This window comes from Mercenaria mercenaria, chromosome 2 (assembly GCF_021730395.1).
Source record: "Mercenaria mercenaria strain notata chromosome 2, MADL_Memer_1, whole genome shotgun sequence".
In the NCBI taxonomy this organism is placed as follows: Eukaryota; Metazoa; Mollusca; class Bivalvia; order Venerida; family Veneridae; genus Mercenaria; species Mercenaria mercenaria.
In genome coordinates, this window is record NC_069362.1 from 93,229,982 (window position 1) to 93,374,160 (window position 144,179).

At 34.7% G+C, this 144,179-nt stretch overlaps 4 protein-coding genes and 3 long non-coding RNA genes across 10 annotated transcripts in view; 3 read left to right on the forward strand and 4 right to left on the reverse strand.

Moving 5' to 3' along the window:
* Positions 1–292: 292 nt before the first annotated feature.
* On the reverse strand, positions 293–2,191 carry LOC128548599 (uncharacterized). Its single transcript, XR_008367185.1, has 2 exons — positions 1,571–2,191; positions 293–427 (listed from the first exon to the last, which is right to left on the reverse strand). It is a non-coding gene; the product is annotated as an uncharacterized LOC128548599 (long non-coding RNA).
* Positions 2,192–16,410: 14,219 nt separating this feature from the next.
* LOC128555285 (uncharacterized) lies at positions 16,411–18,156 on the reverse strand. The gene is made up of 3 exons (XR_008369945.1): positions 18,047–18,156; positions 17,167–17,419; positions 16,411–16,749 (listed from the first exon to the last, which is right to left on the reverse strand). It is a non-coding gene; the product is annotated as an uncharacterized LOC128555285 (long non-coding RNA).
* LOC123564595 (N-acetyltransferase 9-like protein) lies at positions 18,148–54,793 on the forward strand. 2 transcript variants are annotated; one of them, XM_053537244.1, is made up of 7 exons: positions 18,148–18,462; positions 24,677–24,786; positions 25,662–25,721; positions 26,633–26,713; positions 35,071–35,130; positions 38,249–38,343; positions 50,088–54,793. In XM_053537244.1, exons 1-7 carry the CDS (start codon positions 18,386–18,388, stop codon positions 50,193–50,195), a joined length of 591 nt encoding a protein of 196 aa, XP_053393219.1. In that variant the 5' UTR covers positions 18,148–18,385; the 3' UTR covers positions 50,196–54,793. The 2 variants fall into 2 exon arrangements, with proteins under 2 accessions (XP_053393219.1, XP_045214229.2); XM_045358294.2 differs by lacking the exon at positions 50,088–54,793 and adding an exon at positions 39,538–45,046.
* Positions 54,794–76,135: 21,342 nt separating this feature from the next.
* On the forward strand, positions 76,136–96,067 carry LOC123562376 (cartilage intermediate layer protein 1-like). The gene is made up of 8 exons (XM_045355016.2): positions 76,136–76,524; positions 81,029–81,523; positions 83,806–83,964; positions 84,476–84,640; positions 91,713–92,009; positions 92,407–92,515; positions 92,891–93,051; positions 93,665–96,067. Exons 1-8 carry the CDS (start codon positions 76,266–76,268, stop codon positions 95,851–95,853), a joined length of 3,834 nt encoding a protein of 1,277 aa, XP_045210951.2. The 5' UTR covers positions 76,136–76,265; the 3' UTR covers positions 95,854–96,067.
* A 24,903-nt stretch (positions 96,068–120,970) lies between these two features.
* LOC128548601 (uncharacterized) lies at positions 120,971–124,198 on the forward strand. The gene is made up of 3 exons (XR_008367186.1): positions 120,971–121,035; positions 121,967–122,061; positions 123,360–124,198. It is a non-coding gene; the product is annotated as an uncharacterized LOC128548601 (long non-coding RNA).
* Positions 124,199–131,626: 7,428 nt separating this feature from the next.
* LOC123565269 (uncharacterized) lies at positions 131,627–139,201 on the reverse strand. Its single transcript, XM_053537245.1, has 3 exons — positions 136,803–139,201; positions 136,053–136,268; positions 131,627–135,670 (listed from the first exon to the last, which is right to left on the reverse strand). The coding sequence occupies exons 1-3, from the start codon at positions 138,214–138,216 to the stop codon at positions 135,222–135,224; spliced, it is 2,079 nt and encodes a 692-aa protein (XP_053393220.1). The 5' UTR covers positions 138,217–139,201; the 3' UTR covers positions 131,627–135,221.
* Positions 139,202–139,332: 131 nt separating this feature from the next.
* LOC123564596 (uncharacterized) overlaps positions 139,333–144,179 on the reverse strand; it is a 5,511-nt gene continuing 664 nt past the window's right edge. The window contains exons 1-2 of one of the 3 annotated variants that reach the window (XM_045358296.2): positions 142,468–142,702; positions 139,333–142,092 (exon numbers count right to left, since the gene is read on the reverse strand). In XM_045358296.2, coding sequence (XP_045214231.2) covers positions 140,164–142,071 — 1,908 coding nt within the window. In that variant the 5' untranslated portion in view covers positions 142,072–142,092; positions 142,468–142,702 and the 3' untranslated portion in view covers positions 139,333–140,163. Of the gene's footprint in view, positions 142,093–142,306; positions 142,434–142,467; positions 142,703–144,179 lie in introns of those variants that run through there. The other 2 variants (XM_045358295.2, XM_045358297.2) reach the window with 2 other exon arrangements.

Here is a 144,179-nt window from a genome sequence, read left to right on the forward strand (position 1 = left end):
AGATGTAACATGGTATGCTTAGGTAGCATTTCTATAGAGGGAGCCTCCCTTATCTTGTATATAATACCAACCCAGTAGGCATTTGACGTCGGTTAGACGTCGTATAGACGTCAGACCCCGACGTCGGATTAACGTTGGATTTTGGTTGGATTTGCAAACCGTTTAGACGTCGGATCCCGACGTTGGCTAGACGTCGCAATCCGACCATTTTCCAACCAAAATCTAACCACTTTCCAACCAAAATCTGACCAAATTTTCAACAGAATTTACAATCAAACAAGTAATCAACACATATATTTTATAAGCTTTATTTCACATGATAGCGACATAAGTCTAATATTATCATTCCAAAAAAGGTAATCCAGTAACTGAAACTTTCAAGTTTAGTCATGTCTGCATGATTCTTCAACTCCGCTAAAATTCCCATCTGAAATGTATAAAATCTGACAGTTTCAACATTTCATAAAATTTGAAAACTTATACAAGTATGCTAGAGCTATTACTTAAGAACATAATTGCTACGTGCAAAACAAACATGTTATATTTTAAATTCTAAAAGAATTCTCTATAACCTCATAAAATGTAAAGAAGTTTTATGTTAAACGCAATTGATTTTTAAAGTAATAAACATGATGCATCAATCTTTGAAAGAATACTAGTACGTAACATTAAAAAGAATAATTATTAAACTAAGTACAACTTTCAAAAATCTGCTACTCACGTTGCTATGGTGGCTGATTTCTGCCATCTCGTTCTGGCGTGTTGGCGCGTTTGCAGGGCGCCAGAACGCCAGGACGCCAGGACGACAATTATACGCGCCAAGACGACAAACAAGGCATTTGTCGTTCTGGCGGGGGCGCCAACACGCTAAATTGGGTAGTTGTCGTCCTGGCGTTCTGGCGTCTTAGCGCGTTTGCAGGGCGCCAAGACGCCAACACGCCAGGACGACAATTATACGCGCCAAGACGATAAAATCCATATTTGTCGTTTTGGCGCGTTCATTTGTCGTCTTGGCGTGTTGGCGCGTCGGCGTCTGCAGGGCGCCAAGACGCCAACACGCCAGGACGACAATAATATGCGCCAAGACGACAAAATCCGTATTTGTCGTTTTGGCGCGTTCATTTGTCGTCTTGGCGTGTTGGCGCGTTGGCGGGGGCGCCAAGACGCCAACACGCCAAGACGACAAATGAACACGCCAAAACGACAAAATCCATATTTGTCGTTTTGGCGCGTTCATTTGTCGTCTTGGCGTGTTGGCGCGTTGGCGGAGGCGGGGGCGCCAAGACGCCAACACGCCAAGACGACAAATGAACGCGCCAAAACGACAAATATGAATTTTGTCGTCTTGGCGCGAATTATTGTCGTCCTGGCGTGTTGGCGTCTTGGCGCCCTGCAAACGCCAACGCGCCAACACGCCAACACGCCAAGACGACAAATGAACGCGCCAAAACGACAAATATGGATTTTGTCGTCTTGGCGCGTATAATTGTCGTCCTGGCGTGTTGGCGTCTTGGCGCTCTGCAAACGCGCCAACACGCCAGAACGAGATGGCAGAAATCAGCCACCATACGTTGCGGATCCCTTTGTGTAAAGTATTTATAAACTTGCTATCTTATCCCACAAATATCAAATTACCGGAAGACTTGTGTAAACCGATGCAGGCTTATCTCGCGGCGAAGGCATGACTAATAAACAACATGTGTAGAAGAAGATCCTTAGGTGAATTTAGAATAATTTATACATGTGTATAGAATGCAATTTTTTCCTGAACAGTTTTAAATTGGTAAAAAAGAAATCCGTTTCCGAAAATAGACAATCTCATGCGATTTTGTAACATAATTAATGATAATGTTTGATGTGCTAATGAACTATTATTTATAAGCGCATGTTCAGGCATAACTATCTTTAAACTATTATAGCAAAATTACACCAGTTAATTTCATAAATGAAAACATTTAAACAGACTTTCTATCCAACCTGATTCCAACATCTCCTAGACGTGTAAGTCTGACGTCTATTAGACGTCGTGGTTATGACGTTGTTTAGACGTTGGATTCAGGTCGCCGACGTCGCAACCAAAATCCAACGTCTAACCAACGTCGGTACGACGTCAGGTGTTTACTGGGAAGGCACTGGCTCACTGCAGCTCAGTCAGTAGGCATCAGTCATAGTAAATAAAGTAGTTAGAATACAAGTGTTGTCATTCTATATTAAGTCCTACATCATATCATTACATAACCAATAAGGTATAAGATACTCCCGCACCCACTGGCTCTATGATAGAGCGCAGGCAGTATTAACTGCGAAATAGGGTTATTAATAAAACCCGGACCGACCCGGCCCGGCCCAAACCACGGAAATAGCCGATTCCGATTGTACGGAAACCACCGAAAATTTACGGACGGAAGGCTAATATAATTACGAATGGTAATACCGTCATCTTAATCAAGGCAAATTTATGTATATTTTATTTTATTATTACAAAAGTAGAAGCAAAGTATTTAATATTGATGATACGTATGTTTGATGAAGTATTGCACTTGACATAAGCAAAGACCTAAAATAACAAGATATTTGAATCACATTCAATCAAAGAAGTAATACGTTCAGCAGTCGGTACCGTACAGACACGAGATAGCAGTTTGCAGGATACTTTCACTCAACAGAACTGGACAGGCTAGTTAATGGTGCGTCGTTATTTCACACCTAACGATGTGACACTAGGTTGTGTAGTACAGCGAAAGGGTCTATACCGTGCACTGGAAGTATTTATGAAATTTGGTTGCCCGACCAAGATAGCGTTTTAGCATATTAAGTATTAATTTAATAGAAATATATTGCCTTAGGGAACATATGAATATAAACACTCTTATTTTAAGGTTGTCAAAGATTTGCATTGATAAGTACACATTTTGCGAAAATTAATTAGAAATGTAAGTTTATGAAATTATTATTATACTCCTTTTGCCTATCTCGGACCAAGACAGATCGAAAATAGATGAACTTCGAAGCTATGAGCTGTTTTCATACTTGCCATTTGTTTCAGGTTGTTGAAGTATTCAAATTTGAATATAAAACTATAAATTATATCAAAAGCTAAAAAAAATAGTCCACTTTTTACATTTTTTCATATTAAAGGGAGACAATTACAAAATTTCATAAAAAGTATCAAAGTAAACATTTCCAGAAGAGGTATAACTCTATGTAATAAGTCTTTGTTCCTGAAATACAAGAAAACTGAAAAAAATATCATAAAATGTTGCTCAAATGATAAATCATATGATTTAGCTTTAAACAAAACCGGGTGATATGTATGGAGATGATACCCGGAGTTACAGTAAGTTGTAGAAATGAATGAACTTGAGTATAGAAATATGAAAGATCGGTCGCAAAGTTTCAAACCCGGACCCCCACCCCGAAACATGCCCGCTCAGTCTGTTTAAAACACAACAATAAAAAAAGAGGAAAATTTATATGTAATATGGAAATGGGAGGGTAGTGATAGCAATGAACTTTCGTGTTTTAACAATTTACTGCTAACGTTTTTCTTTTGTTTTTGGATTATTTAATTTTTTATTTCTTTCTTTTATATTTGAAATAATACTAGCATATCTTTTTAACACAGAATTAAAAAGAAAACCCGGTCTGGTCGGACTACGAATATTTCAGCCTATGCTTATACAACTATTCCCCATAATGTTAACTTTTTGTTTTTTAAAATGAACATTTCAAAGCATGGATTACAAATGTGTGCAATTCAGATGTTAAAGTATTATACCCCACACAATGTCCAATGCAATTTTCCATTAGTTTAACTTGAATAATATATCTTATTTACAAGCGTTTTTATATCTCGTGCGCAAAATCGTTATTTTCAATTTCTGCGCATGTGATATTATACAATAATTGCCTTTTGGTGAGGTCGATATGAGCCGCCCCATGAGAAAAACCAACATCCGCGCAGTCTGGTCAGGATCCATGCTGTTTGCTAACGGTTTCTCTAATCGAAAATAGACAATGTTGGTTTTCTCATGCGTGGCTCATATGTGGATTTATCGGCCTGATAAAAGCAACATCAACCTGGGGCGAATTTATCGACTTGATATCGCTTTAACAGGTCGATAAATCCACATATCTACCACACATAAAAGGCGACAATTGTTTTATTATTAAATCCAGCCTACTCATAAGTATAAACATTAGATACAAATGTCTGCAACCTTAGGTCATCTTTCGTGGTTAATTGTATACGACGTCGCATAACGTGTGGACGTCACAGCTGGAGGTCAATACGTGTGTTTGGCTCCGCCTTCGAGAAAATACGACTTTTTATCGTTGAACATGTGACTACATCTAGAACAATGGAAAGGACTATAAATATAGATTTAATGATAAAAAAAAAACTAATTTCATATCGCATGCGCAACAACGCTATTTTGTTTTTCGGGCATGTGACATTACATTTTCATGTCTCCCTATGTAAAATCGATACTTTCGTACTGATTAAAAGACGATGCACTTATTTATACATAGGATTAAATTACTTTATCTTGTGTTCATACATGTGTGAACCGGCTATTTTTCGTTTCTGCTTTTGAATGATTTGTTCTACATGCAACATTTTGAAAAACAATTTTTCATCAAATATTAAACTGAAACTGTCACCATCAGATTGGAAATTAACTAACTACTAAATACTAAGAAAATAAGTGCTCTCATTATATGTTCCGTAGTTATTGCCGTTTTTTCGAATGTTACTGCTGCTGATTTTGTTGAAGTATGCCCATAAATACAGCGTTATGTAACCTCAAGACTATATCTATCAAAAAGTATTTTTATACAGCAAAGTCGCGACAATTTCTAAGTGCTTACTAGTAAAGCCTCCTTAATTCTGTCTTCATTATTTGGTAAGTAATAACTTTTTTAATGTTAAATAAATCATTTCGTTAATTTTTCGGTATAATAAAATAAATAATGTATTCCTGAGAGGGTGATCCCTCGAAATAACTCTATCCGTGACTAATATTTTTCAATGCGACAATTGTAAGTTACAGTAGAGAAAGTGTTTAGTATTTAAAATGTAAATGTATAATAAAATGTTGACAAAAATGGGCTTAAAATCCTAAAAGGCCACAATAGGAAATAATTCTTCCCGGCTAACTCTGACTTTTAAGTTGGTCGGGACTTTGATATGCACAGTCAAAATTTTCCTAGCACCGCAGCATGAAAATGAACCTGGTAGTCACTTTATAATTTTATTTCATCCAAAAACATTTCAGGAACATTTTCAGAAAATAAAAGATACATACTGAGTGGCGAACGATCAGTAAAATGTTTAATAAGAAGTACTATATTATGTTTTTCATTACGCCGCTTTTGTGTGTAACATGTATTCAGGTATACACGCGTAAAAATAAAGATCGGAAAGAAATCGAAAATGGCTAACAAAATAAGAATATAATTAAAATGAAATGTATGCAGTTGTAAACTTTTTTGGTGATTAACTTATTTTTCTCTTAGATACAAGCATTTGTATGTAAAAATTGAGTGTGCAATAGCTGCGCGTGAAAATAGGGTAAGAGAGATTAAGACAATACCGCGAAATCGAAGAAGGAGACCCCTGTTTATTTTTCGCTCATATTACAATTCATTTTTTTATCATAATTGTATTTGTGAAAAAAGAACACACTACTTAGTCATTCCGTTTGAAAACATATAATGGACCCGGTATAACCAAATGAAACATAATTACTTTTTGGATATAATGGACAACCCAAAAAATAAATTATCTTCGTAAAAACAGAAATGTCACAACAATTTATATTTAGGGTTGAGCGAAAATGTGATTTCTCGACGCGATTTGCGTAAGAATACAAATTTTATCTTTTCAATACAATGTAATATCGGGTGAAGATCAACTTTTACTATTATTTAAACAAGTTATGAAGGATGCAACTTGTTTTTGGAAAATCCCGCTCATTACACTTTCTTTACTGTAAAGTTGAAAAAATATGTAAGGTTAAAACTTTTCTTAGATGCTTTATGGATTTGGCCACACATGGGTCGTTTAACAACCCATTTTAGCTGGAGAATTACACTCAGATCCTTCGTAAAAAACTGCAAACTATCGTACAGTTACTCTGTATATAAAAAAGCAACAGTTTAATTTGCATAGTTACAATAGGCTTGGTTCTACCAATGAAAAACTAACAAAACGTAGGGTAGACATAGTACTAGAGCCGATTTACGCAATCGAATACCGCCGGAAGTAGAACATTTATGTCAACACCGGTTTCGTATTTTCACGTGAAATCGGCCGAAAACTGAGAGGTTATCAACAAATTATAAGTTTACGGGTACCATGAGGATTTTTCATGCATTTAAACGGTAAGTATAAAGTGTGAAGTCCTTAGAATTTTTAGAAAGAAAAATCCTGTAGTCTACCCCTACAAACTTCACAACATAGAGTTAAAAACTTGTGAGGCAGCTAAATACTTAGGCATAACCATTTCCAAAGATCTAAACTGGTCCAAACACATTGACAGTATCACTTCCAAAGCAACTTCCACTCTTCGCTTCATACAACGAAATGTCAAAACTGATAATAAAAAGGTCAAAATTGCTGCCTATAACACCTATGTCCGCCCTCAACTTGAATACTGTTCAAGCGTCTGGCATCCTTGGCAAAAACCCTCACTAGCAAAGTCGAAAATGTCCAAAGGTCAGCTGCTAGGTACGTCATGTATGACTACAGTTACACCATAGTGTTACACAAATGCTGAAACCTTAGAATGGAATACACTCCAATATAGAAGGTTACACAATTCATTAGTAATGTTTTATAAAATAAGGACCCAGACAGTTGCAGTCGACCAATCTCATCTTATTCCAACTAGAAACCTAAATTACTTAATCCCCATGTCTCACACTCAGTACTTTTCTAACTCCTACTTCCCTAGGACCATCCGACTCTGGAACTCCCTACCAACTCATGTTAAATCTAGCCCCAGTCTCAGTATCTTTAGAGACAGGCTGGCGGTGGTCAGTATGTAATTCTGTTGCCTCTGTCCCATTTTAACTGTAGCATACTGTCTTTTTTAGCTTTTATTCTTTTAACATTGTAACATATCAGTTCTTTAACAACTGTTTCTCTGACAGCGCCGCCCAGTGATAGTCGGAAATCGACGGTTGGGTGAAAGATGTAGATGTAGATGTTTATGGATTATTCAATACAGTATGAAAGTAAACTGTTACGCTTTAAATGGAAATTATGAAAGAAAAGTCGATAAGAAAATATTGACTTTCTACTTTCACTTTCATTATCGCTTTTTAAATTGCCCAAAAATGTTCTTTCTATTAATTTGTTTTTTCTTGTTTTTTGTTTGTAGATACATAACCCTATAGCAAATTATTGTGTGAAATGACAGCTTATTTAAAGCATCTGTGATAAACTGGGCCTAAGTTTACGATTTTTCCTTATAGGGTGACCTTTGACCTTATAATAGCTTATAGTCTGTTCTGTGTATTTTAGCTGTAGTCAGAACAGAATGTAATTGAGATAAAAAAGAATTTTCAAATAAACTGTTGCAAATTGTAGGGAAAAAAATAACATAATATATTTATAATTATAAGTTATTGAAATATTATAATACCTCATTTCAGACAGAAGTACAAGTGAACAGATGACACATTAAAGTGGCTGCAGAAGCTTGAAAGTTAGAGCAGGGACAGTCAAAACTGTGGGATAATACTTTTATGTAATTTCTTTTTAAAGACAATTTATATAGGATGGAAGGGTATCTCATACAATGTTTTACAATTTACATGTAGTTTTATCTCTCTTTATGATGTTGAAACAAAGTAAACAATTCAGTGACATCTAATTAACACTTGTAAACTATTGACAATTGATATTTATATAAGACAGCATTTGATAAAATGCAATTGCCTATCAATATTAAAAAGAGCAAACAGTTGACAATTAACAGGCAGGTCATTCTTTTAACCCTTACCCTGCTAAATTTCTATAATGAACTTGTCCATCTTCCAATTTGGACAGTACCATTAACCTGTAAAAGGGGTGCTTACCAAAAAGATAGTGACTGAATAGCGAACAGTGCAGACCATGATCAGACTGCACGGATGTGCAGGCTGATCTTGGTCTGCACTGGTCGCAAAGGCGGAATCACTTGCCGCCAGCAGGCTAAGGGGTTTAAAAGACACCATAAATAAACTTTAATATTTGTTTTTCTTCCAACTTCTGAATTTAGACTGGAAGCCATTCCAAACTATGAACTGGTAAATTACATAAGGAGTCATGTAATGATTATGGATGGGATACATTATACTTTAAAAGGGAAATAATAATTTGAAATAATAATATTTTTTTAAGTTAAGGTGATTTTATAAAGATGGTGTTATGGTTTTTGCATGATGAGTCTTTTCACAGATTTTATCATTTATATATTTCAGGGTGTCCAGCATGTCTAGTCAGGTTGACAGAAGTGAAAAATGGTCTGATGGTACAATGATGTACAAATGGTACTCTTTAACAAGTTTAACATGTCAAAGGTAATATAATGCCAGTTATTAAAATTACATTCCCATAAACATTTAACAGATACACATTGTAAATGTAATTAAAATGACTTTATGAAGTTTCATGAAGGATGGTACAGCCAACCATTTTGAATCAAGAAATTTTGACTTAGGTAAAGATATCTATTCAGACTCCTTAACTCTTAGCCTTTCATATGATTACAGAGATTAAAGAACTACTATTGTCGGCCACTAACCATGTATCAAAGCTTTTAAACACACTATAGCAATAACCATTTTGTTTAAATATCTTTAATGCAATGTTTTCTTGATATCTGTCACTTGATGTTTTCAATGGATTAAAGTCCTAATTTAATGTAAAGTCTGTAAATTTCAGTAATGGAAGTACAAAATTTGTAGAAAGTTGTTTCTTTATTTCAGTGTAAAATGTTCTTTGGATTCATATAATGAGAATGCCAATGTTGATCTGTATGACGTAATTAAACACAGATATTTATACCTTCAGGTAATTGTTTACAATATTCAAAGAGTTTTCAATGTAAATTTAGTTATTGATTTGGCATATATCACTTCAAGAGGCTTGTGTAAAGTTTGTTTCACATGAGACCAAGGGTCAAGTATGATATATAAACTTTACACTTACAAAAAGAAATTATACAGTACCAAATAATTACTGAATAATAATTATGAATGTAACTTTCCAATTATCTTACATTTTCCTCCTGAAATTAATTAAAAAGGTAAACACAATTCTATTGTTATAAGTTAAAAAGAATGTAAGATATAACTTATGAAATGTCAAGTATAAGGTGTGATATTTTCAAAGTATGTAAGATATAGAATAAAATATAGCCTGCCATCATAATATTCTAAAATACATAGTGTGTCATACATATATTTTAGGTCAAATAGTAAGGTCAAGTGAGTGACTTAGGGTCACTATTGGCCTCTTGATATATTCTACTAAAATGGGTCTTATGCATACGATATGTTGAAGTTTTATTAATCCAGTAACACTTTTATTCTACCTGTTATTCAGAAATATACATATTTTGAATATTAAAGAGCTGCAGACACCTCGAATACAGAGTTACTACATTATGCATTCTTTCTTCAGATATATACCTGTGAAATCTTCAGTGTCACCGTTCAGCTATTGTTCAAGATCAGTGTCTGCAGCTTGCACAGTTTAGTATAGAGGAGCCTTCTGAATCAATTTTGTTACATATTTGCTGTTATTGTAGGACACACATGTAGAGAGCAACAAGTCCTGTCCAACTGTGCATGTAAATGTGATTCAGAAACTTTGAGAATATGTAAACATTACACTGTTACAATTTTCAAAATACTGTGTCTTGTAGTGTATCAGTACTGTTTTGTCTCAGTTTATAGCACAGTATGTTCACAAATCAAACTTAAGATCATAGTTATCAGTTTTATTAAAATCATTAATTATTTGTATGGTGACAAAATTTAATTTCATGCAATACCACAGTTAAAACGTTTGATAATTTTCGTTTTTAAAGTAAACTGTTGTAAGTTTAAAGTTGGGATAAATTGTTTTTCTCCTTCATTAATCTAAAAGTGATTAGTCATTATAATTGCAATATCATTTTTTGTGTGACAAAGTTTATATTGAACTTAAAACGCTAATGTAAATTTTTTAACTATTCAATGCATTTTCTTCAGTCTTAAAACATTTGTTTATCGTACATGTCATGACCCATAACTCCTCCATATTACTTGTGTTTTGTCCTTTTTCGTTTCACTGAAGGATAGGTTTAAGAGTATTGCACATCCATTTTTTAGCATCCTGATTTTGTAAAGTGTTGTATGTAAGGTTTATCTCGGAATTATGTCTCATTTAAAGGTGGGGAGAGGTATTGTTTATGCCTTCTCGTCTATCCGCATTAAGCCTGTCTGGCTTTAAGAGGACAAGTTGCTGGCCGATTTTGATAAAACTTCATAGGAATGATCAGTACCAAGCATTAGTGTTGTGCATATCGATTGCACGTTCGTTTCGATGCACTAAATTGCAGCCAGAGCTAAAAGTAGAAAAATCTTGTCGGCTTTCACAGGTCAAAACTACTTAACAGATTTTGATGAAACTTCACAGGAATGATCAGTACCAAGTATATTTTTGCATATCAGCGACACTTTCCATTTGCTGCACAAAATAGCCGCCATAGCATAAAGGTATACATAGGTGGGAGACATGTTTTGTCATAAAATACCTAAAACACCTCCCACTTTGTTAATGAAAAATGTACTAAACTTCTTACAATTGCAAACTGTAATAATCTGACATTAAATGCATAGTTACATAACTGCATTTGGCTTTTTTCATAATTATTGCCTTTTCTTACCATAGCAATATTTTGTGTAACATGTTACCTCATTAAGCATCATAAGATCAGAAAGTTCTATGACTCAGAAATGTTGACACTTTTGTACTTGTCATGAGTATGTTTTCAGTATTTTATATTGTCATTACTTTTTGTTGTGCGAGTTTACGGAAATGAAGACTTAGTTGTCCAAATGGTGTGCTGTGCCTGTCCTGATTTGTTTGTCTGGACAATATATTATTAATTAGTCTTCACGAAACTTTGCAGGTTAATTTCCTTAAGTTCCCTGTCAACTTTGATAGTGGCATGGTTACTTTAAAAGTGATGTCACCACTGTACTAGTCAAACGTTTTGTATTTCAGATTTTATATCACATTACAGGCTACTGGTCTTTAGCAGCCTTCATAAATCTTATAAAAAAATCATAAAAGTTTCCAATAATGTTGTATTTTGATTTGAACTGGCATTATTCAAACATTAAGATGTAGTACTACAAGGCAACATTTGACCTCTTTTCCAGTACTTTTTGATTTTCTCTGTTACTATGAAGTTGCCTTTTCCTAGAAATTGGTTGGCTTATTTTTTATGATCTTATGTTTTTAATGAATTGTAGCTATATGTTCTTTTTCTCATGAAAATGTCCATTTTTATATAATTCATATTTTTTTACTGTCAACAAAGTGCAATACCACATACTTATCACTTTATTAACATACTTGTACTATTTTCATAAAACATTATATAAATCATTATATTTCATATTAATAGAATTAAATAAATATTTAAGAACATCAGTGTTTTCTTTGATTGCTACATGAAACAGACCATAGGTCAATTTAGGGTCAATTCTGACACTTTATATGCAAATTGATATGGGAGATAACTAGTACTGTCTTAAGTAACCAGTATTTAGTTACACAGTTACCTTCCCTTTACACAGGTAGGACTATTTGTTGTTGATCATCTTTTGAACATTATTCCATTACTGATGACAGAACATTGAAAATAAAAGTTGTTGTATCATGCAATGGCATCATATATGACAATATTTACTTTTTTATTTCATTTTTTAAATATTCTTTAAATTAGGTACAATGCCTACAGTACCGTAGGGTCTCAGAATGCGACAGCATTAAAGCTGCTCAATATAGATCCAAGTACAGTTCACTTCCGGTGTGGTCACGTGACCATAGTAAAGTAAGCAATGTTAGAATAAATCGTCTGCAGTACACTGTGATATTGATAAATTTACAAAAAAAAATCTTAATGAAGAAATTTGTGAGATTTGAAGAAACACCATCCATTCAAAGTTTTCTTTTTCTTTTTCCAGACTTATTTGTAAATTATGATTAGCGGGCTCAAACGATTCTTCTGTTGTTATGTATCAAAAATGCCGAGCACTAGCAAACTGACTGAAAGGGTATTCTGTATACAATAATATATCAAATCAACCTAAATAAATTGCAAAGTTTTGCAAGATATGTCTAACCATTGAAGTTTAATCTTGAAGTATCTAAATGCATAATCTGAAAGTGTAGAGCATTGGTAAATATCCAAACGAACCTTAACAAGTTTTTACTTGGTCTTTTTTCACGAAACATTGTGATTCGTTCTATATATTGAGTGCAGTTAAATGGTAATTTTGTTCCCATTTAAAAGATTTCTTTTTCGCGTCGAGTTTTGGTTCACCAACTAATGTGAAATACACTCGATGACTGCTTCCTGGACACTAACCAGTACTCTCACCGAAAGAAGGGACTGTTGGAGTTACGGTCAAAATCCGCTGACAGGATCCGACCCCGCGACCTCCGGATTACGAGACATCTGTACAAAAATGAAAAAATGGTAAACTTTGTATCTCGATTCTACTCTATATAGTTTTGAACTAATTTGAATATAACTTAAGTAAGTCAGTTTATTCAGAGATTACTTGCAAACTTGAAAAAAAAGAGAGAAAAAAAGATGTTAAAACATCATAGCAACCTGCCGAATATGAAATCGAATATTGAAAGTACAAAGACTATGCCAAAAACTGCAATGTACCACAATATATTCAATGTGTGACTTTCATCGTACGTCAATTCAGTCGACTAAGTTCAAGAGATACTCAGAATACTGCGTGAACAAACCTATCTCACAATTTGTTTCTATATATTTATACAGGAATATTTTAAAAATATGGGGTACCGTGTGTAAAATTTTTCAATATTCAACGCTGCATTCTTCGTGCGTAATCGGTATCCCGACCTATCCTAAATTTTTTACATGACCCCAAATGTTTTATGGTCTTTGAGATTTTTTAAAACTTTTTAATAAAAAGTGCTCATTCTATTCTTTAAAAATTGTCAGTGATATTAGAAATTATTCGTATTCATTTTCTTTCTTTTTTTGACATAAAAATAATTTCTGTAAAGTCTCATTGAACAAAAAAGTATCATAAAAAAACCCTGCCTGTTTACTAACTATTTTTAGGCATGTTACCGGACACAAAGAATTATTTAGGCTTTGGGAATGCACAGGTGAAACAAAAACTCTTTGAGGCCCGAGAGAATATCCTTTCTTCGAAATATAACAATTTTTTGGACGAAACGTAATTATAAAATAGTATATAATGATAACGATACAAAATATCGGGAACTAATTAGAAGGCTCGTCAAAACAACGCTATGTATAACGACTTCCTGTGTACAAGTTTACAAATTATATTAAGACGTTTTTGCAACCAGAAAGAACACAGTCTTAACCCATTCATCAAAGAAGTTCCTCGCGGGCATCATAAAGTTCAGTGTTTTTTTTTTTTTTTTACTAAATTCTAAATATGTAAGTCGATATGAACACGATATCATTCGTAATTATATTAGCCTTCCGTTCGTAAGTTTCCGGTGGTTTCCGTACAATCGGAATCGGCTATTTTCGTGGTTTGGGTCGGGCCGGGTCGGTCCGGGTTTTATTAACAGGGGTGGTATAGTACGTCATCAACAGGTGCGCGCAACACTTCCCGATGCGGCTTTTTTATGTCAAAACACCTCGATTCGGTGAGTAAACTTGCGATTATTTCATTGGTAACGTATAGATTTGGAAATGACCTATAGTCTAAAGTACCCGCATGTGTCTCTAGTCTATCACTGACGTTTGCATTTTTCAAGAAAGTCTTACGTTTAAGAGAACATTCGAGCACAATGCACTTCATGGAAACACTTCCCCATTCACCAAACCATATTATATCGCATAAAAAGAGTTTTCATGCATTTCTAATGACTAAATACCTTGACGGGTGTTCTTTTATGGCAAACAGAGGTCAGTGATACCTTAATTAGTTATTGGAATCTATAGTTTCAAAGAAATCAGTAATATAAAATTTTGCCTTCCCGGTTCACCAGGTAAAACGATGCACTTCCCGGCTCACCGCCCGTGTGGCCTTGTGTTTGACTTAATAATATGTAGCCTTTCAATTTTTTTTGACGCATGGTACTTCGGTTACCATACCAGCAAAACTAGTATTTAGCAATGAACGTTTATGTCAGTAAAAACAGTGTTTAATTTACTTTCAAGGGCTATATTATGACATATTTACTGTTTTCTTTTTCAGATCACAACAGAACAACCTGAGATATTCTGTTTATCAGAATTAAATTATGAAGCTAAACACTTGGGGTTTAGCAGTATGATATCCATAGACAGATGAACATAAACTGCATATAGTAATTCATGCATTTCTCGGGAATAAAATGACACATCAAAAAAATCAGAATTGTAGAAAGAACAATACCCGCTTATTGTGGATGTTTGTGAAAAAGTCAGAAATGAAGACAACAAAAGTAGTCGTTGTTTGAGGTTCACTCACTGGCAATATGTGCAGACACCGTTTAAAACAGCTCACTGTTATGTGTGACCACTACTATGCCCCAACGATAACTTGATATTTACAAACATGACTATAAATAGATTAAAATGGAACATAGGAAATTCGGCATTTTTCTAGCATGTTACAATCTAAATATTTCTAGATTTTGTTCCAATTACAAATTAGCTCAGTGGTAAAGCATACTCTCCATGGTCAACAGATCTTTTGCCGTGTGGGTTCGAAACTCAGCATTGAGAATTAATTTTTATTTCACTTTTGCATAAAAATTTAGTTTCCTTCATGAGCTCTGTGACAATACGACAGAGAGGTATCTAAAGCCGATATGGCAGATCAGAATAGTTTATTATATATCAAAGATGATAGATTAAATGCATGCACTCAAGCCCTGCGAATAATGAACATGCTATTGTGTTATATAAAGACATATATACAAATTCAAACCATCAAAGAAAGAAACAAAAGTAATGAAATAAAAATGAAAACGAATAGAAAAAAAATCTGAAAAAAAAACCCTCATGAAGATTCGAACCCACAAAACGATTTGCTTATATCCAAATGTCTGCAGTTTACCCAACTGAGCTATGTTGCCATATACATAGTGGCTATTTAAAATGAAAGAAATACTAATATTTAATTGTCAAGTAAATGGGTAACCATTATGAATTATTATTTCATCAGTTATCATGAAATAGACTCGTCCTTGCGTTTCGGCGGGAATCGCGTTATCATTGGGGATTAGTACCGTACAATATTGAGCCATGGACAGCTTTTGTAGAAGGAATTTAATGTGATTTTGCGTGACTTCAAACAATTGTGATTTTTTTTATTGAAACATGTTTTGTTTTGTCTGTCTGTATTGAAGTCACAGAGTCTTGTCAGTGCCTCGCCTTTCTTCTAAATAACATTTGACAGATTTTGATGAAAGGCAACAGCAGTATTAAACTTTGTATAAAATGTAGTTGACACTAATGCTCATAATGGGTAAAACACAACAATGTAAGTATTCTTGTTATCTCTATGTTTCGGTCAATAAATGTTCACAGATTATACTTTGTTGCCACTTTATCAATTTGTGTGTGTTTTTAATGAAATTTCTGAGTTATAATTAGTGTAACTGCGCAAAACCTCAACATTTTCCAGTTTAATGGTTTCAAGAGTTATTATATTCTGATTTTTGTTGATTTTGAAGTTTAAGCAGTGCATCTCCACTTCATGTCTTTCTGTCGTGTCTGAATATTTCCAATTGTTGAGAATATGTGACATAGAGATGTACACTACTTCTTGATCGAAGAAAATTAAAGCATACAATGTGGAAAGAATTTGTCAGATATGCGATCTTTATGAAACTTAAGGTGAATTTCATTTTTTTAAATGTTGAGTTATAAAGAATTACGTCCAAAGTTAATGAAACGTTATCATTATACTCGTATTTATAAGTGTGTATAAAATTTAGAATTGCTACAATCAAGTAACAAATCTACTTTCGTTGATTTGTGTAAATATATAACATAAGCTGATAAAAAGGAAGATGTTGCTATGTCTTGAAAGTGTACGTGCGTATGTTTGTGTCACAACGGCTTCCACTGTGTAAGGGTTTAAATAAAAAAACAGTAAAATTTCCTATTTTAAATAATCTTTTATACAACAACATTTTCAACAACTAAACAGTTTAAGAAAAGCAAAATAATTTACATTGCAAGTAAAATTGTTCTACCACTGTTCAAGCTCACTTCGAGTTTAAACATGTAATTGGGTGCACTAAGATTTACAAGCAAAATCTGAACATTAGTCAAATGTTAAATCCTGAACCGCTTTCTAGTGTAGATTCAATCGATGTCCCATTACGTGGTAATTATAACTCAGTTGCAGTCTCTCTTGGTCTTTCCCTGCGCACATCTAAAACTCCTTAAAAAGAACATTTCGTTGGCGCTATACAGTAATTTCTCATTTTTCCCGAGCAATTGTGATAATCACGTGGCCCTGAAACGTTATACAGAATTAAATAGTAGCATATCATTAAAAACTAAACTGCATTGGTGCGACTTTATACCTTTAAAGATATATTAAAAGGTTGCTCCTTTAAAAAACAGCACATGATAATAATTTAACTATATAATTTTGCTTTACTTAGCATATTATCAATGCATATTCTTATTTGTCTCATCGAGTCTTGCCTTGAACTCAAGTTCGGAATCAAAGCCGTCATACTCGACTATTTTCGATGACACGCCATATAGTTATCATGAAAAAATAATTAGAGTAACAAGTTAACTAATGGTTTCCAAAATACTTTCTATTTATATTATCATGTGTCGAAGTGCCTATCTAACTATACCCCTTATTAAGGTTTATCTACTGTAACATTATTGAAATTAAATCAGTTATTTATATCCATACCTTCAAACAGCAACCGACATAGTCGTGATAAAGTTTGGTACGGAGACCTAGTTGAGTGCTGAAATCCTTGTCTGGGGTAATTCCGTTAGAGGATGTTCTCCACTTCTCAAATATTATGTCGTACAGCTTTTGGAAAATATAATACGTCAATCATGTCTTGCATGCCGATCACTCAGCAATCCTTTTTAACATATATTGACAATTCCATTGATGCAGACTAGAAGTTTTGTTTCCTTTTTCATCTTTCATGTACCTAAAATAACAAATATAAGGACATGATAGAACATAATTAGCCTATATCATACATATGCACGTTTATAGTATACAACATATGTTCAAGATATGCCTCGTTCTTTAAATATTATCTTCAAATGTTAAATGAAGTCTACGGACCATCTAGTGCAAGCAGTCTAACTACATGTATTAGTTATTCGAATTAATAGAACTTTCAGGCAAGCGTGATCACATTTACATGAGCATCAGCCCGATGTTAGTCATGCTGGAAATTGGTGAGCCGGGAAGGACATCAATTCAGTTGGTGAACCGGGAAGGCGAAATTTTAGTTTACTGATTTTTCGGAAAGTTTAGATTCCAATGACTAATCAAGGTATCACTGACATCTGTTTACCATAAAAGAACACCCGTCAATGCTTGGATTTATCAGAAATGCATGTAAACTCTTGTTATGCGATATAATATGGTGTGGTGAATAGGGAAGTGTTTCCATGAAGTGCATTGTGCACGAATGTTCTCTTAAACGGAAGGCTTTCTCGAAAAATGCAAACGTAAATGATAAACTAGACGCATGTGCGGGTACTTTCGACTATATGTCATTTCCGAATCTATTAGTTATCAATGTAATAATCGCAAGTTTACTCACCGAATCGAGATGTTTTGACACAAAAAAGCCGCATCGTGAAGTGTTGTGCGCACCTGTTGATGAGGTACTATACCACCCCTGATTAATAACCGTTACTGCCCTTTTAATCAGAATGCGCCATTTGTTCTGGATGTCTTATAAAAATTCTGAAACAATAGAAATAAGAAGATTTATATTTTATGACATGACAGGAAGTAAAACTAATTTTTAAAAGTTTAAAAGTATTCATTTTCGAAGTTCACACGGTAAAATATTTCTATTATCAGGGTAGACGGCCAAATCCGCGCATACGAACACCATTTGATCGTGGTAAATGTACATGAACACCGCTTAAATAGAATGAAATGCAACGCAAATACTAAAATTACAGGATGTAAACTTATTTTGGTGCCATATGAAAAGGAGCACGTACTGAGGTAAGTTGTCGCAGTTATATCGATCACAATTATTCAAGCCATACTACAGAAATATAAATGTGACAATGTGCAAAATGTAGGTTTAGCCACAGGAGTCTGAAATTCTATCAATAAGACCATAGAAGTCTATCTTTACAAAAAATACCCCCTATATATATAAAATAAACACCAGGAATGAAACGTCAAAAACCCAGGGTCCTCTGAAAATACGCACGGAACACGGTGATCGCAATTTAGCGAGGGTGGTGAAGAAATAACACTAAAATACACCTAACACACTCGACAGTATTCAAATCTGATACACTTTACGAGAGTAATCAGACATTTTCTGAGGTTTTCATATTACTCTATTCATATAAAAAAGTCATTGTTCACCAAGTATCAAATTTTACTACTGAAATTTAGATATTCTGCTGCATCGAAAAATGGATTATCCCAAGAGTAACCTCCCTTTACGGGTTTTCCCAATCAAATTTTGTAAATTATCTTTTTATTGCAAAAGGAATCTAGGGGATATTATAGACTGATGTAAACATATAAATATTCTAATACTTATTTACTCAATGTACAAATTTTAAAGGATAAAATAAGTATTTTATCTTTATCTTGGCGCTGTAATTGTTGTTGTTGTTGTGACGTCAGCAAATGGCTTCGGCGACAGCTGAAAATCTCAGAAAATGTCTGATTACTCTTGTAAAGTGTATCAGATTTGAATACTGTGGAGTGTGGTAGGTGTATTTTAGTGTTATTTCTTCACTACGCTCGCTAAATTGCGATCACCCTGTGTTCAGTGCATATTTTCAGGAGACCCTGGGTTTTCGACGTTTCATTCCTGGTGTTTATTTTATATATGAAGGGGGTATTTTTTGTAAAGATAGACTTCTATGGTCTTATTGATAGAATTTCAGACTCCTGTGGTTTAGCAAACTGTAGGTTCAACATTGTACTACTGTTCACTCATCATGGATGTCATGTGTCACATGTTGTTGAATGTTATGTTGTGTCTTGACCTTAGACACAGGGTTGGTCGGAATTTCCCAGGGGCAGGAATTCCCAGCGGTATTTACCGGGAATTCCCGCACTGGAAAATAGTCCAAAAATTGTAATTAGTGGGAAAAAGTGGGAAATACTGCAAAAATGACTCCAAATTCAAAGAAACTTCTGCTTTTTTGTGACAAAAAATAAAAAAAAATAAGTGATAATTATTATATAAATTAATATTTAAATGAACACTTGCATGAGAAAAATACATAACAGTACTAAGCACATGTATACATATAATACAGCTCACTGTTGAGAAATGTACTTTCAGTTTTACATAGTTCAACCGTGGTAAGACTTACACAGCTCAGCATCATTAGTGATTATATCTAAAAACATTCATACAGAACCTTCACTATGATTATAAAATTATGTCTGAGCAAAACTGTGTATTTGAAGGGATGAATATCATGTTTTCTTGGATTTCATCTTTCAGTTAAAATGTCAGACCATAAGACTAAAATATTTACTTTGAGTCAGCAAAATTATGATTACAACTGACCATGAAAACAGTAGAAAACAGTATCAACATAAAAAGTATGATAAGCTGTAAAAGAGAATAAGTGTAAGAATGCTGAGTTATAGTAGCAGGTGGCACAAATCTTCAGACACATTACTTGTATTCAAAATGATAATGAAATATGTATAGATGTCAACAATGATTGCCCAGGTTGTAAAGAATGAAAAAAACAAGCTGGTACACATTATAGGACATTTATCATAGCTAGTTAAAAGTTCAGAGAAATAAATTGAATTTTGTAATGATTTACCGAAATAATACAAACAGGTGCTATCGAGTTGTTTGTAACATGTGATATGGTCAACACCAGTGCCGGAGGCAAAATGTATTATTGTCACTGACCCCTATCAACAAATGAGTGTATTGTCATTGACTTCTCACCTTAATGTTAACATAAATGGATTGGTATAAAGGGATTATGAAAATATTCTAGATATCTAAAGAATAAAATATATTGGTCTGAATCATATTTCCCAGTATTGTTCGGGAATTACCAGTATTTCCCAGGAATTCCCTGTATTTCCCATCGTCCTGGGAAATATGAGTATTTCCTACTTTAATGCCAACCCTGCTTAGACATGAAGGACCACACACAACATGAGCTGTATTATTTATTCATTCATCATTGGTTTCTAACTGTTTACCGGACCCTTAACCAATTCCCAAAGATATATTGTTCATTAATATCTGTGCATAGGATATAAATTAGGCAGTGGCTAGGGTTACAGTACCGTAATCCTAGCCTCCGATTCTAGGATTACGGAAGTTCCGTATTCCTAGACAATTCTATGAGAATAGGCTAGGATTATGGAAGTTTTTAAGAGGAATCAAATATATATGTTAGGACATGCATAAATGTTGTTGTTAACTTACTTGTTTCACTTAAAATAGCGATTATTCATTTCTGCCATATTATTTGGTGTTATCGTTCTGCCATTTTGGGTTAGTAAAATATAGATGAACAATTATTTATGAGCTGTTGAGGAATGATTATGAATGGTAAAAGTTAAAATCTTCTTAATGAAAATAGTAATGTTTCAATGTTTACATAATTGTCCAACTACATCACGTGGAGGCGCTCAGCTCATGGCCCATTTCTTTTTCTTTTCAATTTCCATAAAAATAATCATGTTTTTTTTTTTTTAAATATTGTTTTAATTTTTTGTTTGTTTTAGAATACGTTATTATTTCATAGTCGTGATTTTGCATTTTTTCTTTCATTTTTAATCGTTCTTCTCTATTTTTTTCTTTTCTCTTTCATCTTTTACTAACCCAAAACGGCGGATCGATAACAGCTAGGAAATAATACGACAGGCATGAAAAGACGCTATTTTAAGTGAAATAAGTAAGTTTAAAACATCATTTATGCATGTTCTAACATATAATTTGATGCCTCTTAAATACTTCCGTAATCCTAGCCTAACTCCATAGGGTTGTCTAGAAATACGGAACTTCCGTAATCCTAGAATCGGAGGCTAGGATTACGGTACCATGACCCTAGCCACTGCCTATAAATTAACTCTCGGTAGTTATTAGCCAGCTAGGCTCGTAGCTTCAGAAGTTTAGTGGTGCAGCCTTAATGTAACTTAGGGGCCCAACAACACGGAGTCTCACCATAAGCGTTGACCGGACTGGCGCAATACGTGCGAGCAGGGCGCTTTTTGTGGCTGTTTTTACCAGTCAAGGTAATGTTTTCCATCACAGTTTTTTCATTTTTAAAGCTTTGCTAATGGTGACCGATCTGTTAAAGTGGGTATATCATACAGGTATGACGAAAATACGAGACATTTTAACAGTAATTTATCCATTTACAACGAGAAAATTACGGGGCGGTAGCCAGATACGTGCCTTTTAGTGACTATTTCCTGAATGTTAGAAAAAATACAAATGATATGTAAATTTCGATACAGTCATCACCATCAAGGCGCGTTCATTGTAGGTCATCCTCAGCTAATTCCCAATAACAAAGCTTTAAAAATTAAAAAACTGCGAAGGAAAACATTACCTTGACTGGTAAAAACAGCCACAAAAAGCGCCCTACTCGCACATATTATGCCACCAGTCAACGCTTATGTTGAGACTTGGTGAACAATATGGCAAACAACATTGTAAACACTACTTCTAATATTTACTTAATTTTTGAATGATGCATAAATGTGCTGTAATCTATGGTGGCATATTTCTGCCACGAGATAGCTAGGTAGCTATCGCGATACTTCAAAAAATGATTTTGATAAAGTGAAGTTTTCTGAAAAGATTATCTCAATAGTGAAAGGTTTCCAGGAAATATTGCGATAATTTACATTATTTTCTCAATACTTTTTGTGTAAGTGCGCACAGCTGCCATTTATTAGCTGGATTACCTTTCTTGATACTTCCAGAAATTATCTCGATATTTCGAACTTTTCTGAAAAGTTTATGGCAATAGCCTAAAGTTTCCTGGAAATAAAAGGCACATCGAAAAAAAAAATTATTGCAATAATGTTTTTAGAAAAATGCACAACTTTGCTGGAAAGTTTAAAATATTATCGTGATAGTTACTGAGTACCTTGTGGCAGTTGCATTAATGCGAAATTTTGCGCTAAAACATTTTCAGGAAATGAATAAAAATATCTAGAAAATATATCTGGGACGCTTTTCACCATTTGAGCAGCTTAACATAAACACAGACTGCATATTAAGGAAAGTGGTCTGCTTTGCAGGAAAGCCCTATGTTGCACTTTGATTTTACCTAAATATTGTTGTTTTTCGCAGTGATCAGACTTTGATACTTTGCATTCAATCAAAATAACTCCAATACGTACAAGCCAATAGGTATAATCTTTACATGGGGGCAGCTATTAGATAGCTTGGCATTAATTCTCCCACATTGATTGATTTATTTATTTGGGTTTTACGGCGCACCAACACAGTATAGGTTATATAGCGCCAAACAGGACTACAAATTTTGGTTCCACATCTCATTTACATCGAAATACATTGAATGTACACTATCTATTCACATTGATTTAGAGGTGTAATGTGTTAAAGCTAGAAATATAGAGTTATGTTTGATCCTGATTGTAAAAATAAATCAACTTTTAGCATATTTGAGTTACTTTCCAATCTTGACGAGGAACTGGTATACAATAAAGGACTGGTGTGGTAAGAATATAAAAAACTTTAAACTCCTATCAAAGTATGGAAACGATCAACAAAATTTAATTTTCTTTATTTTTAGCTCACCTGAGCAGTTATTGTGATCGCTCGATGTCCGTCGTCTGACTGTCATCTGTCAGTCAACATTTAGCTTGTGTATGCGACAGAGAATGTATTTTTCAATTGATCTTCATGAAATTTGATCAGAATGATTGCATTGATGAAATCTAGGTCTAGTTCAAATATGGGTCATGGGGGATCAAAAACTAGGTCAATAGGTCAAATAAAAGAACCCTTGTGTATGCGATAGAGGCTGTATTTTTCAATTGATCTTTGTGAAATTCGGTCAGAATGATTGCCTTGATAAAATCTAGGTCAAGTTTGAATATGGGTCATCTGTGGTCAAAAAATAGGTCACTAGGTCAAATCAGAGAAAACCTTGTGTATGCAATAGAGGCTGTATTTTTTAATTGATCTTCATGAAATTTGATCAGTATGATTGCCTTGATGGAATCTAGGTCAGATTCGAATATGGGTCATCTGGGGTCTTAAAGTAGGTCAATAGGTCAAATCAAAGAAAAACCTTGTGTATGCGATATAAGCTGTATTTTTCAATTGATCTTCATGAAATTTGGTCAGAATGATTCCCTTGATAAAATCTAGGTCAAGTTTTAATATGGGTCATCTGGGGTCAAAAACTAGGTCACTAGATCATATCAAAGAAACTACTTGTTTAAACTCAGGAGATCACATTTTTGGTCCAATCTTAATAAAAATTGGCCAGGATATTTGTTTCCATGAAATCACTAGGTCAAACATGTTTACACTGTTATGATTTGTTTCTCAGGTGAACAACCTCTTGTTGTTTCTTTTCATTTAGTTTCCTTCTCGTTTTTTTTCATTAATCTAAGGAACATTACAGAATATATGAGAAAAAATTAGCTTAACCTTTTTTCCAATAGGACAAAACTCTTATCACCCTCCATTTCCTATATTTTCAACTTCCTTACTCTGTTCTCTCCCTTTTGTTAAAAAAACAACTCTTATGCACACAGGTATACATAGATTTACATTTTAGAACTATATTGCTGACAGATTGCTTAATTGATATATTGTACTACTGAAATGACATATTGAACTGCAAGTTTGTTATATTATGTGTAATTGTATGTATATATGTTTGTATTTGTGGAAATGAAATTTATAAAAAAAAAAATATTCTTCCACATTGAATGTACACTATCTATTCACATTGATTTAGAGGTATAATGTGAAAGCTAGAAATATGGTGTTATGTATGATCCTGAGTGTAAAGAAAAATCAACTTTTAGCATATTTGAGTTACTTTCCAATCTTGATGAGGTACTGGTATACAATAAAGGACTGGTGTGGTAAGAATTTGTTTTTGATTATAAATGAAAGGAAGGTTTTGTCTTAATTAATTGTCTTTATACAACTGCTTTAAGTTTTGAAATCTTACACAAACTCTTTTTGCATATATTATTGTACATGTAGATACCATGAGTGGATGAAGAGTGAGGAGTTACAGACATTAACTGCATCAGAACCGCTTAATCTCGAAGAAGAGTATCAGATGCAACAGTCTTGGAGGGAAGATGACAATAGTCAGTGTCAGGGTTAAATTTTGATTTTCGAAAAATTTTACTGTTAGTTATATGTAAGTGTGTAGATAATCTCCAGTTTACCATGTATGAAGACATATGTCCATGGTTCATATGTTCATGAGTCACAGCATAATTACAGTACATGTTTTTAAGGTACGGTAACTTCCAGTAAGTACTAATTAAACAGAATTTTATGTAAACAGCCCCTTTTTGAATACTAGCATAGGGGCCTCCTTGGCTAAATGGTTACGGTTGCTGACTTTTAATCACTTACAGAAATGTTAAAGTTTACAATGAACACAGATGAATATGTTGTGAACAATTTACCCAATTAAGAACAGTCTAAGTTCTCATTGTGAATAAACCATGATCATTGGTCATACTGCGAATATCCCTTAAACTAGTATCAAATTAATAGCATGATTAGCGATGAACATCCAGTGAATGGGTATGTTTACGACATATTGTTTTTACCATTTTGTAAGGGCTGGCCAACACCGATGTGGGTTTTAAACATAGCTTCAGCTGCTTTGGGTGTAGAATTCTTCATGTATGTGAGGGTGCCATTCAGCTTGCTTATGGGAGCCAGGAAAGTCGGTGGTTCTAACCAGGCGCCAGCCTGTGTCTAAAATAATACCCAGAGGAGCACCGTGGATCTTCCACCATCCATCAAAAGCTGGAAAACATTGCCTTATAACCTAAATTGTGTCAGTGTGATTATAAACCTAACAAAAATAAAAGCTTACTTGTATATCAAATTGTGAGAAATACCGATTTATCAAGGAAATTGGAAAGACATTAAAGTTGAATTAATTTTATTTGATGGTGACTTATTCGTAAAAAATAAATTCAGTGTACATACGTTTCAATTTCAGAATGTACTTTTATTGTGTTGGACAAAGAGAAATATGAGGAGAATGGAAACAATGAAATAGGTAATATTTTATAACAGGGTTTAAACATGGGCAGGATAATTAAGGTATCTGGTCCACAAATACTGGTAAGCAAGTTCTGTATAACTTCTATTAAAATATATCAAATATAGATGCCTGGTAACCTCATATAATTTTGGTATCATCTGAAAGTGTATTGTCTACTGAAAAAGAAAATATAAATTACATGACAAAAATATGTTATAGAATTTTTTTATTTTTTTTACTTTGTAGCTTTCAACGTTACTTCAACAGAAATCCAGTTATTACAGTGTAAGAATTATCATTTTGCAGTCCAAAAACATGACTGTAGTGATTCTTGCATATTACTATGGTCATCTTATTAACTAATTCTTGTTCAGCAGGCACAACTCCTTCAAATGATACCAAAAAACATGGGGTCACGAGGCATCAAAATGTTATCTTTTTGTGGATTGTTACCTTAGAATCATTAATCAATGTCACACAACAGCTTATAGTTGATATGCATTTAGATAAAAAGACAAAGTTCTTGTCAGTAAATATTTTTATAATTTATAACATATGTTTTTTTATTCAAGTAAATGGAAGGTTTCAGTAGTACTTCAAAGTACCTGGGATCACCTGATAATAGAAATATCTACCGTATATCAGTGAATCCCAGAAAAACAAAGTTGTCAATGATTACATATTTTCATCCTTTATAAATGCTATTACAGGCAGTGTCATATTATGTTGTTCCTGAATCCATATTTGTCTTTTTATATCATCATATAAATGTGGCTTTTATACATATGTAACTTATGAAAAATATCAAAAATAGCAGCTGCAGTAATGAGAAGATAGCATTGTACATCACGGCAGATGGATGAAATATACTTTTTGTTTTATTGGATCAGAATTGATGCTCAATTCCTCCTTGTCTGCATTTACAGATGGTATGGTTGGGGATGTGAACCTGTTCTTAAATGATGAAGATAACCCATCAACAGCGGAGATTGAGATCATGATTGCAGGTAAATATTTCACTTTAACCTTTATTGTGCTAAACTTATAAAATGGACTGATCTGTCATTCAATTTGGGCAGTACCATTTATCATTTGAAGGATTGTTCACTGAGAATTTACTGACTGAATAATGAACAGTGCAGACCAAAATCAGCCTCCACTGGTCGCAAAGGCAAATCACTTGCCACTAGCAGGCTAAAGCTTGAGTAACAAATGCAGTACTTTTATTAGGACTGGGACGATTTCAAGATTTTGAAACCAGTTAATAATTTGTTTGAAATCGAATCGAACCAGATAATCGGCCGCCATATTAAAAATGCTGTTTTCTTTCCTGACGACTGTAACAAGGTACTTCCAGCAGCTGACTTCATTAGAAACTTGCTGACTTTATCGTTTGCAAGCAGTGTAACTCTTAATAAGTCATATTTTGATGTATTTTATTTTAAATATATCACGACATGCAAACTGGAGACTATTGATTATTTTCAGTTGATGTGTTTTAGCTGAAATATACTGTGGATCTATGTGCTGGTCAAAGAAATGTATAAAGATAAAGTACGACTCGTGATTTTTAGCTCATCTGATTTTTTGGGGAAAAAAGATGAGTTATTGTCATCGCTTGGTCGGCGTCGGCGTTGCCTGGTTAAGTTTTATGTTTAGGTCAGCTTTTCTCCTAAACTATCAAAGCTATTGCTTTGAAACTTGCAACATTTGTTCACCATACATAGCTGACCCTGTACAGCAAGAAACATAACTCCATCCTGCTTCTTGCAAGAATTGTGGCCCCTTTTGGACTTAGAAAATATCAGATTTCTTGGTTAAGTTTTGTGTTTAGGTCAATTTTTCTCCTGAACAGTCAAAGCTATTGCTTTAAAACTCAGAGCAGTTATTCGCCATTATAAGCTGACTTTGCACAACAAGTACTGTAACTCTACATTGCTTTTTGCAAGAATTATGGCCCCTTTTGGACTCAGAAAATTAGGGGTAGGACAATATTTTTATTATACAGAGACAAAAAATCAGATGAGCGTCTGCACCCACAAGGCGGTGCTCTTGTTATTGTTTGAGAGCGATTACCGGTTTTGCAAAATTGAAACCAGTTTCACCTAGAAATCGAATCTGATCCGATTAAACAAGTAATCGTCCCAGTCCTAACTTTTATCAGCCAGTGAAAGGGGTACAGGAGTAAGGTCATTTTATCAGAACTCAGAAAGTACATATGTACTTTCATTTGCATGTAAATGTAAGTAAAAACAGTGTGATTCAGTAAAGTTGTAAGCAGTATTTATTAGCTCATCGATGAAAAAAATTTCAAATTAGTAGAGCCCTTCTTGTTGATGTTGGCATCCGTGCATCTAAGCAAGTTTCTGTAAATTAACTAAATCAAATGCAACCAAACATCACTCATATGTTTCTCAGAAACTATTTGACCAAATGTTTTCATATTCTACACTAATCTTTAGCTTCATGAGGTGACCTCAATTTGCAGGTTTCATAACTGTGTGTGGCAAAGTTACACTGGTTTTCATTTAGCAGTTTTGATGAAAATTTTGCAGGGAAGCAGGTTTCTCAGGATCTATTATACTGAAGGATCTATTATAATGAATGCTTTGAAACTCGTCATACTAGTAAGTCTTCGGCATAACAAAATCATACGTCACACTTCATTTCCGAGCAATAACTGGAGAACCATTGACCTAGATCCTTCAGACTTCATAGGATTGTAGGGCTGCTGGAGTAGACGACCCCTAATGTTTTTGGGATCACTCTGTCAAAGGTCAAGGTCACAGGGGCCTGAACATTGAAAACCATTTCCGATCAATAACTAGAGAACCACTTGACCCAGAAGGTTGGAACTTAATAGGATGATTGATCATGAAGGGTAGATGACCCCTATTGATTTTGGGGACACTCCGTCAAAGGTCAAGGTCAAAGGGGCCTGAACATTGAAAACCATTTCCGATCAATAACTAGAGAACCACTTGATCCAGAATGTTGAAACTTCATAGGATGATTGGTCACGAAGAGTAGATGACCCCTATAGATTTTGGGGTCACTCTGTCAAAGGTCAAGGTCATAGGGGCCTGAACATTGAAAACCTTTTCCGATCAATAATTAGAGAACCACTTGACCCAGAATGTTGAAACTTCATAGGATGATTGGTCATGAAGAGTAGATGACCCCTATTGATTTTGGGGTCACTCCGTCATAGGTCAAGGTCACAGGGGCCTGAACATTGAAAACCATTTCCGATCAATAACTAGAGAACCACTTGACTCAGAATGTTGAAACTTCATAGGATGATTGGTCATGAAGAGTAGATGACCCGTGTTGTTTTTGGGGTCACTCCGTCAAAGGTCAAGGTCACAGGGGCCTGAACATTGAAAACCATTTCCAATCAATAACTAGAGAACCACTTGACTCAGAATGTTGAAACTTCATAGGATGATTGGTCATGTAGAGTAGATGACCCCTATCGTTTTTGGGGTCATTTGTCAAAGGTCAAGGTCACAGGGGCCTGAACATTGAAAACCATTTCCGATCAATAACTTTAGTACCACTTGACCCAGAATGTTGAAACTTCATAGGATGATTGAACATGCAGAGTAGATGACCCCTATTGATTTTGGAGTCACTCCGTTAAAGGTCAAGGTCACAGGGGCCTGAACATTGAAAACCATTTCCGGTCAGTAACTTGAGAACCACTCGACCCAGAACGTTGAAACTTCATAGGATGATTGTTTATGCAGAATAAATGACCCCTATTGTTTTTGGGGTCACTCCGTTAAAGGTCAAGGTCACAGGGGCCTGAACATTGATAACCATTTCCGATCAATAACTTCAGAACCTCTTGATCCAGAATGTTGAAACTTCATAGGATGATTGAACATGCAGAGTAGATGACCCCTATAGGGCCTTTGTGGCCGAGTGGTTAAGGTCGCTGACTTCAAATCACTTGCCCCTCATCGATGTTGGTTCGAGCCTCACTCGGGGCGTTGAATTCTTCATGTGAGGAAGCCATCCAGCTGGCTTACGGAAGGTCCGTGGTTCTACCCAGGTGCTCGCTCGTGATGAAATAATGCACGGAGGGGCACCTGGGGTCTTCCTCCACCATCAAAGCTGGAAGTCGCCATATGACCTATCGTGTGTCAGTGCGACGTTAAGTCCAACCAAAAAAAACCAAAAAGATGACCCCTATCGATTTTGCGGTCACTCTGTTAAAGGCCAAGGTCACAGGAGCCTGAACATGGAAAACAATTTCCGATCAATAACTTGAGAACCACTTGACCCAGAATGTTGAAACTTCGTAGGATGATTGAACATGCAGAGTAGATGACTCTTATTGATTTTGGGGTCAGTCTATTAAAGGTCAAGGTCACAGGGGCCTGGTCATGTAAAATCATTTCTGGGAAATAACTTGAGAACCACTTGACCTAGAATGTTGAAACTTAACAGGATGATTGGACATGCAGAGTAGATGACCCCTATTTATTTTGAGGTCACTTCATCAAAGGTCAAGGTCACAGGAGCCTGAACAGTGACTTGAGAACCACTAGGCCAATATTGTTGAAATTTAGCGGGATGACTGGACATGCGAAGTAGATGATCCCTAATGCAGCCAACCATCAGTGTCTCTTTGACTTTCGCTCCTGACCCCTATTGACTTCTTGCCTATAGGACTTTGCATTGGGGGAGACATGTGCTTTTTAGCTCACCTGTCACATAGTGACAAGGTGAGCTTTTGTGATCACGCAGCGTCCGTCGTCCGTGCGTCCGTCCGTGCGTCCGTCCGTAAACTTTTGCTTGTGACCACTCTAGAGGTCACATTTTTGTGGGATCTTTATGAAAGTTGGTCAGAATGTTCATCTTGATGATATCTAGGTCAAGTTCGAAACTGGGTCACGTGACATTAAAAACTAGGTCAGTAGGTCTAAAAATAGAAAAACCTTGTGACCTCTCTAGAGGCCATATATTTCATAAGATCTTCATGAAAATTGGTCAGAACGTTCACCTTGATGATATCTAGGTCAAGTTTGAAACTGGGTCACATGGGGTCAAAAACTAGGTCAGTAGGTCTAAAAATAGAAAAACCTTGTGTCCTCTCTAGAGGCCATATTTTTCATGAGATCTTCATGAATATTGGTGAGAATGTTCAACTTGATGATATCTAGGTCAAGTTCGAAACTGGGTCACGTGGGGTGAAAAACTAGGTCATTAGGTCTAAAAATAGAAAAACCTTGTGACCACTCTAGAGGCCATATTTCTCAATGGATCTTCATTAAAATTGGTCAGAATGTTCATCTTGATGATATCTAGGTCAAGTTTGAAACTGGGTCACATGGGATATAAAACTAGGTCAGTAGATCTAAAAATAGAAAAACCTTGTGACTTCTCTAGAGGCCATATTTTTCATGAGATCTTCATGAATGTTGGTCAGAATGTTCACCTTGATGATATCTAGGTCAAGTTCGAAACTGGGTCATGTGGGGTCAAAAACTAGGTCAGTAGGTCTAAAAATAGAAAAACCTTGTGACCTCTCTAGAGGCCGTATTTCTCAATAGATCTTCATGAAAATTGATCAGAATGTTCACCTTGATGATATCTAGGTCAAGTTCGAAACTGGGTCACGTGCGGTCAAAAACTAGGTCAGTAGGTCTAAAAATAGAAAAACCTTGTGACCTCTCTAGAGGCCATATTTTTCAATGGATCTTCATGAAAATTGGTCAGAATGTTCACCTTGATGATATCTAGGTCATGTTCAAAACTGGGTCACGTGCGGTCAAAAACTAGGTCAGTAGGTCTAAAAATAGAAAAACCTTGTGACCTCTCTAGAGGCCATATTTTTCATGAGATCTTCATGAATATTGGTCAGAATGTTCACCTTGATGATATCTAGGTCAAGTTTGAAACTGGGTCACGTGGGGTCAAAAAGTAGGTCAGTAGGTCTAAAAATAGAAAAACCTTGTGACCTCTCTAGAGGCCATATTTCTCAATGGATCTTCATGAAAATTGGTGAGAATGTTCATCTTGATGATATCTAGGGGAAGTTCGTAACTGGGTCATGTGCGGTCAAAAACTAGGTCAGTAGGTCGAAAAATAGAAAAATCTTGTGACCTCTCTAGAGGCCATATTTTTCACGAGATCTTCATGAAAATTGGTGAGAATGTTCACCTTGATGAGATCTAGGTCAAGTTTAAAAGTGGGTCACGTGCCTTCAAAAACGAGGTCATTAGGTCAAATAATAGAAAAACCTTGTGACCTCTCTAGAGGCCATATTTTTTAATGGATCTTCATGAAAATTGGTCAGAATTTTTTATCTTGATGATATCTACGTCACATGTGCTCAAAAACTAGGTCACTATGTCAAATAATAGAAATAACGACGTCATACTCAGTTCAGCACTGGGTCATGTGGGGATAGGTGAGCGATTCAGGACCATCATGGTCCTCTTGTTTACAAAAGCAATTTCTAGTTATATTTTGATGATGGGTAAAGTTTTACCTTTGACAGGATCTCTGCCTGCTAGTATAGTTCATACATCTTGACCAGGGCTAAAGTATTTTCTGTGACAGGATTTTAGACTGCTAAGCTTAGTAAATTATATGTTGATAATGGGTAAAGTTTTTCCCATGAGATGGCTTCTGACTGCTATCCTAGTAATGACTCCTTGATGAGCAATGAAGTTTTGTCTGTGATAGGATTTCAGACACTTTATTGTCTGCCCTGATGTGGCTCTGATGAAGGAACAATATAATAACAATAAAATAACTTCATGTATTTCATGAATTGTAAATATTTACCAGCTGACAACATTTTCAAATAAATAGTTTTATTCAAACTTACCATTGTTGGGGTTATGCAGAGATAAAGAATGTTTTTCTATACTACTTTGTCCAGCTGAATAATGAAAAAAAAATTCCATAAGGCCTCACCAAATTAAAAAGTTGTTCATTGGATTTGCTGCTCGCATATTTTCAGAAACACACAAAAAAAATTGTTTTTGTTTTTGGCATGCGCTTGCCCCATTTAAAAAAAAAATCAAGCCAAAAATATTTGGTGCGCTACTTTCTACGGATGTAACAGTGTACAAATGCTTAAAATACCAGTCCCAGATTGTTCTAATATGGACTTTAATCATCACAATAAATATATATATTACGCACACATCATTTAAGTGCTGGACTCTGAATTAGAGCTTTGCCAGTAAAAGGGGCATAGTAGTCAAAAGCTTTGAAAGTAACAGACCTATTGGACGCTATTATAAAACTTAAATAAAAATATTCTAAGTTAAAAATGGGCATTACTCTGTCAAAATTGAATCGGAGTTATGGTTATGGGGATTGTTTCTCTTGGTGTAGACTTTGATAGTAAATAACTGTTTTTAGTTTCAAGTCAAAAGCTTTTATAGTAACAGAGATATTTGACTTTATAAAAAACTTCGAAAAGTCGAGCGAAAAATGCTACATTTTCATAGCAGTAGATATTCAAGTCATATATCTATGTCATTATTATGGTTTAAGGTTATGCACTGGTGTATATTACATATTTTCTAACAGCATTTTCAAAAGCATACATTATTTGATTACACTGTACTGTATGCCAATGTTACTTAATACCTGTTTTCATGAGTTCGCTTTGTTGTGCGTCTTCAGGTCAAATTTTCTCAATCCCTGGTGAATTATTTTTAATGTAAAATGGCTTTACATTCTGTTTTAAGGTTTTTATGAGTCAATCGAGAGCCAAATCAAGACAAATATATTTCTTCGCTCTTCGCTCGCTCCTGATTTTCTCAAAAACCAAAAAGAATATTTCAATTATTTTTTCGCACGCCTCAATTTTTTCAGAAAAAAATCCGATGAACAACTTTTCAATTTGGTGTGGCCTAATGCACTTTAGTACTTATCATATAGCAGAGTTTTTATTAGCTCACCAGAGCCATAGGCTCAGGGTGAGCTATTGTGATCACTCACCGTCCGGCGTCAGTTGTCCGTCCGTAAACTTTTACTTCAAACGACATCTCCTTATAAACCGCTGGGCCAATTTCATCCAAACTTCACAGGAATGTTCCTTGGGTGTAGCTCTACAAAATTTTTTCAAAGAATTGAATTCCATGCATAACTCTGGTTGCCATGGCAACCGAAAGGAAAAACTTTAAAAATCTTTTTCTCAAAAACCAGAAGACCTAGAGCTTAGATATTTGGTGTCAAACATTGCCTGATGGACCTCTACCAAATTTGTTCAAATCATGACCCCCAGGGGTTGCTTGATTTTATATAGGAAAATCTTCAAAAATTTTCTAAAAATAAACCAGAAGGCCTAGATCTTAGATATTTGACATGCAGCATTGCCTAGTAGACTTCTACAAAATTTGTTCAAATCATGACCCCCAGGGTCAAATTGACCCAGCCCCAGAGGTTACTTGATTGTACATAGGGAAATCTTCATGAATTTGCTTAAAATAAACCAGAAGGCCTAGATCTTTGATATTTGATATGTAACATTGCCTAGTAGACTTCTACAAACTTTGTTCAGATCGTGACCCCAGGGGTAAAATTGGCCCCGCCCCAGGGGTTACTTGATTGTACATAGGAAAATCTTCCAAAAAATTTTTAAAAATCATCAGCTTGACTTTTGAAACATGTAGCTCATATTACTCAGGTGAGCGATCAAGGGTCATCATGACCCTCTTGTTATAGAAAGATCTAGTTTCACTCAACAGTACTGTGAAATCATACAATATTGTGGGTATTAAAAGGTTTTGGCCCAAACAGTTATTCCATGGAGATTTGAATTAGTAGATTTTAAATTTTGAAAAGAAAATGAAATTAGCTATTTTATTTGGGGTTTTCACTGGGGTTTTATTTTATGGATTGATGCACCCATTAAATACATGAAAATAATCTGTCATGAAAAATATAAAATAAGGCACTGCCTCAGTCGGGAATCGATCCGACTTCAGCTCATCCCATAAGATTTGAAAAGAACTGTCTAATGACAGCACTGAGGACACATTTTTTAATTCGGTAGTGCAAAACGTTGCGGTTTGGACAAGTTATGTGGATGCTTATAAGGAACAAGGAAAAAGCGTATCCTTCCAAAAAATCCAAAGTCAGATGCTCTGTGCACGTGCTGGAAGGACACATTTTTTAATGCGATAGTATATATCTCATTCAGTATATCGCATGTTACCGTAGAGGCATCGATCCTGATTTTCGTCACTTTGGAACGAAAATTGGTAGGATCGATTCCCTATTAGTGATTTCACAGTATATAAAAAGAGCATGTTTAAAGCATTGAAGAAGTGAATTAATTGAAACTTATCATCTCTGTTACTGAAGTTGTTAATGGTTTATAATTTGACAGAGCCAGCTGCTAGGGGGAAAGGACTTGGAAAAGAGGCTGTGTACTGTATGATGAGATATGGTAAGACTTCGTTTGTTTGCTAGCACCTTAAAATTTGTTTTCAGACATTAATGTCAAGCTCTTTTTTAGCTCGACTATTCGAAGAATAGGGGAGCTATCCTACTCGCCCCGGCGTCGGCGTTAGCGTGAGTGTCACACAAATGTTAAAGTTTGCATACCACCCCAAATATTTTCAAAGTCCATTGAGATATTGCTTTGATATTTTGCATACTTGTTTACCATCATGACCCCAGTCTGTAAAAAGGAGGAGGCAACTCTATCAAGCATTTTGACTGAATTATGGCCCCTTTTCCACTTAGAATATGCTTATTGTAATGTTAAAGTTTGCGTACCACCCCAAATATTTTCAAAGCCCATTGAGATATTGCTTTTATATTTTGCATACTTGTTTACCATCATGACCCCAGTCTGTAAAAAGGAGGAGATAACTCTATCAAGCATTTTGACTGAATTATGGCCCCTTTTCGACTAAGAATATGGTTATTGCAGGCTGTCTAGCGTCCCTAAAATTCCTACTTTTTCCTATTTTTTTTCAATTTGGCTAAAATTCCTATTTTTTTAAAAAAATCAAAGGAAATTCCTAAAAAGGCCCTGTTTTTTCACAAAGATTCCTAATTTTTTAACTTTTTTGCAATGATCAAAAAGAGAAAATGTTTTAAATGTTGTTTAAAAGTTCTAATTCAGAAAAAAACAGTTTAGCACAGTTCAAAGCAGTTTACCAGTGGATCCATGTGTTCAGCTTGTTATTGGTTGTGACTAGATGACAGAGATAGGATTTCTGAAGGTAAATTGTGATACTTGAAAGATCTATTTCCCAGTGAAGATTATCTGAGGGATATTTAGTGCTCCTTCACTGGAAGTGTAGCATACACATAGTGCAGAAGTAATACCTAGTTAATAGGTGTATATACTAATCCCCAATGATAACGTGATTCCCGCCGAAACGCGAGGACGAGTCTATTTCATGATAACTGATAAAATAATAATTCATAATGGTTACCCATTACTTGACAATTAAATATTAGTATTTCTTTCATTTTAAATATCCACTATGTATATGGCAACATAGCTCAGCTGGGTAAACAGCAGAAAACAATTGGATGTAAGCAAATCGTTTTGTGGGTTCGAATCTTCATGAGGGTTTTTTTCAGATTTGTTTATTTTTTCTATTCGTTTTCATTTTTGTTTCATTATTTTTGTTTCTTTCTTTGATGGTTTGAATTTGTATATATATGTATTTATATAACACAATAGTATGTTCATTATTTGCATGGCTTAAGTGCATGCATTTAATCAATATCATCTTTGATATATAATAAACTGTTCTGATCTGCCATATCGGCTTTAGATACCTCTCTGTCGTATTGTCACAGAGCTCATGAAGGAAACTTAATTTTTATGCAAAAATGAAATAAAAATTAATTCTCAATGCCGAGTTTCGAGCCCACACGGCAAAAGATCTGTTGACCACGGACAGTATGCTTTACCACTGAGCTAATTTGTAATTGGTACAAAATCTAGAAATATTTAGATTGTAACATGTTAGGAAAACGCTGAATACCCTATGTTCCATTTTGATCTATTTATAGTCATGTTTGTAAATATCAAGTTATCGTTGGGGCATAGTAGGTGTAGACATAATAAAAAATCAGGTCAAATTCTGATTATTTACTTGGCCAGTTCTTCATAATTATGTAATATGTGATCACAGTTCAGATTTATTCTTTATACATGTATGTATTGTTTGCAAGCTATACAAGTTTCTAGTCAAATATGTAACTGATGCCCATCAACATTTTTATTAGACTGTTAGATGTATATTTTTCCCACTGCAATTTTTTGAGCTGTCAATGCTTCAAATTAACAAATTGTTTATTGTGGAATGTGATAGCTGAAAAGGGTGAAGAGGAGACAATTCTTGAGATTTTTGTCAACAAATGTATGGCTTGGAAACAGTTTTTGTGAATTTGCTAATTTAATGACCTGTGCTGGTTTAATTGTATTTTCTAAGTATATCAAGTACCTGATGTCCATGCTGAATGTTGTAAAACTATGTATTTGTTGGTAATAAGTGTGTTATAATTTCTGTACAAATTAATCAGAGTTTGTTGAACACTTGTCTTAGTTCACTCTCAATTTGTGTACTCTGATATGCACTGTTGCTGGCAATACACTGTACTCCAGTTGACAGCATTTCTTACTTTTTGGCATTGTTTCATTGTTTAAAAAATTAAAGAATAAAAAAAATGGTGTGGATTGTGATGGCTATAAGGGGAGAAGAGGAGGCCATAATTAAACTCTTTACAGTCAGACGTAGTAAGTGTATAGCTAGTGACACTGTACTCTTTTTAATGTGTACTTTTAGTCAAAGTAGTTAATTCTCATTTCTGTTTATTTCCAGGATACAGCCAACAATAGCTGAAAACAGTGGAAAGCTGGTAGACGTCTTTTCTGTAAATAAAGCACTATTTGTGAGTTACTTTTATGTCAATCACATAAAGGTAAGCACATTACATGGTCTTTAAAGTCCATATTTTAATTTGAAAATTCCTTAATTTAGCCCTAAAATTTCCTTAAAATTGTACCAAATTCCTAATTTTAGCCCTATTTTTTTGTACAAATTGCCCTAAAATTAGCCCTAATTTTTTGTCAGGGTATGCTAGACAGCCTGTTATTGTAATGTTAAAGTTTTACTCATAGCTTATATTATACTATCAAGCACTGAGAATAGTCGAGCGCGCTGTCAACTGACAGCTCTTGTTTAATGATCACATTGATGTTTGTTTTTTTTTGTCTGAGGTAACACTTTATATATGATGAAAAGTTAAGCTTACTTAGTTACAAATGAAATTACTTCTAGTTGAAAAATAAGTTTTGATTCTTAGTGAAATGTATATCAAGGATTCCATTTGGGTTTGAACTTATGAGGCAGACACATTATTGACTACTAGTATACCATTAGTTTTCTTTGTTTCTAAAATATTTTTTAATTTGAAATGAAATATTTCACCACTTACTTTCTTATGAACAAATTTTGTTTTGTAATTACTTAATTTATAATAAAAAACTTAATGAATTATGGTTACACCTGTTATTATTTGTAACATAACTGTTTCAGGTATTGAAGAGCTGAAACTTACACATATCACTGCCAAGATTGGATACAGCAACAAACCCAGCATAAAAATGTTTATGAACATAGGTTTTCAAGAGGTATTTTATTTATGATTTTCTTGTAAAATGTTTTCACTTACAAATGTATCAGACACTACTTTCAACTATTGTAGGCAGCCTAATCTGACACCTGATTTTATGTTTTCTAATTGTGAATTAAGGTGCAACATGATGATATTATTTAACACGATGATATTATCAACATGATTATATTATCAATATGATTATATTGTCAACATAATGATAATGACAACATGATGATGTTATTATGGAAATATATCAATGGCTGAAAAAATCTTACCAAAGTTTATTCACAGATCTCAGTTGAATTTTAGAAAGCGAGTCAGAATTGACAGCATAATGCTTTTAAATGTTTTTCTGTTGGAATTGGCAGTGATTACTTGGATTAATTATAAGTTCACTTGGATTAATGATAAGTTCACTTGGGTTAATGATAAGTTCACTTGGGTTAATGATAAGTTCACTTGGGTTAATTATAAGTTCACTTGGGTTAATGGTAGGTTCACTTGGGTTAATGATAAGTTCACTTGGGTTAATGATAATTATGTTGAAGATGTAATGAAGCATTATTAAAAATGTGTTCAGTTATTAGCTCGACTATTCGAAGAATAGGGGAGCTATCCTACTCGCCCCGGCGTAAAGCGTTAGCGTGAGCATCACACAAATGTTAAAGTTTGCGTACCACCCCAAATATTTTCAAAGTCCATTGAGATATTGCTTTGATATTTTGCATACTTGTTTGCCATCATGACCCAGTCTGTAAAAAGGAGGAGGCAACTCTAGCAAGCATTTTGACTGAATTATGGCCCCTTTTCCACTTAGAATAAATGTTAAAGTTTGCGTACCACCCCAAATATTTTCAAAGTCCATTGAGATATTGCTTTGATATTTGCATACTTGTTTACCATCATGACCCCAGTCTGTAAAAAGGAGGAGGCAACTCTATCAAGCATTTTGACTGAATTATGGCCCCTTTTCGACTAAGAATATGCTTATTGTAATGTTAAAATTTTACTCATAGCTTATTTTATACTATCAAGCACTGAGAATAGTCGAACACGCTGTCCACTGACAGCTCTTGTTCTTGCTATGACCAATTGACAAGATATTAATTAGAAATGAGGCAACAAAATAAGTTGTGGTAAATGAGATTACTTACTGGTACATAATTATACAAGATGGATTAAAGCACTTACCAATTTTTATTTACAGATTTCCAGGAGTGATGTTTTTGAAGAAATAACCTTTAAATTAAATCTTACTGAAGACAGAAAGGAAAGAATTAAAGCTTGTAGTGCTCCATACAGGATTGACAGATATAGATAGCACTATGTTGAAATTATTATCGCTATGGTAACAGATTCAAACAGCCTGACAGTTGCAGAATGGATCAATGATACATTTACAGTTTAGCTTAATACATTAAAGTTTATTCATTGAAAATCTGTGATAACTGTGAAGTTTTCTAAGACAATAATCTTTACGATCATTGTAGTTTGACAAATTTGAATGCCATGTAGAAATCTTGGAAAATCTAACATTTGGCCTGCTAAATTTCTAAAATGGAATGGTCCATCATTTAATTTTGGCAATACCATTTATTATTTAAAGGGGTGTTCACTGAAAATTTACTGATTGAATAGCAAAGAGTGTATAATAACCATGAACCATGATCAGCCTGCATGTCCGTGGCAGAATCACTTTACACCAACAGGGTAAAGGTTAATACCAATAAGACCCTTAACGATCATTTTGGTGCAGTTGAAATTAAAACAAAGTGTATTTATACATTTTGAAGAATCATGATATTTGTAGTATTTATTTAAGCTATGAATAGTAACTAGGAAAAAAGGCATTTCAGATTCTTAATCTAATTGATTGTGTATTATTGTCTGACAGGACTTGGTCAAACAATTCTGACCTGCTTTGTGAAGAATGTTAGCACAGTATTTTATTTCATATGGTTCATTTTAACTTGAATAAGAATCATATTATTATGTTGTTTAAAACAATGTTATGTACAAAATAGTGATATATTTGGACGAATACCAGTTGGAAAAATCTGCTCATCCAGTTTGTTTTTTGGGTGGGTAGGAGTCAAGATATAAACTGTATTGTACAGGACAGTGTTAAGGTGTTAAGCTTTAAGCCCTCAATAGACGGTAGGTTTTTATTGTACAACACCAATTAAATTTAAGATGTACAGCCAAATATTACCATGTGTACGATGCTATTCCTTGATTTCGTAAATCTTAAGTCCTAACTTACAGATTAGGACATGTTCTATTTCGTAAGTTTTACCTTATGTACCATCCACATTGACAAACAACAATTTGGTAAATAATTAGTTGATAAGAGGCAAGTGAATGAAATTCCAGAAATAATTGCCCAAAAAATAAACACAAATCTGAATATAAAATGGCTTCCAATGCATAATGGAAAAAGGATGACACTGAAAAGTTAAATGATTTGAGCCCCGCCATGAGAAAAGCAACATAGTGCATTTCCGACCAGCATCCATGCAGTCTGGTCCATGCTGTTTGCTAACGGTTTCTCTAATTGCAATAGACTTTAAAAGCAAATATCATTGATCCTGACCAGACTGCGCGGATGCACAGGCTGGTCTGGATCCTTGCTGGTCGCAAAGGCACTGTGTTGGTTTTCTCATGGCGTGGCTCATTTGTGCCATGCGTAATCAAATTCATGGGACATAAAAAGGTGAATATTATTTTCTATTATTAATGGTTACATTCTTTTCAGTACCTGATGCACTATGTTTATAGGTAAATCTCTGTGATTTATATGGGAGTGGAATACTGTCTGTATGTGAAAAATGTACAATTTTAAAATTGTACATCTTTGAGATAATTAGTGTTGTACAACTAGAACCTACCGTCTGTTAAATAGTGTCTTTATTCTATGAATTTTTCTCAGTTAAAGAAAAACAATAGAGATAGATTTGTTTATAATATGTATACAAAAACATAGCGTCTAGCGATTTAAGCTTTTGTGAACACTCTTCGTCTGTCGTCCGTCCATGCGTGTACCCGTCAACAATTTCTTGTCTGCACAATAGAGGTTTCATTTATGATTTTATTTTAACCAAACTTGCACACAACTTGTATCACCATAACATCTCGGCTCCTTTCTTGAATTGACCAGATCCCGTTTTGGGTTCCAGAGTTACGGCCCCTGAAAGGGCCAAAATTAGCTTTTTTGACCTTGTCTGCGCAATAGCAGCTTTATTTATCATTTGATTTTTACCAAACTTGCACAAAACTTGTATCACCATAAGATCTTGGTTCCTTTTTTGAATTGTCTAGATTCCATATTGGGTTCCAGAGTTATGGCCCCTGAAAGAGCCAAAATTAGCTATTTTGACCTTGTCTGCACAATAGAAGCTTCATTTATGATTTGATTTTAACCAAACTTGCACACAACTTGTATCACCACAAGATCTTGGTTCCTTTCTTGAACTGGCCAGATTCCAGTATAAGTTCCAGAGTGATGGCCCCTGAAAGGGCCAGAATTAGCTATTTTGGCCTTGTCTGCACAATAGCAGCTTCATTTATGGTTTGAATTTAATCAAACTTGCACAAAACTTGTGTCACCATAAGATCTCAGTTCCTTTCTTGGACTGGCCAGATCCCGTTATGGGTTCCAGAGTTACGGCCCCTGAAAGGGCCAAAATTAGCTATTTTGACCTTGTCTGCACAATAGCAGCTTCATTTATGATTTGATTTTAACCAAACTTGCACACAACTTGTATCACCACAAAATCTTGTTTCCTTTCTTGAACTGGCCAGATTCCATCATGGGTTCCAGAGTTATGGCCCCTTTAAGGTCCAGAATTTGCTATTTTGGCTTTTGCAGCCATATAGAGACTTCATTTATGGTTTGAATTGATACAGACTTCCAAAATATCTTTAACAACAATAAAGCTTGGATCATGACGAATCTGTCAGATCCAGTTGTAGGTTCCAGAGTTATTTTATATCCGATTACCTCCCCTGATTGTATTCAAAATGGATTTATATCAGTAAGTACTTACAGGACGGACTTATTTGAAATTTCATTATTGTCATTAGTTGGACTAAGACAATAGGGTAGATAACTATGGACTGATTTTATGTCAAATGACCTCCCTTTATTTCAAATTAAAATGGGTATATCTCTGTAACTAATGAACAGATGGACTTGGACAATCAGTGAAGATACATATTGACTGAATTTATGACAAATTACCTCCCTTTATTTTTTATCTAAACGAATACACCTTAGCAGCTTCTAATGAGATTGGTTTGAAACGTTATTTATGTCTTCCATGGTAAGAAATAGTCATATTAGATAACTCTTGATTGAACATTTATCAATATGAAGACTTAACTAATATATTGTTGTATAGGCTTGTACTTTGTATCTTCTACATGCACTTTTATGAAAAATAAGATGGAATTAATTATGCTTAAAATGAAAAAAAAAAATCCATAAATATCAGAAAATGACGAAAATGACTAAATAACGATATCAAGTGGGCAAATTTCTGTTAAATGGCGCAGTACGCTCGATTAAAAATAGAAATAGTCTAATACTCTATCACTTCCATAGTCAAATAACATGATTATATATAGGCCTATCTACATACCATTGTTATATGTGCGAGCGTCAGATCGGCTTAACGCCCCAACAATGTGGTCAGAACGCAAAATCAATAGAAAAAAATTACACGGTGCAATCTTAAGAATGTTGTTTCTAATGCTATAACAGCTTTAAAACGTAAACTATTTTATAGTGCAGATTCTCGTATTGAAATTGATAAATCCAGTTAATACATACTTCACCATAAACCTGAGTTAAAGACATCTATGAAAGGAATCATCAGAAGATTTCTCTATGCACGTTCTAGTCCAGCGTACAGTTATTCACACCCCCAATTACAGTCAGTAAATTGCTTTATTACACTGTCATTTGCTTGCCATTTAAGTAGGCGATAAATCCACACTTTACAGAAATAGACACAATCTATTACTTTCAAATATTATATCATATTGGCTGCTGACTGTAAATTACATGTATTTGTCATTCGATAGATGCATATTGCGATTGTTTTTATCCCCTGTTTGCCTGATGGATCGATATTGAAAATGTTGTTGCTTCATAAATAAGTAACTTGTCATTCAATTGAAATAATATGGATTTGTGCACTCATATAATACAATTATGCTACTAGAATATGAATTATTAATATCCAGGTATGTGGAAGCACAGAACCATTTTATAGCCATCTATTTAAGCTGAAGCTAAAATCTTTCGCGTTTTAGTTAGATCAGAGTTTTTTGCGGCTTTTTAATTTCACGGAAATATACTACCCGCGAAAGGCGCTAATTTAAACAATTCTAGGTTGCAGTAGCTGTAGGTCATGTTGTCTGTCAGTTATATGCATGCGACGTTTAATTAATACCTTTTCTTTTACCTTTATGTAATCGTCCTATCTGAGCGACTATCAAAAATTCAATGAACGTTATCAATATGTCCTTTTGCAGGAATACCGCTATTATCAACTGCGAGAATATTATACTAAATGTCAGTATCGTCATTCAGTGTGTGTTTTTTACGTTTAATAGCAATTTAAAACACTTCTGTTACTAAGTGTATCAAAACAATAGTTATTTAACAATTCAATGGAAATTTCACCAAATGTATTTGGTAAAATGATGAGATATTTTATCATATGCGGTTTTGACCCACTTATTTCAAGATATATTGCGTATTTGGTGTTCAGTCCTTTGTCAGCTGGATGCTAGATTTTTCTATTTGATCGTGTCTAACGAAAGTCAGGTGGACGATGCCATGATAGTTCTTAAAGCCCACTTATACTGAGCTGCTTTGATGTTTTTGCTTTCCTGATTCGTTGGATCCTTAATAATATTCTGCTGTTGTTCTGCTTTCTGCAACGGCATGGAGAACATTAGTCTGTGTTCAGACCTTATGTTTTGTTCACAGGAGATAACTCCTGAGGCAATACAAATTTTGTATCATTATGTCCCTTTTATTCTTAAAACATACGGTCTGTGCAAATCTGGTTTGAGCATCTCCTGAATTCTGGAGATCGACCTTTATCTAAGGTCAAGCTATTACAGCTTAAAATGATCATGTTACATGACCTGGTGGTTCTGGGATATTTATTGCCATTCACACATGTTTATAAACGACCCCTTGACCTGTAGATTACTGGGAGCACTTTGGTAAAAATTATTGAACTAGAAAGAATACCTAATGAATAATTGATATATAGCGGATTAATGCTGTTGTTTAACTTTTTATATATTATGTATTCTGTGTTTAAATTTGAATGATTTTTTAAAAAAAGATGTTGCACAGATGAAAATGCTTCTATATAATAATTCATGTCTTAATTGCTAAAATAAGGAAATGCTGATTGTAATCTACAATGGATAAGAATACCCGGCAATAGGAGTTTTAAGAACAGAACTAACACCTTCCTACAAAACAGAAATCATGTATAATGTGGGAAGAAGTGAAACTGCTCCCAAGGGACAAAAAGAAACTGACAACAGTCGAGTTGGCAACCAAAACAATGATTTAGGTGTTTTATGAAACAACTGAAAAATATATTTGCCTATCACTGATCTGTTTCAATTCATTATCCTAAAATAAATTTCTTTATTTTGAAATAAATAAGCGTGATCTGTAAATAGTTTGCTTTGAATTTCTCTTTCTTGGTTTTCATTGACTTATTATGTACTAATAATACTGTATTATGTTTTGGTAAACATCCCTTTTAACAGTTAATGGTACTGTTCTAATTGAAAGATGGACAAGTTCATTATAGAAATTTAGCAGTGTAAGGGTTAAAAGATTTGCTTTGATAGATGATGTAATAATGTCTTATTAGTGCTTCAAAACAGTTCTATTAGCTTGAACATGCTTGGCATCCGCGTAAAATATGACAGTATATACTGCTGTGTCAAAAGTGTAAATGGGTCATAAACCAGCACTAAATGATATTCGTTCCTAAAAAAATATTTTTTTTATATATTATTGTTGTGGGCTTACTTTGCAAATGCATGGCTTTGAGGCTGTGTTTGTGGTGCTGTGCTTCCAAGAAATCTACCCTTACCTATTATCTTTTATAAATCATTGCTAAAACGTAATATAAATGAACATGGCGTATCTGTCGTGTTCTAACCAACATACAAAATATCCAAAAATACACAAATCTAACAGAACATAAAAAAAGAGAAATAACAGAAAAATTTAGAACGCATATCACATCAAACTATGTATTTCAAGCCGTTCCATTTCATTTCAAACCACAGTTTGTGGTTACCATATCTTGCCATCCAAATTAATTGCCTTATTTTTTCAGTTCACTTAGAGATACTCGTCTTTAAGGTAATGTAAGTGCTTTTTTGCATTGTTTTAAAGAAAAGAAAGTAATATTCAAATCACTGAACTTAGCGCAAATATCGGTTAAAAACCAATAATTACCAGTATGTTGTTAGTACCAGGTTGATAAATGGTTTATAGCGGTGGAAGAACAATTCATCAGATAATAGTTTGTACTGTTTTTCAAGAAATTTGTTTAATTTTTCAAAGTTTCTTTTTAAGAGTTTTACTTCAGTTTAGACCACAATTACTGTATGTGCTTGTGAACATGTAGAAAATATTATAAGTCTTCTTATAAAACAATGCATTAGGTTTCACATTCTGAATACATTTTCATATGTTTTTATTGAAAAGGGGAAAATCTGGGTGAATTTGCCAATTTCACAATAGATACACTACTTATTTGGCAGATGTGAAATAAGTACATGCACTTGTTAAAGGACGTGGCTAAAAGAAGCTGCATAAAAATTTTGGCTATTTGATCTTTTTAAGGAAAAATAAGTTTTCTAATACCACTTGCATTTGGTCTCCATTAAATGTTCATTAACATTAAGTCACTGTTAAATTTTGATTGGAAGGTAGGTGCATTTTCTTTCGGGTGGTGATCAAATATTCATGCATTAAGGCTTTCATTGCTGGTCAGTTACATATTGTGTGTGTTTTTGTTTAACATAACATTGACAGATAAATGTGTCATTTGATGATTTTCCAGCCTTTCTGGTACTAGAGGAAGAATCCAGGCGCCCGTCAGGCACGTAGGAAGCATTTTTAGAGTGGGGGCGGGAGGGCGGCACACATTTTGAAAGTCAGCCGACCTATAACAAACCCAGTTCCATGAAATGTTAAACATCGTTTTTTAAAAAAATATTTTGGTTGTTAAAACATCAAAAACAACTACAAAACTGCAGGGCACAGCTAAAATTGACTCGTTGTCAAAAGATTGCTAAGAGAATTAACTTAATAGGTCAAATTAACTCAAAACTCTCTGGGGCCTCCGTGGCCGAGTGGTTAGAGTCGTTGACTTCAAACCATTTGCCCCTCATCGATGTGGGTTCGAAACCTCATTTGGGGCGTAGAATTCTTCACATGAGGAAGCCATCCAGCTGGCTTACGGAAGGTCGGTGGTTCTACCCAGGTGCCCGCTCGTGATAAAATATGCACGGAGGGGCACCTGGGGTCTTCCTCCACCATTAAAGCTGGAAAGTCGCCATATGACCTAAAATTGTGTCGGTGCAACAATAAACCCAACAAAATAAATAAATCAAAACTCTCTGCTCAAAAAACAAAGAAATCCTCAAATTTATTCGAGCTATAGGTAGTTCGAACCAACTGAATTTCAAATATAATTAGGTAAGCTTTCTAGAGAAACATGATGTACTACGTATATCTTACTCAGCAATTGACTAAAGAAAGTATGGAGATGCTATGAATTACAGTTTTATGCTTTAATATTAAAAAAAAAAAATCACATTAATTGTATACCGTATGAAGATTGAGGTTTTATAAGGACCATAGGTCAAGAGTATAGCAGGCTGAGTTTGTGCAAATGAAGTTGAATGTACCATAAACCTTTATACCATGCACTCAACGCTTTTTATCCATAAAACCTTTTTATATATACTACAAGACGGATGTAACAGTCAAAAACATGTTTTTACTGTGGTTTTTTTTTTGCCCCTAAAAACTAACCAAATCTGAGAGGTTAAGATGTTTACTAACTAGAAAATTTTAATACAATATTCAACAAGAGCTGTCAGTTGACAGCGCGCTCGACTATTCTCAGTGCTTGATAGTATAATATAAGCAATGAGTCAAACTTTAACATTACAATAAGCATATTCTAAGTCGAAAAGGGGCCATAATTAAGTCAAAATGCTTGATAGAGTTGCCTCCTCCTTTTTACAGACTGGGGTCATGATGGTAAACAAGTATGCAAAATATGAAAGCAATATCTCAATGGACTTTGAAGATATTTGGGGCGGTACGCAAACTTTAACATTTATTCTAAGTCGAAAAGGGGCCATAATTCAGTCAAAATGCTGGATAGAGTTGCCTCCTCCTTTTTACAGACTGGGGTCATGATGGTAAACAAGTATGCAAAATATGAAAGCAATATCTCAATGGACTTTGAAAATATTTGGGGCGGTACGCAAACTTTAACATTTGTGTGACGCCCACGCTCACGCCGACGCCGGGGCAAGTAGGATAGCTCCCCTATTCTTCGAATAGTCGAGCTAAAACACATCATAAAATGCATATATAGTATATTGCACATACTTTTTCAACTTAAAAAATCAAGGAAAACGAACATCATTAATTATGTTGTAAAACTTCTAATCCCTTCTCTATAGCTGAATCCATTGTTAAAATATTCATTCTGCCTATGACTTCTTTTCTTATTATGCACTGTGCTATTAGATAAGACTTACTGGTATCAATAGTATAAATAGTTTATACATATTTATTTAATCTAACCAATAAGAAGACTTTTATAATAATTAATATGATTTCATTTAGGAATTATTGTTTTTAGATAATTATGATTGAAGACAAAGGGCAATTCTGACCTTTTTAATTTTTTGGTGTATAATCAAAACTAGCCAGATTAAAATGAAAGACAAAATTAAACCTCAGCTCATGTGCTCACCAACTGTTAACTAAATGCTGATATAGGATAAATTTATTGCAGTGTGCCATACTGTGTGATCGGTCAGCTAACAGTTTATCATGAGATATCGGTCACAAGCTCTGACCAGAGTTTACCAGACTAAATAATCAGAGCCAAGACTGACGAAGTCAAAATATATAAAAGAATTCTTTTTTCTAAAAAAACAAAGATTATCTAGTCGGTAGCCAGACTAGGAGAACATGCGCAAATAGTTTGTTAGAAGTTTCAAGAAGATCCTTTGAAAGTATAGAAATCAACTAATCAAAATAATAGAAGGCTCGGTTTCACTACGTTTGTTCATGAGAGATTTAGAAATGTGAAATAACCTCACGCCCTTTAGCACCAGCTTAAGCGGAATTATGTTGTGATAATATTAAATGAACTCAATAAAACTAAAGGACCAGAGGTTTTTCATATAGATATTTACCCAATCATTTTTGTTTTCACATAACGTGCCCTTTCGTGAATAAGACATTCAGCAGTCGAGGGCTTAATTTTCTGTATACTGTTCTATCACATTGGAATATGGTGGAGATATAAAGTGCGAGTATTGTTGCCAAAATACTGTTTTAAGCACACCTGCTTTGTTTTACAACTGACCGTTCCAAGGCATTGCCGCACTGCGTTCTTTTCATTTATTTTACGTTTTGAGTTTTCTGTCTATATGCTTTACTTTGTTCATGTTTTTATTATGTTTTAAACTATACATGCATTGGTTTAAAGAGGCGTTGCAGAGTATATCACATATCAGATCTTTTGAGAAATACTTTCAGTTGCAGAGAAGAAATGATGAAATAAAAGACAATGAAATGACTACCCCATACCCCTGATGCCCTTCCTTCTGCAATTAGCTAAACGTTATTGCGGAAAGCCCATATTAAACTCAAAGTTTTAAATGCAGGGGTAATGAATAATATTGTTTGTAGATAGCTTTGTTATCGCGGGCTGAAGACAAATTAAGTAGAACTCTTTCAGTGTTGATGTCATGTCTTAATGAATATAATTCAGGGGAGGGTATGTAATAATGTTTGGAGAACTTGTTACCCAACCCTTTTGCACATACCCTTGTCAAGTATTGTATTTGAGATGTAAATATTATATAAATTGGTATGCAGTAAAATATGTTTAAACCAATGAATATAATTAACCAGTAATTCAGAGTAATTAAGAAGACTATCATTAATTTAACACTTGCATTAATTAAAACAAATCTGTTAAACTTCTACTGGCATAACCGGCGTGATCATGCTTAAATCTAATCAAGATGAACTTGCAAACAATGCATGTAATTTGCACATAATCTTATAATAAGAGCATAGACAAGTATTTGTGCCGACATTGATTTGTACTGCATTTCAAATTCCTTTCCTTCTAGGTACTTATTAAAAGCAGATATTGATAACATATATTCCATTAATGTATGTTATGTTTCTAGTAACTTTCGGAAATTAACTTATTTCAAATTCAACACCATAATAATAGTCGAAAATAGTTAATATCAATAGGTAGAAGCGACGTGTAAAAATGCATCGTAAACGAAGTGGATGGGGTACAAATTAAACAGTTAAAATAAATTGAATATATTATTTCCTGAGAAAGTGTAAATAAAGATATTTGAAATGTCCCATTGGCTTGTTTAATGACATGATATTTGATATTACAAGCAATTTTACTGATTTTTCAGAAATTATTCAGCAGTATTATTTTCGTAATCGGCCGTCATATTGATGACGTCATTTCCGGATCCAGTTGCGGTCCCCAGAAGAGATACATACATATTGATTTTGTCTAAGACCAAGGAATAATTTGGTATATGTGGCTATATTTCTTAACTACTTCCGAGCGGGATTACAAATGGCCGTGGACTATTTTATCGGTCAACATCTTTTTGGCTTGGTCAACATGGGGATTGGAAGAGAAGTTGTTGCATCATCCAGTATGGAAATATACTGTAACCAATAAAGAAATATATTGTACGGTCACATGGTACAAGTGCAAATCGCTGTAGCTTACTACTCGATCCCTTGCTTTTGTAAAATGTATTGTAATCACATGCTATTTGTTGAATAAAATATTGTTTAAACCAAACTGTGGTTATGCCATATCAAACTTGGTCTTCAGGTAGCTTGCATGGAGACCCGTATTCAGCTGCATTTTGGATCGCTTTGGTCAAGTGGGCCATTACTAATGTAGAGTAAATGGTTTTCTCTTAGAAAGTACAGTTAAAAATGTTAAAAAATAGTCCAAACGTGGTAAATTGGTAGCTTGCACAGAGACAATGGTTGGTTGCATTTTTAAAACTCTTCGAGGGTTTGTCATCACTTGACCATCGGCATTGGTTAAAATTTTTGTTTAGGTCCATCTTTCCTGAAAAACTGTAAGAGCTACAGCTTTGATACTTTGCATACTTGTTTATCATCATTAAGGGACTATGTAGGCCAAGAACCATAACTCTGATATGCATTTTGTTAGAATTGTGGCTCTTTTTGTACTTTTTTTGGCAATCATCGCTTTCTGGATATAACTTTAGTACAATATCAGATAATGACTTGAAACTTAAAATGTATCTTTATCATCATCGTCTGCATGTATAGTAACAATCCACATAACTCTGGTTTGTATTTTTGACCAAATTATGCCCCTTTTCATTAGCTCACCTGAGCCAAAGGCTCATGGTGAGCTTTTGTGACCGGTCAATGTCCGTTGTCAGTCGTGCGATGTCAGTCGTCCGTCGTGTGTCCGTCAGCATTTTCTAAAAATATCTTCTTCTTGAAAACCACTAGGCAGAATTACACCAAACTTCACAGGAATGATCCTTGGGTGGTCCCCTTTCAAAATTGTTCAAAGAATTTCATTCCATGCAGAACTCTGGTTGCCATGGCAGCTGAAAGGAAAAACTTTAAAAATGTTCTTGCCTAAAACTGCATCTAATGGTCCTCTATGAAGATTGTTCAAATTGTGCCCCTGGGGCGAAAAAAGGCCCGCCCCTGGGGTCCCTAGTTTTACCTAGTCTTATATAGAAAAAAGCTTTAAAAATCTTCTTGTCTGAAACTACAAGACCTAGGCCTTTGATATTTTGTATGTAGCATTGCATAGTGGTACTCTATGAAGTTTGTTCGAATTGTGCCCCTGGGATGAAAAGAGGCCCCACCCCGGAGATCCTAAGTTTTACATAGATTTATATTGGAGAACACTTTAAAAATCTTCTTGTCTGAAACTGAAAGGCCTAGGCTTTAGATATTTGGTATGCATTGCCTAGTGGACCTCTAACAAAATTGTTCAAATTATACCCTGGGGTAAAAAGAGGCCCCACCCTGGGGGTCACTTGTTATATGAGTTATATAGGAAAAAATGCTTCAAAAATTACCAGATCATATTTCCTAGACTGTTTAATACTATTTACCTGATGTACCAAAGGGGTTACGGGTCACCTTACTGTGACCTTGACCTACTGACCTACTCCTTGTTTTTTAAGATACAGCCTTGAAATTTGGATGACATGTAAAGTTTTGCATACTGATCTTAAAACTTACTTTCAGTGACCATGAATATGACCTACTGACCTACTTTCTAATATTTTAGCATCAGTTTGTGATTTGAAACATGTGGCTTATATTACTCAGGTGAGCGATTCAGGGCCATCATGACCCTCTAGTACTTAAATTTTTTGACAAACTTCATTTTCTATAGACATAACTTTAGTACTATATTAGATAATGACTTGAAACTCAAAATATTTCTTTACCATCATCATCTGCATGTGCATGTACTTTCCTGGACAGTTTTTTCTGATATAATTAATTCCATCAAAATAAAGAATGTCAGTACCCCTTCCATACTTGACCTTTAACCCATCTGATTATTAGGGTCTTTTAATATCTTGGTGTATCTTCCTTTTAAAGTAGAGGTCTCGTATTGAGACATAAATTCATTTTACTGTCAAATCGCTGAATAGTGGAGCACACTGTCTATGGACAGCTCTTGTTTATGTTGAATTCATGTAGATACTTTTATCGGTCAACATCTTTTTGGCTTGGTCATCATGGGGATTGGAACAGAAGCTGTTGCATCATCCAGTATGGAAATATACTATCACCAATAAAGAAATATATTGTACGTTCACATGGTACAAATGTGAACCTCTGATATGAAAGGAAAAATAGGTATAGAATAAATCGCTGTATTTTCAGATTCAAAATGTCGTAAGATACAACATATTGAAAAGAAATGTGTTTTACTGTACTAGCCTTTCATTCATTAATACATAGCAACCTGTGTACCAGTTCTGTACTGACAGATACTTATTATGCCCATATCAAACTGGTTATGCCATATCAAACTTGGTCTTCAGGTAGCTTGCATGGAGACCAGTATTCTTCTGCATTTTGGATCACTATGGCTTTGATATTTTGTAATGTAGCATCATTTAGTGGTGGTTCTCTACCAAGTTTGTTCAAATTATCCCTCTAGCTATAGGGTCAAATATGGCCCCGCCCCAGGGGTCATATGGTTCATATAGACTTATATAGGGAAAAACTTAGAATCTTCATGTCCATAACTTACATCATTCAAATTTGGACCATATGTATAGTTTTGAGTGGCAAGATGAACCTTGACATGGGTTGACCTTGATCTTGACCTAGTGACCTACTTTCACATTTCTGTAGCTGCAGCCTTCAAATTTGGACCACATGCATAGGTTTGTGTACCGAAAAAAACTTTGACCTTGTTATTGACCTAGTGACCTACTTTCACATTTTTGAAGGTACAGGCTTCAAATTTGGACCACATGCATAGTTTTTTGTTCCAAAATAAAATTTGACTTTGATTTTGATCTAGTGACCTACTTTCACATTTCTCAAGCTACAGCCTTCAAATTTAAACCACATGCATAGTTTTGTGAACCGAAATGAACTTTGATCTTGAGATTGACCTAGTGACCTACTTTCACATTTCTCAAGCTACAGGCTTCAAATTTGGACCTCATGCATATTTTTGCATTCTGAATTGAAATTTGACATTGATTTTTACCTATTACCTATTTTCACATTTCTCAAGCTACAGCCTCCAAATTTGAAGCACATGCATAGTTCTGTCTACCGAAATTAACTTTGACCTTGAAATTGATCTAGTGATCTGCTTTCCCATTTCTCAAGCCACAGCTTTCAAATTTGGACCACATATACATTGTTTTGTACAGAAATGAAATTTGACCTTGATTTTGACCTTGAGCTAGTCTTGAAATTTGGAAAATTCAAAAATGGCTCAGTGGATGGCGCCAAGATCACTCTGTATTCTCTTGTTATGTTAATAGGTTAAAGGTCAAAGTCTGATTAAACCAGAATGGTAGAACTTTTGTTTACAGTGAGCATATAATTTCTGTTCCTTGTGCATCAAGGAAATGAATGCATCAAGGGGGGCATTTCGTGTTCGACGAGCTCTTGTTTTTTTCATAGTATCTAAATAATATTGTGGATCTGCTTTCAATCTAGAGTCGCCTTCGGAAAAAGGCCCGGTTTCTTACTTTCAGTATGTTGCTTTGGTCTCCCTCTCTAATATTGTATTTCTGTTCATTTGAAATGACAGGAGCATTATATTCTGGATGGTCCATAATAGAAAGCTGAAATATATGACGATTTAATCTTGATTTTTTCCTTCCAACTGTTGGAACGCATTGATCTACTGTGTCGTGAATATAAACTAAATCAGAATGTAAGTATCAACTTCAAAATCATTTGTTTTATATTTCCTCTGTGCAGTTGTAATTTGTATGCAATTTTAACTTGAAAAAGCAAATATCAATTTTAACTTGAAAAAGCAAATATTTTTTGTCCGCACGCACTCTGTCGATATTTAACCATACCTTATCAGAAATTGCTGACCGGTCAATTTCACCTATCGACTCTTAATGTTTTCTGCTTGTCCCGCCTTTTTCGTCCATTTCCCCGAAACCTGCATCCAAAGTTCATAAACCAGTTAGGAACTATTTGTCCATGTCTGAAATTCTTCTGTCATTTCATTATCAACCACATGGAAAGGAATGTTCACATGAATTGTGTCAGTACTGACTAGAAAATTTCTGGCGCTATCTTCGTAAAATACATGAATCAAGCTATTCTGGTTTGGCCATTGTTCCAGTAAACTGAAAGATACCAGGTGTATCAATTGTTGTTTGTAGGATCTATAAACTATAAGACACCACAAATTGTCCCATTGTAACAACGAGAACTCCATTTTTACTTTTAAGCAGTGTAAAAGTGCATTTAAGATATGAAAAGCAAAGGGTGTGTCTTGTTAGATCTTGTTTTCCGTCGCATTAGGGTTTAAGAAAATGCAGTCACGATGTTGTCTGTTTAACTGAAAGTTGACGAATAAATCATTTTAATTCAAGCATAGTAGTTGTCATAGACAAATACATATTACCAGGAACTCGACCGGAAAGAAGCTTCCTATTTTGTATCTGCTAAAAGGGACTATAAAGATTACTTACCATTCGTACTAACTGATGAATAGATTTGCCTTTGCTGTGTAACACAATGCTACATATTCCCCTCGAATTCGGGGTTTGACTCTGTTGTTCCAGTAAAATGTGGGAGAACGTAAATATGGATATAAAATGTGCATTTGACACTGTGAGATATCAAGTGGGGGTCCGACATCATAATGTCATATTAAATTGGTGGAAAGTCATATTTTCGCCATTATATCAATTATCTGATAAATGCTTAATGATGACCATTTAGTATGCCTTCTTTTATTTTCGCCTTTCTGAGAGCCTTTTTTCACACTTTATGATTACAGTAAATATTGATAATGTATGTCAGAATGTGCAACATAAGTCGAAACACAATGTATACTCCTATCTATTCACAAACACTTCTCCTGCAACCAACAATCTAGATGTAAAATGTTTTTCAAAGAGAAGAATCCTGTGTTATAAAAAGCCTTGACATGACATTTAAGATAACTAGATGAAGTACAATGGCTATATAGACAGTATTAGGCACATGTTCAACCATGGTTAAAAGTAAACTGATTCAAATTAACATAGATGCATTGGACGTTGTTTACCAGCTTTTGATACCACCCTGTCATTGTGCTTTTCTATCTTTTTAACTTACCTGGACATCTTTTCATCTAAAAACTCTTGTTTCCACAAAGTCTTTGTTTCAATGAAGCAATCCCTATACCTTTTGTGGATTCCAGAACCACATGACCACTTCGAGTACTGCTACATGAACATATGTCATCGAACATTTGATAGGAACTTTGACTTCTGTTAAAATATTACTGTGTTACCCCATATATACACATCAAAGGGACACTGGTTATGAAACGAAAAGGGAAGATTAGTTTTGTTTTGTCTGTAACAGGAACCCAGAATTAAACATTTAGCAAATTAAATTGACCATTTGTCATGAAGGATATTGACCTTACTGGCTTTCTATAGTGTAGAATGCCAAACGTGTAAATAAAACATATTGTCTACATACACATCATAATGATACAGAAATAAGTCAAATGGCCGCTAATTTATTTCCGCCTCGCCAATGTTGGCAAAAAGCAAGTACATGTATTCATTATAACAAAGATTTTGAGGTCTTGGTTACCTTGTATAATTCAATGCCTTTTATTCTTTTATTTTATTTAATTTATTAAGCAGTATAAGCAAAGAAAAATAGACTCACGGAATGGGAACATTTTCCATGGGAAACAAACGAGGAAAATGTATTTTGAACTCCGTGAAGACACAGTAATTAATGCTTGTATCATATACCCACCATGATCGTAATTTTTGTGATAAATTTTGTTTTCATTGTTTTCAAAAATCTTCCCAGGAGAAACCATTCCTTAGGGAAACATGTGAGAAAAGTTTCCCATGGGAATGAAGGGAAGTGAACGAGGTGAAAGAAAAATACTGAGAATGAAGACAGCACGAGGGATAAGGACAGCTGTATATTCATAATTACACAGTTGCAGTTCAGGCGTTAAGTGCCCCAAAGAATAATATACATAATTGTATTTCTTTTACGTTCTTCAGTTGTTTTTATTTGTGCATACATACATTTTCGTTTATTTATACGGGAGTCTATTAATTAGCTTATATAGAGTCGTCATGATTGCCATCAAAAAGAATTTAGCTTTGATTTCTTGAACACCAAAACAACAATGAAATTAGCAAAATTCATCGTGACACAAAGTAGATCAGTTCGCCACTGCACTCTCTGGCAAATGGTTACATCGATTTTAAAAGGACTTATTACACTGAATTGTTAACCTTTCCGAAAACGTACTGGTACAGGCTTATTAAATAAAATTCCACTAAAATGCATTCATATTTACAATCTATCACAGGTGAACATTCATTCAGCGTTGAATCAGTAATGAAAGAAAATGTATCTACTTAGCGTTCACATAAGAATGAATCTCTAGAACATAAACACACTTGAATCACCATTCAGCATTGAATCTGTGCTAAAAGTATTTTTACCGGAAAATATAAGACCTTCAACTTTGTGCTTTTCAGAAAAAGCAATACAGTAGATATGCCTCGAATACAAAATTTCTTGCATCAGTTGAGCGTCATTGCAAGTGTATATTCTTCAAATGCTGACATATGCGAGTTTCGTTGATTCCTTAAAGTCATCTGAATTTGATGTAAACACAATTACGTCATCAATAACGTACACTCCGAGACAATCACGTAAAAGCCTTTTAGTGTCATGTTTTGCAGCCAGTGAACCGTCATCAGCTAACAAGAGGGCCATCTCATCCCTACACGCAATGCAAATTGTGTCTTTGTACAGACACATGTTCCTCGGAATGAACGACCTGCCTTCATATTTACATCTCCAAAGTGCATCGGACGTTTTAAAAGAGAAGCATTTTAAAGTTTTATTTTGCATGTTCATTATGTAAAGGCAATCTCTTTTGAAATCATACGCTGTTGTCATTTGAGTCAAAGTCGCCTGGATGGAGCTATACTGTACTGACTTCATCTTTCTTCCACTTTTGTCAAGAATGACTAGTTTATTTGGTGAGCTTATGGCAAATTGCGACGACGCTTCATCGAAATCGAACCCAGTAATATTTGGAATTTCTTCATGAACCACGAAGTATTCCGTCGTTGAAAATCCGACAAAGCTTACATCAAACTTACAAATCTGATGTCCATTTTCAACGAGAAGAGCAAACTCAGTTTTTCCTGTTGCAACAGCACCTTCCAATCCACCTATCATTGTTTTCGTTTTGTAAACGTTTCCGAATAAATCTGCCATCACAAAAGAATTATGAGCTTTCGACAGCAACCCTATAAATCCATCCCCAAGATAAACAAGTTTGGAAAACTTACATGCAGAGCTGAACTGCTGTTCGAGTTTTGATAACACTACTGTTCTGTTTATCAGATATTTAGGATGCACGTAACTTGACGGAGTAAACGTTTTAACATCGTATACATGTTCAGTGCTTCTGGATTTACTTTCACATAGACAACCCGTCTTGTTAATACCTCTCTCAGGTTCCTTTCCGTCTGATTTATCTGATCTCTTTATATTATTTGACGAAAACCATCTACGTAGTCCTCCAAATATTCTGCCTGAATTTTCTTCCGATGATTTGTTGTCAGTTTGCTTACTTTCACCGGTATTTTCGCCACTTTGAGCAGAAACTGGGGTTTCGTTTTTGATAGGATATACTATTTCATCCGATGATGTATACACCGCTGCTGAAAGTTTTTCACGTGTAACGACAGATTCTTTGTCCTCTTGTTTCGAACTTACTTCGCTTTTGTTCAAATGTTGACTAGGCATTGTCTCTTGTGATTGCATCTTAACTTTATTTTCAGGCAAAGCATCAATCATATCATAATGTTCGGTATCAGTCAAATACACGCGTCCAAGAGAAGTATCTTCTTGTAAAATGAAATCGCCAAAGAAACTATTTGGTTTAAATAGACCTTCAGGCACGGATTCTTTATCTGGAATATTCTGCACTAATTCTGTTTTCAGCTTTATCAAGTTAGGTCGAATACTAACGATGTCGTCTGGTGAGCTAGCTGCTTGTTATTCTCGTTTGTTTTTATGACTGCGTTAGCTTGTGTTTCGATTGATTTAAGACAATTATCTTTCATTTCGTCGAGTCGCTGTGTTAGTTTACTATGCATTTCTATTACTTGTTCTTCCAAATTAGTCTTTACAGTTTCTGTTTTCCCTTCGTGATTGTCAATTAACCGTTTCTTCATTACTGTCATTTGTTTAGCAACTAAACATTCTAACATCAGTATATCGTTCTCTTCAGAAACTTCTCGGATTTCAATGATCGAACATTCTAGTGATTTCTCTCTTCCTAATACACAGCTTAGGCAGAGCAATTCCTTATGGTGGCGGCAGAGTACCAGTGCAATTTTATCCTGATGACAGTCACACATAGGTGTGATGTAACTATATTCTGACATAATTGTTTCTTTTCTCAATGTCTGGAAAAAAACATGTAACATTTTATACAAAGCTAAGGCTATGAACGGGTGGTAAAAGTGAACTTTCATAAACGTACTTAATAATCTCTTTATTCTCTCGTGTCTGATGGTTCGTTCAACCATACTGCATATTAAAACTCTGAGTACATGTATATCAACTGTTTGTTGCATTTTCTGGTCAAAATAAAATGTCAACATTCTGCTATGTTTACCTTCCGATCTCCAACCAAATTTTGTTTACAAGCAGTTGATTCTATGTATTCAAACATCCACAATGCAACTTTGCCCCATTTTGCATCGTTTGTAAAGAAGAAGTATGAATCAGTAAGGATTTGGACCCAAAACTAAACTAGGATATTAACGATTACAATACCTTTGTAATAGGATATAATTTCCTTGCTTTATAAATTTATATGTGACAAATTTTCGTCCGTGTTCTATGACAAGAACAGAAGTCCGACAGGAAAAGATAAATTCAAAGAACACATCTATCCATACAACATTCCACACGGAAATATGGTTGTACATACACTTCAATTTAGTTAAAAAACTCACAGCAATGAATTAAACTACAAACACTTTTTATGTTTTTGAAGTGTCAAATTTATATATGGATGAGCGATAACGAAAGAGGTCTAAGTGTAAAAGAATATAGAAGCTTCTAGATCACTTAATTCGCTCTCATTAGTCGGTATATACTAACACATTAGTCGGTATATACTAACAGATAGAATTATCAAATAGTGTTAACATTAAGCAACTTGATAACAATCACACAGTTGTGTCGTATTTAGATTTAGGCATTTGTACTATCAGATCTCAGAAAAAATACAATGTTTCAGTCTATCGTTACATTTAATAATGCAAGTGCAGGTAATGACATATCATCTCGCCACATGATGACTTTCATGTACAAAAACATATGTTTCGAGTTACGAACAATGTTAAAATAACTGTTACATTATATTATTATATAGAGGTTTGACGGCATTATGGCCATGTTTACATTTCTGATTATTCAAACGGCATAGATATTATTTCTAATATAATCTATATATTTCCTAGTAGTGAAATCAAAAACATGTATGTTAATAGCCTCAATGAATACATTTTGACGACTGTTTCCTACATTTCAAGTTTCAAACTACACTCCCCCCCCCACACACACACACCACCACCACCACCACCACCACAAACAACAACAACAACCATTAGAAGATGTAAACATAGCCTGGTTCCCTGACTGAATGTTTATTCAATAAATGCTGAAAACATTTTGTTAATTTGATAATTGTGTTAATTTCAAAGATAGCTCATTTTTACCTCGAGACAAAAGGCAATATAAAGTCAATATAGGAGTGAGTGATTGAGTTGGGTTTTACGGCGAATCGACACAAAATGGGAACGATCTGCTGGATTTCCTCCCGGGTACTTTCTTAAAATACCATGTTTTTGAAAGAAAACTAAATAATACTATTTCAAAGCAAGTAAAACCTGAAATTAGATGAGACTGCACCTTTCAGTTATATAGACACTTGAAAAAATACTTATGCCAGTAACACCTTTATATAGGAGATGCAAGATATGGTTTCATGAGAAACAACAACATTTTCCTGCTAAGAAGGAAACAAAGTGAAATACATCACAGGTTTTAACTAGTTGTGTGGTCCATTCTACATGTATTTACTTTCAGAACTTGAAGAGAGTCATGTAATATGCGAACAACATATGAAAACAAATTTAAGGGAGTGCCATATGATATTCAAGGGTTTCATATAATACAACAAGACTAATTTAATGGGGTATTGTGATAAAACACCACTAGTTTAAGGGGAACATGTGATACGACATCTATAATCTAAGGGACAGAAATGATTTAAAAGGGTCGTGTGGTATGACAGCAATACTTTAAGGGGTCGTGTGATGACACAAATAATTCAAGGGGGGTCCTGCGCGATAATATATATAATTTAAGGCGTCATGCATTACAACAACAATTAAAAGCTACTCGCCCACATTTTAGGTGAAATTTATCATCCTGTTCATTTCTACCAAGTTTGGCATAGAATGTATATACGACACTGATAAATGATAAAGTGGCTGAAAATAAAAGTTAGAAATTGGTAAAAATACAAGAAGACTGCATTTTTTGCAATATTTCTAACTGCTTCTTTAGGTGTTTATACCAAAGTTTGGCTCTTATACTATTGAAGAAAGACGTGATTTCGGTGGATCAAAAATAATAACGCACTATAATCGCATTTGTAGCGATGATAAATTGGATGATGAGTCGTATAACATGAACCCCTAGTTAGTATCGTATCACGTACATGACCCCTTAAAGGGACTACCCCGAAAAATAGTTTCTCTTAAGAATCCATTAACAGTGAGTACTCTGAAAATGACTAAATGTACAAACTTATTGACATATGAATTTTGCAAGATATTCATTTAAATAACCAAACATATTGTAAAGAAGGTTCACTTTTAAATGTCAAACTAGTCAATGCAGATTTATAATAATGCTCACCTCAGTAATACTGTCTTATCGCCATCTTTTTTCATAAACCATTTTTAAAACTTATTTTTTTGTGAGAGTTTGAAATATGAAATGCTTACATACATACTAAACGTAAAAGTACATGATCATCAGATTCAGAAATTAAGAAATACTATATCTGTTTGAAAGCATGTTGCATAGATACAACTCACCTTATAATATTCCCTTCTGCTTCCTGTAGGACAGGAACATTAATACCATTGACACACCAACGCTCGTTGTAATTAAACGCTTTTAGAATATACTTCCTGTAAACATGGATAAATTATAAACGATTCGAAGTGTCTTAGAATAATAACCATTCTGAGTAAGGGATTTTTTTTTGTTAATTTAGTATTTACGATCTACATAAGGCATTCTTGCCTCCACTTACTCATTTGGTATCAGACAACCAGCGTGACAAAAAAACAACAACAACAAAACAAAAACAACATAATTTTATCAATTATATATATGAGTAAACTAAAGAATAATTTTTAAAAGTATTAGACAAGGTCAATGCAGACTTACTACAATAACGCTGACCAATCTACATGTCTTACCTTTTTCCAAAATCTGCTGATAGATGTTAATGTTACTGCAGACATAGTACTTTATGATTAAAAGAGTATTATTTTGCAGTTTCTAATTACGACTCCTTATAATTATACATACACTTTGATTCACTTTTACTCTTTGTGTTTGCCTAGCCCTTCTTCCCCTGCCCCACCCCATCCCCACAGACTTTTTACTTAAAGAACTATTTTTTCTCTGAAATGAGAGTAGATTTAAGGAAGAAAAACCAATTTGAGAGAGCATTTAGATAAACCGGTAAATCTGAACAGAACTTTATTTATAGTATATATGACTTGAACATTAATAATATTGAAATGCAATGGAATGATTTTAAGAAGTATTAAGCAAAGCAACTGCAGACAAACTACAATCAAATCGAACGCCGAGCAATGTATATGTCTGACATTTCTAACATCTGCTGATATAACTGCAGACATAGTACTTGAAAAGATTAGATTTTTTTGTAGTTTCTAATTACGACTGTTTATAACTAAACACACACTTTAAATCACCTTTACAATTTGTGTTCATTTATTGACCGGTTGGAACATTTCCGGAAGTTGTTATTGAGCAGCTTCTGGCGCAGTTACCGATCCTACGGGTATAAAACTTTGTTAGTGTTCGTCCCTTGTGGTTGTTGGCAACAGTGTTAAGACTAAAATGCTTCAAGACATGTAGGAGCTAAGAAACAAAAAAAAAAAAAAAAAACGATTTTTACTTAAATTTGGTGACCTTGACCTACAAGCATAGATCATTATACACGACACTTTGTTTCATGTGTACCACTAAGATAATCCATCAATGCATTTAAAAGTTATGGAGCGGAAACAATTTTTATTTGACCTTTACTAGTGACCTTGACCTTTGACCTACAAGCATAAGTCATATATATGGCAGTATATGGTTGTAACTGTTTATTTTTTGCAGAATGTATACATATCATTGTGATAGGTTATACAACCTCCGCGCAGGAATATTGTCAAACAATCATCCCTGCCTTCAGTAAATCACGTGACGATGGTACAACCATGTGATCCTAAAATGGCGACACGCTTGGCAACGTGCTTGCCATAATCAGTTTATCTACAAACAAATTGACATCTATGTCACAACCTTTAAGAACATAATGAAAGTATCTAATGTATCTATATTTTGCAGTATGCCTTTTGTCAATTTCTCTTACTTTACTCAAACTACCTTCAAGTAATTTCATTGTTCACATTTTAGCATTTGCGCTTCACTATACCAGAAAAAGACGTAATTTTAGTATTACTGCATTATTTTTTAGGGTTTTTTTTTTGCTCGTTTTACAAGCAAATTTATAATATTTAACTACTAAGATAAAAACTTTGTACAACAAAATTAAAATATTGAAAAATATAACTCGGCTGAAATTCTGTACCGATAAGGGGAAGTAACACTGTGTTGGAGTTTGTAGTTTATGTTGTTAAAGTAAATGTAGGAAATCATATTTAACAATATAGGTTATAAGCAAAAGAAAATTATGTGAAATATTATATCTTTTGTAGAAATCAGTCAAAATCCGAGTATTGTATCAAGATAACCAATATTTTATGTTTTTGGTTCTGTTGTGTATGATGTAAGTCTCGTGTACAGTTATTAAAGAATAAAAGTTGTCCAGTAAAAAGGGAAGTATGATTAAGTGATGATTTTTGTGACATTTTAGTAAATTATACGAAAAATTTTCTCGTAAAATATATAAAAAACAACATATTAGTTTATATTAGTGTAATGATATTAGACAATTTATGTGCAAACATTGGCACAATATGTCTCACACGTTAGATGTTTTTTTAATTTTGAATTATGCGGGCTCTAGAAGAACAATTACTGTACATCAAAAATAATGTGATCTGATAACTTAAAAATATAGACTCTATGAAATCTCATAAATCTGTACCAGTGTCTCATAAACCATATTTGGCTTGGTGTATAACAAATGATGTTTTTATTTTTTTACCATATGTGTTGGAACATGTGTATACGGTTTGTATAGTCATACATGTCAATAAAATTGATAGTTGCATACTTTATTATGGTGTGCTGTATAATAGTGAAATGCTAATTGACATTTAGGGAATTGTAAATTTCTGTTCGATAATTTGAGTTGTAACTGATTTATTGATTTGGATCTGATTTATTGATAAATGTGTCTTGGAATATTCTTCAACGGTACAGGTCCTTGTATAATGGTGTTTATCATTAATCTAGACTTTGTAATCTACCTTTGTAAAAAATCTATATGCAGTGGAACAAAAGTACCAACTTCAAGTAGGCACAGCGTATTTTAGATATATGTGTAGCTAACTGCATCGAAGTACACAGTCAGAAAAATAATTAAAATATCATTTTCTGAAAAAGAGTTATTTGAGCTGAAAAAAAAACTGAACCTGGGTATATTAGTTGGAAAAATGGAGACAACTCCGCTAAGACTTTATTGCAGGCTTATGTGACTATAGATAGTAACTCTAGCCATGAAAAAAGCATGTTTAATTACTACAAGGAATAGCAGTCTGAAAGAAAACTATGTAATGATCAAATCAATTAAAGTCCTTAGGAAAGGGTGACATTTTTGTCGTGAAATTTGTCAACAGACGATTTTTAAAAGGGCAAAATCCACATAATTTCACAAGGTAAAATATGTTGAAAAGGCTAGAAAGAGAACAATCTCTGTTACCCATATATATGTGTGTCAAAGGGGAAACATATTTAGAAATATGAGAAAATCAAAGAAAACATAGATAGTATACTTTTCCACTGCATTGATATAACAATTGCCAAACGGTGTTCACTCAACAATTAGATTGTTTCCCATGTATAAAGTAGGCTTAGGGTAAGTCTCTAAATTCAATAGACTGTTCTATGTATTCGTTGGCGGATAAATTGTGTTCAAAGGGAAAGAAATAGTGATTGAATTATTATGAGAATTTTAGTGTTGGTTCCCTTGATTAATCACTAGTTCATCCGGAATGTAACTTACCGCAAGGTTGAAAGTTCGAATGTCAAGGGCAACATTTCTAAAGTTATGAATCTAAGTAATTTATATGTATCAGAAATTGCAAAAAGAAAAAAGAAACAACAAAACATATAAAATACCGTAGAAGGAATAAGTTTAGAAAAAATCCAACAAAAATTACTTGTTTGTTTACAACGTATGATTGCAATTATATTGTTAATTATATTACCATATAATTTGACTTCCGAGTAAATGCATGCATAGCAACCTAATCAGAGATATTTTCCACGTTGTATTTGAAACATAGTCCACAATATTCTAGTATTTTCCTCAATTCAGTGTTCTCATTTCAGGATACATCAAATCGTTGTCAACTTCTTCTTTGAACATCAAAATAGTCGGTATGCCAACATCTTGTGCTACCTCAAACTCCCTTTCACAGTACCGACTTTTACACAATAACAAACATTACGCTTGAATTTTCCAGTAGACGAATTTCCTCCGTAATCGGGTATGCTTATCGGCGTGACAAACAAATTCCCGACATGGTCAGCTTTTAACGAGAATTTGCAAGAATTCTCTCCCTTAATTATTGACTGTGTTAAAGCAATCCCCTTCAAACTGGATTGCCTCCCTTACATCAGCTAAAGTCGTGTCATTCATGACCTAAGTCAATAATTCTTTGTCATGAATTTTTCATTGATCTAATATTTTGCTTTAGGTAATACACTGAAATTAAACTCGCATGTTACTCCTCGCATGTAACTCCATAGAAAGCAACAAAACATGTAGCCAGTTTTTTTCTTTAAATCACGTTGTTTTATAGATTTATATAGAAGTATTATTCATGTAAAGATATAAAACATTTCTGTACAAAACCATTATGTTAGCTTATGACGTTGCGAAATTCGTGTTGTCATGTAACAGAAAATGAAAACATTTAAATAAATTTCTTTTCTTTTGAAACTTTGAATTCCGCCAAACATTGAATTATTTCATAAACGAGCTTTCCCACAAACACATGTATACATAATAGTTTTCCTCGAGAAAAACAAAAATTGTGTGAAGATACATGTATTCCCATTTTTTCACTGGCTGTTCTTGTCCACATAACGGTACTTTTGTTTAACTTTCATGCCTAGAAGTTTACTCTTTAAAACATAATAAACTAATAAACTAAACAATACTGTATTTGACAGGCAATCCGAGCAATTTAACAAACTTAAAACAAACATACAAGTTACTAAAACACGCACACACATGTTTTATGTTTTATTAACTGGTCTTGATCCAAGGTTTTCCATAGAAATCAAAGAAGGAAAGAATTTATTGAATTATGAATCAAGTTTCTGTTTTTTTTTCTGATCAGCATTGGTGAATGTGTATCATAGAGATCCTAACTCATTTTTTAAACGATTAGCTCTGATTCATCCTGTCTACTTATTCGAATACGAATACGAATACGAATTTTATTGAGCATAAAACATATTACAATGTTTATAGCCATTACAACAATACAATACAGTGAGAAAATGGCAGATTTAACATTTTTCTGAAGAGTACATTAGTCAAATGGAACATTACAAATATAAATAATTTCCAATGGTATTAGATTTTGACGACAAAAGGTTATCCAGTTTAGACACAGACGGCCAATGACAATAATACGGTTTAAAATATTTCATTCTCAGATCTCTATAATGCGGACAAACAAGGAGGAAGTGGTATTCTGTTTCGATTTGTTTCATATTACATGATTTGCATAACCTCTGTTCACGCGGTATACTGTCGTATCTCCCTGTTTCAATATAAAGATTATGCGAGGATGTTCTAAATCTAGCTAAAGCTATTCTATATTTATTTTCTTGTACTAAATCTAAATAGTTTTCTAATTCAAAATTATGTTTAAATATGAAATATGTCTGTAAACGAGCAGAGTTATTAATCTCAGTATACTATTTTTGCAAACATGTGTCTATTATTCTTTGTTTGATAGCGTTAAAAGGTATTTCAATATTAAACTGATTTTCCCAGATGTACATAAAACCATGACTTGACAAATTATCCTTTATATAAAACGCCCAATTTTTGTTACCGTAAGTGCGACCAGCATCTGCGTCAGACTTGAGAAGTAAGTAAGACTGTTTAACAAGAGAGTTATCATTTTGTTTAAGTATGTTTGTCCAATATCTAAGCATATTGAATTTGCGGAAAATATTTAGGGGAACACGACCTAATTCGCCATAAAGTGCTGCTAGGTTTGTAGACTTTTTTACACCTAAAACTCTACGTAAAAACTTGGTGTGTATTAATTCTACATCTGTGGCCTCGTGTGCCCCCCATATTTCCGAACTAAAATTTAAAATGGACCCCACCAAAAAATCGAACAATTTACATTTCTGATTAATTGGTAAATCTATATGTTGAAAAACCGTAAAAAGCTTATGCAGTGCAAATAACGCGTGTTGTGCAATTCGTTTTTGCGTTATATACCAGTTACCATTTTTAAATAGAGTAATTCCAAGATATTTAAATGAGTCTACAATTTCGATTGGAGTGTCATATATAAAAAAAGTTATGATGGGAAAGTCTACCCTTCTCAAAGATCATGGCTTTTGTTTTAGACGTATTTATTTTCAGTCCCCATTGTTGACAATAATGCTCTATATCAGTTAGCACTGACTGTAAAGATTCGGGAGATTGTGCAAACAGTACTTGATCGTCTGCGAATAGGATCAGGAAGAGTTTAAGCTAATTTATGGTGAAAATATCGCTTAGATCTGTATTTATACTAGTGTTAAGGTCATTGACGAATAACATAAAGAGAAGAGGCGAACTTGGGTCACCCTGTTTTAGGCCGATATTTGATTCAAAAAACTCTGAAAAAGAAAAATTATATTTTACACAAGCCTTAACTTGGGTATACATCGACTTCACTGCTTTGACAAATTTTGAACTAACATTTTCTAAAATAAGTTTTTGCCACAAAAAGGACCTATCTATTCGGTCGAAGCATTTTTCATAATCTATGAAGATGCAATACAGTTTCTTCCCAGAGTCAAGTACTTTTGATACAACTGTGTGAAAAATGAATATACAATCAACTACAGATTTGCCTTTCTGGAAACCAAACTGATTTTTACAAATTTTTTCATTCTTGACTGTCCATTTGGTAAGTCTATTTAACAAAATTTGCGAATAAATTTTTGCAAGAATATTGATAAGAGTAATACCGCGATAGTTTTGAGCGTCATTAACATCTCCTTTTTTAAAAATTGGCGTTATTATACCCTCCCCCCAAGTTAGTGGGTATTCAGTGTTATTAAACAGTCTGTTATATAATTTTAGTAAAATTGGGGAAATAATATCATAGGTCGATTTAAATATTTCACTTATAAGTTCGTCGTTGCCTGGAGATTTATTATTGTTTTGACCAAATACCGCGTCGCGTATCTCTTGTTCTGTAATCTCTGCGTCTAGGTCTTCATCGTTTATATTTTCGTCAATAGAAAAGTTCTGATTATCATTCGAATATTCTTCCCCAAACATTGATTTAAAATGATCATAAAGTTGTTCAATATTTAAAGTATCAGGTTTGTCGTTATTCATTTTGAATGTATTCTTAATATTTTTCCAAAATTTGCGAGGTTGAGTTTTTGCCAAATTGTTTATTCGCTTACCTTCGTCTAATTTAAATTTTTGTTTCGCCTTTTTCTTTATTTTATTATAACTAGTACGCGCTCTTACAAAGGAGGTACGCGTTTCGTTTGTTTTATTTCTATTAAAAGCATTTCTAGCCTGTTTAATTTCTTTCCTTGATTCAAAACAGTTCGCGTCGAACCATTTATTACTTGTTTTTCCGTGATTATTCGATACATTTCTGTTCTCCTTCGTACCGAATACTTCATACGCACTGTCGGACAAAAGTTGAGTAAATGTATGTACCACGTGATCAATAGGTTCGTCTGTCGCATTTCGGATTAGCTGTTGTATAGAGTCATTATTATTCATAAGCTTTGTCCTGAACAAGGGTATTTTATTTTCATCCCAAGATAAATTATTTCTACGGTCAGTGTTATCTGAGTTTGCTGATGTTCGCGGTGGATTTCGAATTTTCCGAGCAAACGTAAATGTTACGGGTGCGTGGTCAGAAAATTCATTAAAGTCATTTATTCCAAAATCGGTTAAAGTATCAAAATCAGCCAAATCTAAAAGCAAATAATCAACCGTACTAATTCCCCTTTGTGAGCAGAAAGTATAATGCCCCCTGTGGCTGTCCCTGTATAAACGACCGTTTGCTATTAATAGTCCGGTTGTTTGAAAGTTTCTAATAGGCGCCGCCCATAATGATCGACCACGTGATCTTTGTTTACGCCTATGGGGATGTCACATGTGTTTATAAACGTCAAATTTTCGTCCAAATATTTATCGAATTCTATGTAATCGGCGGAATTTGAAGTTCTAGAATTGAGGTCGCCAGTAACAAAGACCTTTCCTTGATCGTTATACTTTATAATATCTAATTCTATTTGTTCAAAAAATCAATGTTTGCATAATTAAGAACCTTTGAGTCAGTAGGTGGTACATATGCATGACATATATAAACATCTTCTCCAAAATTAAACAATGTAGCGGAGAGTTTCACCCAAATTATTCCATAATCATATCTTTCAACAACATTGATATACTGTTTAAGATTAGATCTATAATAAAATGAAATTCCTCCACTAAATCTACCTTTCGTCGTGTTTTTCGACTTATTTCCATAAATGTGTTCTGCACAAAATCCGTTTATATCAAAATTTGAAGTGTCATGTATAGATAGCCATGTTTCATTAACAAAAATAAGATCATATCTATTTATATATTCTAGAAAATCATGTTCTACTAATTTCCGTTTTAAACCGTTAATGTTCCAACATATAATGTTCAAGGAATGTTCTTCTTGACCCCTCTAATGTTCAGTAGCTATTTCCGGATTATGCTCTTCCCCATTGATAAACAACTTGGCACCTATAAACTTAACTGTTTTTCCAGCCTCTTTAGCTTTTTTCATTGCAGGATAAAGCGGTTTTCTGGCATCTCGAAGCTCTCTAGGTAGCTGAGCACCAATGCCCATTTTTGCAGTTTTCAAGTCATCTGCATACAGAAACGATTTCTCCCTGACCTTTTCCCTCTCGCTGGGATAATGGAACTTTGCCACTATAGGCCGAGGTGTCTTGGACTTGGATTTCCTACCCAGTCTGTGGGCGCGGTCTATCAGAATTGTTTTAGCCTCATCCTCCTCTATTTTTAAGTGATTTACGAATACTGTCTTTATTAGTTCGACACAGTTCTCTCCTTCTCCACCTTCGTTAACACCATAAAACATCAAATTTTCACGCATTGACTTTGTTTCTAACTCAATAACTTTTGCATCTAGTTCAGCTTTCTGAGATTTTATTTCTCTCGACTCACTTTCAAGATGTTCGCATGATTTTTTAACTTGCTTAATTTCTTCCCTTGCTCCTTTTAGTTCTGTCCTCTGGCTTTCGTTAACATTGGCGATAAATTCACATGATTTTTCTATTTCGCCGACCCGTATGTCTAAAGTTTTCATTTTTGATTCAATGTCTGATATTTTCGAATTTATCATGTTAATAGTTTTTTCTATTTTATCTACTGTTTGTAATTTTTGTTTTATCAGTTTCATTTCATCCAAGAGTTCTGAAGCCCATGGTGGTGGTGCAGACATATTGAATGAACCGCCATTGAACTGAGAGTGGGTGGGGCTAGTCATATATGGTGACATACCGAAGGGTGGTTGTGGAAATGCCATCGTTTGATAGAAGTTCGATAAGTTTGATAAGTCTACAATTTCACTTACACACTGTCCCGGTTTTTGTTTATGTTTCTTTGTTGACTGACCGCTATCCCGCCCGCCATAATGTTCACTATCATTGCACGTATTGTCCGTGTTGTCCGCTAACAAAGGCGAGGTAGCCGGTCGTTTATTTTTCCTATTTTACTTCAATCCAGAATTAGATTTCGGTGTGTTATTATTATCCGACATTAGTAGAACACTTTAAAACAGTTTTAACTCCATTTCTTATCGAAAATATCCAGTTATTCATAGTGTCTAAGTTACTTGATGATACATAAATCAAATATGCCATTCAGATAAGTGTTTGTACATACTATACAATTCAATCATGAAATCAAATTTATCGTGTAAACTAAAGCCGTGGCCGTTTTTCTTGCTTTCCACGAACAAAACCGTGACAAAAAATGTAGGTCATACTAAAGAGATAATCCTACCGTGCAAACTCATAGAAAGCATGCAATTTTTTTTTCAAACTTGGATTTCATAATTTTCTAAAATAGACATGATAATGCGCGTCTGTAATTTCACCCTTGCTTTGCACATCGTGGAAACCATGCTGTTTCTTTTGTTTAAATAAATGTACACATTCTCTCCCCCTCTCACCAGCTTTCAATGAGCTCCTAACTTGCAAATTACACTATTTCATTAGAAAATTATTCTTTGAAGTAGTTTTTCTCCTGTCGTCGAATGCTTCAATATTGCAAAGATATTTAGCTTTCAGTCGGAAATTATGTAATTTATGTTCATTTGTATTGTTCTCATAAACAGTTTGGTGGAAAATCAAAGCTCTGTTCTATTCTGTTCTTTTCATTTTTTTTTTATATATTTTTAATACTTTTTTATTGTTGGACTAATTAGACAATTATGAACGTTATTATTTCAAAAGACTAGATTGAATCGTACGACAGTTGTTGGTATATGCAGTTCCGTAAATTAACACGGTTTAAGTTACGTCAGAACCTTAAGAAATCCACAAGTTATTTTATTTCTTGATACACTTTGAAGTAAATGGAAGCATGAAGCCTTTACCCTATTACACTTAAAATTATATTATTGTATTATTGTATTGTTTATAAAGTCAAGAATACCTACATATGTGATAATAAATTTTCATGCTTTGGAAAATATGATTTATTTGCCTCTAAAGTAAAAGAAATTGAAAAGTTTACTGTTTTTCACTATATGTTCAATATAAGCGACGGTGATACTTTTAAAACAAAATTGGAAGCAAGAAGATGTTCAGTTAGAATAAATATTTTCACATTGAGTTAAAGAGAAGAAATTGAAGTTTTCTGTCATATCTGGTAAAATATTCACAAACGAAAAGACATAATATTTGAAATTAATCATTAAAAATAAATTTCCTATATAATCTATTCCTCAAAGTAATATCAATAGGGAAACCAATATTGATTATCGGATCATACCCAGAAATCTAAGCCAATTTGCTGGCTTATTGGCGAAATTGTCTCTCTTGAATACAGCTTATCAGAACAGAACAGAACAACCGTTTCAAGAGAATAGTTTTAAATAAGTTTTTAAACACTTCTGAACCTTAGCTTTTCCAGTCGATAGAAAAGATTGAAAACTTTGTTGTCGGAACATATTTTTAGTATTGGTACCGTATATCAAGAAGAAAAAAAATTTGACCTAGAAGTGTCGAAATATTCTAGTGGCGCGGCGGTGTAATTTAGAGCAAAACCTTGTACATGCACCAAAATCTAGAGTAATTTTTGTTAGAGAAGGATAAAAAAACTCGAATTTTCTTCGAGACCAGCACATAAGTCTGCATGTACATTGATACCTTGGAAATGAATAGTGTTTCGGGATTTAGTGCTGAATTTTTATCAAAGAGAGCAACTAGCAAATCGTGTTAAAGCAATTTGTGATATCCCTTAAGTCTTAAGCTGTTCAGTTTATCCAGTCCACTGAATGCGTTTTTATTTCTTTCTGAAGGCAAGTTTTTGTGTTCTGCGAATGTTTATTTCTTCAATATTATTAAGGCTTTCGAAACTGAATGGTAAGACCAAAGTTTGAATTTTGTCATAGATAAATCACTGTGTACCTCCAAATATATAACTTTTCTCCAATTAGTTTTAGATACTTCAGTGTCTGAGCCGACACCTTCAGTTCAATCTAAGGTTTAAAATAACAAGTAATGTCTGTGAGAACATGATAACACTGAAGCGTATCCTTGTCCAGTATCTGGCGCTCCTGCACATCTTTGACTGCTTCATTGTCCAAGTCTGAGAATTGTTAATTATTGTTTTCAGAACCGCCACGTAAGCTTAAAACTAAACTTATTACAAAAATGACCAAGTGTAACTGCATCAGTTCGTTATTCATAGCTTATTCTAATAACGTTTCATTTCAAAATTTGCTCTGGTTAAACATTATAATAAAGGAAATACTCAAGGCCAGTAAATGTTTTGGTCCTCGAAAATAAGTAAGGCAATTTCTGAATATATATTTAAAGTTTAATATTTTCCGAACAAGCTATGAACACGCTATTATCTATTAACATGAAATGATCAAATTTCATGATCAAATCTCAGAACCCGTCGTCAATTTTGGTGGTTGGACTTCACGTATTGCGGTCCATAATTGCTGTAAGTAAGCATTCCTCAAGAAACAAACTGCTTTATACGCTCAATTTCACCTTTCTTTGCAACGTTTCCCCTGAAATTAATATTTTTAAAGATAAACCAGAGGCATATAGCGTTTACGACAACCAGTGAAGACAGCCTGAGAAACGAACATTTATCAATATGTCACTAGGTTTTTCAGCTGGAAAATAAACTTTACAAAAAGAAATCTCGCTCGCATTTTAAACAACTATTTTGTTAGCCAGTTAATGTAAATCTTAACAAATAGTAAAATATAACAACCTGATATAAAATAGATTTTATACACCTAAGGTAATTTTATATCACAGCTTAATGTAACATTTAATTAACATAATATTTCTATTTGTTCCTCGTTGTGTTTCCTATCCAATCAAATTTTAATCTGAATATTACGTAAATTCCCTAATTTTCCTCCAATCTTATTTGACATATGTCACAAACATTTAAGAAATGCATTTTCATGTATAAAGGAAGAGGATTTTCTACCTAAATTTGCATCTGCAAATTATGTATTTCATGTATATAAAAATCAATACTTAACCTAAAACTTCATATAAATAGTATAAATACAACCTTTCACCACTGAGAAATATTATGGAATTCCATAAACGACAGCGGCCTCAGTTGTGTACAAGTCTTTTATGTGAATTTTCTTCTGCGTTCCTGTAGGGGCCTTTGGAGGAATCGTTTCATAAACTTTACAGCCTGCATCCCAGCACTTTGATAGTTTATTTGCTCGCACGAGCTCACGGAGTTCGAAGGCTATAGTCTCTCCCTGAACAAATATTCCGGGACCAAGCTCCTTCCTCGCATAATAAAGCCTTACGTCGTGCATTCGATTTGGTGAACTTTATTATCACCTTACGACTGTGCACAAACTCATTCTTCTATTTCTCTTTGTGGTGACATTTGATTGGAGTGTTAGTTTTTCGCCAATATTGAGGGTGATCTTGTTAACATGGTCGAGAACTTTCAGGATCACATTCTCGTTATCGTTTCCAGTATCTCCAGATATACCCGACACATCAAGACACATTTTATGCCCATACTGTTCAGTGTTCAAGTTCGTCTGTGTGAAAGGAATTTGGATTTAATGATTCTTGTAGTCGCTTGTTCTCCTCTTTTAGAGTAGATATTTGGTCTTGGTATTCTGACGTATCGGCATGAACAATTTTATGGACTTCATTCTTATATTCTGTTACTATCTCCTTTTTCAGTTCTCTTATCAGATCACTTTTAACTCTTTCCGAGAATAGCAACCAGCTCTTTAAGCGCTTCTTCCGAAAACTTGTCAGCCATATTTGTTGATTTCTTTTGTTCTCTTTCGACCTTGCTTTCACTGTTTTCACAAATTTCTGAAATCTCAGCACAAAATACAGTTTTATGTTTTTTCTCAGATGGATGTGGACATGAACCAGGTTTATTACGCGTTCTGTAAAACCCACGACATAAATGTTCATCACCAATGGGTGGGGTACAGTAAGATGGCGGTAACAAAGAATAGGTCACGTATCAGTTTCAAAATCACCATCAAATAGCATTTAAATGTTACAACATGTTCACTCTCGAATATCTAATCTCCAGAAATGCTTATCACACTATTTAGTCCGTCCTGATTTATTATTTTATTTCATGATTTAAGTCGAACTCCGAAAAACTGTGAAAAATAAAAACTAAGTTAAATTTGATATAAATCCCAATACAATATTACTCATTATGTAGTATGGGTCTACATATGAGACCTAAAACTGAATGTGATATTTATTGCTTCTTTGCTTTGTAAACTTTTTGCAAATCTTTATTTTTGTATTTCTGTCCAGTGTCAAATCATTTTCTAAATATTAAGGACCCGCCGTTACATGACTGAAATACTGTTGAAAAACGGCGTTAAACCCAAAACAAACAAAAAATATTAAGGAAATTCCTACAGTTCTGTCAGCTTGTTGGTTACTTGTGTCATGCAAAGTCAATTTCAATAACATCTGTTTTTCAATTCAAATGCAATTGCATTTAGTATTTATTTCAGTTTACTTGCTTAGTCTTTGCCAAAGTAAATTTATTCAAGACGACATATTACACACTTTTTGGCCTTATATCTAAAACATATACTTTATTTGTAAACCTATATAATATTGGGATTGTCAAACATAAAACTGATCAAAGTGCTTACGACTTACAATTATGAACTGGTATAGCAGACAAACAGACATTTATACTCCCACCAGAAAACTTTAATGGAGACAATTTTATTTAACATTATAATTTTGATAATCTGTTAGCCAGAACCTGCAGGCCTGTTTACAGAAATACTATTTGGGTGACTCTGGGAAATTCACTGATCATTTCGCTTCGTAAAAACACATTATTGGCTGTAGGGAAAACTTTTAAAATATGCATACCAGTTTTTAAAGTGATTCGGCAGAATAGTTGTTACCAAAATTGTACCCGTTGAGCTGTGACACTCAGGTGAGCGATTTAGGGCCATTATGACCCTCTTGTTATTGTTTACTAGACGCATTTAATTTGAAACCATGTTTTGTCATTTAATGGATCTGGGTGCTCGGATACAAGGTCATTGTTAGCAGTGTTTTAGATGGTTTCCTTCGTAGTGATATGCGCATATTGTACCCCTCCCGATTGTTGCGCAGTTATATCTTTCATTTGTGTCCTTGAAATGTGCAAAACAAGAGAAATAAATTTATTTTGAGCAATGTAATTATGTAATTTGATTAGATCAATTTTTTGTTGAAGACGAATATAAATTGCGCAAGCGTTATGCATTTGTGTGTGCCGAAGGAGCAAAATGGCAGGTCGTAAAGGAATTCGACTTCTAAGATTCAAAAACTTTTTTCAAAAAGGCGAGAGCAATTCTGAAACATTCGGAGATAATGTTGCACACACAAAAGACATAAATGAAGTGTCTTTTCAAAATCGGTCTTTTTATACAAGACATAAAATTGGTGTAGCGATAGTCTTATGTCTTTTGATTATTACCGGTGTTGTGCTTGCCATTTATTTTGCTACAACAGAATCTGACAATAAAGATGGGCGATCGGAAAAAGGTAAGACTTTACATTTTCTTTTATTAAATGCTTGTCACACCAACAGTCAAGTTTACATCAAAGGCATGGAACTAAATACGTTTATTATAAGTTCGTCTTGGCTTAGGATTTTTTATGGGCCTTTATATACATAGCAGAATGTAGAATATGACTCTTTCTTATATACTTAAATTCTTTAAGAATGATAACAAATAGAATGGTGCGCCTGTTTTTGCGAAACCGCTTTTAAAAACTATTAAACAGCGTTTGATAGTGGACATACTATGAACAATTGCATTCCAATTCCATACTCGTTTAAATTGATCTCTACTATTTTTATTGATCAAAGCAATAAAGCAATATTTTCATTATTGTTGTACCATTTATCAATTGCACTTCTTAAGATTCTCGCTTTTTCAGGTTTATTCAATAAATGGTGTTTTTACACTTAACGTAGTTTTTAATCAATATATCAATGAAACTGTTCGCGCGAAATAAGAAACGTTTATTTACGTTTATTATGTAAATATTAATCCACAAACTTTCATTTGAAAAAAAAAACACAAACTGTTGTCATATTGTATTAGTTTCTTACAAATTGACAATATATATATATATATACGAATTTAATTATAAACGAAGAACAAACATGGATTAGTTAGACTAGACCTATATGAATCTTTCACTTGGTGAAGGTGAGGATGAAAACAGCTTGCTTTAGGGCAACTGTTTAGACGGTAACGAGGCTCTGTCTGCCGAGTTACCGCAAAACAGTTTCCCGAGCGCCAGATATTTCCACCCGCACCTTCCTCTAGTGAAAGGTTCTTTTTCTTGTAAGTCGTATTCTTTAAATAATATAAGAAATGAAGTATAACGAATGCTTTTCTTTTGAGCGCTACTTTATTATAGTGGCGTATGAATTTACACATTCATTAAAAATTGCAGCACGTGTGTCATCTTACACCTCCGGGTGTAAGACGAGTTTTTCTAGCACCGGCGAAAACCCGGGAATATCCTGTCTCATGCAAGAAAGTAGGTTCTTCCAAACTTAACTTAAAAAATGTAGTTGCTCGTTTTATAAAACACACTACATTTTTTTTCTGCAGGTACGTGACTTTTTTAAAATGGGTAAAAGTCGTAAAATAAATGAAATGATACAATTTTACTTCGTTGAAATTTTAATATGTTGTAACGACATGCATTAGAATTGTGAAAAATATCGAAGTTGGGAAGAGGGGAAGGGGCTTAGAAATTTCGATTAGTATATTATAAGGCCTAACTATAGTAAAGGAACCAGCGTGGGAGCCATCTGGTCTAGTCGCGTAATGGCGGACAGGTTTTTGAAGACTCATTTTTCACTTGAAATGGCCACAGAGGTCTAAATTAAACTGTTTTCTGTTTAAATTTCATTGTGGATGTATTTTTGATATTTTGGTAGAAAAAATTAATGTGAGAGGAGGTTGTATTTGGTGAAGTGAAACTCAATTTTGGTATGAGTAATACTTCCAGGTCACAGCAGTGTGAATTTGATGTGATTTTACAGCAAGCAAATGTGACGGGAGAAATCTCTCTTAGAAGATATATGACCCCTACTTTTCTCTTCATCTTATATCAGTTTTATCTTAACTCTTTAAAATGAGATAAGGATTTTTTCTCTGAAATTGGTCTAGCTATGTTTGTTAGCTCTTTAAAAATGTCAGTTTTATATAGAATATATAGGGAACACTATTTAGTGTAGTGTGACCTATAACGACCAGGTAAACTCTAATTGTTTTTATATTCATTTGTCCACCTTTAATTCACTTATAGAACACGTTCGAACTATATACTTATAATCGGAACGCTTCGTCACTGGGCATTGGAAAAAACTTAAGAAACAGAATCACAAGTCATTGGTTCATTGGTGATTCGCGTTATTTTGTAGGAACAAACTGAGCATTTTGTCCAGACAGTTGATCTTGGCTCTTTTGGTTGAACCCTTGCTAACCTGGGCTCAGCTTCTTTAACACTTTTATTTTCTTCTTTATTTCTTGATTATATGTCAAACCAAAAGTGCCTATTTACATCATACGGACTTGCTTCTATCGTACATTACCAGTTATATTTTTATCTAGTAACCGACACAGTCGTGTTTGGTAAGGAGATCTAGTTGAGCGTAGAAATCCTTGTCTGTGGCAATTCCGTGGCAATTAGAGGATATTCTCCACTTCTCAAAGTGTTATGTCGTACAGCTTTTCGAATATAAAACGTCAATTATGTCATTCGTGTCAGTCACTCAGCAAGCCTTTTTAACATGTATTGACAATTCCATTGATGCAGACTAGAAGTTTTGTCTCCTTTTTCATTTTTCGTACACCTAAAATGACAAATATAAGGAAATGTAGAGAACATATATCATACATATGCACGTTTATAGTATACACTAAATGTTCAAGATGTGCCTTGTTCTTTCAATAATATTTTAAAATGCTTAAATGAAGTTTACGGACCTGCAAGCATTGTTACAATTTGTTACTAGAATTAATAGAACGTTAGGTAAGCGTGGTCACATTTATATGAGCCTTCCCGATTTTAGTCCTGCTGGAAACTGGTGAGCCGGGAAGTGCATCAATTCAGCTGGTGAACCGGAAAGGCGAAATTTTAGTTTACTGATTTCTTGGAAAGTTTAGATTCCGATTACTATTCAAGGTATCACTGACCGCTGTTTTCCATAGCAGAAAACCCGTCAAGGCTTTGATTTGTCAAGATGCATGAATACTCTTTTTATGCGATATAATACGGTGTGATGGATGGGGAAGTATTTCCATGAAGTGCATTGTGCACGAATGTTCTCTTAAACGGATGGCTTTCTTGAAAAATGCAAACGTCAATGATAAACTAGACACACATGCGGGTACTTTATATGTCATTTCCAAATCTATTCGTTACCAATGAAATAATCGCAAGCGAGGTGTTTTGACAGAAAAAAGACGCATCGCGCCTATTGATGAAGTACTATACCACCCCTGAAAATGTTTCAGCCTAAATAACTTGAAGTAACGTCGTAATTCGTCCAGTCGTTCCATATATGAGCGTTTTTAAAGTGGAATTTTGTAATCACTTTGCACCTCAACCAATGGCAATTATATCTTCCCTATAAAGCAAAACCAGTAATGTTTACATACAACGCAATTCGCGTCCGTTTCTTCCTGGTTCATAAATAGTTGACAGCCGTACCGTGAGAAAATGTTGGTTATACTTTATTTCAAAAACTTGTTTACAAGAAATAGTTTTATAGTTGTCAAATAATTTTTTTTTATTTACTTCACATTTGTCATAATCTAATGTAACGTAATCGAGTTTTCCCATGAAAACGCATTTTCGCCATAAAAAAGATCTAGATGTCATCGATGCTTTTTTTTTTTTTTTTGGAAAATCCTATTTTTTTTTTTAGATCTTTGAATAGTATATATATATACCCAATAAATGGCAAAAAAGAGACCCAATAAGTGGAAAGAGACCCGGCAATTACAGAACGTATGGATATTGCCTTTTCACAGATATTTGGTCAAATGTACGTTAAACCGACCCCCACCAAAATGACAGGAAAGCGAAATCATTTTGTTTTTGTCAAAAAAGTCTTGCTTTATAAAAAAAAAATATTGCTCGTTTGTACATTTTAGACGTTTATGAATATTTTGAGGTTTTTTTAAAATTGGTTTAAGGCCGTAGAATAAAAAGGGTTTTCGCAAAAAATAACTCTTCGTGAAAAGTTTAAAAACTTTTCTCGAAATCACTTAAATTACAGTCTCGGTATCAGGTGGAAAAGTGCAAGCACGAAGTGCTCAAGGTGAGCTATTGTAAGCAGTCATTGTCCGGCGTCCGTTGTCGTCCGTCATGCGGTGTGCGTCGTGCGTCGTCCGTCAACATTTGCCTTGTTAACATTTTAGAGGCCACATTTGTGATCCAGTTTTATGAAACTTGGTCAGAATGTTTGTCATGATGATCTCTAGGTCAAGTTCGAAACTGGGACATGTGGGATCAAAAACTAGGTCAGTAGGCCAGATCAAAAGAAAATCTTGTTTACACTCTAGAGTCCACAGCTTAAGTTTGAAACTAATGAGAATTGGTCAGAATGTTTGTCTTGATGACCTCTAGGTCAAGTTCGAATCTGGGTCATGTGGGGTCAAAACATTTTACTCAAATTGTCTTCCTACATATCATTTAGGTTGTTTGCGTATATGTTATTTAGGTTGTTTGCATACATGTTATTTAGGTTGTTTGCATACATGTTATTTAGGTTGTTAGCGAATATATTATTTAGGTTATCTGCGTTCATATATCATTTCGGTTGTTAGCGAATATTTTGTTTAGGTAGTCTGCGTATATATCATTTAGGTTGTTTGCGAACATGTTACCTACAGATCGTTTAGGTTGTTAGGCTTTTTAAACATTCAAGCACATACAAGTACACGTTGCTGTCGAATTCTTGGCCAAATATAAATTTTTAAAAGATGAATATTGACATTATCTGATTCGATTGTAGGTAAATTATCGGTGACCGATAGAATGCCTTCGTCAATATCACAGTCAACTGACATACAAAATTCGCCCTCGGCAGCAACAGAATCTGCATCATCAACAATGGTAACAAAACCATACATTACAACAGAAACTACAGCAAAAACACCGCCTTCCTCTGCAACAACAATGACAACAAAAGCCAGGTCGACAACAGAACCAACAACTAAAACAAAAGCAGAGACGACAAACACACAATATTCCTCTGCAACAACAATGACAACAAAAGCCAGTTCGACAACAGAACCAACAACTAAAACAAAAGCAGAGACGACAAACACACACTATCCCGCTGCAACAACAATGACAACGGAAGCTAGGTCGACAACAGAACCAACAACAAAAACAAAAACAAAGACGACAAACATACAAAGTTCCGCTGCAACAACAATGACAACGAAAGCTGCAATGACAACACAATCAACAACTACTACAACCACACAAAGAACCACTACGGAAGGCAAATGCTTTTTACAATAGAAATTATTATGTATTTAATTAATATATACGACATTGCTTATGTAGTTACAGCTTCGTTTTGTTAACAATAAGGATGTACTTCATTCGACATTCCCTTTGGACGCATAACATTCAATTGTACGGTATTCCATTTGGACAATCGCATTTTATTTGGTTGTTTAAAACCGCGATGATGAAAGTTGAAACTGCGATGATGAAAAAAAACGAAACTTCGCCATCGTGATACTGTAGAATCTGGTAAATAAGCGCATATTCGAATATAAGCGCATATCAAAAGTAAGCGCATACGGCCTTATCGTTATTCCGTATGGGATAATAAGCGCATGTCATGCCCTTACAATAATTTTGTCTCGAAAGTAGGCGCATGTCCGATTACTGGTAAACAAACAACAGATGTAGCAAAAAATAAAATTATTCGCGTTTCGAAATTACTTTTCTTGCTAGTTTATCCCAGTACTAGTTTGGTCTGAAGTTTATGCTAGTATAATTGGGCGCTCTTTGTCACGTGAAATTCGTGAAATATTTCGGCGTATATAAGTGTGAACTGATATTGTTCTCACCACTCGAGGTTTATGATTGGCAGCAAACAGTCTGTACCCGCCCTCCCTCCCATGATGTATGTTGTGCTTGTATTTTAGTTATAGCTTGCTTCAACGAAACAAACTGTCATGAAAATCACTTGTCTAGAATATTAGTTAATTTCATTATAAAATAAATGTCGTTTTTGGTTTATGTTTACTATTCTACGCAGATTATGTAAAGTTTTGAATTTTTATAATGTGTGTTTGTTTTTTCTAAGTAAACCACCCCGATTGTTAGTTGTAAAGCTACAATTTTGGTTGTATCTGTTTGGTTCTGGTGATGTCTTTTCTAATAAAATCTTAAACACCAGATAAATAATAGATTATTAATTATTCACGCCTGTGTTTTACGCAAACTTGAAACATTTATCTTAACAACATGCTTAAAGTTACTTTTAGTCTTGTTTCAGTTCAAATTTACCCGGATGCTAGATCACTTGGAACCTACGAAGAACATTAAATCGATTGTTGAAATATGAATTTACTTCGCGAACAATTGTACACTTATATGCTGCCAATTATATACCTTATTCCTACTTTTATTGTTTCTTTTTGTCTTGTTGAAGGTAATTGAGATTAGAGAATAATTGATTTACTCACAGCTTTTGCGTGAGTAAGACGTAATTAAAGGTATCATACCGTGATAATTGTTTATCATAAATACAGGCGACAAGTGTTCTTACCTGTTGAATAGCCGATAGGTGTTAAAAGATTTTAACGTCTATTGTCATCGATTTTCATCATCGTAGTTTTGACTTTCCCCATCATGATTTCGACTCTCATCATCGTAGTTTCGATTCTCATCATCGTAGTTTCGACTTTCATCATCGTGTTTTCGACTTTCAGGATGGTTAAAACGCAAAATTATCTTGCGTTTTCATCGTCGCAGTTTCATGATTTCGCGTTCAGAAATAAAAGACGCGGTTACCCAAACGGAACAACGTACAATTGTCCAGACAGAAGTGCGTGTCTGTTTCATAAAACAGTGTACCATGCAGGGAGATATCGCTTAGATTTTAAACTCTTCCTGGATTGAAAAAAAAACAACAACAACAACAAAAGCCCGATTGTCGGTTTCGGTATGATAACATCACAAGTAATTGTACCTGTAGGAGTAATTATCTAAACATTGTCAAATTTAAACCACCTCTTTCATTTTTAGAATTTCAGATATCATAGATAAAGCAGTCGTAAATATAACGAAGTTTTTATATTAATTTGTTATAATTCTGATTTTCAACCTGACATCGAAGCATTGGCATCAAAACTGATATTTAAAATAGCGTCAGTTATCAAACTACTTGATCGTAAAGTCACCTATCAAAGTGTTAAATTATAAAGTCGCTGCTTTTAAAACTAAAATTCAATATATAGATAAGATGATTAAATTATGTTTGGTGAAACGATTTAAGAGCCATAGTTTAACTATTATTTATAATTAGATTGTCTAGAATTGGAAAAAAAATTATGTATGTCTTGAATACTAATCCAAATCAGATTCAAGCCCTTAACAAACGCAGAAAAGGCGAAAATTAACACCGAAAACTTATACATCTTGACTGAGTCATTCTTGGTTGTACATTACTATGATTATTTCAAATCTAAAAAATACCTTGACCTTAAAAGATAATAAGTAGACAAATAAGTATTATATATACAAATGAAGTTACATCATTTATAGACACAGCTTTAGGTCTTGCGCAATGGGGAGAGTGGACGGCATGCACAGTGACGTGCGGGTCTGGGATCCACAAAAGGTACAGGGATTGCTCCAGTGAGACACAGACTTGTTTTGGTGACTATACAGAAACAAGAGTTTGTAAAATGAACAGATGTCCAGGTAATGTAAGAATTAAAGTTTTAAAGACGGAACTGTTTTTGTAAAATAGAATAACAATATCGAAAGTATATAGCGTTTGTTGATACACAACTCCTTTTCGTTTAAAATTTATTTATAGTTTTATATAATATACAAATAAAGTAACCTTTTCCGTACTAAGTGCCTGCCCCTTAACCATTAAACTAACTAGCCAAGACTTCAACCTTTAAGTGTGCTAGTCAGATCTAGTTTTAAATTAAAATATTCGTCAAAACTCAATGTTTTTAGATATCTGAGACTTACACGAACGATACCACGATACACTTTAATTGTTGTTTTATCATTCTATTTGGCTATCTACGATCATTTCTGTCTTTATACAAATTATTCCTCTATATCCCTAACGGTTTACATGGCAAAAAGGTCAAATTGTTAAAAATAAGAAAAATAACCATATCATTTCAGACCATTTATTGCCTGTTAATATGTTAAATAACAAATTTTTATTTTAAATATATATTCAATTTGCAAGTACACGGGGCATGGACGACGTGGTCCTCATGGGGAAGTTGTGACGTAACGTGTGGTGGCGGTAAACAAGTACGTTCCCGATCGTGTAAGAAAGAAAACGCTCAAGACTTCGATTGTGTTGGAAGACAGTCCCAAAATCAAAACTGTAACGTATTCCGATGCCCAGGTAAAGGTTTTTATAAATGATTTTTTCACACAATTACATACACTGTGATATATAATATAATAATTTCATACATACTTTTACAATTTTATCATTATGGCACATGACAATCACCTTTTATTTTTGCCAATGTACGATGCTTTCATATGAAGAATAATTTAATTTTATTAAAAACAAGAGTTGTCTCCATAGGATGACACATGGCCCCGATGGCACTTTGAATGAATAGTTATGGCCGATGTTAGAGTTTAGGACCTTTGACCTACGGACCTGGGTTTTGCGCGCGACACGTTATCTTACTGTGCCACACATTCATGCGTAGTTATTTTAAAATCCATGCATGAATGACAAAGATATGGACCGGACACGCCCATCATTGCATTATCATGAAATATGACCTTTAACGTCTAAGTGTGACCTTGACTTTTGAGCTACGGACCTGGGTCTTGCGCGCGACACGTCGTCTTACTGTGGTACACATTCATGTCCAATAATTTTAAAATCCATGCATGAATGACAAAGATATGGACCGGACACGCCCATCAATGCACTATCATGAAATATGACCTTTAACGTCTAAGTGTGACCTTGATCTTTGAGCTACGGACCTAGGTCTTGCGCGCGACACGTCGTCATACTATGGTACACATTTATGCCAAGTTATTTGAAAATCCATCCATGGATGACAAAGATATGGACCGGACACGAAAATTGCGGACAGACCGGCAGACTGACAGACGGTTCAAAAACTATATGCCTCCCTTCGGGGGCATAAAAATAATATGAAAATGAGAAAAAGATGTTTGATACAAAGCTCGTTTCCAAATTCATTTAGACAAGAGGTAAATTTAGTAGAAACAATGTCCACACCCTATTACCTGATGTCCACCACTCCGAGGGATGCGACTGCCACAGAGGTAGGAAATCAATAACGGTGAATAGTGGTGTTAGTTTTTTGCGCTGTATTTTTTCATTTCGACTTTCCGTGAAGATATTCTGGTGCAGGCATATGTGTAAATGCCTTAACATATTATATGATTAATCCTGATCGCCAACTTTGCGAAATAAAGAAGTATTCAGCTGTTTAAATTGGACTATTATTAAAATTGATGCGAAAATCATATTCAACGGCCCAATTCAAAGTGTTTACAAAATATTTTAATCGGGTTTACCTCACACGTCAAACGACCAATAATCCTGGGGATAATCCTGGCAAGTTTCAAGTCTGTCCGTACGTCTACACCGACGTTATGACCCTCCAAAGGGACCCGGGTACAGTCACGTATGATAAAGTTTACCGCAGAGGGCATTTTTAAATGATGCCCATCCCGCCGAGGAGTCAAAATATAGGATATCATTTACGACAGAGGGAAACTTTGTGTAAAATGTCTATTTTGGCTGTTTGTTTTGCTTTTGAGACCTTGGAGGTCATGGAATTATTTGCAGTATGCATTGTTTATACTTATGTTTAATAATGGGCGATTTTCAATGGCGGACACCGCTGTAACACGGTGTTAATCAGTCTAGATTGAACTTCTATCTATCTCCGACCTTGTTTTGCTACTATAAGTCTTCGTTTTGTAAACTCAATTTTGTTTCAATTTCTTTTATAATGGAATATACAGAAATAATGATATCGTAAATCCTGATGGTATCGGTAATTGCGTTCTTGCTGGATTCAGTGTTGAATTTACGGTTTATATTAAATGATAAATCGTTTTGCAATCAGTCTAGATTGTATATACATTGCATACAATCTGATACTGTACATGTATAGAGTTGTTTTACCACTGAAAGTCTTCGTTTTGTAAAATCACTTTTGTTTCTTTTTTTATCATAATATACAGACATTTGCTGCCAGCAATGAAATCCTAAGTCCTGGTACTTGCGTTCTTGCTGGTTTCAGTGTTGAATATAGGTTAATATTAAATTGTTTTGCATTATCAAGCTTTCATACTAAGAGGCTACTGATAGTAACATAGTTCTACATAAAAGATCCGTTAGGCTAGAAAATTTAAATATATTTGTTGTCAGTGGCATAAGTCAAGAGATCGGTTTTAAATAAAGCTGTTATTCATTAATCGTTTACAGAAATGTTCTAAACAATTTATTTTGCATTCATTTTCAGAACCAAAGATGAAGGCGTACACGTGTTATTACTGTAACAATGATTTTGAAGTTAACACTGGAGTGATTGACCATTTAGTTAATTGTCACGTCAAGAGAGATCAAAATGCAATGGAAATAACTGAACCATCTGTTATTACCGAGTTACTATCTGAAATGAAGATTTCATTCTGATCGATCTCTCTTGTAAACTTTAAAGATGTATTAAATTTTGATATTTTGCCCTATAAATTCGATACATGCCCACACGCTGGTCACTAGAAATGAATATTTCACCTTCATTTGAAATCACGGCGGTATATATTTTCTGTCCTATATCCAGACTTCCAATTGTTTTCATCTTATTCCAGTTCCATGTACTTAAATGATCAATCACTCTAGCGTAAGCTGCAAATCAATGTCTTAGCTTTTTTTAAACAATTCTCATGCATTTCAAATATATATGCTTAAATATACTACTCGACGAACTGTGTTTAACTATAAGATCTGATGTGTATTTAAATGAAAGCTGTATATAATAAATGCAAAACGATTTAATATCTAATATTAACTGTAACTTCAACACTGAATCCTGCAAGAACGCAAGTATCATGACTTAAGATATCATTATTTCTGTATATTTCATCATAAAAGAAATTGAAATAAAAATGAATTTACAAAATGAACATTTACAGCAGCAGATCCAACCTATACATGTAGCAGATAGTATACAATGTCGGAGATAGATAGAAATACATTCTAGACTGATTAACACTGTGTTACAGTTGTGTTCGCCATTGAAAATCGCTAATTATTAAACATAAGTATATAAACAATGCATACTGCAAATGATTCCATGACCTCCCAAGACTTAAAAGCGAAACAAACAGCCAAAATAAACGTTTTTACACCAAATTCCCCTCTGCCTCTGCCGTGACAAAATACAGCTCAAAAGACTAACACCACTACTCATCGTTATTGATTTCCTACCTCTGTAGCAGTCGCATCCCTCGGCGTGGTGGACATCAGGTAATAGGGTGTGATGTCGTTGTTAACAGAGCAAAATCATGCTTTTCTAGATTGCCAAATGTTTGAAACGTCAGTTTCCAACATTTGTTGATATTGCAAACATTACTTTAACATCACCATAACTTTAAAAAGATACATTTACTGCTTACTGGAACCGTTTGATAAAAAACAAAGGATGCAATGCTGTGATGTGCATGTTAAAACATTCACAAGTTGTTTTATTTACATGGACAAAGACTTGCAGTGGACGTTGCGACTGGAAGCAATCGAGGCAATAGCCTCGGTCATTTGTTTTCCTCAACTGCCCGAGTCAATTTTTAAAAAAACAATTCTAACAGTACTTTTATTCGAAATCAAAGCAATGCCTGGGTTGTTTGATGACATATTCAAAATTTTCTTGGGGAGACCCAGCACTCTGCGGGGAACATTCTCTCTCATACTTACCCCTATCGGCGTCGTCAAATTCTCCAAAGAACCACGAACATATGACCTTTCTCATTTGCCTTGTTCTAATTGAGCCTCTTGTCATGGCCCTGATTCGAATAACCTCTCCTAAACTGTATTTATATATATCCCCAGCAACTAGGTCATAAGGTACGGTGGTATGTTTAGCACATATGTTATTTTTTTAAAGATTAAATTATCTCGTGCGCACGACATCTTATCTTGAGCTATCAACATCTTATCTCGTGCGCACGACATCTTATCTCGAGCGATCAACATATTATCTCGTGCGCACAACATCTTATCTTGAGCGATCAACATCTTATCTCGAGCGATCAACATATTATCTCGAGCGATCAACATCTTATCTCGAGCTATCAACAACTTATCTTGAGCGATCAACATCTTATCTCGTGCGCTCAACATATTATCTCGAGCGATCAACATCTTATCTCGAGCTATCAACAACTTATCTTGAGCGATCAACATCTTATCTCGTGCGCACGACATCTTACATCGAGCGATCAACATATCATCTTGAGCGATCAACATCTTATCTTGAGCGATCAACATCTTATCTCGAGCGATCAACATATTATCTTGAGCGATCAACATATTATCTTGAGCGATCAACATCTTATCTCGAGCGATCAACATATTATCTTGAGCGATCAACATCTTATCTCGAGCGATCAACATATTATCTTGAGCGATCAACATATTATCTCGAGCGATCAACATCTTATTTCGTGCGCACGACGTCTTATCTTGAGCGATCAACATCTTATCTCGAGCGATCAACATATTATCTTGAGCGATCAACATCTTATTTCGAGCGATCAGCATCTTATCCTGAGCGATCAACATATTATCTTGAGCGATCAACATCTTATCTCGAGCGATCAACATATTATCTTGTGCGATCAACATCTTATCTCGAGCGCACGACATCTTATTTATATATATTAAGGTCCTTTGTGTGTGCATTTAGGTCATCAGTAAAACGTACGGACAATTTGTTAATTAGGGTCCCGCCTATTCCGCTGTTATTTAAACTTCAAGTATGTACAAGTTTATCACATCAATTGGGAGAGCAATGCATATAATTGGTCATCCTATCTTCAAAATCAAATGAACATAACCAATGATGCATACTGCATGTTAGAGAAGCAACAAATTTCAGTTCGACTGATAAATTCGCGCAGAAAAGTTGCATGTATGAATTAAGGGAAAACAAGGAAAATCGTTTAACATATGGGCGAAGCATGGAAGCCCTGGAGGGACAATTGATTTCCGTACTTCCCACCTGTTCTTTTGCACTTCTCACTTCCAACTTCTTGACTTCCTACTTTCTACTTCTAACTTCCGCACTTCTGACTTCTAACTTCCACACTTCTGACTTCCAACTTCCTGACTTTCGACTTCTGATTTCAAACTTCCACACTTCTTACTTCCGACTTCTTGACTTCTTACTTCCTTCTTCTAACTTCCGCACTTCTGACTTCTAACTCCCGCACTTCTAACTTCCAACTTCCTGACTTTCGACTTCAGATTTCCAACTTCCACACTTCTTACTTTTGACTTTTTGACCTCCTACTTCCCTCTTCTAACTTCCGCACTTCTGACTTCAAACTTCCGCATTTCTGACTTCTAACTTCCTGCCTTTCGACTTATGATTTCCAACTTCCACACTTCTTACTTCAGACTTCTTGACTTCTTACTTCCCTCTTCTAACTATCGCACTTCTGACTTCTAACTTTCACACTTCTGACTTCTAACTTCCTGACTTCCGACTTCCAACTTCCGCACTTCTGACTGCCAACTTTCCCTTTTTGGAAGTCGGAAGTAAGAAGTGTGGAAGTTGGAAGTCGGAAGTATGAAGTCAGGAAGTTGGAAGTCAGAAGTGCGGAAGTTAGAAGTCAAAAGTGTGAAAGTTAGAAGAAGGAAGTAAGAAGTCAAGAAGTCGGAAGTAAGAAGTGTGGAAGTTGGAAATCAGAAGTCGAAAGCCGGGAAGTTGGAAGTCAGAGGTGCGAAAATTAGAAGTCAGAAGTGTGGAAGATAGAAGTAGGAATTAGGAAGTCAAGAAGTTGGAAGTGAGAAGTGCAAAAGTTAGAAGTCAGAAGTGGGAAGTACTGAAATCAATTGTCCCTCCAGGGCTTCCATAGTGAAGCCTACATACTATTTTTTTTTGTCAAGGACTTAAATTCATTTATTTGCATCATTACTGATTTTTTGCTGCCTTTTTATCAGTTTCCGTATTAAAATTTCTAACCCTGCAAACATGTGAAACGGTTATAAGTATAATCTAAATAAAAACAAAAACGTTGGCAGCCGTATGATTTTACTAATGATCTGAATTCACACAAACGTCCTTAATAGATATTGATAAGATGACCGAGAAAAGATGTTGATTGCTCGAGATAATATGTTGATCGCTCAAGATAATATGTTGATCGCTCGAGATAAGATGTTGATCGCTCGAGATAATATGTTGATCGCTCAAGATAATATGCTGAACGCTCGAGATAAGATGTTGATCGCTCAAGATAATATGTTGATCGCTCAAGATAAGATGCTGATCGCTCAAGATAAGATGTCGTGCGCACGAGATAAGATTTTGATCGCTCAAGATAATATGTTGATCGCTCAAGATAATATGTTGATCGCTCGAGATAAGATGTTGATCGCTCGAGATAATATGTTGATCGCTCAAGATAATATGTTGATCGCTCGAGATAAGATGTTGATCGCTCAAGATAAGATGTCGTGCGCACGAAATAAGATGTTGATCGCTCAAGATAATATGTTGATCGCTCAAGATAAGATGTCGTGCGCACGAGATAAGATGTTGATCGCTCAAGATAAGATGTTGAGCGCTCAAGATAATATGTTGATCGCTCGAGATAAGATGCTGATCGCTCAAGATAAGATGTCGTGCGCACGAAATAAAATGTTGATCGCTCAAGATAAATTGTTGATCGTTCGAGATAAGATGTTGATCGCTCAAGGTAATATGTTGATCGCTCGAGATAAGATGTTGATCGCTCAAGATAAGATGTCGTGCGCACGAGATAAGATGTTGATCGCTCAAGATAAGATGTCGTGCGCACGAAATAAGATGTTGATCGCTCAAGATATTATCTTGATCGCTCAAGATAAGATATTGATCGCTCAAAATGATATGTTGATCGCTCGAGATAAGATGTTGATCGCTCAAGATAAGATGTCGTGCGCACGAGATAAGATGTTGATCGCTCAAGATAATTGAATCCTAAAAAAATAATTGCATGTCCTAAACATACCACCGTAATAAGGAGATATTTTAAGAACAATAGAAAGAATACCGAGCTTATGGTGATATGCGATCAAGGCAGTTAGGTCGCGTCAGTTCTAAAATATAAAGCCATATCAACCAACACAGGTGTATCGTTGTTGATTAAAATATCGGTATACTGTTTATTTGTCTGTATAATGTTCAAATGTTTTGGAAACTTAGATTGTTCAAGACAGTGTACCACTGGCACGTTGAACGAAGCATGTGATGCATGTATCTGTGAATCAGTTGTTACAAGCGGAAGAGTTGTATCAGCTAAAACGAGAAATCCCATAGGTGGAGCAGTTATATATGATTCAGATGCACGGCAAAGGTCGCTGACGATTAGCAATTCTACAGGTTTCTTTACCTTGAACAACACTTGTACAACAACTAGACTGTTGGTTACAAGAGAAGGGTTTGTGAATAAGGAAATAGAGGAGATGGGAACGTACGTAGAGATTCAACTTGACAAGTTGGGTATGATACAGTTTAATATTGATCATATTATATTAAATGCCATCACATGCTAAGAATGTCTTAAAAAGGATGGTGTATATATGTCTAAAGTTACTGTCAGATATATGATTATGATTTGGCAAAGATATTTTGTATTTCTTATGAATCCTATTAATAAAGATAAAATAAAATGATATATATTTTGTTTATGAAAATTCATAATATACTGTGCGATAATAGGATACAAAATAATATAAAGATTTTTTTCCAAATACCTAAACTCATTCCTATATTAGAAGGATACTTCAATCTGTCTTCATTCACAAAAATTGAAACGCTACCTAATACAGCTACAGAAAACAATTTCGAAATACGAGATAAAGTGCCATACATATGTGTATTTATTTGGTTTTTACAGTTCTCCCACATTTTGCTGAAACACCGGAGTCGAAGTATCGATTGCAAGGAGAAAATGTAACGATGTGTTGCGCAGCGAAGGCAAACCCACCCATCAGCTATTACGAATGGTAATGTTTAAAAAAATTAAAAAAAAAAAAACATACCGAAAAACCTTCAGTAATATATGCGAATTTCAAACACATCTTGACTTCTAGGCCCCTATACAAAATCTTAGAACAATTGCAGAACATCGTGCTTGTACAATATTAGATTCCTCGTCTGTGAAAGGACATACTTACACTTATTGAAGCATATTTCCGTGTTCTAATGTGATTTACTCATATTCCTGTTTGATTAGTTCATAATCCTTTCTTCGTGGAAGAGTGGTGTTTAACTTGAAATAAAAACCAATGCAAATTACTTAATCTTACAGTATTTGCAGTGCAGCTATAATTACCATAAACTACATATATATAAGACATCTATTGTTTCTATATGTTTAGGTTTAAGGATGGAATTTTGCTGGATGAAACTTTCCTGCCTAACGGTACAAGTTTAACATTGCTAAACGTATCTGTACAAGACAGTGGACAGTATCAATGCAGGGCCAACAGTTTGTCTTATTCTGCAATAATGTCACCGGTAGCTTTTATTAAAGTTAAAGGTAAATGATTTTTACGCCTTTTGTGGTTTTAGACCACGCTGTATGCGCTTCCTCTAAATGCTCAAATACAAACATCTTACGCAAAAATATCATGTAAATCTACACAAACCTACTGTACGAACATATGTACTTTTAGTACACGAAAAAGATCATACGTTATAAAAGGTACACGAAAACAAGTTGCATTGAACCTGCAACGCACCTTTCCGCCTGCAAGATATGTCAATTAGCGCAAAATAACTCGGACAAACAGGATCGCCATTTTATTACACTAATAACTATGCAACGTTTTGAACAAGAATATAAATCATTTCAGAAATTTTGGCTGTTTAGCAGATAAGCATAAACACATTCGTTATTCATAATCGATGTTATTATTCTTGTAATAATTTGTCAGTAAGAAGGATTGTATGTAACTGGTTCACTCATGTTATATTATAAACGTGTTTATTTCTATATGCTCTCAGGTGCCATATTTTCCTTTATGATTAGTGCTGTCCTAAATGGTTTAAGGTTCATTCTTCCTATTCAGTATATACTTACATTACATACAAGTCATTTTAATGTTTTCACTCGACACTACATACAATTTCTTTGAATTGTCTATTTGCAGAAAGTTCAAATGAGTTTTGTTCCGATGCGCTGAAAGAGAAGATTATACCACTACCAGCAGACTGTGTTCAACCTTTAACAAATACATCTACGTACAAAGTTCGTGCATGTATTGAGAAGGGGTGCCGAAAAAATGGCATTTTAAACAACCGCTCCTGTAGGGATACAACGGAAGCATGCTGTACCCCAATAAATTCTCAGTTTAAAACTGTTAGCTGTAGCGGCTATCAATTAGAAGTTCTCGATGTAACAGCATGTGGTTGTAGAGCGTGTACTTCTAACATTATTTCCCTTACTGGCAACGTTAAAGGAAAAGGTGACATGATACCAATAGCAGGGGCTGAGGTTTGGATAAATGGCGATTTAATGACTTCTACTAATTATAAAGGGATATACAATGTTCGCTTTTCGAAGACCACCGAAACAGTAGTAATTAACGTCAAAGATACGCGTAGCCGTTACCTCGATGCTATCAAAATTATCAATATTAAAAGCAATCTTGCCGGAACATTGAGGGTAAATATGAAATTGTTAAAAGCTAATGTTCCGGTTGAAATTGATTCAACGGTGCAAAATACAGTAAAGGCTGGGACCCTGGTAGGTGACAATAGTGTCCCCAGATTAGAACTTTCAATACCTGCTAATTCCTACTACCTCCCAAATGGGACAATTTATAATGGAACTGTGTGTGCCTTTCTTACATTTATTGATCCCGCAGACGCAAGCTTTGCAGATGCCACTCCTGGTATCTTCCAGTTTATTGGAACAATGGGTGAACCAGAAGCTCTTGATTCGCTGGGAGTTTTTAATATGTTCTTTGAAGATAGCACCGGTAATGATATAGTAATCAAAGACCCAATCGATGTGTATGTTCCCTATGAGGTAGAGGACAATGAGACTTCTGAAAACTTTCAGTTATGGACACTCAGTGGCGAAACTGGTTTATGGGTTTTAGATGCTACAGCAACTGATAATAAACGTAAAAGGAGAAATACAGGTGGGTGGATTGGCGAAATCGATTGGTCTACAATAAGTGGTAAAGTATGGAAAAATATCGATCGGGTGCCCGAGAAGACAACCGCTTGCTACTTTAAGTTAAAATTGTATAAGAATGATCAATGTACAGAGGAAATTCAAAATGTTGGTAATATTGACATTGAAATCCACATGATTAATGGTTCAGTCTTTCTCACCGATAAAAATTATATTTCAAACACAGAGGACCAATGCGTGCCGACAGCTTGCAGGGAAGATATCAAAGATAAGTCTGCATACATTACAGTTTTCTACAACGGTCGGTTTGGAAAAGAAGCTCTGTATGCAGCTACCCCTGTCGTTCAAAGCGGACTTAACTACACTATTGCTGCAAGTGACGAAAGCAAAACATTGAAAATAGAAATGATCAGAACAGAATCGGGACCGTTTTACGAAGATGAATCTAAATGTCTAGCAGACCCAGACTATTACTTGCGATATTACGAAATAAAAGATGACAAATTATCGGAGTTCACAAGTCTAAAATATGCAAAAGATGAAATTTCAGTGAATGAAACAACACTTTCAAATCGTCAAAAGGCCTGGTACACCGAGGATCAATCCCTTTTCCAAATGTGCATGATCAAGGTCGGAATAGAGCAATATGTGTCTTCTCAATACGATAATGAAAGCTTTACTGTAAGGGTTAGCAGTTCTGGTGGTACAATTGCAGCTTCAAAAGACAAAATATTTGGCATTCGTGACCATAAAGTAGCAATTAAAAGCGGCAAATTATTTTTGTGTTTAGAATATAAATGCAGCGGTAAAGTGCCAACAGCATATAACAGTACAGATTATACAGATTTTGCCACAGATTATGTAAACATTTCAATTATTCCGATGGTGGCGTATCACACTTATGGATATTGTTCTGTAAATTTTGTATCAAACAGTCTCGTAAATGAAAGTCCACCAGATAATAATGATAAGAATCAGGTTGGTAACAAACAATTTCAAATATTTGCTCCTACCGGGTTTGCATACGATTATGGTTTGTATGATTACCCGATGTTTTGCAGCTCTAATTCATGCACGGATGGGGTGGAGAAAAAAGCAAGAGAAAAACTTATGAAGGAATGCAAGGATGGTGAAGCAGATGATAACGATGACAATACTGAAGACATTGCTGTTGGATTCCAGTGCCGTTTCAAATGAATAAGTTCGTATTGTACAAAAGGGTGGAAGAATGGAAACACTCTTCGTACTGTGACTCTGTCTTAGTTTCGAAAACAGATGACCTTCACTGACAATTTTAAATCGTCCTAACCGTTGTAGATACAAAATCGTTCCGATTATTCATAAAAAAAAATGTGTAAAGTCTGTTTCTATAACATGTTCTTATGTACAGTAAAACTTATCTTTATCTGTATTATTATGTGGATTCTCGGTGAACAATTTTCAGTGGATAGTGTTCATGATGCAGTGACGCCATCCCAGTGAACAATGTTCAGTGAATAGTATTCTTGCAGCTGTGAGCACTTCTCTCTGCAAGATACAGTAACGCCGTCCCAGTGAACAATGTTCAGTGAATAGTGTTCATGCAGCTGTGTGCACTCCTCTCTGCACGATACCGTGACGCCATCCCAGTAAACGATGTTCAGTGAATAGTGTTCACGGTGTTGTAAGCACTCCTCAGTGAACAATGCTTAGTGAACAGCGTTCACGATGCCACGAGCACTCCTCTCTGAACAACGCTTAGAGATCATGTTCATGGTGTTGTGAGCACTCCTCACTGAACAATGCTTAGTGAACAGCGTTCACGATGCCACGAGCACATCTCTCTGAACAATGCTCAGAGAAACATGTTCACGGTGTTGTGAGCACTCCTCACTGAACAATGCTTAGTGAACAGCGTTCACGATGCCACGAGCACTCCTCTCTGAGCAACGCTCAGAGAATCATGTTTACGGTGTTGTAAGCACTCCTCACTGAACAATGCTTAGTGAACAGCGTTCACGATGCCACGAGCACTCCTCTCTGAACAGCGTTCACAATGCCACGAGCACATCTCTCTGAACAATGCTCAAAGAAACATGTTCACGGTGTTGTGAGCACTCCTCACTGAACAATGCTTAGTGAACAGCGTTCACGATGCCACGAGCACTCCTCTCTGAACAACGCTTAGAGAATCATGTTTACGGTGTTGTGAGCACTCCTCACTGAACAATGCTTAGTGAACAGCGTTCACGATGCCACGAGCACTCCTCTCTGAACAACGCTCAGAGAGTCATGTTAATGGTGTTGTGAGCACTCCTCACTGAACAATGCTTAGTGAACAGCGTTCACGATGCCACGAGCACTCCTCTCTGAACAACGCTTAGAGAAACATGTTCATGGTGTTGTGAGCACTCCTCACTGAACAATGCTTAGTAAACAGCGTTCACGATCCCACGAGCACATCTCTCTGAACAATGCTCAGAGAAACATGTTCATGGTGTTGTGAGCACTCCTCACTGAACGGTGCGCAGCAAATAGTGTTCACGATGCCACAAGCAGTAAATATTACAATGTAACGTACTGTATCAATTAAAATATGTAAAACACTTGGTTAAACAGTGATGATAAATCCTTCATGAAAAAATTGTAATTTTACAATATTTTTGGTAACAGCCAGGTCTGTCGGAGAGCAGGTCATAGCCAAGATAAAACAAAACATCCCATTCAAAGAATCTGCACTTCATACCACTAGAACTAAAGGACAAAGATACTGCTGATTTAGGCAAGTTAAGCAAAAAATTATTTGTTTTTAGCTCACTGAGACAATTTTTGCATGAGCTAATGCTACACATCTGGTACCAGCGTTGTGTGTGGACTGTGAAAAACTTAGCAAGCTCCTATCTCGTGTATTGCTCCTCACAAGGGAATGAAATTTCACATATGCCTACCCCATGATACTACCAGTTCCACGACATAAGTTCCATAAATCTTGTTATTATTTTGATTAAAAAATGAGTACGAAGTGTTTAGATATTTCTTGGATTATACTCTACAAAAATTGTTAAAGATATTCTGTTCCATGCAGAATTCTGGTTGCCATGGCAACCAAAATGAAAAACTTTAAAAATCTCCAAAACTACAAGGCCCACAGCGTTGATATTTGATATGTTGTATTGTCTAGTGGTATTCTACCAAATTTATACAAATGCCATGGAATCAAAATTGGCTCTGCTTTACATAGCCTTGTGTAATTAAAAAAAAGAAATCTTCTCTAAATCTGCAGGGCACAGGGCTTATTGATAGGTAGCATTGTCTACATGTCATTTGCCAGGTTTATTCAAATCATACCCCTGGGTTCAAAATTGGCCCCGCCATGGGGTTCAGTATTTTTACATTTAAAGGGCAAAAAATTTAAAAACCTTCTTGTTCAAAATCTAAAGCCCTCAAGCTGAGATATTTGGAAGAAAAGAAGTTTTTTTGGGGGGATGTGGGGGGGGGGGGGGGGGGGGTATTGCTAACTCCAGTGATAGCTCTAGTGTTGTATTAGAGCACTCTTCTGCTCTGTCTCCTCTATTAGCTGTTTGTTTTTTTTCGCTTACTAGGTAATATCGTTGCATTATTTCACTTGGGTCTTAGCCAAGCAGTCAACTTGGACCTGCCTCACAGGGAGTCTTTGATTATCAACTAGGTAGCAGGACACACTTCTCAGATGGAACCTGCTGGACTTTAAAGAACTGAGACATGCCATCAGAAAAATTTTTCACGTTATCACAGAGTTTACCATTCATTAATACTGACTCGGAAGAATGCTACTGAGCTGTCGACACAGTAACACCGACTTTGAACGTTGCTACCGAGTCTTTCACGGAGTAACACTGACCTAAATCGTCTGGAAAATTCAGACAGACAGACAGCAAAGCAAAATTCATTCAAATATGACAGTGAAAGATAACCATTTAGATTCACTCAAGTAACATTTAAGTAATGTTCAAAGGTGATAGTGAAAACTCACTGAATGTGACATTGAAGTTCAGATGACAGTGAAAGAGAGACAGTAATACTCACTGGTAAAGTTCAGATCTGATCGTGTAAGATTAGAGTGAGTGAGTGAGTTGGGTTTTACGGCGAATCGACACAAAATGGTCATATATCGCCGAGAAGGTAAAACGTACCTAAAAACATCCATGAAAAAATGTAAAGCACACTGCATAATGTAAAGTATATCTAAAATCATCCACGTAAAAATGTAAAGCATATCTAAAAGCAGTTATGTAAAATGTATATACGTATGTGTTAAAATCAGCTGCAAACATAATAATATTGCAAAAGATGTAAATACAAATATGGAATGTTAGATTTTTTGATAAATTCCTATCTGCTTTAAAAACGATAAAATATTTCCGTCTGAAACGTTTTCAAATAACGCTTTCAAAGATGTATGGGGTGCCGTTCAAAGATGTATGGGGTGCCGTTTTACTATTTTCTAGGCATAACTTAATAATATTTGTTTGTTTGTTTGTTTTGGGCTTAACGCCGTTTTTCACAGTATTTCAGTCATGTAACGGCGGGCAGTTAAAGGTCCATTACTAAGGGAAAGTGAGTTGGCAATTTTTTTCATAGCCAGTGCATAGACTTCTGCAAGACACTAAATAATGAAGATTGGCAGGTCAAAATTTACAGAAGGTCTTTGGAACTCAAAGAAATCTATGTGTATTATGTTGAAATTTCAATGAATCGACAGAATGACCCCCCAGGTCTTTTTAACTTTCTTCATACTTCATAGAAAAATAATTGTACATATACTGCGATTTATTTCGAATTTCTACGTACCAACTTTCATTTTCCAATAAAATGAAATAGTTTTTGTGCTTTTTAAAAGAAATTAAAATGTTCACTTTCCTTAGTATTGGACCTTTAACCTAACAGGTGTGTTCCTGGATTCCGTACCGGTACAAACCTGTTCTCCGCAAGTAACTGCCAACTTCCCCACATGAATCAGAGGTGGAGGACTAATGATTTCAGACACAATGTCGTTTATCAAATAGTCACGGAAAACATACGCCCCGCCCGAGGATCGAGGATATATTAAGCCGCATTAGCTCTAGTGGGTTTAATTTGTGCGCTAGCCAGTAGTGTACATGTATTTACAACAATGCTTTGCACGGAATGTCACGGGTCAGAGGGTTAGGTAGACTGGCTGTACTCATCACTATAACCCGGCGCTGAGTTAATAAAACTGTAGGGAATCTAAAGTGGTAGTATATTCATGGCATGCCTAGAGTAGGTTTGATATCATGAAGTTTATTGAATGAAGCATTGTTCCATGACGATTGCCATTCAGATAAAATGTATTTGTTTATATTAGGCCTAAAATCGGTATGTGGTAATTTTAAATTAGATTGTGATAATGAAAGGGATTTCTTTGCTACGGAATCCTGTTAGTGCCATGTGAAATGTTGTTCGTCGCCCCTCGCGACAATGCAATGCGACAATGCGATATGACATTCCTCAAAATATCGCTTCACAATGTCATGCGTCCAGTTGGCAATTTTGGCACGATATGTTGCGATGTTGAGTCGCATTGTCGTCCCTCGTATCGCATTGTCGCACGTCGTATCGCATTTTCACGATGTCGTATCGCATTGTCGCAAGTCGTGTCCTGCATTTTAGCGATGCGCGACAATGTGATATGACGCGCGACAATGCAATACGACCCACGACATTCTCAAACGATATATTGTCGCGATGTTGTGTCGCATTGTCGTGTGTCGCCTATGCGCCACTAGCACGATGTGCCACATTGCGATACAACACATGACAATGCGATACGACATCGCAACAATGTGATACGACGCGCGACAATGCGATACGACAAACAACATTCTCAAATGACATTGTCGCAATGTCGTATCGCATTGTTGTGTCGACCGGAGTTCACTTGAACAAATACCGGTGTTCACTTAAATAAATACCAACTAATCTTAGTCGCATTTTTTCGAACAATTCATCAATTTCATTTTATTGTTAAAAGCGTAAAAAGTAAGGTGTCAAACTGAAATTTCTTTTAATAAGTAGTATTGCCTAATCGAATATTAAAAACAATGTTCTTTCCCGACAGGCATGCCGTCGGGAACGTTTGCTGAACTTTGCCATTTTTGGCTTAAAATATTAGCAGTAAAATAAGGAAAAAGTGCTTATAAAATATTTATTTTGGGTAAATAACTGCAAATAAAAACTTGTTTTGAAAGAAAATGACAAAATCTGAATGTTTGTGACAAAAAAGACAACATCTGTTCGTCCATCTTACGTAATTTGGGATAAAAGCTGTCCTTCCGTACTTTTCCGTACGGAAAATGTTCGTGTTTTTCATTAACTTCACGTCGTATTGCATTGTCGTGTGTCGTATCACATTGTCGCGCATCGTATCACATTGTCGCTATGTCGTGTGTCGCCTTTGAGGGGCGACAGACGACACTTCACATGGCACTAACAGGATTCCATACTTTTCTGCAATATCAGCATCCTCATTTCCATGAATACCAATATGACTGGGAATCCAACAAAATACGATAAACTTTTTTTAAAGAACCCCGAGAAGAATATTTTGAATGAATGGATTTTCCATATGTCGGTTATGAATTGACTGTAAAACAGAAAGCGAGTCAGAAAAGACAATAAATTTTTCTTCGACATTTTTTTATATAAAATTTAGAGCTAAATCAATAGCTTTGGCTTTGGCTGAAAATATTGTTGCATTATTTGGCAAACATAATTTTGACTGATGAAGGAGGCTGACAGCAGCACAGCCAACCTTTGTTCATCTTTTGAACCGACTGTGTAAATTGCAAAAATGGACTTGAATATTTCAGGGTTTGTTTCAGGCTTTCTAAAGGCAGTTTTCAAATCGAAAAGAACCGTAGGGGCATGAAGTGTCCATGGTGGTGTATCTGGAATTGAATTTTCTTTAATACCATCGAATTCAAAGTCAGTTTCATTCATAGAAGATTTTATGCGAAATCTAAACGGTTTGATTTGTTTTAGTTTTTTCTCATATGAATCGGAATACTTTGGTTTAAAAATAATTTTATGAGCAGGATTGGATTTGTTGGCAGCCATTCTTAAAGCATATTGCAATAAGTTTTTCTCGGCGTGTGTAAAGAGAGGGTTCGTTTGCTTCAGCATATAAGCTATCAACTGGCGATGTTCGGAATCACCAAGAGCAATACAAAGACCTTGATTATGGATGGTATCTAACATTTGTAAATAAGATTTTCTTGCTGAACCATAAACAATACAACCGTAATCTAGCTTAGATCTAATTAAAGCCCTAAAAAATCTTAATAAAACCTTGCAATCGGCTCCCCAATCAGTATTTGAAATTACCTTTAAAAGATTCAAAGACTTCAGACATTTGGCTTTCAAGTATTTTATATGCGGCACAAAGGATTGTTAGAATTATCGTGATTTGTCAAAAACATGCACCATTACAGTTTTTTTTTGTAATCAAGTTTGTGCCATTCTTCATAAATCTTGGTAGAGGACCAGAAGGCAATGCTACACAGCAATTTTTGGAGTTTTTTCCTATATGTCTATGTAAAATTTGGGACCCCCATGGCGGGGCCTCTTTTCAACCCAGGGGCATATTTTAAACAATCGTCATAGAGGACCATTAGATGATGTTACAAGCAAAATATCGAGGCTCTACGACTTGCAGTTTTGGACAAGAAGATTTTTAAAGTATTTCCTTCCGGTAGCCATGGCAACCAGAGTTCTGTGAGGAATTCAATTCTTTGAACAATTTTGAAAGGGGGCCATCCAAGGATCATTCCTGTGAAGTTTCATCAAAATTGAACTGGTTGTTTAGGAGGAGATGTTGTTTATAGGACAGTGTAGATGGATCGGACGCCTGACGCCAGCCGGTGAGCGATAGTAGCTCATTCTGAGCCTTTGGCTCAGGAGAGCTAAAATGTGCTCTGGATGAGCTACTGCGATCACTTGCCATCCGTTTCTTTAGATGGCATCTTTTCTGGAATCTGTTGGTGAAGTTGATGAAACTTGCCCTGGATGTTCCTTGGATGGTTCCCTAACAAACAGGGGACAGAAAGTCCACATGTCTATTAATGTATTGTCTAAGGTTGGGGTGTAAGATTACAAGTTAGATTCAAATCATACGGGAAGATGGAAAACACAACACATACTGGTTCTGACTGAAAATGGTTTTATTCAAAGTCTAATTCATTACTTCCTAAAGACCTTAAATCGTTCAATTTCCAAAGGAAAACTGAACGTTTCTTTTGCAGTTTTGTTCATAATAGAATACTAAAGCATAGTATATGATTTCATAAAGAAATGAAAATGGGGATATGGATTTCATAAATAAATGGAATACTGACAGAAAAAATATCAACAGAACATTACAATTAATAACTGCAGGTCATATAGCACACATATAAACATATTACATATATCACAGTATATAACAGTATCCATCACAATGAAACAAGCAGTAATATAACTGTGGTAAAAGAGCAGATAATATTTTGATTGAGCTGCTTTTATGACAGATATAGTTACAGCTGACCTATATAAGATCTAGATACGAGACTGGATTATGAACCCACATATCACAAGTCTGATCCTCAACTTCTCCAAATAAAATCATTATCAGTCCTCCAAAACAGAAACTTCTGAAGGAGTCTTCTATATATGGGGGGTCAGTCGTGATTACACACAGATTTGCACTTATTATAACATGTTAAGTGTGACAATAAATTAAATACTGCTAATTATATAAAATTATTGCAGTGTTTTTAAAATATAAATATTTCAGCAAAATACAAAATTAATTACAATCTGTTTGTTGTAAACTACCGACCAAAACAACAAACTCCCTATCATAGTATCGAAAAAGTTTAAATCAAGACTAGTTTCTGCATGCTAGGTTACCATCAGTCGATTTCAGGACCAAGCTCAGAATACTTCCTAAAGCAAATGCTAGGTTCAAGGATATATAACTGACATTAGAAACTGAGCTTAGAAACCAAGCTTCTGATTAGCTGATTCAGATTTTAAAATTGGTACTGACCAATAACAATGCATCGTTCTGAGATTGTTCTCTAAACTCACTTTTATCACTTTAAACCCTAGTAAAACACAGAGGAGTGAAATTTCTTTTGATTTTCAATGTTTCTTGGTTCTACAATTCAGCAAGAATGTACAAAATTAAAATGTCATGCAGTGGAGGCTAATGAAGCAAACATTTATTACTGTAAATAATGTAAATCACAAAAATCAGTTTCTAAAAAAGCTAATAGCTTCCTACTCAATCCTCTATGTTAATATATGTAATATTGTAACAACTGAAATTATGGTGAATAAAATACTGTGTAAACCAAATACATTTCAGTTAACTATATCCTTATTTTGTTGTGAAAGCATTTTTATCAAGTCTGCTTCCCCATAAAACACTGAGATTGCAAAGTTGTGATCCGAGCTGGAATCAAACGAGCAACGTGTTGAGCAAATGGCACTTTATCTATTGAACAAACACTACACTTTGTGATGATTTGTATACAGCTGAAATCTGGGACACAGTATTCTGTATTTTCCCATTCTCCAATAACTATCAAGTATATTTATTGTATATTATGTTAGACCAGGATACACTCAGAACATTGCAGTTCAATCTTTCATTCAAGCTCCGTGAAAGACATCAGAGGTATATTTAGCAAGCATAAATATATACAATGATTAGCTAATGTGCTCATAGTAGACCTTTCTAACGTAAACGTAAATCGGAAACGGATTACTGAATCCGTAAATGTTATTTGCAAATAATGGTCTAAGGGAGATACTATTACATTACTATTGGATGAAATTGTCTCCCCTAGACCACAAATTAGCATAACATTTTACGGATTCAGTATTCCGTTTCGTAATTACGTTTACGTTAGAAAGGTCTATTATATTACAAGTGATTGAGCATTTTTAACAAATTAGATACTCTTAAGTTAAAATTCCAACATAAGTACTCTATAACATTTGTTTTGTAAACTTAATTTCAATCGTTCATACTGCTCTAATAATGATGAGTATTGCAAGTTCCCACATTTTCTCAATTTGTTCAAATTCTGGAATTTTCTTGTGTGTAACTCAGCCATATTGGGTCACACAAAATTATGAATTGTCTGTATTCCATGACAGATATTTATAAAATGATTAGCAACATAGCTATATAACATTGTTAAATGTTTTAAACAGTTGGAAATATTGTTTTTTTTTCATTTCATGTTATTTAGGATTATGGATTATATCCTAATAATACTCCTGTTTTAAATATCCAGACTATCAAATATAATTTCGCTGGTATGAAACTACATGTGAACACGGAATATGACATATAAATAATTAGAACTTAAAATATGCTTCAATTAAGACTTAATTTACAACATTTCTCACATGTATGTACATGTAAGTACTGGTACACACTTCTTCTTATCAAATGTTATTTTCATAAAACTATTTTACCTCTTTCAACTTCAAGTAATTGTTGTTATGATGTTGCAATGGTAAAACAGGGGAAAAAATTATTAAAATCATATGATAAAAGTACTTTTTTTTAAACTCTTGTTCACCGAGTGAACATAAAACACAAAAAATGTCCATAAAAATAAAATCCTTTCTAAGAGATCTTCAAAATGACGTACAACTTTTATCTGAGTTGTTTTCAAACATAGAAAAATCACTCAAAAACACTGTCATGAAACAAGTGTATCAAACAGTCAGTTTTGTTTCAAAGCAGAAAGACAGACCTATGGCAAGTAATACAATGAAATGTAACTGATTATTCAAACATGTATAACAGATGACTGTCGCTCCAGTATAGTGTGTAATCCATTTCAATGAGCTGATCTATAGCTCTCTGTACTGTTTGGAAAAGAGGCTGTGTACTGTATGATGAGATATGGTAAGATTTTGTTTGTTTGCTAGCACCTTAAAATTTGTTTTCAGACATTTTTTAGCTTGACTATTCGAAGAATAGGGGAGCTATCCTACTCGCCCCGGCGTCGGCGTGAGCGTGAGCGTCACACAAATGTTAAAGTTTGCGTACCACCCCAAATATTTTCAAAGTCCATTGAGATATTGCTTTCATATTTTGAATACTTGTTTACCATCATGACCCCAGTCTGTAAAAAGGAGGAGGCAACTCTATCAAGCATTTTGACTGAATTATGGCCCCTTTTCGACTTAGAATATGCTTATTGTAATGTTAAAGTTTTACTCATAGCTTATATTATATTATCAAGCACTGAGAATAGTCGAACACGCTGTCAACTGACAGCTCTTGTTTAATGATCACATTGATGTTTGTGTTTTTTTTTTGTCTGAGGTAACACTTTATATATGATGAAATTTAAGCTTACTTAGTTACAAATGAAATTACTTCTAGTTGAAAAAAAAGTTTTGATTCTTAGTGAAATGTATATCAAGGATTCCATTTGGGTTTAAACTTATGAGGCAGACACATAATTGACTACTAGTATACCATTAATTTTCTTTGTTTCTAAAATATTTTTAAATTTGAAATGAAATATTTCACCACTTACTTTCTTATGAACAAATTTTGTTTTGTAATTACTTAATCTATAATAAAAAACTTAATGAATTATGGTTACACCTGTTATTATTTGTAACATAACTGTTTCAGGTATTGAAGAGCTGAAACTTACACATATCACTGCCAAGATTGGATAAAGGTTTTCAAGAGGTATTTTATTTATGATTTTCTTGTAAAATGTTTTCACTTATCAACACTACTTTCAACAATTGTTGGCAGCCTAATCTGACACCTGATTTTATGTTTTCTAATTGTGAATCGAGGTGCAACATGATGATATTATCAACATGATTATATTATCAATATGATTATATTGTCAACATAATGATAATGACAACATGATGATATTATTATGGAATATATCAGTGGCTGAAAAAACCTTACCAAAGTTTATTTACAGATCTCAGTTGAATTTTAGAAAGGAATCAGAATTGACAGCATAATGCTTTTGAATGTTTTTCTGTTGGAATTGGCAGTGGTTACTTGGATTAATGATAAGTTCACTTGGATTAATGATAAGTTCATTTGGGTTAATTATAAGTTCACTTGGGTTAATTATAAGTTCACTTGGGTTAATGATAATTGTGTTGAAGATGTAATGAAGCATTATTAAAAATGTGTTCAGTTTTTCTTGCTCTGACCGATGTAACAGTACCGTGAATTCTTTTGATTTTCAAGAAAAAAGTATACATATGGAAAAAATGATAAAAACTTCAGACCTTTCGAATGATATGCATAACCTCATTTTTGACAAAATATCAGTTAGAAATGAGGCATGGAAATATGTTGTGGTAAATGAGATTACTAACTGGTAAATAAATATACAAGATGGATTAAAGCACTTACCAATTTTTATTTACAGATTTCCAGGAGTGATGTTTTTGAAGAAATGACCTTTGAACTAAATCTTACTGAAGACAGAAAGGAAAGAATTAAAGCTTGCAGTGCTCCATACAAGATTGACAGATATAGATAGCACTATGTTGAAATTATTATCGCTATGGTAACAGATTCAAACAGCCTGACAGTTGCAGATATGAATGATACATTTACAGTTTAGCTTATCATTGAAAATCTGTAATAACTGTGAAGTTTTCTAAGACAATAATCTTTACGATCATTGTAGTTTGACAAATTTGAATGCCACGTAGAAATCTTGGAAAATCTAACATTTGGCCTGCTAAATTTCTAAAATGGAATGGTCCATCATTTAATTTTGGCAATACCATTTATTATTTAAAGGGGTGTTCACTGAAAATTTACTGATTGAATAGCAAAGAGTGTATAATGTCCATGAACCATGATCAGCCTGCATGTCCGTGGCAGAATCACTTTACACCAACAGGGTAAAGGTTAATACCAATAAGACCCTTAACGATCATTTGGTGCAATTGAAATTAAAACAAAGTGTATTTATACATTTTGAAGAATCATGATATTTGTAGTATTTATTTAAGCTATGAATAGTAACTAGGAAAAAAGGCATTTCAGATTCTTAATCTAATTGATTGTGTATTATTGTCTGACATGACTTGGTCAAACAATTCTGACCTGCTTTGTGAAGAATGTTAGCACAGTATTTTATTTCATATGGTTCATTTTAACTTGAATAAGAATCATATTATTATGTTGTTTATGTACAAAATAGTGATATATTTGGACGAATACCAGTTGGAAAAATCTGCTCGTCCAGTGTGGTTTTTGGATGGCTAGGAGTCAAGATATAAACTGTATTGTACAGGACACTGTTAAATAGTCTTTATATTCTATGAATTTTTCTCAGTAAAAAGAAAACAATATAGATAGATTCGTTTATAAAATGTACACAGAAACATTGCGCCCAGCGTTTTTAGCTCGACTATACGAAGTATATGGAGAGCTATCCAACTCACCCCGGCGTCGGCGGCTTTCCGCGACGTCACCTTGGTTAAATTTTTTTTACACTTCCTCTTTTTCTCCTTATCTCTGTAATTTCTTGATGGATTTGCTTTAAACTTAAAATAGTTATTCTCATCATCACCACATCATATGGCACAAGAGCCCATAACTCTCACACCAATATTTCATGAATTATCCCCCCTTTTGACTAGAATTTCAGGTTAAAGTTTTTTAACACTTTCACTCTATCGCAGTTATTCCTAAATGAATTGAATCAATTGAAAGTATTGTCCACATCATCTCCCATATCATATGACACAAGGCCCAATAACTCTGTACCAATATTTAATGAACTATCCACCCTTTTACTTAGGATTTCAGGTTAAAGTTTTGATGCACATTCACTATATTCATAACACTTTGCAAACCACATATTTATGAATTATGCTCCCTTTTTGCTTAGAATTATACTTTATAGTGTTTTGATACATTTATATCTTTACCTCTCTTATTCCTTAATATTTTTGACACAGACTCAAGCTATTGTGTAATATCTTCATCCACCATTGGAGTCATTTAACACTCAAGTGACAGCTCCAGTTTCTTCAACTGTGCCCAGTTTCACTATCCAGCATCGAAATAGTCGAGCGTGCTGTCTCCAGTGACAGCTCTTGTTTTATGTTGAATTCCTGTAGATAACTTTATCAGTCAACATCTTTTGGCTTGGTCAACATGGGGATTGGAACAGAAGTTGTTGCATCATCCAGTATGGAATTATACTGTACCACTAAAGAAATATATTGTATCGTTCACATGGTACAGTGCGAATCTTGATATGAAAAGAAAAATAGATATGAATATTTCGCTGTATTTTCAGATTCAGAATATCATACGATACAACATACTGAAAAGAAATGTGTTTTACTGTACTAGCCTTTCATTCATTAATACATAGCAACCTGTGTACCAGTTCTGTACTGACAGATACTTATTATGCCCATATCAAACTGTGGTTATACTATATCAAACTTGGTCTTCAGGTAGCTTGCATGGAGACCAATATTCAAGCTGCATTTTGGATCACTTGGGTCAAGGTGGCCATACTAATGTAGAGTAAATGGTTTTACTCTTAGTAAGTACAGTTAGAAATGAGACATATAGTCCAAACTTTGTTCATTGGTAGCTTGCACAGAGACCACGGTTGTTTTGCATTTTTAAAATGTATGAGGGTTTGTCATCACTTGATCGTCGGCATTGGTTAAAACTTTTGTTTAGGTCCGCCTTTCCTGTAAACTGTAAGAGCTACAGCTTTGTAACTTTGCATACTTGTTTATCATTATTTAGGGGCTATGTATGCCAAGAACCATAACTCTGATTTGCAGTTTGTTAGAATTATGGCCTTTTTGTACTTAGAAAATTTGAGTTTCTTGGTTAAAAGTTTTGCTTAACTATAAACTGAGCTACAACTTTGAAACTTTGCACTTTATTTATCATCATTAGGGGACTAGTTAGGCCAAGAACACTAACTCTAACCTGCTTTTTGTCAGAATGATGGCCCTTTTCTGCATTTTGTCAGAAATGTGGCCCTTTTTGTACTAAGAAAATCTGAACTATAACCCTTTCCTTACATATGGTCCAAGCACTTGCAGATGAGCGACGGCACCCGCAGGTGGTGCTCTTGTTTGGTTTTTGTCATCAAGGTCAAGATTATTGTTCTATAAAAGAGGAAAAATGGTTTTGGGCAATAACTTTTGTTAGAACTCGGGTACTTTTGTTAGAAATAGGTAAACGGTTTCAGTTAGATTTAACTTCATTAAGGAATAAGGTATTGAACCAAACTAACATTTAAAATCCATTTTTAGACAGAGAATGCCTAAACCTGTTCAGCGGGTATTACAAATTCACTGAATTAGATTTATATGCATGTTTAAAAAGACAGTCTAAGCATGTATTATGGCAATCTCGTTATGTCAGTCATTGCATTATTTGCATCATAGATACAGATATTGAACTGATCGATGATTAATATCTTCTTTGCAGGCGTATTGATTTTAGCTGGTAAAACCACAGCTTGATGTACTGTTGATTTGTTTTCCCAAAAAGTATAAAATACACTTTACTATTTAGCTCTTTGGTTTTCCAGACCTTGTTCAACCGATCATGTGGGTGTAACATTTCGCAGTCACTACTATTATTTTAACTGCTTATAACACAAGAACGGTTTTACACAAACTTACAACTGTTGCGAAGAAAGGTCAAGGCAGAATAGAAAATAGAAAGGTTTGCCTTAAATTAAACTACACAGCAAAAACTTATCTTATAGTAAAAAATTTAAAGATTTATCAAATAATATACATGCATCATTTTTCATCAATATACGGAAGGTAAAAGGCCCGTGATTTGGCATATTGACCTTTTACATAGTGACCCACAAGTTGTTATCTGATCAGAGGGATTTCATCTTCATAGAATGTAGTATTTTGGGAAATTGTAATTTACCAAAGGGACACGTCACGTAGCATTGCGAAGTGTTATGTAACATCAAGACATACATAGTCTAATAGTGTGATCTAACACCCCTTCGGAATAATTCTGCAAACTCCTTGGATAATGCCTAAAATTTGTTATGAAGTTGTTGTGTTCACCAGTTTACTATTATATACAATTGTAGGGTTTCCAAAATTGCTAAGAACATGTCTGCACATACAAAATAAAAAGGTAGTACAGCGTGTCAGTTCAGAAAAAAAACACACACACTGTGTACAGGCAATATACAAAAATGTAGGCGCAATAATGATACATGTCTGGTGAATATAATGCCACTAATGGTGGACATTACCGGACATTCATTAGATCTACACACCATAATGTTAGAATACAAACCATGGTCATATGTAACTCCTTTCGGAATGTGTTTCTCCCGAGTTGTTTCTTATTATCATTACCCGGCGGATCTTCACCTAAGAGAGTGGCAGATGTGGAGTTAACATGACATTGTCCAGTAGTGCAAGGTACCAATGGTTCAAGTAGCAAGTTCTTACCGCCGTGGGTGAACGGAACCTTGTCACAGGGTTTATAGTCTAAACACTGATTAAGGATGACTACCCGTAATAGGCCTCAATTTCACCAAAGTGTACATACAACTTGATAATGTAACTTTTGAAAATGTCAAACATAGAAATAAGGTGCATATTGACAAGTTATATAGTGACAGAAGTTCTCAAAAAATTTCCTTAAGATTATCTCCCTGATAATTTTGTTTTTTCAAGAGTTATCTTCCCTGAAAACTAGAAAAAATAATTTTCTCCTTTTCCCTACGGTGAATTTTAGATTTCTCTTTTAATATTTGTATCAGAATCATATATGCAGCTTTCTACCGCAAATTTTCTCGAAACTCCAGCTCAGATTCTCATAATCAAAGAAATTATATATTTCCCATAGGCATCATGTTAAACTTCAATACCGATTATCTCCCCCAATATGATAAAATTCGAAAAATCTCTCGGTGAAAAGTTTTTATTTTGAATATCTTTAAAGTGACCAAATTTCATTAATATATTACCATCCAGTTACAAGATATGAATATGCTATTACACCATGTTATCCTTAATTTCAGCATTTCCGACATGTACTTCGATCATGTTCACGAATGCCATCTATTATTTTTGTGGGATTGTCAAACCCGAACTGACGACCCTTAACGCAAAGCTTTCATTGGCATAGTGTGAATGTACATTGCTGCTTTATTCTGATCTTTATCATATATATTTTAAATAAGAAACCACGCTTTTATGATTATCTAAAAGTCTTTCTTTATTCAGGTTATCATTTTGAACGTATTTCAGACTTGTGCATTCTGACCTCTTGTCATCTCTTTTTTTTCATAATATCTAAATAATATTGTGGATCTGCTCTCAATCTAGAGTCGTCTTCGAAAAAAGGCCCGGTTTCTTACTTTCAGTATGTTTCTTTGGTCTCCCTCTCTAATATGTATTTCTGTTCATTTGAAATGACAGGAGCATTATATTTTGGATGGTCCTATATAGAAGCTGAAATATTGACGATTTAACCTTGACTTTTTTCCTTCCAACTGTTGGAACGCATTGATTTGCTGTGTCGTGAATATAAACTAAATCAGAATGTAAGTATCAACTTCAAAATCATTGTTTTATATTTCCTCTGTGCAGTTGTATTTGTATGCAATTTTTAACTTGAGAAAAGCAAATGTCAATTTATACTTGAAAAAGCAAATATTTTTTGTCCGCACGCACTCTGTCGATATTTAACCATAGCTTATCAGAAATTGCCGACCGGTCAATTTCACCTATTGACTTATGTTTTCTGCTTGTCCGCCTTTTTCGTCCATTTCCCCAGAACTTGCATCCAAAGTCCATAAAACAGTTAGGAACTATTTGTCCATGTCTGAAATTCTGTCATTTCATTATCAACCACATGGAAAGGAAGTTCACATGAATTGTGTCAGTACTGACTAGATAATTTCTGGCGCTATCTTCGTAAAATACATGAATCAAGCTATTCTGGTTTGGTCATTGTTCCAGTAAACTGAAAGATACCAGGTGTATCAATTGTTGTTTGTAGGATCTATAAACTGTAAGACACCATAAGTTGTCCCATTGTAACAACGTGAACTCCATATTTACTTTTTAGCAGTGTAAAAGTGCATTTAAGATAAGAAAAGCAAAGGGTGTGTCTGTTAGATCTTGTCTTCCGTCGCATTAGGGTTAAGAAAATGCAAAGTCACGATGTTGTATGTTTAACTGAAGGATGACAAATAAATCATTTGATTAAAGCATAGTAGTTGTCATAGTCAAATCCATATTACCAGGAACTCGACCGGAAAGAAGCTTCCTATTTTTTTATCTGCTAAATAGGGACTATAAAGATTACTTACCATTCGTACTAACTGATTGAATAGATTTGCCTTTACTGTGTAACACAATGCTACATATTCCCCTCGTATTCGGGTTTGACTCTGTTGTTCCAGTAAAATGTGGGAGAAACGTAAATATGGATATAAATGTGCATTTGAGACTGTGAGATATCAAGTGGGGGTCCGACATCATAATGTCATATTAAATTGGTGGAAAGTCATATTTTCGCCATTATATAAATTATCTGATAAATGCTTATGATGACCATTTAGTATGCCTTCTTTTATTTTCGCCTTTCTGAGCCTTTTTCACACTTTATGATTCAGTAAATATTGATAATGTATGTCAGAATGTGCAACATAAGTCGAAACACGATGTATACTCCTATCTATCACAAACACTTCTCCTGCAACCAACAATCTAGGTGTAAAATGTTTTTCGAGAAGAATCCTGTGTTATAAAAATGCCTTGACATGACATTTAGGATAACTAGATAAAGTACAATGGTTTATAGACAGTTATTAGGCACATGTTCAACAATGGTTAAAAAATAAACTGATTCAAATTAACATAGGTGCATTCAGCATTGGCATTGTTTACCAGCTTTTGATACCACAATGTCATTGTGCTTTTACAAGCGCATTTTACGTATGATTGTTTGCTCGATTGCTTTGACAAAACCTTTCTATCTTTTAACTTTACCTGGACATCTTTTCATCTAAAACCTTTGTTTCCACAAAGTCTTTGTTTCAATGAAGCAATCCCTATACCTCTGTGGATTCCAGAACCACATGACCAATTCTAGTGCTGCTACATGAACATATGTCATAGAACATTTAATAGGAACTTTGAATTTTTGTTAAAATAATACTGTGTTACCCCAATATACACATCAAAGGACACTGGTTATGAAACGAAAATGGAAGATAAGTTTTGTTTTGTTTGTAATAAGAATCCAGAATTAACATTTAGCAATTAAATTGACCATTTTTCATGAGGATATTGACCTACTGGTTTCTATAGTATAGAATGTCAAACGTGTAAATAAAACATATTGTTACATACACATCCTAATGATACAGAATAAGTCAAATGGCCGCTAATTTATTTCCGCCTCGCCAGTTATAGATATGGCTCAAATCTGGAGGTTACTTACATGTTCATTCAACCTCAGATCTGATGTAATATTACAACCTATTAGTATTTAATTGAGCCATAGGCTGTTACCTTTGTGTTACTAGTGTTACTAAGGTAAATGACAGTATATTTTACAGTTTATAACTTTAGTGGATGTTACCCCTTGTGCCCTTTTTGTTACTAGAAGTATATAGGCTGTTACCTTGTGTTACTGGTGATACTAAGGGGCCTGTAGACGAAAGAATATTTTACTTTTATAACTGTAGTGGATGTTACCCCTTGTGCCCTTTTTGTTACTAGAAGTATAGAGGCTGTTATCTTTTGTTACTAGTGTTACTAAGGGACCTGTGGATGAAAGAATATTTTACTTTTATAACTGTAGTGGATGTTACCCCATGTGCCCTTTTTGTTACTAGAAGTATATAGGCTGTTATCTTTTGTTACTAGTGTTACAAGGTACACATAGATAAGCGGACATTTTTATTCACATGAACTATATGTCTGCATGGTTCTGATGTGACATTTTGTTACTAAGACACAGAACATTTGTTACTGGTAACAAAAATACTAGGGTATTTAGCAACCACCGGATTTAGGCCATATAGGAGAGATCGCCCTGACGTCACGCATCAACACCTGTTTATCTGGCGGTGGGCAAAACAAAATGTTTTTACATTGTTTGTGTATGGATCAGAATTTTCAATTTTAAATTACTTTTTCGTTCATACATGGATTTTTAAAATTTAAAAAGTTTTGAAATGCTTACGATTTTCATATTTTCTTATTCAAATATTTTTTGAAAATGAGTAACCGTTTTAAATGACATTTGATTTTAATAGCGGCGTAGCGATGCTCCAAACTTTTAGAAAAACACTGTAAGTTAAGCGTTCATAATTAATCCATTTTATATCAAAATAATATTTAAAAGTTATCAATAAATTGCTTGTTTTATATTCTTTCCATTGATAAAAAAAATATTGATATCATTTGTGTTTTAAGAAAGTTTAAGCCGTTAGAAAAACATCACTGTTAACAGAAAAACATGGACGCTCGGCGTCTGACCACCCGATCTTTGTCTTATCAGTTCTAAAAATAGAATATACAACGGATTTGTATACAAACACGACCTCTCCTATATGCGCGCCAGTATATGGAAAAAAAGCAAGTACATGTATTCATTATAACACAAATTTTGAGGTCTTGGTTACCTTGTTTAATTCCATGCCTTTTATTCTTTTGTTTTATTTCATTTATTAAGCAGTATAAGCAAAGAAAAATAGACTTACGGAAATGGCATCTCCACATGGGAATGGGAACATTTTCCATTGGAACAAACGAGGAACAATGTATTTTGAACTCCGTGAAGACACAGTTATTAATGTATCATATACCCACCATGATCGAAATTTTTGTGATAAATTTCGTTTTCATTGTTTTCAAAATCTTCCCAGGGGAAGCCATTCCTTAGGGAAACATGTGAGAAAAGTTTCCTCTGGGAAACATTTCCCATGGGAATGAAAGGAAGTGAACGAGGTGAAATTAAAAATACTGAGAATGAAGACAACACGAGGGATAAGGACAGCTGTATATTTATAGTTACACTTTCAGTTCAGGCTTTAAGTGCCCCAAATAAAACATTTAATGACAACACATTGAAATCTTGCTAGATATTTCTAAAAAGAAACCCAGCAGTACTTTTTATATGGAGGCGTAATGTATATACATGTAATTGTATTTCTTTTACGTTCTTCAGTTGTTTTTATTTTTCGCATACTACTTTTCGTTTATTTAACGTGACTCATTATTTAGCTTATTTGGATTCGTCATATTGCCATCAAAAAGTTAATTAAACCCGAAACAAAAGAAATTAGCAAAAAACATCGAAAAAGAGTCTATTAAAGGTCAAGTCACGGGCCTGGTCATGTAAAATCATTTCTGGGAAATAATTTGAGAACCACTTGACCTAGAATGTTGAAACTTAATAGGATGATTGGACATGCAGAGTAGATGCCCCTATTTTTTTGAGGTCACTTCATCAAGGTAAAGGTCCAGGGCCTGAACAGTGACTTGAGAACCACTAGGCCAAATTGTTGAAATTTAGCGGGATGACTGGACATGCGAAGTAGATGATCCCTATTGCCCCAAACCCATCAGTGTCTTCTTTGACTTTCGCTCCTGCCCCCTATTGACTTCTTGCCGATAGGACTTTGCATTGGGGGAGACATGTGCTTTTTAGCTCACCTGTCCCTTAGTGACAAGGTGAGCTTTTGTGATCACGCAGCGTCCGTGTCCGTGGCGTCCGTCCGTGCGTCCGGGTCCGTAAACTTTTGCTTGTGACCACTCTAGAGGTCACATTTTTTGTGGGAATCTTTATGAAAGTTGGTCAGAATGTTCATCTTGATAAATATCTAGGTCAAGTTCAAAAATGGGTCACGTGCCATAAAAAAACTAGGTATGGGTCTAAAAAATAGAAAAACCTTGTGACCTCTCTAGAGGCCTATTTTTTCATAAGATCTTCATGAAAATTGGTCAGAACGTTCACTTGATGATATTAGGTCAAGTTCGAACTGGGTCACATGGGGTCAAAACTAGGTCAGTAGGTCTAAAAATAGAAAAACCTTGTGACCTCTCTAGAGGCCATATTTTTCATGAGATCTTCATGAATATGGTGAGAAGTTCAACTTGATGATATCTAGGTCAAGTTCGAAACTGGGTAACGTGGGGTCAAAACTAGGTCATTAGTCTAAAAATAGAAAAACCTTGTGCACTTAGAGGCATATTCTCAATGGTTCTTCATGAAAATTGGTCAGAATGTTCACTTGATGATATCTAGGTCAATTTTGAAATGGGTCACATGGGATTTAAAATAGGTCAGTAGTTTAAAATAGAAAAACTTGTGACTTCCTAGGGGCCATATTTTTCATGAGATCTTCATGAATGTTGGTCAGAATGTTCACCTTGAGATATCTAGGTCGAGTTCGAAACTGGGTCATGTGGGTCAAAAACTGGGTTCAGTAGGTCTAAAAATAGAAAACCTTGTGACCTCTCTAGAGGCCAATATTTTCAATAGTCTTCATGAAAATTGATCAGAATGTTCACCTTGATGATATCTAGGTCAAGTTCGAACTGGGTCACGTGCGGTCAAAAACTAGGTCAGTGGGTCAAAAATAGAAAAACCTTGTGACCTCTCTAGAGGCCATATTTTTCAGTGGATCTTCATGAATATTGGTCAGAAGTTCACCTTGATGATATCTAGGTCATGTTCAAACTGGGTCACTGCGGCCCAAAAACTAGGTCAGTAGGTCTAAAAATAGAAAACCTTGTGACCTCTCTAGAGGCCATATTTTTCATGAGATCTTCATGAATATTGGTCGAATGTTCACCTTGATGATATCTAGGTCAAGTTTGAACTGGGTCACGTGGGGCCCAAAAGTAGGTCAGTAGGTCTAAAAATAGAAAACCTGTGACCTCTCAAAGGGCCATATTTCTCAATGGATCTTCATGAAAATTGGTGAGAATGTTCAACTTAAATGATATCTGGGGGAAGTTCGTATGGGTCATGTGCGGTCAAAACTAGGTAGTAGGTCGAAAAATAGAAAAATTTGTGACCTCTTAGAGGCCATATTTTTCACGAGTCTTCATAAAAATTTGGGTGAGAATGTTCACCTTGATGATATCTAGGTCAAGTTTAAAAGTGGGTCACGTGCCTTCAAAAACGAGGTCTTAGGTCAAATAATAGAAAAACCTTGTGCCCTCCAAAGAGGCATATTTTTAATGGATCTTCATGAAAATTGGTCAGAATTTTTATCTTGATGATATCTAGGTAAATGTGCTAAAAAAACTAGGTCACTATGTCAAATAATAGAAATAACGACGTCATACTCAGTTCAGCACTGGGTCATGTGGGGATAGGTGAGCGATTCAGGACCATCATGGTCCTCTTGTTTCCCAAAAGCAATTTTAGTTATATTTTGATGATGGGTAAGTTTTCCCTGTGACAGGATTCTCCCTGCTAGTATAGTTCATACATCTTGACCAGGGCAAAAGTATTTTCTGTGACGGGATTTTAGACTGCTAAGCTTAGTAAATTATATGTTGATAATGGGTAAAGTTTTTCCCATGAGGGTGGCTTCTGACTGCTATTTCCCAGTAATGACTTTCCCTTTATGAGCAATGAAGTTTGCCGGTGATAGGATTTCAGACACTTTTTTGTCTGCCCTGATGTGGCTCTGATGAAGGAAATAAAATAACTTCATGTATTCATGAATTGTAAATTTTTACCAGCTGACAACATTTTCAAATAAAAAGTTTATTCAAACTTACCATTGTTGGGGTTATGCAGAGATAAAGAATGTTTTTTTTATACTACTTTGTCCGCTGAATAATGAAAAAAAAAATTCCAAAGGCCTCACCAAATTAAAAGTTGTTCATTGGATTTGCTGCTCGCATATTTTCAGAAACACAAAAAAAAATTGTTTTTGTTTTTGGCATCGCTTGCCCCATTGAAAAAAATTCAAGCCAAAAAAATTTGGTGCGCTACTTTCTACGGATGTAACAGTGTACAAATGCTTAAATACCAGTCCCAGATTTTTCTATATGGGACTTTAATCATCACAATAAATATATATTACGCACACATCATTTAAGTGCTGGACTCTGAATTTGAGCTTTGCCAGTAAAAGGGGATAGTAGTCAAAAGCTTTGAAGTAACAGACCTATTGGACGCTATTATAAAACTTAAAAAAAAAATATTCTAAGTTAAAAATGGGCATAACTCTGTCAAAAATTTAATCAGAGTTATGGTTATGGGGATTGTTTCTTCTTGGTGTAGACTTTGATAGTAAATAACGTTTTAAGTTTCAAGTCAAAAGCTTTTATAGTAACAGAGATATTTGACTTTATCAAAAAATTCGAGCGAAAAATGTACATTTTCTAGCAGTAAATAGTCAAGTCTATATCTATTTTCAAAATTATGGTTTTAAGGTTATGCACTGTTGTATATTACTATTTTCTAACGGCATTTTCAAAAGCATACATTTTTGATTACACTGTACTGTATGCCAATGTTACTTAAAACCTGTTTTTCACGAGTTCGCTTTGTTTTTGCGTCTTCAGGTCAAATTTTCTCAATCCCTGTGAATTATTTTTTAAAGTAAAATGGCTTTACATTCTGTTTTAAGGTTTTTATGAGTCAATCGAGAGCCAAATCAAGACAAATATATTTCTTCGCCCCTTTTGCTCAGTCCTGATTTTCTCAAAAACCAAAAGAATATTTCATTTTTTTTTCGCACGCCCAATGTTTTCAGAAAAAAATCCGATGAACAACTTTTCAATTTGGTGTGGCCTAATGCACTTTAGTACTTATCATATAGCAGAGTTTTTATTAGCTCACCAGAGCCAAAGGGTCAGGTGAGCTAAATTTTGATCACTCACCGTCGGGTCAGTTGTCCGTCCGTAAACTTTTACTTCAAACGACATCTCCTCATAAACTGCTTGGGCCAATTTCATCCAAACTTCACAGGAATGTTCCTTGGGTGTAAACTCTACAAAATTTTTTCGAAGAATTGAATTCCATGCATAACTCTGGTTGCCATGGCAAAACCCAAAGGAAAAACTTAAAAATCTTCTTCTCAAAAAACCAGAAGACCTAGAGCTTAGATATTTGAAAGTCAAACATTGCCTAGTGGACTCTACCAAATTTGTTCAAAACAAGGGCCCCCAGGGGTCGCTTGATTTTATGTAGGAAAACTTCAAAATTTTCTAAAAATAAACCAGAGGCCTAGATCTTAGATATTTGACATGCAGCATTGCCTAGTAGACTTCTACAAATTTGTTCAGATCATGACCCCCAGGGTCAAATTGACCCAGCCCCAGGGGTTACTGATTGTACATAGGGAAATCTTCAAAAATTTGCTTAAAATAAACCAAGGCCCAGATCTTTGTTTTTTGATATGTAACATTGCCTAGTAGACTTCTACAAACTTTGTTCAAATCATGACCCCAGGGGTAAAATTGGCCCGGCCCCAGGGGTTACTTGATTGTACATCGGAAAATCTTCCAAAAAATTTCTAAAAATCATCAGCTTGATTTTTAAACATGTAGCTCATATTACTCAGGTGAGCGATCAAGGGTCATCATGACCCTCTTGTTATAGAAAGATCTAGTTTCACTCAACAGTACTGTGAAATCATACAATATTGTGGGTATTAAAAGGTTTTGGCCCAAACAGTTATTCCATGGGGATTTTAATAAGTAGATTTTAAATTTTGAAGAAAAAATGAAATTAGCTATTTTATTTGTTCATTGGGGTTTTATTTTATGGATTGATGCACCCATTAAATACATGAAAATAATCTGTCATGAATAATATAAAATAAGGCACTGCCTCAGTCGGGAATCGATCCGACTTCAGCTCATCCCATAAGATTTGAAAAGAACTGTCTAATGACAGCACTGAGGACACATTTTTTAATTCAGTAGTGCAAAACGTTGCGGTTTGGACAAGTTATGTGGACGCTTATAAGGAACAAGGAAAAAGCATATCCTTCCAAAAAATCCGAAGTCAGATGCTCTCTGCACGTGCCGGAAGGACACATTTTTTAATGTGATAGTATATATCTCATTCAGTATATCGCATGTTACCGTAGAGGCATCGATCCTGATTTTCGTCACTTTGGAACGAAAATAGGTTGGATCGATTCCCTATTTGTGATTTCACAGTATATGATAAGAGCATGTTTAAAGCATTGAAGAAGTGAAATAATTGAAACTTATCATCTCTGTTACTGAAGTTGTTAATGGTTTATAATTTGACAGAGCCAGCTGCTAGGCGGAAAGGACTTGGAAAAGAGGCTGTGTACTGTATGATGAGATATGGTAAGACTTTGTTTGTTTGCTAGCACCTTAAAATTTGTTTTCAGACATTAATGTCAAGCTCTTTTTTAGCTCGACTATTTGAAGAATAGGGGAGCTGTCCTACTCGCCCCGGCGTCGGCGTTAGCGTGAGTGTCACACAAATGTTAAAGTTTGCATACCACCCCAAATATTTTCAAAGTCCATTGAGATATTGCTTTGATATTTTGCATACTTGTTTACCATCATGACCCCAGTCTGAAAAAAGGAGGAGGCAACTCTATGAAGCATTTTGACTGAATTATGGCCCCTTTTCCATTTAGAACATGCTTATTGTAATGTTAAAGTTTGCGTACCACCCCAAATATTTTCAAAGCCCATTGAGATATTGCTTTTATATTTTGCATACTTGTTTACCATCATGACCCCAGTCTGTAAAAAGGAGGAGATAACTCTATCAAGCATTTTGACTGAATTATGGCCCCTTTTCGACTAAGAATATGGTTATTGTAATGTTAAAGTTTTACTCATAGCTTATATTATACTATCAAGCACTGAGAATAGTCGAGCGCGCTGTCAACTGACAGCTCTTGTTTAATGATCACATTGATGTTTGTTTTTTTTTTTGTCTGAGGTAACACTTTATATATGATGAAAAGTTTAAGCTTACTTAGTTACAAATGAAATTACTTCTAGTTGAAAAATAAGTTTTGATTCTTAGTGAAATGTATATCAAGGATTCCATTTGGGTTTGAACTTATGAGGCAGACACATTATTGACTACTAGTATACCATTAATTTTCTTTGTTTCTAAAATATTTTTTAATTTGAAATGAAATATTTCACCACTTACTTTCTTATGAACAAATTTTGTTTTGTAATTACTTAATTTATAATAAAAAAACTTAATGAATTATGGTTACACCTGTTATTATTTGTAACATAACTGTTTCAGGTATTGAAGAGCTGAAACTTACACATATCACTGCCAAGATTGGATACAGCAACAAACCCAGCATAAAAATGTTTATGAACATAGGTTTTCAAGAGGTATTTTATTTATGATTTTCTTGTAAAATGTTTTCACTTACAAATGTATCAAACACTACTTTCAACTATTGTAGGCAGCCTAATCTGACAACTGATTTTATGTTTTCTAATTGTGAATCGAGGTGCAACATGATGATATTATTTAACATGATGATATTATCAACATGATTATATTATCAATATGATTATATTGTCAACATAATGATAATGACAACATGATGATGTTATTATGGAAATATATCAGTGGCTGAAAAAATCTTACCAAAGTTTATTCACAGATCTCAGTTGAATTTTAGAAAGCGAGTCAGAATTGACAGCATAATGCTTTTAAATGTTTTTCTGTTGGAATTGGCAGTGATTACTTGGATTAATTATAAGTTCACTTGGATTAATGATAAGTTCACTTGGATTAATTATAAGTTTACTTGGGTTAATGATAAGTTCACTTGGGTTAATTATAAGTTCACTTGGGTTAATGGTAGGTTCACTTGGGTTAATGATAAGTTCACTTGGGTTAATGATAATTATGTTTAAGATGTAATGAAGCATTATTAAAAATGTGTTCAGTTATTAGCTCGACTATTCGAAGAATAGGGGAGCTATCCTACTCGCCCCGGCGTCGGCGTTAGCATGAGCATCACACAAATGTTAAAGTTTGCGTACCACCCCAAATATTTTCAAAGTCCATTGAGATATTGCTTTGATATTTTGCATACTTGTTTGCCATCATGACCCCAGTCTGTAAAAAGGAGGAGGCAACTCTAGCAAGCATTTTGACTGAATTATGGCCCCTTTTCGACTTAGAATAAATGTTAAAGTTTGCGTACCACCCCAAATATTTTCAAAGTCCATTGAGATATTGCTTTGATATTTTGCATACTTGTTAACCATCATGACCCCAGTCTGTAAAAAGGAGGAGGCAACTCTATCAAGCATTTTGACTGAATTATGGCCCCTTTTCGACTAAGAATATGCTTATTGTAATGTTATAGTTTTACTCATAGCTTATTTTATACTATCAAGCACTGAGAATAGTCGAACGCGCTGTCCACTGACAGCTCTTGTTCTTGCTATCACCAATGTAACAGTACTGTGAATTCTTTGATTTTCAAGAAAAAAAGTATACATATGGAAAAAATGATGAAAACTTCAGACCTTTTGAATGATATACATAACCCCATTATTGACAAGATATCAATTAGAAATGAGGCAACAAAATAAGTTGTGGTAAATGAGATTACTTACTGGTACATAATTATACAAGATGGATTAAAGCACTGACCAATTTTTATTTACAGATTTCCAGGAGTGATGTTTTTGAAGAAATAACCTTTAAATTAAATCTTACTGAAGACAGAAAGGAAAGAATTAAAGCTTGTAGTGCTCCATACAGGATTGACAGATATAGATAGCACTATGTTGAAATTATTATCACTATGGTAACAGATTCAAACAGCCTGACAGTTGCAGAATGAATCAATGATACATTTACAGTTTAGCTTAATACATAAAAGTTTATTCATTGAAAATCTGTGATAACTGTGAAGTTTTCTAAGACAATAATCTTTACGATCATTGTAGTTTGACAAATTTGAATGCCACGTAGAAATCTTGGAAAATCTAACATTTGGCCTGCTAAATTTCTAAAATGGAATGGTCCATCATTTAATTTTGGCAATACCATTTATTATTTAAAGGGGTGTTCACTGAAAATTTACTGATTGAATAGCAAAGAGTGTATAATAACCATGAACCATGATCAGCCTGCATGTCCGTGGCAGAATCACTTTACACCAGCAGGGTAAAGGGTAATACCAATAAGACCCTTAACGATCATTTGGTGCAGATGAAATTGAAACAAAGTGTATTTATACATTTTGAAGAATCATGGTATTTGTAGTATTTATTTAAGCTATGAATAGTAACTAGGAAAAAAGGCATTTCAGATTCTTAATCTAATTGATTGTGTATTATTGTCTGACAGGACTTGGTCAAACAATTCTGACCTGCTTTGTGAAGAATGTTAGCCCAGTCTTTTATTTCATATGGTTCATTTTAACTTGAATAAGAATCATATTATTATGTTGTTTATGTACAAAATAGTGATAAATTTGGACGAATACCAGTTGGAAAAATCTGCTCGTCCAGTGTGGTTTTTGGATGGCTAGGAGTCAAGATATAAACTGTATTGTACAGGACACTGTTAAATAGTCTCTATATTCTATGAATTTTTCTCAGTAAAAAGAAAACAATATAGATAGATTCGTTTATAAAATGTACACAGAAACATTGCGCCCAGCGTTTTTAGCTCGACTATACGAAGTATATGGAGAGCTATCCAACTCACCCCGGCGTCGGCGGCTTTCCGCGACGTCACCTTGGTTAAAGTTTTTTACACTTCCTCTTTTTTCTCCTTATCTCTGTAATTTCTTGATGGATTTGCTTTAAACTTAAAATAGTTATTCCTCATCATCACCCACATCATATGGCACAAGAGCCATAACTCTCACACCAATATTTCATGAATTATCCCCCCTTTTGACTTAGAATTTCAGGTTAAAGTTTTTTTACACTTTCACTCTATCGCAGTTATTCCTAAATGAATTTGAATCAAATTGAAAGTAGTTGTTCCACATCATCTCCCATATCATATGACACAAGGCCCATAACTCTGGTACCAATATTTAATGAACTATCCACCCTTTTACTTAGGATTTCAGGTTAAAGTTTTGATGCACATTCACTATATCTCATAACACTTGCACCACTATTTTATGAATTATGCTCCCTTTTTGCTTAGAATTATACTTATATAGTGTTTTGATACACTTTATATCTTTACCTCTCTTATTCCTTAATATTTTTGACACAGACTCAAGCTATTGTGTAATATCTTCATCCACCATTGGAGTCATTTAACACTCAAGTGACAGCTCCAGTTTCTTCAACTGTGCCCAGTTTCACTATCCAGCATCGAAATAGTCGAGCGTGCTGTCTCCAGTGACAGCTCTTGTTTTATGTTGAATTCCTGTAGATAACTTTATCAGTCAACATCTTTTTGGCTTGGTCAACATGGGGATTGGAACAGAAGTTGTTGCATCATCCAGTATGGAATTATACTGTAACCACTAAAGAAATATATTGTACGTTCACATGGTACAAGTGCGAATCTCTGATATGAAAAGAAAAATAGATATAGAATATTTCGCTGTATTTTCAGATTCAGAATATCATACGATACAACATACTGAAAAGAAATGTGTTTTACTGTACTAGCCTTTCATTCATTAATACATAGCAACCTGTGTACCAGTTCTGTACTGACAGATACTTATTATGCCCATATCAAACTGTGGTTATACTATATCAAACTTGGTCTTCAGGTAGCTTGCATGGAGACCAATATTCAGCTGCATTTTGGATCACTTGGGTCAAGGTGGCCATACTAATGTAGAGTAAATGGTTTACTCTTAGTAAGTACAGTTAGAAATGAGACATATAGTCCAAACTTTGTACATTGGTAGCTTGCACAGAGACCACGGTTGTTTTGCATTTTTAAAATGTATGAGGGTTTGTCATCACTTGATCGTCGGCATTGGTTAAAACTTTTGTTTAGGTCCGCCTTTCCTGTAAAACTGTAAGAGCTACAGCTTTGTAACTTTGCATACTTGTTTATCATTATTTAGGGGCTATGTATGCCAAGAACCATAACTCTGATTTGCAGTTTGTTAGAATTATGGCCCTTTTTGTACTTAGAAAATTTGAGTTTCTTGGTTAAAAGTTTTGCTTAACTATAAACTGAGCTACAACTTTGAAACTTTGCACTCTTATTTATCATCATTAGGGGACTAGTTAGGCCAAGAACACTAACTCTAACCTGCATTTTTGTCAGAATGATGGCCCTTTTCTGCATTTTGTCAGAAATGTGGCCCTTTTTGTACTAAGAAAATCTGAACTATAACCCTTTCCTTACATATGGTCCAGCACTTGCAGATGAGCGACGGCACCCGCAGGTGGTGCTCTTGTTTGGTTTTTGTCATCAAGGTCAAGATTATTGTTACTTAAAAGAGAAAAATGGTTTTGGGGCAATAACTTTTGTTAGAACTCGGGTACTTTTGTTAGAAATAGGTAAACGGTTTCAGTTAGATTTAACTTCATTAAGGAATAAGGTATTGAACCAAACTAACATTTAAAAAATCCATTTTAGACAGAGAATGCCTAAACCTGTTCAGCGGGTATTACAAATTCACTGAATTAGATTTATATGCATGTTTAAAAAGACAGTCTAAGCATGTATTATGGCAATCTCGTTATGTCAGTCATTGCATTATTTGCATCATAGATACAGATATTGAACTGATCGATGATTAATATCTTCTTTGCAGGCGTATTGATTTTAGCTGGTAAACCACAGCTTGATGTACTGTTGATTTGTTTTCCCAAAGAAGTATAAAATACACTTTACTTTTATAGCTCTTTGGTTTTCCAGACCTTGTTCACCGATCATGTGGGTGTAACATTTCGCAGTCACTACTATTATTTTAACTGCTTATAACACAAGAACGGTTTTACACAAACTTACAACTGTTGCGAAGAAAGGTCAAGGCAGAAATAGAAAATAGAAAGGTTTGCCTTAATTAAACTACAACAGCAAAAACTTATCTTATAGTAATAAAATTTAAAGATTTATCAAATAATATACATGCATCATTTTCATCAATATACGGAAGGTAAAAGGCCCGTGATTTGGCATATTGACCTTTTACATAGTGACCCACAAGTTGTTATCTGATCAGAGGGATTCATCTTCATAGAATGTAGTATTTTGGGAAATTGTAATTTACCAAAGGGACACGTCACGTAGCATTGCGAAAGTGTTATGTAACATCAAGACATACATAGTCTAATAGTGTGATCTAACACCCCTTCGGAATAATTCTGCAAACTCCTTGGATAATGCCTAAAATTTGTTATGAAGTTGTTGTGTTCACCAGTTTACTAGTATATACAATTGTAGGGCTTTCCAAAATTTGCTAAGAACATGTCTGCACATACAAAATAAAAAGGTAGTACAGCGTGTCAGTTCTGAAAAAAAACACACACACTGTGTACAGGCAATATACAAAAATGTAGGCGCAATAATGATACATGTCTGGTGAATATAATGCCACTAATGGTGGACATTACCGGACATTCATTAGATCTACACACCATAATGTTAGAATACAAACCATGGTCATATGTAACTCCTTTCGGAATGTTCGTCTCCCGAGTTGTTTCTTATTATCATTACCCGGCGGATCTTCACCTAAGAGAGTGGCAGATGTGGAGTTAACATGACATTGTCCAGTAGTGCAAGGTACCAATGTTCAAGTAGCAAGTTCTTACCGCCGTGGGTGAACGGAACCTTGTCACAGGGTTTATAGTCTAAACACTGATTAAGGATGACTACCCGTAATAGGCCTCAATTTCACCAAAAGTGTACATACAACTTGATAATGTAAACTTTGAAAATGTCAAACTATAGAAATAAGGTGCATATTGACAAGTTATATAGTGACAGAAGTTCTCAAAAATTTCCTTAAGATTATCTCCCCTGATAATTTTGTTTTTTCAAGAGTTATCTTCCCTGAAAACTAGAAAAAATAATTTTCTCCTTTTCCCTACGGTGAATTTTAGATTTCTTTTTAATATTTGTATCAGAATCATATAATGCAGCTTTCTACTGCAAAATTTTCTCGAAACTCCAGCTCAGATTCTCATAATCAAAGAAATTATATATTTCCCATAGGCATCAATGTTAACTTCAATACCGATTATCTCCCCCCAATATGATAAAATTCGAAAAATCTCTCGGTGAAAAGTTTTTAATTTTGAATATCTTTAAAGTGACCAAATTTCATTAATATATTACCATCCAGTTACAAGATATGAAATATGGCTATTACACCATGTTATCCTTAATTTCAGCATTTCCGACATGTACTTCGATCATGTTCACGAATGCCATCTATTATTTTTGTGGGATTGTCAAACCCGAACTGACGACCCTTAACGCAAAGCTTTCATTGGCATAGTGTGAATGTACATTGCTGCTTTATTCTGATCTTTATCATATATATTTTAAATAAGAAACCACGCTTTTATGATTATCTAAAAGTCTTTCTTTATTCAGGTTATCATTTTGAACGTATTTCAGACTTGTGCATTCTGACCTCTTGTCATCTCTTTTTTTTCATAATATCTAAATAATATTGTGGATCTGCTCTCAATCTAGAGTCGTCTTCGAAAAAAGGCCCGGTTTCTTACTTTCAGTATGTTTCTTTGGTCTCCCTCTCTAATATTGTATTTCTGTTCATTTGAAATGACAGGAGCATTATATTTTGGATGGTCCATAATAGAAAGCTGAAATATATGACGATTTAACCTTGATTTTTTTCCTTCCAACTGTTGGAACGCATTGATTTGCTGTGTCGTGAATATAAACTAAATCAGAATGTAAGTATCAACTTCAAAATCATTTGTTTTATATTTCCTCTGTGCAGTTGTAATTTGTATGCAATTTTAACTTGAAAAAGCAAATGTCAATTTTATAACTTGAAAAAGCAAATATTTTTTGTCCGCACGCACTCTGTCGATATTTAACCATAGCTTATCAGAAATTGCCGACCGGTCAATTTCACCTATTGACTTATGTTTTCTGCTTGTCCCGCCTTTTTCGTCCATTTCCCCAGAACTTGCATCCAAAGTCCATAAAACCAGTTAGGAACTATTTGTCCATGTCTGAAATTCTGTCATTTCATTATCAACCACATGGAAAGGAAAGTTCACATGAATTGTGTCAGTACTGACTAGATAATTTCTGGCGCTATCTTCGTAAAATACATGAATCAAGCTATTCTGGTTTGGTCATTGTTCCAGTAAACTGAAAGATACCAGGTGTATCAATTGTTGTTTGTAGGATCTATAAACTGTAAGACACCATAAGTTGTCCCATTGTAACAACGTGAACTCCATATTTACTTTTAAGCAGTGTAAAAGTGCATTTAAGATAAGAAAAGCAAAGGGTGTGTCTTGTTAGATCTTGTCTTCCGTCGCATTAGGGTTTAAGAAAATGCAAAGTCACGATGTTGTATGTTTAACTGAAGGATGACAAATAAATCATTTTGATTAAAGCATAGTAGTTGTCATAGTCAAATCCATATTACCAGGAACTCGACCGGAAAGAAGCTTCCTATTTTTTATCTGCTAAATAGGGACTATAAAGATTACTTACCATTCGTACTAACTGATGAATAGATTTGCCTTTACTGTGTAACACAATGCTACATATTCCCCTCGTATTCGGGGTTTGACTCTGTTGTTCCAGTAAAATGTGGGAGAACGTAAATATGGATATAAAATGTGCATTTGAGACTGTGAGATATCAAGTGGGGGTCCGACATCATAATGTCATATTAAATTGGTGGAAAGTCATATTTTCGCCATTATATAAATTATCTGATAAATGCTTAATGATGACCATTTAGTATGCCTTTTTTTATTTTCGCCTTTCTGAGCCTTTTTCACACTTTATGATTACAGTAAATATTGATAATGTATGTCAGAATGTGCAACATAAGTCGAAACACGATGTATACTCCTATCTATTCACAAACACTTCTCCTGCAACCAACAATCTAGGTGTAAAATGTTTTTCGAGAAGAATCCTGTGTTATAAAAATGCCTTGACATGACATTTAGGATAACTAGATAAAGTACAATGGTTATATAGACAGTATTAGGCACATGTTCAACAATGGTTAAAAAATAAACTGATTCAAATTAACATAGGTGCATTCAGCATTGGACATTGTTTACCAGCTTTTGATACCACAATGTCATTGTGCTTTTACAAGCGCATTTTACGTATGATTGTTTGCTCGATTGCTTTGACAAAACCTTTCTATCTTTTTAACTTTACCTGGACATCTTTTCATCTAAAACCTCTTTGTTTCCACAAAGTCTTTGTTTCAATGAAGCAATCCCTATACCTCTTGTGGATTCCAGAACCACATGACCAATTCTAGTGCTGCTACATGAACATATGTCATAGAACATTTAATAGGAACTTTGAATTTTGTTAAAATAATACTGTGTTACCCCATATATACACATCAAAGGGACACTGGTTATGAAACGAAAATGGAAGATAAGTTTTGTTTTGTTTGTAATAAGAATCCAGAATTAAACATTTAGCAAATTAAATTGACCATTTATCATGAAGGATATTGACCTTACTGGCTTTCTATAGTATAGAATGTCAAACGTGTAAATAAAACATATTGTCTACATACACATCCTAATGATACAGAAATAAGTCAAATGGCCGCTAATTTATTTCCGCCTCGCCAGTATAGATATGGCTCAAATCTGGAGGTTACTTACATGTTCATTCAACCTCAGATCTGATGTAATATTACAACCTATTAGTATTTAATTGAGCCATAGGCTGTTACCTTTGTGTTACTAGTGTTACTAAGGTAAATGACAGTATATTTTACAGTTTTATAACTTTAGTGGATGTTACCCCTTGTGCCCTTTTTGTTACTAGAAGTATATAGGCTGTTACCTTGTGTTACTGGTGATACTAAGGGGCCTGTAGACGAAAGAATATTTTACTTTTATAACTGTAGTGGATGTTACCCCTTGTGCCCTTTTTGTTACTAGAAGTATATAGGCTGTTATCTTTTGTTACTAGTGTTACTAAGGGGCCTGTGGATGAAAGAATATTTTACTTTTATAACTGTAGTGGATGTTACCCCTTGTGCCCTTTTTGTTACTAGAAGTATATAGGCTGTTATCTTTTGTTACTAGTGTTACTAAGGGGCCTGTGGATGAAAGAATATTTTACTTTTATAACTGTAGTGGATGTTACCCCTTGTGCCCTTTTTGTTACTACAAGTTTATAGGCTGTTACCTTTCGTTACTAGTGTTACAAGGTACACATAGATAAGCGGACATTTTTATTCACATGAACTATATGTCTGCATGGTTCTGATGTGACATTTTGTTACTAAGACACAGAACATTTGTTACTGGTAACAAAAATACTAGGGTATTTAGCAACCAGCAGATTTAGGCCATATATGCGCGCCAGTATATGGAAATAAAGCAAGTACATGTATTCATTATAACACAGATTTTGAGGTCTTGGTTACCTTGTTTAATTCCATGCCTTTTATTCTTTTGTTTTATTTCATTTATTAAGCAGTATAAGCAAAGAAAAATAGACTTACGGAAATGGCATCTCCACATGGGAATGGGAACATTTTCCATTGGAACAAACGAGGAACAATGTATTTTGAACTCCGTGAAGACACAGTAATTAATGTATCATATACCCACCATGATCGAAATTTTTGTGATAAATTTCGTTTTCATTGTTTTCAAAATCTTCCCAGGGGAAGCCATTCCTTAGGGAAACATGTGAGAAAAAATTCCTCTGGGAAACATTTCCCATGGGAATGAAAGGAAGTGAACGAGGTGAAATTAAAAATACTGAGAATGAAGACAACACGAGGGATAAGGACAGCTGTATATTTATAGTTACACTTTCAGTTCAGGCTTTAAGTGCCCCAAATAAAACATTTAATGACAACACATTGAAATCTTGCTAGATATTTCTAAAAAGAAACCCAGCAGTACTTTTTATATGGAGGCGTAATGGTAGAGTGACAATTAGCTGATAAGTGGCTTATTTAATGACTTACCCAACCACAAAACCTAACAAGCTGAGTCATATACCAAAATGTTCGGCATAGTCTGAAGTTTATCAAAATGCCGGGCTATGAGATGACAACTTGTGGCGTTTTGAGAAATCCAAGATGGCCGCCAAGATGGCCGCCGAAATCTCAAAAGACACCTATCTGTCTATATAGACAATATAACACTACAATTTATTAACTTTTATTTGTTCTTTTGATATCATTAATAGAAATACACATAGTACATTAAATTAAAGACATATTAACATCAAAGTTAGAAATAATATATGATTTTTGACAATTTTAAGCCGAAAATATGGGAAAATTTGGGGTAGGGGGTAGTATTTATTTTGATATTTTCTTTATTTTCAGTCAAACATTTTTTTTTTTAAATTCAAATGCTAGTTAAGACACAGGCAATTGCAAATAATAGCAATTGTATTGAAAAAATACATTCATATGATTATAAGGCGATTTATATGTGGGTGGTGTAATCTAAAATGAATCTCATCTAAGGTAAAATTTTGCAAAATGCAAATATATGATTTGCTGCTCAATGCTACATGTATATCGCAAATCACTATGCATTATGCATAAATGCAACAGTTAACTTAATACTATAATGCATCATTTAGTGTAAGAAAGTAAAGAATGAAACAATGCTTTTAAAATGGCTCCCTGTTTATGTATGCAAAAGCGTGACTTGTGGCGATTAACTATTACCTATTATAATAATGGGTTGCATGACCACAAAAGCCGTGGAGGTAGGGCTTTAACTTTACATTATAGCAAATGTAAGTTAATATGGCACCCCACAAACACAATCTTCCATGTACCTTTTCTCTATATCTTTAATGATTAAGATAGGATAGAAAAAAGAGGACTTTACCAGCCAGTAACAGGACATGGGCAATAAAAGCGGATAACAAACTAACATACAGAAACAAACTGAGGCGAAGCCAAGATTTTTTCTTTGTGTTAACAGTTTTCATAACCTATGTCCCATTATCAGCTTGTAAAATCCTAATTAGCCCTTACCATGCTAAATTTCTATAATGGACTGGTCCATCTTAAGATGTAGACAGTATCATTTATCATTTGAAGGGATGTTTACTGAAAATTTTCTGACTGGATAGCGAACAGTGCAGACCATGATCAGACTGCACGGATGTAGTCTACACTGGCCGCAAAGACAAAATCAGTCGTGTCCAGCATGGTAGGGGTTAAAATGCTTTAGCTGTTGCATGACACTGAGAAAGAACATAACTCTTAAGTGTAACTGTGATTTATATATCATCCTCATCATCACTACAAATGTTTGCCAGCATTGTAAAGAGATTTTGGCATATACTTTGACTGTCCAATGACCCTTCACACTGACATGCTGATGTGCAAGGTTGTTCATTTGAGGAACAAACACAATCATCCTTGCACTGATTATCACACGTGCACACCATGTCATTGAGGAGCTCTGTGGGAGACATTGGTTGTGACATTAATTGGGGAGTGTACAATCCAGATCCAGACTTAGTGTACCCAAAATCTAATGGATCAGGCAAATCAACATAATGTGTTAATGCATTTCTCCAAATGTAGAGTTGGTACACGCATCTCAACAAATGTAACAAGAAGCTGTTACTTGTGGGAGGCAGTTTTCTTGGCTTTACCTTGCCAGCTTGAACAAGAAACCGTCTAAGTAAGTTCAAAGACAGACATTTGTCATGATCATAAAGAAGTCCGACGAAATAGGTAGCTGCCGATATTTGTGTTTGGTTAATTTCGGTTGTTTCTCCAAGACTGGCAAGCCCCGAAAGATTGGCAGCATGTTGACAGAGAATATTATACGCCTTTTTCTTTCCAATGCCATAGAAGGCGGAACATGTGTCGCACCCTGTCATGCAATAGACAGTCAGCAGGATAGATCTGTTAGCTGGTAGCAATTTTGAATGTATTGTATGTACTTTGATGTACCTTGTATTATCAGAGTGCATGCCCTTAGTGCCTGTTCTAAAGTACAACTCTGACAATCCAAGGCAACTATAATGGTGAACAAGTAGTACCAGGACATCTGTGTCGGGACTGAATAAGACAGCATTCTTTGCACCTTCAGAGGCGGCATGTACAAGATGCAGCAACATCCTAGTATCAGCCTCTTCCTGTGTGGAGAAAAGGGATTTGTCATACGCTACATACTCATTTGTCATTCTAAGTACTTTGTCATAGAGACCACCTGAGACAAAGACCTCTACACCATCAAGAAGAAGGACATGAGAATTAGCAGCAACATACATTGTAAATAGCTTCGTTAGTTCAGATTTGGACCTGCTACTAGTCAGGACACGTTTCCAATCTCCAATGACCATGTTGGGCTGGATTGAGACAGGGGCAATCGATAATACATTCTCACCACGTTTTTCTCGAGTTTGCATCTTCAAGCTGTTCTCATCATACCTGTCAAAAACAACATGTACATTTAAAACACCTGCACTCAGTCTTAGGATGTGATCCCAAAATGCTTCAGCCATTTGCTGGTAAGTGGCTTTTGACATCCTTGGTTGCAACATCTGTATAATGGCCATACCATCAAACACAACAGAATCAATATGTGATATGTCAGAACAATTCCTGATAACATTTTCAGGTCCGGCAAGATTTTCTAACTTCTGCATGAAATCTGATTTTTTGGGTTGAACACATCGTACCATCATCTGCAAACAAACTTAAGGGAGCTGGGGCATTCTCGAAGGAAACAACACGTTCCAATGGAACCTTCTTGTATGCATTGATGGCAAGTAATCTGAGGTACATCTCTTCGCCATTGATGTTAAGGGTCTTGTTTTTTAGTTTTACTGATGCCTTTGTGGCTCCCATTGTCTTTACCTTTGTTCGAGGCATTGGATCAAAGAATTTTTTCTTCGGTGGCTGTTCACCTTTCACCTGAAATCGGTCACGTACAAAATTGTGCAACATCGTTTCACCAGTAATGTGACATCCCAATAGACTTGCAGCAATCTCTGGTGGGGCTGGCACACCGGTGGCCATGTTTGTAAGGGTAGATGGGGGTGAAGTCAGACAAAACGGATCAATGAAGGTATCCTCTTCAAACAGCTTAAGCATTTGATCAACAGACTCATTGTATGCTTTCCTATGGTAAGGAGTATCTGTGTGATGTTTCCCAGGGTCATGGTGTGATGGTTTCTGCCCTGATTGAAACTCCATTGCATACTTGGCTGTTAATGGTCTTGATAGGAACCATCGCATCAAAGCACTGTCATTGTGTGTTATTCCAACTATTCCACCTGATGATTTCAGACTTTTATTCTGAGTGACCTCCAATACGTAATCAATCCAAACACAATTAAACGTGCCATCTGTGAGTTTTGCTACGAACTTGCCTTTCTGAAAACTATCTAACTATCTAAAATGCATTCCACCCTCAATCGGTACAACACCTTCAAATTCCTCAGGTCTAGACCACACAATTTCCAGAGCTTTGGTCAACAAACCCATATCAAATATTACTGGACACACAGATTGACCCAATGCATTTACTTGCTCTTTTGTGCGTTTAAGTGTTGTGTAAACAGTGTTTGGATCATTTGGAGGTGCCATGATGATTGGATTATACACAATTTCAGATGGTTCTTGAACTGAATCAGGAAATGCATGTGTTTGAAAAACAGTCCACGGCGGACATTCAGTGGTTACTAATCGATTAATGTTATACATTAACTCATTTGTGCGCATCTTCTGAGTTTCGGCGGGCTCGGATGGTTTGAGTTCGCTGATCTCAACTGGAGATAATGGTGGAATTGGCCTGCTTGTAGGTTTCTTGTACACCAGAGTATTTGATAGTCCAACACCTGCAACATTAATGCTTTATTAACAAATATGTTATTACAATGAATTTACTGTCGCTATTGAATTAATCTTATCGTTTATTGATCACCTAAATAGTATCAATTTCATATGCTCACATTGCTAATGTCAAGGAAGCTTGCAATATAATTATGCAGTTACTTACATGAATATCAAACATCCTATATTATGAAATGAACATGTTCTTTTACTGTCATGTCATTTTAAAAACATTTCTACTTATTATTACTTATTATATCAATATTCTTGTATAATAATGATAATAAGTCATCATCATTATTATAAAATAGAACTATTCTTCTTATTATTATATTATATCGATAATAGTAAAACTAAAATATTACTCTACGTGTTATTTTATTATACCTGGTAGACTTGATAGATTGATTGACCGTTCTGACACTCTAGGTATGCGCTCTGATGCACACCGGTTTCTTCCAGTTATCAGGATACTTGTCATGGCATGTGTAGACTGTTTCCCACTAAGCGTTGCTTCGTTGTGGTCCCAGTTGTCCGCTGCAACTACGATTAGGTCATCATCAGGTCTTTCTTCCCGTGACATATGAGCAGGGATAATTGCACCTTTATAAAAAAGATCATGATTACACTCCAGCCAAACATGATTACACTTTAAAGATTTTTTTAGTGATTATTGTTATTGTTGCTGTGAAATTTCATTTGTATTTAAATAAGTATTGTATAATTATAATGTTATATAAGGAGAGAATTTCAAATAAGCTCCGAGTTTCCTACTCAATCCTGTATACCTTTGTTATATATAATGTACATATTTTAAATGAATTGTGATTAATAAATATTGTTTACACCAAATAATTATTAGACTAAGTACATTGTATATTTTTAATATGGCTATCAGCCGTTCACGGAAAGCACTTTTATATAAAAGGCAGTCTGCAGATAATAAGTGGTCGGTTTGATCACCTGTGAATAATGACCACCATTACAAAACATGTCTGCAAAGACCACCATTTTTAACTCTTGTCAGACCATTATAACATGTTGATAAAGACCAAACATTTCGGAAACCATTGGTGATCTTTAAATAGAGATTTAACTGTAACTGTTATTTGACATGAGATTTATTATTATATATACCTGAAAATGTCTTCTTCTGCATGGATGATGCATGTAATGCTGCAGATGTTAAGAACTGTCTATATTCGTTGTAAGACAATGTGTATCCGTGACTGTGTAAATCCTCTATCAGTTTCTTACTCCCGAATGAGTGGTGGAGATATATGGATAATCCGAGGTGTTTGGGAGTTATCACATGTTTAACTAGATATGTGATATCTGAACACACAGATACTATTCTCTGATCTGGATCATTATGACTATCTTCTAGTTTTGAATCAGAGGCTACCCAATTTACAAATTGGAACAATAAAGGATCTAAGAATTTGACCTGTTCGTTAATGTTGATCTCATCTTTAGAAAAGTACATATTGTCAAGGCCATGTGACTGCTGAATTCGTCTTCTCAATATAACAGCTGCTTCATACAAAACTGTGTTTTCATTTGCATTTTCATCTAAGAATACACTGGATAGGCATTCTTCAATATCATTCTGTTCGGCTGCCGACTGAAAAGACTTCTCTAACTTGACATACTTTGCTAACGCTTCATCAACATCAATCTCTCGTGAACAAACGAGGTCGGTGGTACCTTCCCGTGGAATAAACATAAGTTCCGGCCAAACTTTTCCAAAGGCAACTTTTAATCTGTTAGTGCGCATCATCGAAACTCCAATTTCCATTCCGTGTTTTTCAAAAAGTTCAATCATTCTCGATTTTAAATCAGTCAATTCAAGTACACTTCGTTTTGTTTCAATCTCAATATGTAACTCATTTTTCAACTGTGTACATACTTTTTCTAAAATGCTCTGGTCAAGAACTTTATCAGTATTTGGGCTAGGCAAATTCAGCAGATACTTAGACAAGCAATTTTTGTTTTTACTGCCCCTATGATATCTAGCCTCCACAGACACCAAATCTCCTTTACAACTTAACAATCTTGAGTGTAAGTTCATGTCATTTTTTGATGAAGATATATTTAATAGTTGTGAATACATTTTAGAATTTTCATCAATTGATCCTTCAACCATTGACCATTTAGAACGATGTTTGGTGCTACACTTGCACCCACATATGAAACAATTTTCTTTCCAATTAAACTGATCTGACTGTGACCTGGTATACTTTGGTGGTGTCGCAAGATCACTATTTGATGTAGAGGCACCATTTTCTACATCTGGTTTGGAATTAAATGGTTTTAAATATATAAATTTTGTTCGACAGTTTTTATGATATGACAATTTTACATCACCATTTCTAATGTTGTCTTCATTTACAACAATATTTTGTGATATTTCATTATTTTGTTCCTTGCAAATAGATAGCAATGTATCAAACTTAAGTGGGTTTAGTGTTTGTTTGCCAGTTGAAGTAAACTGCTTTTGACAAAAGCAGCAATAGTCTGAAGAAAATGTAAGTTTTCGTTTCTTTTCCATGGTAGTTGGCCTCCCCGCACAAACTGCAAATTAAATGGGATAAATCTGAAGAGCATCATTTTATGCTAACACCGTTTCAATTTACCTAATATGCAGAATTAATCATGCACATAAATCATGTGCCAAACATCATTTCTGTATTATCTAGAATAACCCTGAACATAGGAGCTACTTGTCTAACTTAAACATATCACCACATGCATTTTAGAAAGAACATTATAGATCTAAGACTAATAAGTGCATGTAAACAACATTCAATGATGACACTGCAAATTTGAATATAAATCTATTCTAAACAAAGTTCCCTTAAATATTGATCCTTATATACATTTATACATATATAATGTGTAAAACCACCATAACTTACATTTGGACTAGTATTTTGGTTTGTGGCAAACATTTAAAACTTTTTTTTACATTTTCAAATTTTCCCTCCATAAAACTTCAGGTGTTATAGTAAACATGGTTCCGTAAAATAAGTCCTACCAGTAAAAAGTACCCCTTGAAATTAATCCTACTGTATTTTTCAATGGATTTGATGGGTTTAAAAGATTTAAAACGTAATGACAGAATGTAACTTACCGGTAGATAATTGGTTTCACTTTTTATACTTCTTTTATTCTGTTTGAATAGTTAAAATATCATCGATCTGAAATGTCCGGTGTTTTGACGGCGCACATAGCTTTAAAGAGATCTATTTAAAGCAGAACAATGTTTACCAAGAATATTTCTAGGCTTTTGTTAAAATTAAATTTAAAACATATCATATCTAAATGACAAACATGTAAATTTATAAGGACTATTCTATTGTGGCTGCTACATCGGTAAAAATTATACCTAAGATTCATTTTTGATTACCCCACCCACCTTTAATTGTTCACAATTCTTTATTACTCTGTATATCTTCATGCAACTGTTATCATTTGCAGTTGCTTTTATCTTAACTTACATCTAAGTAAACAATAAGTGACATCTGATTGAAAAATAACACAACCTCATTGAAAATACCACCCCCTACCCCCCAATTTCATCCAAAAGTTTGACTATAAAAGTCAAAATTCAAATATAAATAATCAGTTGGGTGCTGAAAAGTGATCAGATAATACAAATCATGTGTACTCGTATCAATTATATTAAAAGAACAAATAAAAGTGAATAAACAGTTGTGTTATTCTGTCTATATAGACAGATAGGTGTCTTTTGAGATCTCGGCGGCCATCTTGGCGGCCATCTTGGATTTCTCAAAACGCCACAAGTTGCCATCTAATAGCCCGGCATTTTGATTAACTTCAGACTATGCCGAACATTTCGATATATGACTCAGCTTGTTAGGTTTTATGGTCGGGTCCAAAAAAAATTGGACCTGATTGTCACCCTACCATAATGTATATACATGTAATTGTATTTCTTTTACGTTCTTCAGTTGTTTTTATTTGCGCATACATACATTTTCGTTTATTTATACGTGACTCTATTATTTAGCTTATTTGGATTCGTCATATTGCCATCAAAAAGTATAACTTGAACACGAAACAACAATGAAATTAGCAAAATTCATCATGACACAGAATAGATCACTTCTTGCAAAATTTTACATTGGTTTTAAATGGACTTATTACACTGATTTGTTAACCTTTCTGAAAACGTACTTGTACTGGCTTATTAAGTGAAATTGCACTAAAATGCATTCATATTTACAATCATTCATTCAGCGTTGAATCAGTAATGAAAGAAAATGCATTGACTTGGCGTTCACACAAGAATAAATTGGTCTAGAAGATAAACACGCTTGAATCACCATTCAGCATTGAATCAGTGCTAAAAGTATTTTTACCGGAAAATATAAGACCTTCAACTTTGTGCTTTTCAGAAAAAGCAATACAGTAGATATGTCTCGAATACAAAATTTCTTGCATCAGTTGAAGCGTCATTGCACGTGTATATTCTTCAAATGCTGACATATGCGAGTTTTGTTGATTCCTTAAAGTCATCTGAATTTGATGTAAACACAATTACGTCATCAATAACGTACACTCCGAGACAATCACACAAAAGCCTTTTAGTGTCATGTTTTGCAGCCAGTGAACCGTCATCAGCTAACAAGAGGGCGATCTCATCCCTACACGCAATGCAAATCGTGTCTTTGTACAGACACATGTTCCTCGGAATGAACGACCTGCCTTCATATTTACATCTCCAAAGTGTATCCGACGTTTTAAAAGAGAAGCATTTTAAAGTTTTTTTTTGCATGTTCATTATGTAAAGGCAATCTCTTTTGAAATCATACGCTGTTGTCATTTGAGTCAAAGGCGCCTGGACGGAGCTATACTGTACTGTCTTCATCTTTCTTCCACTTTTGTCAAGAATGACTAGTTTATTTGGTGAGCTTATGGCAAATTGCGACGACGATTCATCGAAATCGAATCCAGTTATATTTGGGATTTCTTCATGTACCACGAAGTAATCCGTCGTTGAAAATCCGACAAAGCTTACATCAAACTTACAAATCTGATGTCCATTTTCAACGAGAAGAGCAACCTCAGTTTTTCCTGTAGCAACAGCACCTTCCAATCCACCTATCATTGTTTTCGTTTTGTAAACGTTTCCGAATAAATCTGCCATCACAAAAGAATTATGAGCTTTCGACAGCAACCCTATGAATCCATCTCCAAGATAAACAAGTTTGGAAAACTTACATGCAGAGCTGAACTGCTGTTCGAGTTTTGATAGCACTACTGTTTTGTTTATCAGATATTTAGGATGCACGTAACTTGACGGAGCAAACGTTTTAACATCATATACATGTTCAGTGCTTCTGGATTTATTTACACATAGACTACCCGTCTTCAAGTTGTTAGTACCTCTCTCAGGTTCCTTTCCGTCTGATTTATCTGATCTCTTTATATCCGACAAAAACCATCTACGTAGTCCTCCAAATATTCTGCCCGACTTTTCTTCCGATGATTTTTTGTCGGCTTGCGTACTTTCACCAGTATTTTCGCCGCTTTGAGCAGGAACTCGAGTTTCGTTTTTAATACCATATACTATTTCATCTGATGATGTATACACCGCCGCTGAAAGTTTTTGACGTGTAACGACAGATTCTTTGTCCTCTTCTTTCGATCTAACTTCACTTTTGTTTAAATGTTGGATAGGCAGTGTCTCTTGTGATCGCATCTCAACTTTATTTTCAGGCAAAGCATCAATCATATCATAATGTTCGGTATCAGTCAAAACCACGCGTCCAAGAGAAGTATCTTCTTGTAAAATGAAATCGCCAAAGAAACTATTTGGTTTAAATAGACCTTCAGGCACGGATTCTTTATATGGAATATTCTGCACTAATTCTGTTTTCAGCTTTATTAAGTTAGGTCGAATACTAACGATGTCGTCTGGTGAGCTAGCCGACAGTTTGTCGAGGTATTCATTAACTTTTGTTTCGATTATAACTAGTCGTTGCTTGTTATTCTCGTTTGTTTTTATGACTGCGTTAGCTTGTGTTTCGATTGATTTAAGACAATTATCTTTCATTTCGTCGAGTCGCTTTGTTAGTTTATTATGCATCTCTATTACTTGTTCTTCCAAATTAGTCTTTACAGTTTCTGTTTTCCCTTCGTGATTGTCTATTAACCGTTTCTTCATTACTGTCATTTGTTTAGCAACTAAACATTCTAACATCAGAATATCGTCCTCTTCGGAAACTTTTCGGATTTCAATGATCGAACATGCTGGTGATTTCTCTCTTCCTAATACACAGCTTAGGCAGAGCAATTCCTTATGGTGGCGGCAGAGTACCAGTGCAACTTCATCCTGATGACAGTCACACATAGGTGTGATGTAACTATATTCTGACATAATTGTTTCTTTTCTCAATCTCTGAAAAAAAAAACATTAAACATTTTATACAAAGCTAAGGCTATGAACGGGTGGTAAAAGTGAACTTTCATAAACGTACTTAATAATCTCTTTATTCTCTCGTGTCTGATGGTTCGTTCAACCATAATGCATATTAAAACTCTGAGTACATGTATATCAACTATTTGTTGCATTTTCTAGTCAAAATAAACTGTCAACATTCTGCTATATTTACCTTTCGATCTCCAACCAAACTTTGTTTACAAGCAGTGGATTCTATGTATTCAAACATCCACAATGCAACTTTGCCCCATTTTGCGTCGTTTGTAAGGAAGAAATATGAATCAGTCAGGATTTAGACCCAAACCTAAACCAGGATATTAACGATTACAATACCTTTGCAATAGGATATAATTTCCTTGCTTTGTAAATTTATATGTGACAAATTTTCGTCCGTGTTCTATGACAAGAAAAAAGTCCGACAGAAAAAGATAAATTCAAAGAACACATCCATCCATACAACATTCCACACGGAAATATGGTTGTACAATTCAATTTAGTTAAAACACACAGCAATGAATTAAACTACAAACACTTTTTACGTTTTAAAAGTTTCAAATTTATATATGGATGAGCGGTAACGAAAGAGGTCTAAGTGTAAAAGAATAAAGAAGCTTCTAGAGCACTTAATTCGCTCTCATTAGTCGGTATATACTGACAGATAGAATTATCAAATAACGTTAACATTAAGCAACTTGATAACAATCACACAATTGTGTCGTATTTAGATTTAGGCATTTGTACTATCAGATCTCAGAAAAAATACAATGTTTCAGTCTATCGTTACATTTAGTAATGCAAGTGCAGGTAATGACATATCATCTCGCCACATGATGACTTTCATGTACAAAAACATGTTTCGAGTTACGAACAATGTTAAAATAACTGTAACATTATAATATATAGAGAGTTTTGGCGGCATTATGGCCATGTTTACATTTCTGGTTATTCAAACAGCATAGATATTAACAACAACAATTAGAAGAAAACGTTTTTCACATGTAACCATAGCCTGATTGCCAAGCTAACTAAACGTTTATTTTTCAATAAAAGCAGCAAACATTTTGTTAATTTGATAATTGTGTTGATTTCAAATATAGCTCATTTTTGGCTCGAGACAAAAAGCAATATAAAGTCAATATAGGAACGATCTGCTGGAGTTCCTCCCAGGTACTTTCTTAAAATACGATGCTTTTGAAAGAAAACTAAATAATACTATTTCAAAGAAAGTAAAACCTGAAATTAGATGAGACTGCTCCTTTCAGTTATATATATATAGACACTTGAAAAAATACTTATGCCAGTAACACCTTCTTTATACAGGAAATGCAAGATATGGTCTCATGAGAAACAACAACATTTTCCTGCTAAGAAGGAAACAAAGTGAAGAACATCACAGGTTTTAACTAGTTTTATGGTCCATTCTACATGTATTTACTTTCAGTACTCATACAACGTGTAATTACGCATATCTAATGTGAGATGGTTTGTACATCAAGACTTGAAGAGAGTCATGTAATATGCGAACAACATATGAAAACAAATTTAAGGGAGTGCCATATGATATTCAAGGGTGTCATATAATATAACAAAACTAATTTAATGGGGCCATTTGATAAAACACCACTAGTTTAAGGGGAACATGTGATACAACACCAATAATCTAAGGGGATTGCGTGATACGACATCAATAATTTAAGGGACAGAAATGATTTAAAAGGGTCGTGTGGTATGACAGCAATACTTTAAGGGGGTTATGTGATGACACAAATAATTCAAGGGGGTTCTGCGCGATAAAATATATAATTTAAGGCGTCATATATTACAACACCAACAATTTAAAGCTACTCGCCCACATTTTGGGTGAAATTTATCATCATGTTCATTTCTTGCAAGTTTGGCATGGAATGTATATACGACACTGATAAATGATAAAGTGGCTGAAAATAAAAGTTAGAAATTGGTAAAAATACAAGAAGACTGCATTTTTTTTGCAATATTTCTAACTGCTTCTTTAGGAGTTTATACCAAAGTTTGGCTTTTACTAT

What these genes read in the sequence shown, in the direction of transcription:
- LOC123564595 (XM_045358294.2), top strand. Translation starts at nt 18,386, where the DNA reads ATGAAATGCAACGCAAATACTAAAATTACAGGATGTAAACTTATTTTG. An exon ending in GTACTGTATGATGAGATATG is followed by an intron (nt 35,131 to 38,248) that starts GTAAGACTTCGT and finishes TAACTGTTTCAG; the next exon opens with GTATTGAAGAGCTGAAACTT. An exon ending in TGAACATAGGTTTTCAAGAG is followed by an intron (nt 38,344 to 39,537) that starts GTATTTTATTTA and finishes TTTTATTTACAG; the next exon opens with ATTTCCAGGAGTGATGTTTT.
- LOC123562376 (XM_045355016.2), top strand. Translation starts at nt 76,266, where the DNA reads ATGGCAGGTCGTAAAGGAATTCGACTTCTAAGATTCAAAAACTTTTTT. An exon ending in TAACGTATTCCGATGCCCAG is followed by an intron (nt 84,641 to 91,712) that starts GTAAAGGTTTTT and finishes TTGGAAACTTAG; the next exon opens with ATTGTTCAAGACAGTGTACC. An exon ending in GATTCAACTTGACAAGTTGG is followed by an intron (nt 92,010 to 92,406) that starts GTATGATACAGT and finishes TGGTTTTTACAG; the next exon opens with TTCTCCCACATTTTGCTGAA.
- LOC123565269 (XM_053537245.1), bottom strand. Translation starts at nt 138,216, where the DNA reads ATGGAAAAGAAACGAAAACTTACATTTTCTTCAGACTATTGCTGCTTT. An exon ending in GCAGAAGAAGACATTTTCAG is followed by an intron (nt 136,269 to 136,802) that starts GTATATATAATA and finishes TTTTTTATAAAG; the next exon opens with GTGCAATTATCCCTGCTCAT. An exon ending in CAATCTATCAAGTCTACCAG is followed by an intron (nt 135,671 to 136,052) that starts GTATAATAAAAT and finishes TTAATGTTGCAG; the next exon opens with GTGTTGGACTATCAAATACT.